This window comes from Scyliorhinus torazame, chromosome 11 (assembly GCF_047496885.1).
Source record: "Scyliorhinus torazame isolate Kashiwa2021f chromosome 11, sScyTor2.1, whole genome shotgun sequence".
NCBI classification, from domain to species: domain Eukaryota; kingdom Metazoa; phylum Chordata; class Chondrichthyes; order Carcharhiniformes; family Scyliorhinidae; genus Scyliorhinus; species Scyliorhinus torazame.
The window spans coordinates 74,613,141-74,735,036 of NC_092717.1; the positions used below are offsets into that span (position 1 = coordinate 74,613,141).

The 121,896-nt window shown below is 46.7% G+C and overlaps 1 protein-coding gene across 1 annotated transcript; it reads right to left on the reverse strand.

Annotated features, from left to right (window-relative positions):
• Window positions 1-26,797: 26,797 nt before the first annotated feature.
• On the reverse strand, window positions 26,798-121,684 carry bend5 (BEN domain containing 5). Its single transcript, XM_072467415.1, has 6 exons — window positions 121,318-121,684; window positions 96,571-96,710; window positions 49,131-49,389; window positions 32,148-32,422; window positions 31,845-32,055; window positions 26,798-28,578 (listed from the first exon to the last, which is right to left on the reverse strand). Exons 1-6 carry the CDS (start codon window positions 121,556-121,558, stop codon window positions 28,328-28,330), a joined length of 1,377 nt encoding a protein of 458 aa, XP_072323516.1. The 5' UTR covers window positions 121,559-121,684; the 3' UTR covers window positions 26,798-28,327.
• Window positions 121,685-121,896: the final 212 nt, after the last annotated feature.

The following is a 121,896-nucleotide window of genomic DNA, read 5'->3' on the forward strand; positions in this document are numbered from 1 at the left end:
GTGGTTAGGGCGGGTTGGGCACTGTTCTGGTTGGGTTGGTCAGGGGCTCTTGGAGGGGGGTAAGCAAACGGAACAGGGGTGGATGCCCGGCGGTGAGATGGGGCCCCGTGGGGGAGGGGGAGGCCCGAGTCGGGGGTGAGGGGACTGGGCCTGTAAAAGGAGCTGCGTCAGAGGTGGCGGGGCCGGGTAGGTGGAAAGCGCGGGTTGTTTTCCACGCTTAGGATGGAAGGGGGAGGGGGAGAGCCTGTGGATGGGGAACTGAAGGGGAGGGTGTGTCACACAATGGGAGGAGTCGAAGGAGAGGCGGGAGTAGCCGGGGTCAGCTGACTTGCGGAAGTGCAATGGGGGGAGTAAATCAGCTCGGATGGGTCCTAGCCGGGGGGTGGGGGTAATCGAGTTGCTGCTGCTATGGTCAGGGGGGAGCTGGAGCGAGACGGGGGTCTGCCGCCGTGGGGAACGGGCCGGGCGTGGGGTGCGGGCGCGTGGCTGGCCGAGGAGGGGTTATGGCTAGCGGCGGGGGAGGGGGTAGCCCCCTGATCCGGCTGATAACCTGGAATGTAAGGGCCGGTTAAGCGGGCCCGCGTGTTCCCGCACCTGAAGGGGCTGAAGGCGGATGTGGTTATGCTCCAGGAGACACACCTGAAGGCTGTTGGCGGACGAGGAGGTGAGCGAGCGGGTCCGAGAAAGTATAGAGAGCTACCTGGAGGCCAACGATAACGGGGAGGTCCGAATGGGAATGGTATGGGAGGCGCTGAAGGCGGTGGTTAGGGGAGAGCTGATCTCCATTAGGGCCCACAAGGAGAGGAGGGAGCGGGGTGAGAGGGAGAGGCTGGTGGGGGAGATGGTGCGGGTAGACAGGAGGTATGCGGAGGTGCCCAAGGAAGGATTGTTGAGGAAGAGGCGCAGCCTCCAGGCCGAATTCGACCTGGTAACCACCAGGAAGGCGGAGGTGCAGTGGAGGAAGGCCCAGGGGGCGATTTAAGAGTATGGGGAAAAGGCAAGCCGGATGCTGGTGCATCAGCTTCGGAAGCGGGACGCAGTTAGGGAGATCGGGGGAGTTAAGGACAGGGGAGGGAGTGTGGTGCGGAGTGGGGTTGGCATCAATGGGGTCTTCAGGGACTTTTACGAGGAATTGTACCGATCCGAGCCGCCACGGGAGCAGGGAGGGATGGGCCGCTTCCTGGACCAATTGAGGTTTCCAAAGGTGGAGGAGGGACTGGTGGCGGGACTGGGGGCCCCGATTGGGCTGGAGGAGCTAACCAAAGGGATAGGAAGCATGCAGGCGGGGAAGGCACCGGGGCCGGACGGTTTCTCAGTCGAATTCTATAAACAATATATGGACCTGTTGGGCCCGTTGCTAGTTAGGACCTTCAATGAGGCAAGGGAGGGGGGGGCTTTGCCCCTGATGATGTCCCAGGCACTGATCTCCTTGATCCTGAAGCGGGGCAAGGATCCCCTGCAGTGTGGGTCTCACAGACCGATTTTGTTGCTAAATGTAGATGCCAAGGTGCTGGCGAAGGTCTTAGCCACGAGGATTGAGGATTGTGTGCCGCAGATCATCCATGAAGACCAGACGGAGTTTGTGAAGGGGAGGCAGTTGAACGCGAATGTGCGGAGGCTTTTGAACGATATCATGATGCCGGCGAGGGAGAGGGAGGCGGAGATAGTGGTGGCGATGGACGCTGAGAAAGCCTTCGACAGGGTAGAGTGGGGGTACCTGTGGGAGGTGCTGAAGAGGTTAGGGTTTGGGGAGGGGTTTGTCAGGTGGGTTAGGCTGTTGTATGAGGTCCCGATGGCTAGTGTGGCCACAAACAGGAGAAGGTCAGAGTACCTTCGGTTGCACCGAGGGACCAGGCAGGGGTGTTCCCTGACCCCCCTGCTCTTTGCACTGGCGATTGAACCCCTGGCTATGGCACTGAGGGAGTCGAGGAACTGGAGGGAGTTGGTGCGGGGCGGGGAGGAGCATAGGGTGTCGCTCTATGCGGACGATTTGCTGCTATATGTGGCGGACCCGGTGGGGGGAATGCTGGAGGTAATGATGATCCTTAGGGAATTCGGGGATTTCTCGGGGTACAAGCTCAACATGGGAAAGAGTGAGCTGTTCGTGGTTCACCCAGGGGACCAGGAGAGGGGGATTGGCGAGCTCCCACTAAAAAGGGCGGAGAGGAGCTTCAGGTATTTGGGGGACCAGGTGGCCAGGAGCTGGGGAGCCCTGCATAGGCCTAATTTCACAAGTCTGGTGGAGCAAATGGAGGAGGAGTTCAAGAGGTGGGAAGCGTTGCCGCTGTCCTTGGCGGGTAGGGTGCAGTCAGTCAAAATGATGGTGCTCCCAAGGTTTTTGTTCCTGTTCCAGTGCCTCCCCGTGTTTATCCCGAAGGCCTTTTTTAGGCGGGTCAACAAGAGTATAATGGGGTTTGTGTGGGCGCGAGGGACTCCGAGGGTGAAAAGGGTGTTCCTGGAGCAGAGTAGAGATAGGGGGGGGGGCTGGCGCTGCCCAACCTCTGTGGGTACTACTGGGCCGCCAATGCGACGGTGGTGCGCAAGTGGGTGATGGAGGGGGAGGGGGCTGCATGGAAGAGGCTGGCGACGGGGTCTTGTGTGGGTATGAGTCTGGGGGCGCTGGCAACGGCGCCGCTGCCGTTCCCTCCAAGGAGGGTTACCACGAGCCCGGTGATGGCGGCTGCCCTCAAAATCTGGGGGCAGTGGAGGCGGCACAGGGGGGATGTTGGGGCCTCGGTGTGGACCCCAATACGGGGGAACCACCGGTTCGTCCCAGGGAGAATAGATGGAGGGTTTTTGGGGTGGTACAGGGCAGGGATACGAAGGTTGGGGGACCTGTTTCTGGACGGGATGTTCGCGAGCTTGGGTGAGCTGGAGGAGAAGTACGGGCTTCCCCCCGGGGAACACCTTCAGGTACTTACAGGTAAGGGCGTTTGCCAGACGGCAGGTGGTGGAATTCCCGCGGCTGCTGCCACACACAGTGCAGGACAGGGTGCTCTCGGGGGGGGGAAGTGAGGAAGATCTCGGAAACTTACCAGGTGATGCAGGACGAGGAGGCCTCGGTGGTGGAGGTGAAAGGTAAGTGGGAGGAGTTGGGAGAGGAGATTGAGGAAGGGACGTGGGAGGGTGAACTCTTCCTCTTCGTGTGCGAGGCTCAGCCTCATACAGTTTAAGGTACTGCACAGGGCACACATGACCGGGACAAGGATGAGTCGGTTCTTTGGGGGAGAGGGCAGGTGTGGTTAGATGCTCAGGGAGCCCAGCAAATCACACCCATATGTTCTGGGCGTGTCCAGCGCTGGAGGAATTCTGGAAGGGCATAGCGAGGAAGGTGTCGAGGGTGGTAGGATCCAGGGTCAAACCGGGCTGGGGGCTCGCAATATTTGGGGTGGCAGAGGAGCCGGGAGTGCAGGAGGCGAAAGAGGCCGGCATTCTGGCCTTTGCGTCCCTGGTAGCCCGGCGAGGGATTCTTCTTCAGTGGAAGGATGCGAGGCCCCCAAGCGTGGAATCCTGGATCAACAATATGGCGGGGTTTATTAAGTTGGAGAGGGTGAAATTCGCCCTGAGAGGGTCGGTACAAAGGTTCTTTAGGCGGTGGCAACCGTTCTTAGACTTTCTGGCAGAACCATAGACATTGGTCAATGGCAGCAGCAACTCGGGGGGGGGGGGGGGGGGGGGGGGGGGGGGGGGGGGGGGTTGTTTCTGTTATTCATACTGGAGGGTCTGAGGGGGTGTATATACCTGTTGTGTTAAGTCGGGGTGTTAATGTTAATTTATTTTTTATGTACAGGGGGGAGGGGAGCAAGGAGGGTTGCTTTTTTGGACTATGTTTTGTACTTAACACTGTTGGGTTCTTTTTTCATTTTGTTATTGATATTCTATGAAAGCCTTAATAAAAAATGTTGTTTTTTTTTTAAATATGTTGTTTACATGGACTTCAGTAAAGCTCATGGCAGACTGGTACAAAAGGTGAAGTCCCACGGGATCAAAGTTGAGGGAGCATGATGGATACAGAACTGGCTTGCTCACAGAAGGCAGAGAGTAGCAGTAGAAGGGTGTTTTTCTGAATGGAAGGTTGTGACTAGTGGTGTTCCACAGGAATCGTTGCTGGGGCCTCAGTTGTTGTCGAAGACATAAAGGATTTGGAGGAAAATGTAGCTGGTCTGATTAGTAAGTTTGCGGATGATACCAAAATTGGTGGAGTGTCAGATAGTGTTGAAGGTTGTCAGAGAACACAGCAGGACATAGATATGTTGGAGGGTTGGGCAGAGAAATGGCAAATGAGGCTGGTTTAGGGGGCTGGTTTAGCACAGTGGGCTAAACAGAGTGATATTGTCACTGGACTAGTAATCCAGAGTCCCAGTATAGTATGAGGCGTGTGTTAGCTCTGGTGAATTGAGGAACATTACTTGAAGGGATGACGGTGGATAGGCAATGGCAAACATTCACACAGCGCATGGTGAACTGCAGCAATTGTTCATTCCTGTCTGGCACAACAATAAAATGAGAAATATGGCACCCCTTTATTTTGAGACCATGCCTTCTGGTCTTAGACTCTCCCATGAGGAGAAACATCCTCTCAGTATTTACCCTGTTAGTCCAAATACAATACATCTACTGATTCCCCTCTTTTCACTCTGGTCGAGACTTCCTTGAAAAACTCCAATAAATTAGTCAGACATGATTTCCCGATCATGAAGCAATGTGGACTCTGGACTTCCGGGTGCGGCGATGACCAGCTAAGTCGCACGTTTCGGCAGCTCCCGGTGGAACGGACTTTTGGGCTCTTGATAGGAGCCCCAACGGCAATTTTAATGGCTAAAAACACTGTGCGGGAAACCAGAAGGGAATCCCCCTGGACACGGATGGAAAAAGGAGAGGAAAGTGGCCGGATTGCGGTGGATCCTCTAGAGCAGCGGCCAGGAAGGCAAGCACAAAGCAAGATGGCGTCGGACGGTGGCAGTTTAATATGGGGCCCTGACCAACAAGAGTTCCTGCTGCGCTGCGTGGAAGAACTTAAAAAGGAGATGAAGAAGGAGCTGTTGGCCCCGATATTACAGGCGATTGAAGGGCTAAAGGAGGAGCAAAAGACCCAGGAGCAGGAGCTTCGGGTCGTGAAGGCAAAGGCTGCTGAGAATGAGGACAAAATACAGGGCCTGGTGGTGAAGACAGAGATGCCATAGTGGTGAGATTTCTCCGCTATAAGGACAGAGAGATGGTCCTCAGATGGGCAAAGAAAACCCGGAGCAGTAGGTGGGAGAATGCGGTGATCCGCGTATATCAAGATTGGAGTGCGGAGGTGGCGAGAAGGAGGGCAAGCTTTAATCGGGCCAAGGCGGTGCTGCACAAAAGGAAGGTTAAATTTGGAATGCTGCAGCCGGCAAGACTGTGGGTCACACATCAAGGGAAACACCATTACTTTGAAACGGCAGAAGAGGCGTGGACATTTATTGTCGAGGAGAAACTGGAATAAGCGGGCTAGAAAAAGAACGTTTGGGACAAAGTGGTGGGGTGATTACGTGGGGTGAAGGGGGGGGGAAATGGGGGAAGAGATGATTTCCCAAGTTGTTAATCCTGCGACCATGTAACTTTTCTCTCTTCCCCATGTCGTGGGGGAGGGAGGATGAGGAGCTGGGGGCGCCAGCCATTGGGGGCGGGGCCAAATGGGAAGCGCGGGCTTTGTTCCTGCGCTATGGTAATCATGGCGGGAACAGGGAAGCAGGAAGGGGGGGCCTCGCACAGTGGGGGCCGAGGTCACGGGGGGAAGCCGAGGTCGGCCAGAGTTTGCTGACTTCTGGGAGCAACATGGGGGGTGCAATTACGCTAGAAAGGGATCTAGCAGGGGGGGGGGGGGGGGGGGGGAGAGAGAGAGAGAGAGAGAGAGAGGGGTTAACTGGGTTGCTGCTGCTGGGGAGAAGGGGGAGCTGGTATGGGGTGGGGTGGTCGGGGCGGGAGGGCGCCGTTGGGGGGAGATACGGCTACGTGGGAACCGGGTGAGGAGCTGGATTGAAAAAGGAGATGGATAGTCTACAAGGGGGGGGGGGTAAAGAGCCCCCCAACCCGGCTGATCACGTGGAATGTGAGAGGGCTGAACGGGCCGATTAAGAGGGCACGGGTACTCGCACACCTAAAAAAACTTAAGGCAGATGTGGTTATGCTGCAGGAGACGCATCTGAAACTGATAGACCCGGTCAGACTTCGCAAAGGATGGGTGGGGCAGGTGTTTCATTCGGGGCTAGACGCAAAAAACAGGGGGGTGGCTATATTAGTGGGGAAGCGGGTAATGTTTGAGGCAAAGACCATAGTGGCGGATAGTGGGGGCGGATACGTGATGGTGAGTGGCAGATTGCAAGGGGAGGCGGTGGTTTTAATGAACGTATATGCCCTGAACTGGGATGATGCCAATTTTATGAGGCGTATGTTGGGACGCATCCCGGACCTAGAGGCGGGAAAGTTGGTAATGGGTGGAGATTTTAATACGGTGCTGGACCCAGGGCTGGACAGATCGAGGTCCAGGACCGGAAGGAGGCCGGCTGCAGCTAGGGTGCTCAAGGACTTTATGGAGCAGATGGGAGGAGTAGACCCCTGGAGATTTAGTAGACCTAGGAGTAAGGAGTTTTTGTTTTTCTCCTATGTCCACAAAGTCTATTCACGGATAGGCTTTTTTGTTTTGGGAAGGGCACTGATCCCGAAGGTGACGGGGACGGAGTACACGGCTATAGCTATTTCGGACCACGCTCCACATTGGGTGGACCTGGAGATAGGGGAGGAAAAGGAACAGCACCCACCCTGGAGAATGGACATGGGATTATTGGCAGATAAGGGGGGGTGTTTAAGGGTGAGGGGGTGTATTGAAAGGTACTTGGAACTCAATGACAATGGGGAGGTTCAGGTGGGAGTGGTCTGGGAGGCGTTGAAGGCTGTGGTTAGAGGGGAGCTGATATCTATCAGGGCACATAAAGGAAAGCAGGAGGGTAGGGAAAGGGAGCGGTTGTTGAAGGAACTTTTGAGGGTGGACAGACAATATGCGGAGGCACCGGAGGAGGGACTGTACAGGGAAACGCAAAGGCTACATGTAGAATTTGACTTGTTGACTACGGGTAATGCAGAGGCACAATGGAGGAAAGCACAGGGTGTACAGTACGAATATGGGGAGAAGGCGAGCAGGTTGCTGGCCCACCAACTGAGGAAAAGGGGAGCAGCGAGGGAGATGGGGGGGTGAGAGATGAGGAGGGAGAGATGGAGCGGGGAGCGGAGAGAGTGAATGGAGTGTTCAAGGCATTTTATGAAAGATTATATGAAGCTCAGCCCCCGGAAGGGAAGGAGAGAATGATGTGCTTTCTGGATCAGCTGGAATTTCCTAAGGTGGAGGAGCAGGAGAGGGCGGGACTGGGAGCACAGATTGAGACGGAGGAAGTAGTGAAAGGGATTAGAAGCATGCAGGCGGGGAAGGCCCCGGGACCAGACGGATTCCCAGTGGAATTCTATAGGAAATATATGGACTTGCTGGCCCCGCTACTGATGAGAACCTTTAATGAGGCTAGGGAAAGGGGGCAGCTGCCCCCAACTATGTCAGAGGCAACGATATCGCTCCTCCTAAAGAAGGAAAAAGACCCGCTGCAATGCGGGTCCTACAGGCCCATTTCCCTCCTGAATGTGGATGCTAAGATTCTGGCCAAAGTGATGGCAATGAGGATAGAGGATTGTGTCCCGGGGGTGGTTCATGAGGACCAAACTGGGTTTGTGAAGAGGAGACAGCTGAACACAAATATACAGAGGCTGCTAGGGGTAATGATGATGCCCCCACCAGGGGGGGGAAGCGGAGATAGTGGTGGCGATGGATGCCGAGAAAGCATTTGATAGAGTGGAGTGGGATTATTTGTGGGAGGTGCTGAGGAGATTTGGCTTTGGAGATGGGTATATCAGATGGGTACAGTTGCTGTATAGGGCCCCGATGGCGAGCGTGGTCACGAATGGACGGGGGTCTGATTATTTTCGGCTCCATAGAGGGACGAGGCAGTAATGTCCTCTGTCCCCGTTATTGATTGCACTGGCGATTGAGCCCCTGGCCATAGCATTGATGGGTTCCCGGAAGTGGAGGGGAGTACTCAGGGGAGGAGAAGAACACCGGGTATCTCTGTATGCGGATGATTTGTTGTTGTATGTGGCGGACCCGGCGGAGTGGATGCCAGAGATAATGCGGATACTTGGGGAGTTTGGGGGATTTTTCAGGGTATAAATTGAACATGGGGAAAAGTGAGTTGTTCGTGGTGCATCCAGGGGAGCAGAGCAGGGAAATAGAGGATTTACCGTTGAGGAAGGTAACAAGGGACTTCCGGTACTTGGGGATCCAGATAGCCAAGAATTGGGGTACATTACACAGGCTTAATTTAACGCGGTTGGTGGAACAGATGGAGGAGGACTTTAAGAGATGGGACATGGTGTCCCTGTCACTGGCAGGTAGGGTGCAGGCGGTTAAAATGGTGGTCCTCCCGAGATTCCTTTTTGTGTTTCAGTGCCTCCCGGTGGTGGTCACGAAGGCTTTTTTCAAGAGAATCGAGAAGAGTATTATGAGTTTTGTGTGGGCCGGGAAGACCCCGAGAGTGAGGAGGGGATTTTTGCAGCGTAGTAGGGACAGGGGGGGTTGGCACTACCGAGCCTAAACGACTATTACTGCCAATGTTTCAATGGTGTGTAAGTGGATGGGAGAAGGGGAGGGAGCGGCGTGGAAGAGATTGGAGAGGGCGTCCTGCAGGGGGACTAGCCTACAAGCAATGGTGACGGCACCGTTGCCGTTCTCACCAAAGAAATACACCACAAGCCCGGTGGTGGTGGCTCCATTGAAAATTTGGGGGCAGTGGAGACGGCATAGGGGAAAGACGGGAGCCTCGGTGCGGTCCCCGATAAGAAATAACCATAGGTTTGTTCCGGGGAGAATGGATGGGGGATTTGGAGCATGGCAAAGAGCTGGGGTAGTACAATTGAGAGATCTGTTCGTAGATGGGACGTTTGCGAGTCTGGGTGCGCTGACGGAAAAATATGGGTTGCCCCAAGGGAATGCATTTCGGTATATGCAACTGAGGGTTTTCGCGAGGCAACAGGTGAGGGAATTCCCGTAGCTCCCGACGCAGGAGGTGCAGGATAGAGTGATCTCAGAGACATGGGTGGGGGATGGTAAGGTGTCGGACATTTATAGGGAAATGAGGGACGAGGGGGAGATCATGGTAGATGAGCTGAAAGGGAAATGGGAAGAAGAGCTGGGGCAGGAGATTGAGGAGGGGCTGTGGGCTGACGCCCTACGTAGGGTAAACTCATCGTCCTCGTGTGCCAGGCTAAGTCTGATACAATTCAAGGTTCTACACAGGGCGCATATGACTGGAGCACGGCTCAGTAGATTTTTGGGGGTAGAGGATAGGTGTGGGAGATGCTCGAGAAGCCCAGCGAATCACACCCATATGTTCTGGTCATGCCCGGCACTACAGGGGTTCTGGGTGGGGGTGGCAAAGGTGCTTTCGAAGGTGGTGGGGGTCCGGGTCGAACCAAGCTGGGGGTTGGCTATATTCGGGGTTGCAGAAGAGCCGGGAGTGCAGGAGGCGAGAGAGGCTGATGTTTTGGCCTTAGCGTCCCTAGTAGCCGGGCACAGGATATTGTTAATGTGGAAGGAAGCCAAACCCCCGGGTGTGGAGACCTGGATAAACGACATGGCAGGGTTTATAAAGTTAGAACGGATCAAGTTTGTATTAAGAGGTTCGGCTCAAGGGTTCACCAGGCGGTGGCAACCGTTCGTCTACTACCTCACAGAAAGATAGAGGGAATGGAAAAGAAGAAGACAACAGCAGCAGCCCAGGGGGGAGGGGGGAGAGGAACCGGATGGACTCTCAGGGATGTCATTGTATATGTATAGAAACTTGTTATAGGTAATGTATGTTGGATTGTATCTTTGGAGAGTAACTATTTTTGACAAGGCAGTTGCCACTTAGTTTTGTTTTTGTTTATATATTATTTATTTATTTGTTTAAAATTGGCCACGGTTATTTATATTGCTTTGTTGTTGTTCAAAAGAAAAACTATGTACTGTTATGTTTGGCCACAAAATTTTGAATAAAATATATATTTTTTTAAAAAGCAATGTGGACTCTGCTTGATTAATTCTGATTTTCCAAATGTGCTATTATTTCCTTAATGACAGATTCCAACATTTTTCCAACAATAGATGTTCGACTAATCGGCCTGTAGTACCCGCTTTTTGCTTGCTTCCCTTTTTAAATAGGGGTGCCACATTGCAGTTTTCAAATCCTCCGGTACTTCTTCAGAATCCAAGGATTGTTTGAAAATTACAACCAATACAACCTACTTCTGTAGCTGCTTCTTTCAGGACCCTAAGATCAAAGCCACCAGGTGCCAGGGGCTTACCTATCTTTCGCCTCTAATTTGTCTAATACTACTTCGCTAGTAAGACCATAGACAAAGGAGCAGAATTAGGCCACTTGTCCATCGCGTCTGCTCCATTTTTCAATCATGGCTGACTGCCTTCGTCCCATAACCCCGGATCTCCTTGTTAATCAGAAACCTATCTATCTGTCTTAAAGACACACTGATTTGGCCTCCACAGCTTTCTGTGGCTAGGAGTTCCACAGATGCACCACCCTCTGGCTGAAGAAATTCCTTCTCATCTCTGTCTTAAAGGATCGTCCCTTCAGTCTGAGGCTGTGCCCTCTGGCTCTAGTTTTACCTACTAGTTGAAACATCCTCTCCACACCCATTCGGGCAGCACGGTAGCATTGTGGATAGCACAATTGCTTCACAGCTCCAGGGTCCCAGGTTCGATTCTGGCTTGGGTCACTGTCTGTGCGGAGTCTGCACATCCTCCCCGTGTGTGCGTGGGTTTCCTCCGGGTGCTCCGGTTTCCTCCCACAGTCCAAAGATGTGCAGGTTAGGTGGATTGGCCATGATAAATTGCCCTTAGTGTCCAAAATTGCCCTTAGTGTTGGGTGGGGTTACTGGGTTATGGGGATGGGGTGGAGGTGTGGGCTTGGGTAGGGTGCTCTTTCCAAGAGCTGGTGCAGACTCGATGGGCTGAATGGCCTCCTTCTGCACTGTAAATTCTATGATTCTATGAAGGCCTTTCAGTATCCTGTAAGTTTCAAGAAGGTCCCCCCCTCATCCTTCTAAACTCCAACGAATACAGACCCAGAGTCCTCAATCACTCCTCATATGACAAGCTCTTCATTCCCGGGAACATTCTTGTGAACCTCCTCTGTATCTTTCCAAGGCCAGCAGATCCTTCCTCAGATACAGGGCCGACAACTGCTCACAATACTCCAAGTGGGTTATGACCAGAGCCTGATATCGCCTCAGAAGTATATCCCTGCTCTTGTATTCTCGACATGAATACTAACATGGCATTTGCCCTCAGACTGAAGGGACGATCCTTTAAGACAGAGGTGAGGAGGAATTTCTTTGCTTTCCTAACTGCCGACTGAACCTACTTATTAACCTTAAGAGATTCTTGAACTAGGACTCCTAAGTCCCTTTGTGATTTCCCAAGCCTTTTCCCATTCAGAAAATAGTCTATGCCTCCATTCTTCCTACCAAAGTGCACAACTTCACACTTTCCACATTGTATTTCATCTGTCACTTCTTTGCCCACTCTCTTAGCCTGTCCAAGTCCTTCTGCAGCCTCCCTGCTTCCTCAATACAACCAGCCCCATGGCATATCTTTGTATCATCTGGAAACTTAGCAACAGTGCCCTCAGTTCCTTCTTCCAGATCATTAATGTATATTGTGAAAAGTTGTGGTCCCAGCACAGACCCCTGAGGCACACCACTAGTCACCGGCTGTCATCCTGAAAAAGACCTCTGTCCCCACTCTCTGCCTTCTGCCAGTCAGCCAATCCTCTATCCATGCCAGATTCTTACCCTTAACACCATAGGCTCTTAACTTATTTAACAGCATCCTCTACGGCACCTTGTCACAGGCCTACTGGAAATCTAAATAGTTAATGTCCTCTGGTTCTCCTTTGCATAACTTCCTTGTTACCTCCTCAAAGAACTCAACAGATTTGTCAGACATGACCTCCCTTTGACAAAGCCATGCTGACTCAGTCCTATTTTACCATGCACTTCCAAGTACTCTGCAACCTCATCTTTGATAAAGCTTTCTAAAATCTTACCAATGACCGAAGTCAGGCTAACAGGCCTATAATTTACCATCTTCTGCCTCCCTCCCTCTTTAAACAGGGTTTAAAATTAGCCATTTTAAAGTCCTCTGGGACCCACCCTGCCTCCAGTGATTCCTGAAAGATCATCACCAATGCCTCCACAATCACCTCAGCTATCTCTTTTAGAATCCTGAATCCTGAGGTGTAGTCCATCCGGTCCAGGTGATCGTATTTAATTACTCTCATGTATTTTTTTTAGTATTACTGGGATGTTCGAAGTATCTTCGATTGTAAAGACTGATGCAAAATATCTGTTTGACTCCTCTGCCATTTCTATGTTCCTCATTACTAGCTCCCCAGATTCATTTTCTAAGGGGCCTATGTTCACTTTGACCTCTCTCTTCTTTATTATATATTTAAAGAAGCTCTTATTGCTCTCGTAGTATATTTCCTATTATTTTTTGCCCTCTTTTGCTGGATTCTGAATTTAATCGGGGCTATCACTGACTTCTGCCTCCATATATGCTTTTTCTTTCAACTTTAACTCTCCTTGGCTTCCTTAATAAACCCTGGTTGGTTTATCGTTCTCTTGGCATCTTTCCTCCTTACTGGGAGATTTTTTTTGAGAGTCATGAATTAACTCCTTAAATGTTTGCCACTGCTTGTTTACTGTCTTTCCAGCTAATCTGTCTGCCCTGTCCCCTTTAGCTATCTCGATCATTATTTAAATTCCCTTTAAGTTAAACTGAATATTAAATTCCATCATGTTATTTTGTTTTAAATGTTTACTTTTCCAATTGGTTAGCTAATTGATTAGTGTACTATTTATTTTCTTTTATTTCCAATTAAGGGGCAATTTAGCGTGGCCAATCCACCTACCCTCACCATCTGCAAACTCCACACGCGCAGTGACCCGGGGCCAGGATTGAACCCGGGTCCTCGGCACCGTGAGGTAGCAGTGCTAACCCTAACCCTAAATTCTACTCCCTGGGGGTTGCTTCATTACCCATTACCAGATCCAAGACAGCCTGTTCCCTGGTTGGCTCCATGACATATTGCTCTAGAAAACTATCCCTAACGCGGTTTCCTCCCACAGTCCAAAGACATGCAGGTTAGTTGGATTGGCCATGATAAATTGCCCTTCGTGACCAAAAAGGTTAGGAGGAGTTATTGGGTTACAGGGATAGGGTGGAAATGAGAGCTTAAGTGGGTCGGTGCAGACTCGATGGGCTTAATGGCCTCGTTCTGCACTGTACGTTATAACGCACGCTATAAATTCATTGCCATAGCTACCCATACCAACTTGATTAACCCAATCAACATGAAGATTAAAGTCACCCATAATTATTGCTCTATTCTTTTTACATGCTCCCAATTATTTGTTGATTTATGCCCTTTCCAACAGTGTGGCTACTGTTTAGGGGTCTAAAACTACTCCTGCCAATGTCTTCTTTCACTTGCTGTTTTTTACCTCCACCCAAATGGAGGTAAATAGGGCAGCACAGTAGACAGTTGCTTCATAGCTCCAGGGTCCCAGGTTCAATTCCCAGCTTGGGTCACTGTCTGTGCGGAGACTGCGCGAGTTTCCTCCGGGTGCTCCGGTTTCCTCCCACAGTCTAAAGGTGAATGAAATGAATGAAAATCGCTTATTGTCATGAGTAGGCTTCAAATGAAGTTACTGTGAAAAGCCCCTAGTCACCACATTCCGGCACCTGTTCGGGGAGGCAGGTACGGGAATTGAACCATGCTGCTGGCCTGCCTTGGTCTGCTTTAAAAGCCAGCTCTTTAGCCCTGTGCTAAACCAGATGTGGTTAGGTGGCTTGGCCGTGCTAAATTGCCCTTAGGTTAGATGGGGTTACTGGTTTATGGGGACAGGGTGGAGGTGTGGGCTTAAGTGGAGTTCTCTTTCCAGGAGCCGTTGCAGACTCAATGGATCGAATTTTTATCATTCTGCACAAAAAATTCTATCACTCGACATCATTCAAGTTTAGATCGTCCCTCACAACTGTCTTCATTTCATCTCTTATTAAGAGTGCTACCACCACCACCACCCCCCCTCCAAGGGCAGCACGGTGGCGCAGTGGGTTAGCCGTACAGCCTCACGGAGCCGAGGTCCCAGGTTCGATCCCGGCTCTGGGTCACTGTCCGTGTGGAGTTTGCACATTCTGCCTGTGTCTGCGTGGGTTTCGCCCCCACAACCCAAAAATGTGCAGGTTAGGTGGATTGGCCATGCTAAATTGCCCCTTAATTGGAAAAAATGAATTGGGTACTCTAAATTTATAAGAAAAAGAGTGCTACCTCACCACCATTTCCATCCCTCCTGTCTTTCCAGAAGGTCAAATATCGCTGAATATTAAATTCCGTTTTGACTTGCTTGTAACCATATTTCCATAATGGCTATGAGATCAGGACCATCTACCTCGATTTGCAGCATCAGGTCATCTACCTTATTCCAAATGCTTCATGTATTATGATAAAAAGCCATTAAGCTTGCCTTTTTACCATTTTTAATCATCCTAACTTTTGTTTTTACTGTGGCCTTATTTGGCTCTCATCCTTGATTACCCAGTCTATCTTATTTGCATTTTACAGTTTTTTCTTTTATCAGTCCTTGTTTCTCTTTCACTTGTCACCCTGCTTGGGTTACATTCCCCCTGCCATTCTAGGTTTAACCCTGCCCAACCACACTAGCAAACACTCACCCTAGGACATCAGTCCCAGTCCTGCCCAGGTGCAACCAGTCCAGTTTGTACTGGTCCCATCTCGCACAGAACCAATCCCAACGCTAGGAATCTGAAACACTCCCCATTGCACCATTTTTCCAGTCACGTATTCGTCCGATCTATCCTCCTGTTTCTACTCTGACCAGCACGTGGCACTTGCAGTAATCCTGAGATCACTACTTTGAGGTCCTACTTTTCAATTTAATTAAGAACTCTCTATATTCGGCTTTGTCATTGGTACATGTACCAAGGAGGCAACGTACCATGGTTCACGAATCGCAGAAAGTCCGCATGCAGGTACAGCACGTAGTTAAAAAAGCAAATGGAATGTTAGCGTTTATTGTAAAAGGACTGGAGTATAAAAGTAGAGATGTGGGTGGCACGGTAGCAGTGGGTAGCACTGTTGCTTCACAGTTCCAGGGCCCCAGGTTCAATTCCTGGCTGGGTCACTGTCTGTGCGGATGCTACACATTCTCCCCATGTCTGCGTGGGTTTCCTCCGGGTGCTCTGGTTTCCTCCCACAGTCCAAAGATGTGAAGGTTAGGTGGGGATTGGCCCTTAAGTGTCCAAAAATGTTGGGTGGGGTTACTGGGATAGGGTGGAGGTGTGAGCCTAAGTAGGGTGCTCTTTCCAAGGGCCGATGCAGTCTCAATGGGCTGAATGACCTCCTACTGCACTGTAAATTGTATGAAATCTATGAAGTATTGTTGCAATTGTAGAGGGTGTTGGTGAGACCACATCTGGAGTAGTGTCCAGTTTGGGTCTCCTTATTTGAGGAAGAGTTCAGAGGAGGTTCACCAGATTGATTCCAGGGATGAAAGGGTTGAGTGTGATGAGAGATTAAACATTTTGGGCATATATCCACTGGAGTTTAAAAGGATAAGAGGGGATCTAATCAAGGTCTTTAAAATACTAAATGGGATTGATGAAGTAAATATAGACCAAATGTTCCCCTTTGTGGGGTAATCTAGAATGAGAGGTCACGGATATAGATTGAGAGACTGTAGATTTAGAACTGAGATGAGGAGGAACTAAATTTCTTGGGTAGTGAATTTGTGGAACTCGCTGCCCATAGTGCAGTGGAGTTTGAATCATTAAATGGTTTCAAGGAGGAGATAAGATATATTTCTGTTTTAAAAATGGGTTAAAGGGATATGGGCAACAGGTGGGGAGATAGATTTGAGACCATGAAGAGATCAGCCATAATCTCATTGAATGGCGGCGCAGGCTCGAAGGGCTGAATTGCCCACTTCTGATCCGAATTCCTATGTTTCTATCCTGGAGTCTCATTTACGGCCACAGAAATGCCCATCTATCCCTTTTACAATTGAACACCCTACAACAATTGCATTCCCATAAGACCATAAGATATAGGAGCAGAATTAGGCCACTCAGCCTATCGAGTCTGCTCTGCCATTCAATCATGGCTGATATTTTTCTCAACCCCATGTTCCTGCCTTCTCCCCATAACCCCTGATCCCCTTATTGATCAAGAACCTATCTATCTGTTTTAAAGGCACTCAGTGATTTGGCCTTCACAGCCTTCTGCGGCAAAGAGGTCCGCAGATTCACCACCCTCTGGTTGAAGAAATTCCTCCTCATCTCGGTTTTACAGGATCGTCCCTTTAGTCTGACATTGTGTCCTCTGTTTCTAGTTTTTCCTACAAGTGGGAACATCCTCTACACGTCAACTCTATCCAGGCCTCGCAGTATCCTGTAAGTTCCAATAAGATCCCTCCTCATTCTTTTGAACTCCAAAGAGTACAGACCCAGAGTCCTCAACCGTTCCTCATATGACAAGTTCTTGATTCCAGGGATCATTCTTGTGAACCTCCTCTGGACGCTTTCCAAGGCCAGCATATCCTTCCTTAGATACAAAGAAAATTATAGCACAGGAACAGGCCCTTCGGCCCTCCAAGCCTGTGCCGACCATGTTGCCCGTCAAAACTAAAATCCTCTACACTTCCGGGGTCCGTATCCCTCTATTCCCATCCTATTCATGTATTTCTCAAGATGCCCCTTAAATGTCACTATCGTCCCTGCTTCCACTACCTCCTCCGGCAGCGTGTTCCAGGCACACACTACCTTTTGTAAAAAAACTTGCCTCGTACATCTCCTCTAAACCTTGCCCCACGTACCTTAAACCTATGCCCCCGAGTAAGTGACCCCTCTATCCTGGGAAAAAGTCTCTGATTATCCACTCTGCCTATGCCCCTCATAATTTTGTAGACCCCTATCAGGTCGCCCCTCAACCTCCGTCGTTCCAGTGAGAACAAACCGAGTTTATTCAACCGCTCCTCATATCTAATGCCCTCCATACCAGGCAACATCCTGGTAAATCTCTTCTGCACCCTCTCTAAAGCCTCCACATCCTTCTGGTAGTGTGGCAACCATAATTGAACACTATACTCCAAGTGTGGCCGAACCAAGGTTCTATACAGCTGCAACATGACTTGCCAATTTTTATACTCAATGCCCTGGCCAATGAAGGCAAGCATGTCGTATGCCTACTTGACTACCTTCTCCACCTGTGTTGTCCCTTTCAGTGACCTGTGGACCTGTACTCCTAGATCTCTCGGATTGTCAAGACTATTGAGGGTTCTACCATTCACTGTATATTCCCTACCTGTAATAGACCTTCCAAAATGCATTACCTCACTTGTCCGGATTTGTGTCGTCCCCAAACTTACTAATCAGACCAGTTACGGAGCCCAAAACTGCTCACAATACTCCAAATGGGGTCTCACCAGAGCATTATACAGTCTCAGAAATGCATCCCTGGTCTTGTATTCTAGCCCTCTCGACATAAATGCTAACATTGCATTTGTCTTCCTAACTGCTGACTGAACCTGCACCTTAACCTTACGAGAATCGTGATTTGATCCAAGATGGAGCCGGAGCATGGCGACTCCCTGCGAGCGCTCTCCCCCAGACCCTTTTCTTTTATCTCCTATCACCGTTCTAAACTACTAAAACTATTTTTCCACTTCTTGTATAATTACTAATAATGTTCTTCTAGACTTCCGGGTGCGGCGATGACCAGCTAAGTCGCACGTTTCGACAGCTCCCGGTGGAACGGACTTTTGGGCTCTTAATAAGAGCCCCAACGGCAATCTTAACGGCTAGAAGCACTGTGCGGTAAACCAGAAGGGAATCCCCCCTGGAAACGGATGGAAAAAGGGGAGGGAAGTGGCCAGATTGCAGTGGATCCTTTGGAGCAGCAGCAAGGAAGGCAAGCAAGAACCAAGATGGCGTCGGAAGGTGGCAGTTTAACATGGGGCCCTGAACAACAAGAGTTTTTGAAATGTTGCGTGGAAGAACTTAAAAAGGAAATGAAGAAGGAGCTGTTGGCCCCGATATTACAGGCGATCGAAGGGCTAAAGGATGAGCAAAAGACCCAGGAGCGGGAGCTTCGGGTCATGAAGGCAAAGGCTGCCGAGAACGAGGACGATATACAGGGCCTGGTGGTGAAGACGGAAATGCATGAGGCACACCATAAACGATGTGTGGAAAGACTGGAGCTGCTGGAGAATAACGCGAGGAGGAATAATTTAAGGATTCTTGGTCTTCCTGAAGGTGCAGAAGGAGCGGACGTCGGGGCATATGTGAGCACGATGCTGCACTCGTTAATGGGAACGGAGGCCCCGGCGGGTCCGCTGGAGGTGGAGGGAGCATACCGAGTGATGGCGCGAGGACCGAGAGCAGGAGAATTTCCTAGAGCCATAGTGGTGAGATTCCTCCGTTTTAAGGACAGAGAGATGGTCCTTCGATGGGCAAAGAAAACTCGGAGCAGTAGGTGGGAGAACGCGGTGATCCGCGTATATCAAGACTGGCGTGCGGAGGTGGCGAGAAGGAGGGCGAGCTTTAATCGGGCCAAGGCGGTGCTTCACAAAAAGATGATAAAATTTGGAATGCTGCAACCGGCAAGACTGTGGGTCACATATCAAGGGAGGCACCACTACTTTGAGACGGCGGACGAGGCGTGGACTTTTATTGTGGAAGAAAAACTGGAATAAGCGGGTTATTTTTTTTTTTTAAAAAGAACGTTTGAAACAAAGTGGTGGGGCGAGTATGGGGGGGGCGAAGAGGGGGGAAAAGATGAGTTTTATGTTATTAATCCTGCGATGCTGTAACTTTTCTCTCTTCCACAGGTGGTGGTGGAGGGAGGAAGGGAGGTGGAGGAGATGGGGCGTTGGCCATGGGGGGCGGGGCCAAAAGGGAAGCGCGGGCTTGGTTCCCGCGCTATGATAATCATGGCGGGAATAGGGAAGCAGGAAGGAGGGGGTGTCGCACGGTGCGAGCCGAGGTCACGGGGGGAAGCCGAGGTCGGCCAGAGTTTGCTGACTTCTGGGAGCAACATGGGGGGTGTAACTACGCTAGTGGGGGATCTAGCGGGAGGGGTGGGAGGGGGGAGTTACTGGGTTGCTGCTGCTGGGGAGAGGGGGGAGCCGGAATGGGGTGGGGTGGGCACCGCCTGGGGGGGACACAGCTGCGTGGGAACCGGGTGAGGAGCTGGAAAAAGGGGTGGCTAATCGACAAGGGGGGGGTTAAAAAGCCCCCCAACCCGGTTGATCACGTGGAATGTGAGAGGGCTGAACGGGCCGATAAAGAGGGCACGAGTACTCGCACACCTTAAGAAACTTAAGGCAGACGTGGTTATGTTACAGGAGACGCACTTGAAACTCATAGACCAGGTTAGACTACGCAAAGGATGGGTGGGGCAGGTGTTTCATTCGGGGCTAGATGCGGAAAACAGGGGGGTGGCTATACTAGTGGGGAAGCGGGTTATGTTTGAGGCAAAGACCATAGTGGCGGATAGCGGGGGCAGATACGTGATGGTGAGTGGCAAATTACAGGGGGAGGCGGTGGTCTTGGTAAACGTATATGCCCCGAACTGGGATGATGCCAATTTTATGAGGCGCATGCTAGGACGCATCCCGGACCTAGAGGTGGGAAAGTTGGTAATGGGGGGAGATTTTAATACGGTGCTGGAGCCAGGGCTGGACAGGTCGAGGTCCAGGACTGGAAGGAGGCCGGCTGCAGCCAAGGTGCTTAAAGATTTTATGGAGCAGATGGGAGGAGTAGACCCGTGGAGATTTAGCAGACCTAGGAGTAAGTTGTTTTCGTTTTTCTCCTATGTCCACAAAGTTTATTCGCGAATAGACTTTTTTGTTTTGGGAAGGGCATTGATCCCGAAGGTGAGGGGGACGGAGTATACGGCTATAGCCATTTCGGATCACGCTCCACATTGGGTAGACTTGGAGATATGGGAGGAAACAGAAGGGCGTCCACCCTGGAGAATGGACATGGGACTAATGGCAGATGAGGGGGTGTGTCTAAGGGTGAGGGGGTGCATTGAAAAATACTTGGAACTCAATGATAACGGGGAGGTCCAGGTGGGAGTGGTCTGGGAGGCGCTGACGGCAGTGGTTAGAGGGGAGCTGATATCAATAAGGGCACATAAAGGAAAGCAGGAGAGTAGGGAACGGGAGCGGTTGCTGCAAGAACTTCTGAGGGTGGACAGGCAATATGCGGAGGCACCGGAGGAGGGACTGTACAGGGAAAGGCAAAGGTTACACGTAGAATTTGATTTGCTGACAACGGGTACTGCAGAGGCACAGTGGAGGAAGGCACAGGGTCTACAGTATGAGTATGGGGAGAAGGCGAGCAGGTTGCTGGCCCATCAATTGAGGAAAAGGGGAGCAGCGAGGGAAATAGGGGGAGTGAGGGATGAGGAAGGAGAGATAGAGCGGGGAGCAGAGAGAGTGAATGGAGTGTTCAAGGCATTCTATAAAAGATTATACGAAGCTCAGCCCCCGGATGGGAAGGAGAGAATGATGTGCTTCCTGGACCGGCTGGAATTTCCTAAGGTGGAGGAGCAGGAGAGGGAGGGACTGGGAGCACAGATCGAGATAGTGGAAGTAGTGAAAGGAATTAGGAGTATGCAGGCAGGGAAGGCTCCGGGACCGGATGGATTTCCAGTCGAATTTTATAGGAAATATGTGGACTTCCTTGCCCCGCTACTGATGAGAACCTTTAATGAGGCGAAGGAAAGGGGACAGCTGCCCCCGACTATGTCAGAGGCAACGATATCGCTTCTCCTAAAGAAGGAAAAAGACCCGCTGCAATGCGGGTCCTATAGACCTATTTCCCTCCTAAATGTAGACGCTAAGATCCTGGCCAAGGTAATGGCAATGAGGATAGAGGATTGTGTCCCGGGGGTAGTCCATGAGGACCAAACTGGGTTTGTGAAGGGGAGACAGCTGAATACGAATATACGGAGGCTGCTAGGGGTAATGATGATGCCCCCACCAGAGGGGGAAGCGGAGATAGTGGTGGCGATGGATGCCGAGAAAGCATTTGATAGAGTGGAGTGGGATTATTTGTGGGAGGTGTTGAGGAGATTTGGCTTTGGAGATGAGTATATTAGATGGGTACAGCTGCTGTATAGGGCCCCGATGGCGAGCGTGGTCACGAATGGACGGGGGTCTGCGTATTTTCGGCTCCATAGAGGGACGAGGCAGGGATGTCCTCTGTCCCCATTATTGTTTGCACTGGCGATTGAGCCCCTGGCAATAGCATTGAGGGGTTCCAGGAAGTGGAGGGGAGTACTCAGGGGAGGAGAGGAACACCGGGTATCTCTTTACGCGGATGATTTATTGGTGTATGTGGCGGACCCGGCGGAGGGGATGCCAGAGATAATGCGGATACTTGGGGAGTTTGGAGAATTTTCAGGATATAAGCTGAACATGGGGAAAAGTGAGCTGTTTGTGGTGCATCCAGGGGAGCAGAGCAGAGAAATAGAGGACTTACTGCTGAGGAAGGTAACAAGGGACTTTCGCTACTTGGGGATCCAGATAGCCAAGAATTGGGGTACATTGCATAGGTTAAACTTAACGCGGTTGGTGGAACAGATGGAGGAGGACTTCAAGAGATGGGACATGGTATCCCTGTCACTGGCAGGGAGGGTACAAGCGGTTAAAATGGTGGTCCTCCCGAGATTCCTCTTTGTGTTTCAGTGCCTCCCGGTGGTGATCACAAAGGCTTTTTTCAAAAGGATTGAGAAGAGTATCATGAGTTTTGTGTGGGCCGGGAAGACCCCGAGAGTGAGGAAGGGATTTTTGCAGCGTAGTAGGGATATGGGGGGGGGGGGCTGGCGCTACCGAGCCTGAGTGAGTACTACTGGGCCGCCAACATCTCAATGGTATGTAAGTGGATGGGAGAAGAGGAGGGAGCGGCGTGGAAGAGATTGAAGAAGGCGTCCTGTAGGGGGACTTGCCTACAAGCCATGGTGACGGCGCCATTGCCGTTCTCACCAAAGAAATACACCACAAGCCTGGTGGTGGTGGCTACTCTGAAAATTTGGGGGCAATGGAGACGCATAGGGGAAAGACAGGAGCCTCGGTGTGGTCCCCGATAAGAAATAACCATAGGTTTGCTCCGGGGAGAATGGATGGGGGATTTGGAACATGGCAAAGAGCAGGAGTAACACAATTGAGAGATCTGTTTGTAGATGGGACGTTTGCAAGTCTGGGAGCGCTGACCGAAAAATATGGGTTGCCTCAAGGGAATGCATTCCGGTATATGCAACTGAGGGCTTTTACGAGGCAACAGGTGAGGGAATTCCCGCAGCTCCCGACGCAGGAGGTGCAGGACAGAGTGATCTCAAAGACATGGATGGGGGACGGTAAGGAGTCAGACATATATAGGGAGATGAGAGACGAGGGGGAGATTATGGTAGATGAGCTGAAAGGGAAATGGGAAGAAGAGCTGGGGGAGGACATTGAGGAGGGGCTGTGGGCTGATGCCCTAAGTAGGGTAAACTCATCGTCCTCGTGTGCCAGGCTAAGCCTGATACAATTTAAGGTGTTACACAGGGCGCATATGACTGGAACACGGCTTAGCAAATTTTTTGGAGTAGAGGATAGGTGTGCGAGATGCTCGAAAAGCCCAGCGAATCACACCCACATGTTCTGGTCATGTCCGGCACTACAGGGGTTTTGGGCGGGGGTGACAAAGGTGCTTTCGAAGGTAGTGGGGGTCCAGGTCGAACCAAGCTGGGGGTTGGCTATATTTGGGGTTGCAGAAGAGCCAGGAGTGCAGGAGGCGAGAGAGGCTGATGTTTTGGCCTTTGCGTCCCGAGTAGCCCGGCGCAGGATACTGTTGCTGTGGAAGGAAGCCAAGCCCCCGGGTGTGGAGACCTGGATAAATGACATGGCAGGGTTTATAAAGCTGGAACGGATTAAGGTCGTCCTAAGGGGATCGGCTCAAGGGTTCACCAGGCGGTGGCAACCGTTCGTCGAACACATCACAGAAAGATAGAGGGAATGGAAAAGAAGAAGACAGCAGCAGCAGCCCGGGGGGGGGGGGGGGGGGGGGGGGGGTGGTGTAGGAACCAGAGGGATTCTCAGGGATGTTAATATATAAGTATAATATGTATAGGTTGTTGTTATAGATAATTGTATATTGGATTGTTAAAACATATTTTTGGAGAATATTTATCTGGGACAAGGCAGTTGCCATTTAGTTTTGTTTTTGTTTATATATTATTTATTTCTTGTTTATAAAACTGGCCATTGTTATTTATATTGTTATGTTACTGTGTAAAGGATACACAATGTACAATGGTAGGCCAAAAATTTTCAATAAAATATATTTTAAAAAATAAATAAATAATGTTCTTCTATGTTTTCTTACAGATTTGAGCATCGTCCGAACCTCAAGGACCGGACCCGATGACCTGACACGACTCCACCCGGCATCCCACACCCGCCACCGGACCTCCGCTAGACCCGCACATCCAGACATAGGAACAGCTTCTGCCCCACAGCTACAAGGCTCCTCAATAACTCCCCCTTGGACTGACCTGTTCCCTGTAATAACACTATTCACAACACCCTATGCTGCTCTTGCTCATGTATTTGCTTTGTTTGGCCCCTTGTTCCGCACTGTAACCAATCACTGTTTGGCGATGTACCATTTGTCAATGTACTCTGTTGATGTACGTACTGTGTACGTTCCCTTGGCCGCAGAAAAAAAACTTTTCACTGTATTTCGGTACATGTGATAATAAATCAAATCAATCAAACAATGCTTCCATTCCTCCTTCCAAAGTGCAAATCTGCCACTTCTTTGCCCACTCTCCTAGCCTAAATTCCTCCTTCCAAAGTGCATAACCTCACACTTTTCCACATTGTATTTCATTTGCCACTTCATTGCCCACTCTCCTAGCCTGTCCAAATGCTTCGGAAGCCCCCTTGCTTCCTCAATACTATCTGTCCCTCTACAGATCTTTGTATCATCTGCAAACTTAGCAACAGTGCCTTCAGTTCCTTCTTCCAGATCATTAATGTATATTGTGAAAAGTTGTGGTCCCAGCACAAATCCCTGAGGCACACCACTAGTCACCAGCTGCCATCCTGAAAAAGATCCCTTTATCCCCACTCTATGCCTTCCCACACTTTTTATTCCTCCCCTGAGCAGCAGAGCCAATCGTGATGCAACAACATTGGTTGTCGCTGATTTCCTCTGACAGCCCTTCTCCTCAACAGTGTCCAAAGCTATATATCTGATTTACAAGGGAATAGCCAAAAGATTCCTGCACTGCCTGCCTAATCCTCTTGCTCTGCTAGGTGGTCACCCATTCTCTTCCTGCCTGTGGTCTCTTAGTCTGCGGTGTGACCACCTCTCTATACGTGCTAGCCACAATACTCTCCAACTTGTGGACGCTCCAGTGTCCTCAGCCACCGCTCCAGCACCGAAACTTGGGCTTCCAGGAAATGTAGCTGGCAACATGTTTTGCACACATGCTGGCCCCAGGCACTGGAAACACCCCAGACGTCCCATATGGAGCAGGAGAAGCAAACCACAGCTTTCAGCTCTCCTGCCATGACTTGGATTAGACCTTCAAAGGAACCCTGAGATCAGATAATATCAAGTACTTTAGGGCCCTTCTTCCCTTGATCTCGTTAATGCAGAATATTGCCCGTACAAACTATAAACCACAAAATACTTTACAAACTATAAGCGATAATAGTGGTATAAATACTCACCGTCTGTCCTCACCCAATCAGCAGCCTCCACTTTCGAATCCTGGCGTCAATTCAAGAATGTCGCCTCTGGATGAGTGAAGGTATGCTGTGCTGTTTCCTTTAGTTTTCCCATTGCTCTGCTCAGTTGCTGCACACCAGATTTGCCCTCTCTCTGATCTGCGGTGATCTGTACTGGAAGAGTTAGTTAAAGCCCCTCTTTCCCCATATGCTACAAATTTCTGAAGACCTTTCTATTTTAAAGAGAAGTACTCAGCAGTTAGAGAAAAGAAGGGGCTGATCATCTCCTCACTCTTTCACCTAACTCCTTCTTTCATCAAACTTCAACTGCACTCTGATGTAGCAAGACAGCACTCCGTACAGACAAGCCCTTCATCCCCGGAATCAATCTAGTGAACCTTCTCTGAACCGCCTCTAATGCATTTCCGTCCTTTCTCAAGTGAAGAGTCCAAAACTGTGTGCAGTATTCCTGATGCGGTGTCACCAATACCCTATACAGTAGCACCAGGAAGTGTTCTCCTTTGGCCTGGGAAGCCAAGAAAATTTTAAAGGATCGTTAAAAGTGCCCAAGTTGCAGAAAAGCTGGCATTGGTGTAGGACATCATTAAATATTTTGAAGGAAATCCTATACAAGGGCATTCTGAAAAATGTCTGCCCTTTGAAAGCTTTGTAGACACCATTCGAGATGAGATAATGTACACTCAACTGAGAAAAGTCGAAGGATTGATACTGCGAATATAAAATAGACGCTAGAAGCAATGAAATCATCAAGTTAAAATGGGTCACGCAAATCACCAATTGTCAGATTGCTAGCTAAAAGGAGTGCTTTCACAGAAAGTCTATTGGAGGTCCTAGAAGAGGGAAGTCTTATCTGTTACACAGAACACAAAAATCATTTTTTTAAAATTTGTTTTGCGATATGGTGTATTAAGTTTTAATTTAAAGAAGAGGGGAATCTGTTAATTATATTACCAAGATTAGGATACACAGGTGAAGAGTATTGATTCAGTATCTTGAGCACATATAAAGAAAAACGTCCCTTTCGTGGGTTGGTTCATTAGATTAATTGCTTTTCGTTTGCTCAAAAACAACTAAAGAAAGACTTCTGAGATACTAGGTGTTAGTATGTAGGAAGCAGGCAGTAGTAATGCTCCATTCTACAGATAAGCCAACTATCACGCAACTGATTTGTGTCTCATTCCATATTTCACCATTTGGCTTAGAACCCATTTAACAGTTAAGAGGGTGTAACACACTGCCCAAGATGCTGACCTATCCAAGTGTTTAGTAAAGGCTAACAAATGGCTCTCAGCCCGAGGTAAATTAAGAAATAGGCAAGGGGAAATTATCCATGCCCTCCCTGACACCTTGGTTGTTCTGTGGTCATTGGCTAGAACTATTCAAACAAGTGATTGACGCAGGGTAGACAACCAGCCCCTAGAAACAAAGTATACTCATGGGTCCTCGAAGACTGGGGGAAGTCCTTGTTAAGCAGCTGCCTGATCTTCTGATGGAGGAAGACCAGGGTAAGATTTGGGGGGGGGGGGGGTTCCTAACACTTAAGCTAGAGAGCAGTAGGTTGCCGCCACAAGATAAGGGATCAAAATACTCTACGCCATCCGTCCATTTGTCTTCTGGGATCGGTACACTGCTCTTACCCATCATGGGTTGTATGCTTTTCCTCTATTTAGCTTATGCATCATATATAGACTGTCACATTCTTAATAAACTTTCACTTAAGGAGTTCTTGACTGTGTATTTTGGATAATCCATGACTTCCAAATGTAAAACTTATACAGTGACCCGTAGTAGAGTACCTGGTATTTTTTTTTGAAAGAGTGAACGACTCAGCTATTTCCGATGGTATGAAGCAAGCTAAAATTTATCAAGAGAGGAGGATAGGAAATATGCAATAGTAAAACTTTAAAAAGAGACAAGCAGACAACTTGGATTCCAATAACCATATCTGTAAAAGTGAGAGGACAAGCTCATTCCCAAGTGACTTCGACATCAAGACAGCATTTGATTGTGTGCATACCAAGAAGCCAGAGTAAAACAAGTCAGGATCATACTCGTACATTTCCTGGTCACCAACCTGCCTTGAACTGATGTGTGTTGCTAATGTTATTTGCCACTTGAGCAAGTAGCTTACTTATCAATTCTCCAAAGCCTCCACAAAGTAATAGTCAGGAAATAGTCTCCACATGCCTGAATAGGTTCAGGTCGAAAAACACTGAAGATGCTTAACATAATCTAGGATAAAGCAGCAATTTGATCAGCATGCCAGGTATCAACTTATCTTTTCAGTGGCTGCAGTGTTTACTATCTACAGATTCACAGCAGCACCTTCCCAAGGCACCCCCACCAATTCCACAATTTCTCCCACCCAGATGGACAAGGGAAGAAAGTGCATGGGAAACAATCACCACAAAGTTTCCTTCCAAGTCACACATACCCCTGACTTGGAAATATATCGCCATTCCTATATTCTGGGTCAAAATCCTGGAACTCCCTACCTAACAGCATTGTGGCAGTACCTTCACCGGACGAGCTGCTGCAGTACAAAAATGCTCACCACCATCTTCTTCAAGGGCAACTAGGGATTGGCGATAAATGCTGGCTCTGACAGTGATGGCCACATCCAAAGAATGAATAGTTGATAAAGCTGTATAAAAGAAAGTGTACAGAAGATTCTATGTTTTATAAATCGGGACATATATACAAAAGCAAAGGGGTAATGCTAAAGCTAAACATAGCACCAGTCAAAGCCAGAGCACAGAACAGATTCACTAAGATCATACCAGAGATGAGATCATTTAGTTATGAGAACAGATCACAGATACCAACAGTACAATATATGAGGAAATCTTACGCAGTATTCAAAAGAGGTTCAATAAGGTAAATTAGCTGCTGACTCAGTAAATAAAGAGCTTAAAGTGTTTGTTACCAAAACAACAAAAGGGCATTATTTATTTTTTAAATCAGCATTGTTAGGACCTGGAAACAGAATCTATAATAGGCTTTAACAGGGAAGTGGATAAATGTTTGAATTAAAAAGAAAGAATAAGGGAAAAGGGCATGAAATGGGAAATAAGCCGACAGCTCTGAGAGGCGGCATTGTTGCAATGGGCTCAATGACTTCCTTCTGTAAAATTCCACAGAAATTGCAGAATTATCTGTACATTCCACTGATTTAACATTGAGATATAAAACTTGACAGCAATAGAGAAATTAATAGAAAAGGCTTTCTGTGGTACCACTATGTAAACAAATGATATGAAGAGAACAAGTAGATTTCACTGTAATCAAATCAAATGACGGTTACATACTATTAATAACCAGAATATCCATGAACAGAGTTTTCTGATCATGCAAGACATGAGTTCCTACTAGATTATTCATAGATAAAGGTTTCAATCTCTTCCTTGATAGGTATTTCAGATCTCTCACAATGTGCATGAGTTTCACATTTTAATCCTATCTCACACTCACAGTTCCTAAATTTTGATATTTCTGCTTTGGCCTTTCGCCACTGCTTATTAATGTCCATTATTTTTTCCCCAATGTATCGATTGACTTTATTTAGTCGCTTGTGGATCTCATTGTCATCTTTGGCATCTTGTCGTATTCTGTTCAGTAATTGTTCTGTAGGGGAAACAGAACTTTATTTAGTTTCACCAAAATATTAATCTAGAGCTGTAAATTTTAAGAACTAATTTGTTTTTGAAAACTGACATATACATCAGATGCCTCATTGAGAGCCTTCATAGTCAGTGACAAACATGCTAAGAGTTCAAGGCCTGCTCCAGGACTTAAGCACATATCTATCTAGGTCGATGGTTCAATGCAATTGTGAAAGAATCCTGCATTGTTGAAGGTGCTACTTTTCAGATCAGATGTCAAATATAGGTCCCATCTGGCTGTAAAGATAGCATGTTTCAGTTTGGGAAGCAGGAAAATGCTCTTAATATGTTGCCCAACATTTATCCGTCAATGTTTTAAACAAATTCACTGGTTTGTGGGAAACTAAATGCAATCTGGTTGCTTTGTTGACATAATAGGGACTTTGCTTCCAAAGCCGAAGCGCTTCGGACATGCTGAGATCATGAAAGGTGTGTATAAATATTATCAACACGATGCCACTGTCCCAATGTTGATGAGCACTGGAATCAAAAAGGATTTGTGCTTGTAACCAGCTTCTTATCCACTGCTGCACTAGACTCTCTCCCCGTGTCTGCGTGGGTTTCCTCCAGGTGCTCCAGTATCCTCGCAGTCCAACGATGTGCAGGTTAGATGATTTGGCCAAGTGTCCAAAAGGTTAGGTGGGGTTACTGAGTTGTGGATATAGGGCAGGGCTTGGGCCTAGGTCAGGCGCTCTTTCCAAGGGTCGGTGTAGACTCGATGTGCCAAATGGCCTCCTTCTGCAGTGTAGAGATTCTAGATGACATGACCAAGGTTTAGACCTCCCCACCCATTGCAACTGGAAGCTCATCAAGCTGAGCAAACCCGTAAAAAGGTCACACTGAGGTCCTAGTAGTCTGTGTTTGCTCACGGCTGTGTTCGAGATAAAATACTGATTGGGTGGCTGAAGAAGCAAACAAATAACATCTTATCAAAAACCTGAAAAAAGCAAAGATGCCTTGCTTTATTCTGGCTGGTTGATTGTGCAGAAAACTACCAACATTAAATGTTGAACCACATGTTGCCAACAATTACATTGACATTGAGCTGTTAAATGATGCATGGACCAGGTGACAAACCTCTATCACAAAATCCACAGTCAGCATGACGTCAAATTGTTATCATAGAAAAAGGTATATTCTGTATGATATACTCTATGGTGAGAGCCCTGGACATGTGAACAGCGTAATATTCAACAGTTTTAACTTGTTCCATCTGTAACATTGGAGGTCTATCATGCAAATCGAGAGGTACGAAAAAGTAACAAACTACAAGATTAAAGAGCATATCAATGCCATTGAAATCGAGGTTACGCTTACACAACTAAACTAGCCTGTATGGAAGACTCCACAATGCCAAAATGATGATACACTGCCAACTGGGATGGGCCAAGTAAAAGAAGGGTTGAGAGCAAGATTGACAAGGACATGTCTTCTTTTCTTAATCTTTTTATAATCTTTATTATTAATGTCACAAGTAGGCTTACATTAACACTGCAATGAAGTTACTGTGAAAATGTTCAAGCACAATAAAACTATATCAACATTGACAACTGAGCAGCTAGTCAAATGAGCTGGCGAGCAGCAATATCTGATAGTATCAGCCTTTGTGAACGCCAGCATTCTGAGCTGCTGAAAGAAATAGAAACAGAAGAAACAACAGCAGTGGTTGGCACCAAATGAGTTTCATGGGACTGTGAAATATACAACGCAGCACGACAGTCGCACTGGTTTTAACCATCACCAAGGCTGATTTTCCTTCCAACAAGGGTTGTCATCTTTGAGTATTAGGGATTACCATCAAAAGGAGTTTGTCATTCCAGGAGATGAAAGAGGAGGAACAGTAGATTTGTATGTAAAGTTGAAGGATATATTTAAGTTGTAAAAGCCCCCCCCCCCCCCAAGCATCTTGCCCAACTAGTTAATCTTCCTCTTGTGAGCCTAATGAGAGCAGGCAGGCTGTTCAAATCCAGTTGCATCATTGATAACATAACCATGATCCTGTCTTCATCTGATGTCTACAAAAACAACTTCCAGCACGAATTAGTGGACACCAATAAAGATCCGAAAATCTGATTGATTTCCCACTTTCTCGCAGAGGTGAATTCTAACACTCTTGACATTGCTCTGCTTGGGATCAGTGAACTCAATGCTTTAAAGCAATCAAACCTAACACCAGTTATTACACTGGTCCACCAACTAAGTCATCGAACATGCAGAAATAAATCATTTTTTCTCACCAGTTTTCTCTTCTTCAATGTGTAAGTTTTGTGGGCACCAGTCACTCACTCTCTAATCTCTCAACCTTCTTCCTACGTTAACCTAGATAGCAAGAGTCAGCAGGATATTCTACTATTGGTATTTCACATCCAAGCCAAATCCTATCCTTTACCACTATCTCAGCTGAGGATAGGCAGGCACAGAGAGGATCAAACCTAGGAAGTTATTGGCCTTTGTACCTTAGCCGTTTGCTTCCTTAACCATTAGGAAACTGCAGGAATGTATTTTCTCATTACATGACAGATGAAAATACAAACATGGATTTATTGGACACTGGAGAAAAGATATACCTAAGCTCTGTTTTCCACAACATGAATATATTGAGGGAAAACACAATATATGGAATCCACTGGCGATATGAAATTTATCCTCCCATCAAAAATATATTGGACATACATAACTTTATCTCCACCAACTAATTCATCAACAAGCCATTTGTAAAATGCAAGTGTTTTTTTAAAAACTGCCTTGCTTTTGTTCAAAACTGTTTGATAAGTAAAATAGGGGCAGCGGGGAGGTACAGATACAATTTCTAATTGGTCTTATGTGGAACTAAACTGACCAAAGTGAAAAATTATTTTCAATTAAGTACTCCATTAGATGATTACTAGTTGGTGACATTACTGAACTCATATTTCTAACGGAGATTATTCGGCAAGTGACATTTGTCACCAGTTGTTGGGCACTGTCTATGATGCCGTTTTGCGTTATTAAAGTAGTGGATTTGTTTTTAAAATAGGTTTTAAATTTGTAAAGAAAGAAAAATACCTTTAAAATGAGTACAAAATGTTGATGATTGGCTTTTTTCAGACACTTGTTTATAAATAAAATTACAACCTTTAAGGAGGGAGGGAAGGCAAGGCGGGAGAGGATGAGGAAAAAAAACAAGAAACTGAAGGAAAAAACATAAAAATCAAATATTTCTGCTGTGGAAACTGTTCTTCAACTCACCTTTAATAATCTGTACTTTATAAGGGGAAAGAGGTGGTTTCGGCGATGACTTTGTGGAGTTGCATGCAATTCCAGTGACACTTCTGTCCTTCAGGGTATCCACTCCCCAGACAGCCACAGCCAAGCACTTTGTAAATCTTGAATCACTCGGTTGACGTTTCACAGTTTCCCACTTGTCCTCATCAATCCATATATTAGCACCAATGTGAACCTATGAACAAATTGTTGGAATCTGTAGCTTGTAAATTCAACTCACATATGCAAAATATGGAAAGTATCTCTCATACTTATAGCTAACCTTACCTTTCCATCCTGAACAGAGTAAACATTAGGCTGAGCCATAGCCCATGGACATGGCATCATGTTGTTCCCATTTTCAATCTGACTCTCAAGATGATCAGAGGTACCTGGAGTTGGAAGAAGAGCAAGTGGGCTTTTTTTGCCAGGATAAACTCTTTGTTGCATGTTCAGATGGTCTTGCAGAATAGAAGTTACTGGCGTACTTGAAATTAGTTGATGTGTTGATGTGTTGTCTATTAGCTCTTCCTCAGGATTCGAGCCATGGTACTGTTCTGGTACTGAAAATGTGAAAATATTGATTTACCACTCAAATTGCTTTCAAAACACAAATTCAAAAACTACTGTTCTTAAAGATTACAAAATGATTTTTAAAATGTGAATTATCCATTCTATACAATCTATTAAGGTTAATTTATACTACTGGTACCATCGGCAATAAACATATATAAAACTAACAGCCAGTTTCCTAATAGTAGTTGAGCAGAAGACAATGAAACAGAGCAAAAAAGGAAAACCTGGAAAATAATAAGTAACAAGTCCTTGCCAGAAAGTCAGATATCCTCAGCTAAATATACAGTCATTAGCTAATTCTGTATGCTATCAATTGACAAAAAGTGACTCAAATTATGGTAGCATTTGAGATGGAGAAATCACTCTGGCTAGTTTAAGTATTCTTGCTCAGTAACATGCTGTAAAGTCTCTTCCGCCTTGCGTTCAACTGCTTGGATTCCTCTCAATGTAACAAGGCCTCCATAAGACCATAAAAGCAGAGGAGCAGAATTAGGTCACTCGGCCCATCAAGTCTCTCCGCCATTCAAACATGGCTGATATTTTCTCATCCCCATTTTCCTGCCTTCTCCCCATAACCCCTGATCCCCTTATTAATCAAGAACCTATCTATTCTGTCTTTTTTTAAAAAAAACAATTGTTATTAAACGTTTTCATAAAACATCAATGACAAAATGAGAAAGAAAAAAGAACCCAACAGGGTTAAGTACAAAACACAATCTAAATAAAAGCAACCCCCCAAACCCCTCCCCCCCGTACATTAATAATAAATTAACATTAACACGCCGACTTAACACAACAGGTGTATACACCCCCTCAGACCCTCCAGTGTAAATAACATAAACAAAAATAAAGTAACCCCCCCCCCGAGCTGCTGCCATTGACCAATGTCTATCGTTCTGCCAGAAAGTCTAAGAACGGTTGTCACCGCCTAAAGAGCCCTTGTACCGACCCTCTCAAGGCGAACTTCACCCTCTCCAATTTAATGAACCCTGCCATATCGCTGATCCAGGATTCCATGCTTGGGGGCCTCGCATCTTTCCATTGAAGAAGAATCCTTTGCCGGGCTACCAGGGACGCAAAGGCCAGAATTCCGGCCTCTTTCGCCTCCTGCACTCCCGGCTCCTCTGCCACCCCAAATATTGCGAGCACCCAGCCCGGTTTGACCCTGGATCCTACCACCCACGACACCGTCCTCGCTACGCCCTTCCAAAATTCCTCCAGCGCTGGGCATGCCCAGAACATATAGGTGTGATTTGCTGGGCTCCCGGAGCACCTAACACACCTGTCCTCACCCCCAAAGAACCAGCTCATCCTTCTCCTGGTCATGTGTGCCCTATGCAGCACCTTAAACTGTATGAGGCTGAGCCTCGTGCATGAAGAGGAAGAGTTCACCCTCCCTAGGGCATCTGCCCACGTCCCCTCCTCGATCTCCTCTCCCAACTCCTCCTCCCACTTACCTTTCAACTCCACCACCGAGGCCTCCTCCTCTTCCTGCATTTCCGAGATCTTCCCCACTCCCCCCCCCCCCCACCCCCGAGAGCACCCTGTCCTGTACTGTGTGTGGCAGTAGCCGTGGGAATTCCACCACCTGCCGTCTGGCAAACGCCCTTACCTGTAAGTACCTGAAGGTGTTCCCCGGGGGGAGCCCGTACGTCTCCTCCAGCTCACCCAAGCTCGCGAACTTCCCGTCCACAAACAGGTCCCCCAACTTTCGCATCCCTGTCCTGTTCCATGCCGAAAACCCTCCACCTGTTCTTCCTGGGGCGAACCGGTGGTTCCCCCGTAATGGGGTCCACGCCAAGGCCCCAACTTCTCCCCTATGCCGCCTCCACTGCCCCCAAATTTTGAGGGGCGCCACCACCACCGGGCTCGTGGTATACCTCCTTGGCAGTGCCGTTGCCAGCGCCCCCAGACTCGTACCCACACAGGACGCTGTCTCCAGCCTCTTCCATGCAGCTCCCTCCCCCTCCATCACCCGCTTGCGCACCATCGTCGCATTGGCGGCCCAGTAGTACCCACAGAGGTTGGGCAGCGCCAGCCCCCCCCTCTATCTCTACTCCGCTCCAGGAACACCCTCCTCACCCTCGGAGTCCCTCGCGCCCACACAAACCCCATTATACTCCTGTTAACCCACCTGAAAAAAGCCTTCGGGATAAACACGGGGAGGCACTGGAACAGGAACAAAAACGTTGGGAGCACCGTCATTTTGATTGACTGCACCCTACCCGCCAAGGACAGCGGCAACGCGTCCCAACTCTTAAACTCCTCCTCCATTTGCTCCACCAGCCTTGTAAAGTTAAGGCTATGCAGGGCCCCCCAGCTCCTGGCCACCTGGACCCCCAAATATCTGAAGCTCCTCTCCGCCCTTTTTAGTGGGAGCTCGACAATCCCCCTCTCCTGGTCCCCTAGCTGAACTATGAACAGCTCGCTCTTCCCCATATTGAGCTTGTAACCCGAAAAGTCCCGAATTCCCTAAGGATCCTCATTACCTCTGGCATTCCTTCCACCGGGTCCACCACATACAGCAGCAGGTCGTCCGCATAAAGCGACACCCTATGCTCCTCCCCACCCTGCACCAACCCCCTCCAGTTCCTCGATTCTCTCAGTGCCATAGCCAGGGGTTCAATCGCTAGTACGAAGAGCAGGGGGGACGGGGACACCCCTGTCTCGTCCCTCGGTGCAACCGAAAGTACTTGGACCTCCTCCTATTTGTGGCCACACTCGCCATCGGGACCTCATACAACAGCCGAACCCACCTGACAAACCCCTCCCCAAACTCTAACCTCTTCACCACCTTCCACAGATACCCCCACTCTACCCTATCGAAGGCTTTCTCAGCGTCCATCGCCACCACTATCTCCGCCTCCCCCTCCCTCACCGGCATCACGATGACGTTCAAAAGCCTCCGCACATTCGCGTTCAACTGCCTCCCCTTCACAAACTCCGTCTGGTCTTCATGGATGATCTGCGTCACACAATCCTCAAGGCGAAGACCTTCGCCAGCACCTTGGCATCTACATTTAGCAAGGAAATCCGTCTGTAAGACCCACATTGCAGGGGATCCTTGTCCCGCGTCAGGATCAAGGAGATCAGTGCCAGGGACATTGTCGGGGGTAAAGCCCCCCCCCCATCTCCCTTGCCTCTTTAAAGGTCCGAACTAACAGCGGGCCCAACAGGTCCATATATTTTTTATAGAACTCGACCGGGCAACCATCCGGCACCTGTGCCTTCCCTTCCTATCCCTTTGATCAGCTCCTCCAGCCCAATCGGGGACCACAGTCCCACCACCAGTCCCTCTTCCACCTTTGGAAACCTCAATTGGTCCAGGAAACGGCCCATCCCTCCCTCCTCCCATGGGGGCTCGGATCGGTACAATTCCTCGTAGAAGTCCCTGAAGACCCCATTGATGGCAACCGCACTCCGCACCACGCTCCCTCCCCTGTCCTTAACTCGCCCGATCTCCCTAGCTGCGTTCCGCGTCCGAAGCTGATGCGCCAGCATCCGGCTTGCCTTTTCCCCATACCCGTAGACCGCCCCCTGGGCCTTCCTCCACTGCACCACCGTCTTCCTGGTGGTCACCAGGTCGAATTCGGCCTGGAGGCTGTGCCTCTTCCTCAACAATCCTTCCTCAGGCTCTTCCGCGAACCTCCTGTCTACCCTCACCATCTCCCCCACCAACCTCTCCCTCTCCCCCCGCTCCCTGTGGGCCCTAATGGAGATCAGCTCTCCCCTCACCATCGCCTTCAGTGCCTCCCATGCCATCCCCACTCGGACCTCCCTGTTGTCGTTGGTCGCCAAGTACCTCTCTATACTTCCTCGGACCCGCTCACTCACCTCCTCGTCCGCCAACAGCCCCACCTCCAAGCGCCACAGCGGGCGCTGGTCCCTCTCCTCCGCCATCTCCCAGTCCAACCAATGCCGGGTGTGGTCCGAAATGGCTATTGCCGAATACTCGGTATCCTCTACTCTCGCTATCAGCGCCCTACTCAAAATGAAAAAGTAGATTTGAGAATAAGCCTTATGGACATGTGAGAAGAATGAAAATTCCCTGGCCCCCGGCCTTGCAAATCTCCAAGGAGCCACCCCTCCCATTTAGTCCATAAATCCCCTCAACACTCTAGCCGCCGCCGGCTTCCGACCCATCCTAGACCTGTAGCGATCCAGTGCCGGATCCAACACCGTGTTCAACTCTCCCCCCATTATCAGGCCCCCCACTTCCAAGTCTGGGATCCGACCCAACATACGCCGCATAAAATCCGCATTATCCCAGTTCTGAGCATACACATTGACCAGTACCACCCTCTCTCCCTGCAACTTACCACTTACCATTATGTGCCTACCGCCATTATCTGCCACAATGCTCGACGCCTCGAATGACACCTTCTTTCCCACCAAGATCGCCACTCCTCGATTTTTGGCATCCAGCCCCGAGTGAAACACCTGACCTACCCACCCTTTCCTCAGTCTTACCTCGTCTGCCACCTTCAGGTGCGTCTCCTGTAGCACAACCACATCCGCCTTGAGCCCCTTCAGGTGCGCGAACACGCGGGCCCACTTAACCGGCCCATTCAGTCCTCTTACATTCCAGGTTATCAGCCGGATCAGGGGGCTACCCGCTCCCCTCCCCCGCCGACTAGCCATGACCCCCTCCTCGGCCAGCCATGCGCCCGCACCCGGCCCGTTCCCCACAGCGGCATACACCCATCTTGAGTTCCCCCCACTCGCCCAGGTTCCTCCTAGACCTTAGCAGCAGCAACTCGATCCCCCCCCCCCCCCCCGCCCTCCCAGGGCCCATCCTAGCTGGTTTACTCCCCCCATTGCACTTCCGCAAGTCAGCTGACTCCTGCTGACCCCGGCCACTCCCGCCTCCCCTTCGACTCCTCCCAATGTGTGGCACACCCTCCTCTCCCGCTCCCCATCCACAGGCTCTCCCCCTTGCCCCTCCGTTCTAAGCGCGGGAAACAATCCTCGCTCCCCCACCCCCAAAGTCTTCGGCGCGGGAAAAAAGCCCGCGCTCTCCACCTACCAGGCCCCGCCAACAACCAAGACAGTGCCCAACCCGCCCCATCCACCCTCCCCAACCCGAAAGAGAAAAACACAGAGAAAAAGAAACCCAAAACAATGCAAAGGCCCCCCCCCCCCCGAACCAAAAATAGGCATAACATATCCACCGCAGTCCCCAATCGCCCATCCCGACCCTCAGTCTGTGTCCAGCTTCTCGGCCTGAACAAAGGCCTACACCTCCTCCGGAGACTCAAAATAATGGTGCCGGTCCTTGTAGGTAACCCACAGTCGCGCCGGCTGCAACATGCCAAACTTCACCCCCTTCTTGTGCAGCACCGCCTTCACTCGATTGTACCCGGCCCTCCTCTTCGCCACCTCCGCACTCCAGTCCTGGTATATTGGAACCTCTGCGTTCTCCCACCTGCTGCTCCTCTCCTTCTTGGCCCACTTGAGCACACTCCCTATTGACGAACCGATGGAACCGCACCAGCACCGCCCGCGGAGGCTCGTTAGCCTTGGGCCTCCGCGCCAACACTCTATGGGCCCCTTCCAGCTCCAGGGGCCCCTGGAAGGACCCCGCTCCCATCAGCGAGTTCAACGTGGTGACCACATAGGCCCCAATGTCCGGCCCCACCAGCCCCTCCGGGAAGCCCAGAATCCGCAGATTCTTCCGCCTCGACCGATTCTCCATCTCCTCGAACCGCTCCTGCCATTTCTTGTGGAATGCCTCGTGCGCCTCCACCTTTACCGCCAGACCTAAGATCTCGTCCTCATTGTCAGAGATCTTTTGTCGAGACGCTCGGATCGCCACCCCCTGGGCCGTCAGTGTCTCCAGCAGCTTAGCAATAGAAGCCTTCATCGGCTCTAGCAGGTCCGTTTTAATCTCTCTGAGGCAGCGCTGGATACCCTCCTGTTGCTCCTCCGCCAACTGCCTCCACCCTGCCTGCCGCCATTTTGTCCTTCTTCCCTCCCTTCTTCGGGTCCACCAGCACCTTTTTTGTCGCCCCGCTCCTTGTTAAAGTCATATACTGTCGGGGAGCTGTTATTAACTCCTTCCCACACCGGGAAAGTTCGAAAATGCCGTTGGGGGCCCTGAAAAGAGCCCATTTTTGCGGGATCCGCCGAATGTGTGACTTAGCTCCGCATACCCGCAACCGGAGGTCTCGAGGGGGAATCCTTTTGGCAATGTCCACTTCACCAATCTGCCCCAAAAAGTCTGCGGAAACTCCAGAAAAAGGTCTGAGAGTCCGTTCCAGACGGAAGCTGCCGAATGCGCGAATGGCCGCCACCCGAAGCCTCGTCCCTGCTTCTTCAATGGCCTTGGTGAGATCTTTTCACAGTTGTTCCCTCTGCTGCTAGAATTCACCTTTAATAAAGGCGCTCAAGTCAGCTTGAAGCCTTTAAGCTTGCCCTTCCACCGCCTGCATGCTGGAAGAGGCTTTTGTCTATTCCTGCAGCTCCAGCCAAATCTTTTACTGTGTCTGCCGGATCTGGTAACCAAGAGACATACCTTTCCTGGGGACACTGTTGGGGGAATGTTGCAGCCTTCTTCCCACACTGGGAAATGTCGAAAAAATTCCGTTGAGGGCCCTGTAAAGAGCCCAAAAGTCCATTCCAAGCGGGAGCTGCCGAACATGAGACTTAGCTCTGCATAGCCGCACCCGGAAGTCATCTATCTCTGTCTTAAAGATACTCAGTGATTTTGCCTCCACAGCCTTCTGCGGCAAGGAGTTCCACAGATTCACCACCCTCTGGTTGAAAAAAATTCCTCTTCATCTTGGTTTTAAAGGATCATCCTTTTAGTCTGAGATGGTGTCCTCTGGTTCAAGTTTCTCCTACAAGTGGAAACATCCTCTCCACGTCCACTCTATCCAGGCCTCGCAATATCTTGCACGTTTCAATAAGATCCCCCCTCATCCTTCTAAACTCCAACGTGTACAGACCCAGAGTCCTCAATCATTCCTCTTATGACAAGTTCTTGATTCCAGGGATCATCCTTGTGAACCTCCTTTGCACCCTTTCCAAGGCCAGCACACCCAAAACTGCTCACAATATTCAAAATGGGGTCAGACCAGAGCCCTTTACAGCCTCAGAAGTACCTCTCCGGTCTTGTATTCTAGCCCTCTTGACATGAATGCTAACATTGCATTTGCCTTCTTCACTGCTGACTGAACCTGCACGTTAACCTTAAGAGAATTGTGAACAAGGACTCCCAAGTCCCTTTGTGCTTCTGATTTCCTAAGCATTTCCCCATTTAGAAAATAGTCTATGCCTAAATTCCTCCTTCCAAAGTGCATAACCTCACACTTTTCCACATTGTATTTCATTTGCCACTTCATTGTCCACTCTCCTAGCTTGTCCAAATCCTTCTGCAGCCCCCTTCCTTCCTCAATACAACCTGTCCCTCTACAGATCTTTGTATCATCTGCAAACTTAGCAACAGTGTCTTCAGTTCCTTCTTCCAGATCATTAATGTATATTGTGAAAAGTTGTGGTCCCAGCACAGACCACTGAGGCACACCACTAGTCACCGGCTGCCATCCTAAAAAAGACCCCTTTATCCCCACTCTCTGCCTGCTGCCAGTCAGCCAATCCTCTATCCATGCCAGGATCTTACCCTTAACACCATTGGCTTTTAACTTATTTAACAGTCTCCCATGCAGCACCTTGTCAAAGTCCTCAAAATGTATGGGACATTTCCCATATTTTATCTTGCAACTGGACATCAATTAATGACTGGTTAAACAAGGTCCCCTTTTCTTTTTTGCTGAGGAAGCTCCATCATAACTGTTTGATCTTGAAGCAACCAAGATTTTCCTGAACTTTTCCACGGCAGCAGTCATCAGTAGTGACAGTGATAAAGCAAAAGTTCTGGTCTGTGGATTACTTCATATGTCCATGTGCTTCTTATTAACAGTGCCTCAATGGAAGGTAACTGAATACTGTACCTAAAAGAAAATAGGTCCCAAATTAAAGGAATGCTGTGGCCATTAAGTCTTTGCTTGAGGGTAAGCCTGGAAACCAAACCACTTCATTCTTCCTCGGAGGTCTGGCATAATTGTCAACTCATTGCAATGTTCAAGAATCTTCAAGTTAGTGAGAAATCTAGTTTGTTTACCTGTTACGGACTGCAGTCCAGCTACTGGTCGGGATACATCCTATGCACTCAAGTCCAGAAAACCTAGGATACAATTTGGCAAGAGCCATAACTTGGGGAATTCCCTGCATGTGCACAGATACTTGTGGTATTTAAATAGCAAAAACTGGTTAAAACAATAAAATGTAATTTGTCCAGAAAAATACCACTTGAGCCATTTGGGCAGTGGTTTCCAAGATCTGAAGTAGAAGAAGTATTCTACCACCGAGCGCATCATCAACTCTACAGCACCAAGCCTTGTTAATGAGACTGAAAGTTAAATGCCAGTGTACTAGTTAACTGCAGACTTAAGTTATTGAGTCTGCTAATGATTGATGGTTCCAAACTTCTATAGACAGGCATGTCATTTTGCAGTCACCTCAACACAAAGATATTCTGCAAATCTTCCTCCTTGGAGGAGCTTCGCGAGTAGATCTGAGTCACGGCTACCTTTCTAGCAGGTACCAGGAACTTGCACTGATAATGAGAAGGACATCAGAACGCTATGTAAAAATCCAAATGTACTGCCATCATTCTGCTGAGCACAGGAAGCAAAAACAGAAAACCTTCAAATTTTGTAAGCCATAGTTGGCATGGGATCTTGAAAATATGAGTGCATGGTCCATTGACTGAATGTAACTTTCATACAGAGAAGATGTATGCCCAACTATACTTTGAAGGTATTGTCGACCGAAAGCTTTAGAAACCACCACACTCCCGAACTGGAGGTTCAATTTAATTTTGTGGTTAGTCACAATAAACATGTAAAATTCTAATTTGTATATCGACCAGAAGTGGTGCTCTAATATAAAATAAAAACATAAATATCTGGAAAAACTCAGCAGGTCTGGCAGCATCTGCGGCGAGAGAAACAAAGTTAACTTTTTAAGTCCGTATGACTCTTCTCAATAGTTAGAGGTACAGACAGGCGGTTCTGTGGGCACAGGTGAGACTCTCGGATGGTTTCTTGCCTCCCGGGTGCCAGGGTCCATGATGTCTCGGATCGTGTCTTCAGGATCCTTAAGGGGGGGGGGGGAAGGAGCCAGAAATCGTGGTGCACATTGGTACCAACAACATAGGTAGAAAAAGGGGTGTGAATGTAATAAAGGCGTTTAGGAAGTTAGGCTGGAAGTTAAAAGCCAGGACAGACAGAGTTATAATCTCTGGTTTGTTGCCGGTGCCACGTGATAGCGAAGCTAGGAATAGGGAGAGAGTGCAGTTGAACACGTGGCTGCAGGAAAGGTGTAGGAGGGAGGGCTTCAGGTATTTGGATAATTGGAGCGCATTCTGGGGAAGGTGGGACCTGTACAAGCAGGACAGGTTGCATCTGAACCAGAGGGGCACCAATATCCTGGGAGGGAGGTTTTCTAGTACTAATTTGGCAGGGGAATGGGAACCAGATTTGTAGTCCAGCAATGAAGGTAGCCGATGTTCAGGATGTCAAAGCATGTAGTGAGGCAGTGGAGAAGGTAATACTGACAAAGGAGAGTACTTGCAGGCGCGGAGTTGGGTTGAAGTGTGTATACTTCAACGCAAGAAGCATCAGGAATAAGGTGGGTGAACTTAAGGCATGGATCGGTACTTGGGACTACAATGTTGTGGCCATCACGGAAACTTGGATAGAAGAGGGACAGAAATGGTTGTTGGAGGTTCCTGGTTATAGATGGTTCAATAAGATTAGGGAGGGTGGTAAAAGAGGTGGTGGGGGGTGGCATTGTTAATTAGAGATAGTATAACAACTGCAGAAAGGCAGTTCGAGGAGGATCTGCCTACTGAGGTAGTATGGGTGAAAGTCAGAAATAGGAAAGAGCAGTCACCTTGTTGGGAGTTTTCTATAGGCCCCCCAATAGCAGCAGAAATGTGGAGGAACAGATTGGGAAACAGATTTTGGAAAGGTGCAGAAGTCACAGGGTAGTAGTCATGGGTGACTTCAACTTCCCAAATATTGAGTGGAAACTCTTTAGATCAAATAGTTTGGATGGGGTGGTGTTTCTGCAGTGTGTCCAGGAAGCTTTTCTAACAGTATGTAGATTGTCCGACCACAGGGGAGGCCATATTGGATTTGGTACTTGGTAATGAACCAGGACAAGTGGTAGATTTGTTAGTGGGGAGCATTTTGGAGATAGTGACCACAATTCTGTGACTTTCACTTAAATAATGGAGAGGGATAGGTGCATGCAACAGGGCAAGGTTTACAATTGGGGGAAGGGTAAATACGATGCTGTCAGACAAGAACTGAAGTGCATAATTTGGGAACATAGGCAGTCAGGGAAGGACACAATTGAATAGTGGAACTTGTTCAAGGAACAGATACTACGTGTCCATGATATGTATGTCCCTGTCAGACAGGGAAGAGATGGTCGAGTGAGGGAACCATGGTTGACAAGAGAGGTTGAATGTCTTGTTAAGAGGAAGAAGGAGACTTATGTACGGCTGAGGAAACAAGGTTCAAACAGGGTGCTGGAGGGATACAAGATAGTCAGGAGGGAACTGAGGAAAGGGATTAGCAGAGCTAAGAGAGGGCATGAAAAATCTTTGGCGGGTAGGATCAAGGAAAACCCCAAGGCCTTTTATACATATGTGAGAAATATAAGAATGACTAGAGCGAGGGTAGGTCCGATCAAGGACAGTAGCGGGAGATAGACATAGGAGAGGTCTTGAACGAGTACTTTTCTTCAGTATTTACGAATGAGAGGGGCCATATTGTTGGATAGGACAGTGTGAAACAGTTTGGCAGCACGGTAGCATTGTGGATAGCACAATTGCTTCACAGCTCCAGGGTCCCAGGTTCGATTCCGGCTTGGGTCACTGTCTGTGTGGAGTCTGCACATCCTCCCCGTGTGTGCGTGGGTTTCCTCCGGGTGCTCCGGTTTCCACCCACAGTCCAAAGATGTACAGGTTAGGTGGATTGGCCATGATAAATTGCCCTTAGTGTCCAAAATTGCCCTCAGTGTGGGGTGGGGTTACTGGGTTATGGGGATAGGGTGGAGGTGTTGACCTTAGGTAGGGTGCTGTTTCCAAGAGCCGGTGCAGACTCGATGGGCCGAATGGCCTCCTTCTGCACTGTAAATTCTACGATGAAATTCTATGAAACACACTAGTAAGCTCGAGGAGATACTTGTTAGGAAGATGTGTTGGGCATTTTGAAAAACTTGAGGATGGACAAATTCCCCGGGCCTGACGGGATATATCCAAGGATTCTATGGGAAGCAAGAGATGAAATTGCAGAGCCGTTGGCAATGATCTTTTCGTCCTCACTGTCAACAGGGGTGGTACCAGGGGATTGGAGAGTGGCGAATGTCATGCCCCTGTTCAAAAAAGGGAATAGGGATGACCCTGGAATTACAAGCCAGTTAGTCTTACTTCGGTGGTAGGCAAAGTAATGGAAAGGGTACTGAGGGATAGGATTTCTGAGCATCTGGAAAGACACTGGCTGATTAGGGATAGTCAGCATGGATTTGTGAGGGTAGGTCTTGCCTCACAAGTCTTATTGAATTCTTTGAGGAGGTGACCAAGCACATGGATGAAGGTAAAGCAGTGGATGTGGTGTACATGGATTTTAGTAAGGCATTTGATAAGGTTCCCCATGGTAGGCTTATGCAGAAAGTAAGGAGGCATGGGATAGTGGGAAATTTGGCCAGTTGAATAACGAACTGGCTAACCGATCGAAGTCAGAGAGTGGTGGTGGATGGCAAATATTCAGTCTGGAGCCCAGTTACCAGTGGCGTACCGCAGGGATCAGTTCTGGGTCCTCTGCTGTTTGTGATTTTCATTAATGACTTGGCTGAGGGAGTTGAAGGGTGGGTCAGTAAATTTGCAGACGCTACGAAGATTGGTGGAGTTGTGGATAGTGAGGAGGGCTGTTGTCGGCTGCAAAGAGACAAAGATAGGATGCAGAGCTGGGCTGAGAAGTGGCAGATGGAGTTTAACCCTGAAAAGTGTGAGGTTGTCCATTTTGGAAGGACAAATATGAATGCGGAATACAGGGTTAACGCTAGGGTTCTTGGCAATGTGGGGGAGCAGAGAGATCTTGGGGTCTCTGCTCATCAATCTTTGAAAGTTGCCACTCAAGAGGATAGACCTGTGAAGAAGGCCTATGGTGTGCTAGTGTTCATTAGCAGAGGGATTGAATTTAAGAGCTGTGAGGTGAAGATGCAGCTGTACAAAACCTTGGTACGGCCACATTTGGAGTAGTGTGTGCAGTTTTGGTCGCCTCATTTTAGGAAGGATGTGGAAGCTTTGGAAAAGGTGCAAAGGAGGTTTACCAGGATGTTGCCTGGAATGGAGAGTAGGTCTTATGAGGAAAGGTTGAGGGTGCTCGGCCTTTTCTCATTAGAATGGAGAAGGATGAGGGGAGTCTTGATAAGAGGTTTATAGGGTGATCACGGGAATAGCTAGAGTAGACAGTCAGAGACTTTTTCCCTGGGTAGAACAAACCATTACAAGGGGACATGAATTTAAGGTGAATGGTGGAAGATATAGGGGGGATGTCAGAGGTAGATTTTTTACCCAGAGAGTAGTGGGGGCATGGAATGCACTGCCTGTGGAAGTAGTTGAGTCGGAAACATTAGGGACCTTCAAGCGGCTATTGGATAGGTATATGGATTACGGTAGACTGATGGAGTGTAGATTAATTTGTTCCTAATCCAGGACAAAAGTTCGGCACAACATCGTGGGCTGAAGGGCCTGTTCTGTGCTGCATTTTCTATGTTCTCGTTATGGAGTAATGGGATACAGTTTGCTTTATCCCACTCTACTGGTTAGCAGTTGCTTCACAGCTCCAGGTTCCCAGGTTCAATTCCCGGCTTGGGTCACTGCCTGTGCGGAGTCTGCACGTTCTCCTCGAGTCTGCGTTGGTTTCCTCCGGCTGCTCCGGTTTCCTCCCACTATCCAAAGATGTGCAGGTTAGGTGGATTGGCCATGTTAAATTGCCCTCAGTGTCCAAAATGGTTGGGTGGGGTTATAAGAACATAAGAACTAGGAGCAGGAGTAGGCCATCTGGCCCCTCAAGCCTGCTCCACCATTCAATGAGATCATGGCTGATCTTTTGTGGACTCAGCTCCACTTTCCGGCCCGAACACCAGAACCCTTAATCCCTTTATTCTTCAAAAAAACTATCTATCTTTATCTTAAAAACATTTAATGAAGGAGCCTCTACTGCTTCACTGGGCAAGGAATTCCATAGATTCACAACCCTTTGGGTGAAGAAGTTTCTCCTAAACTCAGTCCTAAATCTACTTCCCCTTATTTTGAGGCTATGCCCCCTAGTTCTGCTTTCACCCGCCAGTGGAAACAACCTGCCCGCATCTATCCTATCTATTCCCTTCATAATCTTATATGTTTCTATAAGATCCCCCCTCATCCTTCTAAATTCCAACGAGTACAGTCCCAGTCTACTCAACCTCTCCTTGTAATCCAACCCCTTCAGTTCTGGGATTAACCTAGTGAATCTTCTCTGCACACCCTCCAGTGCCAGTACGTCCTTTCTCAAGTAAGGAGACCAAAACTGAACACAATACTCCAGGTGTGGCCTCACTAACACCTTATACAATTGCAGCAGAACCTCCCTAGTCTTAAACTCCATCCCTCTAGCAATGAAGGACAAAATTCCATTTGCCTTCTTAATCACCTGTTGCACCTGAAAACCAACTTTTTGCGACTCATGCACTAGCACACCCAGGTCTCTCTGCACAGCAGCATGTTTTAATATTTTATCATTTAAATAATAATCCCTTTTGCTGTTATTCCTACCAAAATGGATAACCTCACATTTGTCAACATTGTATTCCATCTGCCAGACCCTAGCCCATTCACTGGGATAGGGTGGGGGGTGTGGGCTTGGGAAGAGTGCTCTTTCCAAGGGCTGGTGCAGACTCGATGTGCTGAATGGCCTCCTTCTGCACTGTAAATTCTATGAAGACTTTCTTTGATAGCCTCTGCCAAATGATTATGCAAAGATGCCAATTGGAGGTCAAGAGGTTTCTAGCAGAAGGAAAACATTAAGAGGGTGATCATCCTTAGACTAATTCTCCTGGGATTGTCACATAGTAGCAAAGTTACAGGTGCAGGTTCCCCTTTCTCTAGACCAAAAGTAGTACACAGGAAGATAAATAAATTAAAGGATAATCATCCTCAAAAGATTTTCTTTTCACACTTGTACCCTACTCATTTTATAACACCTGACGCACACTTAGCCATGTGGCCAAGAATAATCAATTACCATCAGCGTAGCAGATGGTAATAGCCTATTCCTGCATAACTGGCATGGTAAATGAACAAAGAAAAGTACAGCACAGGAACATCAGCCCTCCAAGCTTGTGTCAATCATGAGCTGAGCCAGTCAAATATACACTAAAATGATGTTAACACATCAATGCAGAGCCAGCGATAGTTTTACCAAATATCAGTTTCCTTAGGATTGCGTGTCCACTGTCTAGCAGCATAAGAACAGAAATGTACCATTTAACTCAGCATGCTTGATTAGCCATGGCATCATACTATTTTCAGCCCAAACTCCTATCTTTGTTCCATATCAATAAAATGGTGGAATGGATAAATCAGTAAATGTGACAAGGCCATGATAAAAAATCCACCTGTCACACTTCTGTCCATGCCACCAGTTTATTGACATGGAGCAAAGTTAGGTTGTTGCACAAAGTATGTGATACAAAAGGCTGGGATGTAATGGCAAGTTTAAGTCTTGGCAATAATCACAGCTTAGCATACTGTGTGGTTCTAAGCTTGACTCGCAGAAAAGGATTTTGATTTTTGATTTCATTTTGTGATTTGATTTATTGTCACATGTACCGAAGTAGTGAAACGTATTTTTCTGCGGCCGAGGGAAGGTACACAGTACGTACATAATAGACAAAAAAATAGTCAACAGAGAACATTGACAGTGGTACATCGACAACCAGTGATCGGTTACAGTACGGAAAAAGGGGCCAAAGCAAATACATGAGCAAGATCAGTCCGAGGGGGAGTTGTTCAGGAATCTTGTAGCTGTGGTGAAGAAGCTGTTCCTATGTCTGGATGTGTGGGCCTTCAGACTTCTGAACCTTCTGCCTGATGGAAGGGTCTGGAAGAAGGTAATGCCTGGGTGGGAGGGGTCTCTGATAACGCTGTCTGCCTTCCTGAGGCAGCAGGTGGTGTATACAGAATCAATGTGGGGATGGCAACCTTGTGTGATGCGTTGGGCTGAGTTCATCACACTCTGCAGTTTCTTGCGATCTTGGAACGAGCAGTTGCCATACCAGGCTGCAATGCAGCCGGATAGGAAGCTCTCTGCATATCGGTAGAAGTTTGTGAGAATCGATGCAGACATGCCAAATTTCTTTAGCTTCCGCAGCTAATTGGATATAAAGGATATGAAACAACAGAAATGGAACAAGAGGGCAGCACGGCGGTGAAGTGGTTAGCACTGCTACCTCACGGCACCGAGGTCCCAGGTTCGACCCTGGGTCATTGTCCATGTGGAGTTTGCACATTCTCCCCGTGTTTGCGTGGGTTTCACCCCCACAACCCAAAGATGTGCAGGGTAGGTGAATTGGCCACGTTAAATTGCCCATTAATTGGGAAAAAAAGAATTGGGTACTCTAAATTTTAAAAAAAGAAAAAAAAAAGAAATGGAACATCACTGGATGCTATCTGGTATGAGGGAAGTACAAATATAACAAAAGACTTTAAAAATTAGGAGATTAGGGATTAATTTGATCAAGATGTTTCAAATTATAAAGAGGTAGGACAGAGTAAATAGACACATGCTGCTTCCTGTGACTGAAGGAGTTAGAATGAGGGCATAGTTTTAAGACAGAGTACAACTTGGCTCTAATTCTAAGATTATTCACATTGTTTTGGATTCCCCATTAGGAAACTGGCCCCATTTATCCAGCCAGTTTCCAATATTATTTTTTTAAATTTTGGAGTACCCAATTACTTTTTTTCCCACAGCCAGGATTCGAACCCAGGTCCTCGCCACCTTAGTCTGCATTGTTAACCACTGCGCCATGTGCCACCCTTCCGATATTATTTTAAACAGTTCCATCAGATCACACCTTGATTTCATTTGTTTGGAATGTCTCGAGCACGAAATTAAATTAATGCAGCCAAACCAGGTAAAGGTGTAAACTAAATGGCTACAGCAGGTTGGGAAGTGAACTGGAAAATCAGAAGCCAAAAGTGTTAATTCAAAAAGAGGTATGGTATATTTTGTACAGGAAGCACATCCATTACCACACTGGTACAAAGCCGAGTAAAAAGGATTGAAGAATGGACTACAAATCTTTAAATAATTAAGCACATCACTTGTGTGTCAACTATATAATTTACCAGGTTCCAATTTGAAAAAGTGCTTAAATTGGCAAAGATAATTATACAGCCAATTTAAACAATTCAGTTTGATAATTAATTGTAATGAGGATATTACAAGGGTTTAAAGTAGGTGTGAAAAGGGAGATATTCAGCACTAAAATCCATTTAGCAGTCTACCATTCCTAGTGTTGCTGCACTTTATTCCAGCATGAGCTGGAACCCAACTATGGAAAGATAAAACTTACGTCTAAATAACTTCAAAAGCAGCGCATTCTGAAGGTCCATATTTAGATCCCTCAATCTCTGTAGTTCAGATGCCAAATGTTCATATTCTTTTTGCTTTTCTTCAGCAAATCGGAGTTTTGTTGAAACACTTTTAAGTTCCTGAATCAACCTTTTATTGTTGGCTTTGGCCTGAGAATATTTATGTTTTAGTTCATCAAACATCTTTAGCGTTTGGCCGTCATCATCACTGCTGTCTTCAAAGCAGGAGACATCTTGTTCCTATGAGAAATAAAATAAATAATTTTCAGGTTCATCCAATTTGAGAAACAGAGAAATGAATATTAACCAGATTCTGTATTTCAAGGGAGGGAAAACAATTTGTGCTCCAAGTATAAATCATTTGAGGAATTTCAGAAGAAGCCTACTACTGATAAATTTGTAAATCTTTTAACACAAACAGTATTGCATTTACACACAGACTCTGCAGACAGTGACCCAAGCGGGAATCGAACCTGGGATCCTGGCGCTGTGAAGCAACAATGCTAACCACGGTGCTACTGTGCCACTCATCCATGTGGCGTGAAAGCACAGCTGTCTGGTATTAAAATGTTACAGACAATTTAGGAGTATAAATTTTTTTCCCTCAATGTTAACAGAATTGTGGCAGCCTGGTTTCAAAATCGGGGAAAAAACAACCATGCTACAAGGCAAGTGGAATCCATTTTGTTATGGAGTCTGATTCATCCATACTTTGCAATTAAGCAAGAGTGATAATTATAGTGCCTTCCCAGATTTAAAAAAAATATGGTGCAGGTATAGACCAACAACAGGTCAAAGTTGGAGGAGAAAGAACAGCAAGAAACCTTAAACATATTAATGCTAGCACCCGAAAATAAAAACAAAGTACTGTGGATACTGAAGATCTGTGGATGCTGGAAATCTGAAATAAAGCCTGAAAAGTGCTGGTCAGACTCAGGAGGTCTGCCAACATCTGTGGTGAGAGAAACAGAGTTAATGGGCACGATCTACCAGCTGTTCACATTGGCGGGATAATCCACCCCAAGCTGGCACACGGGTTTCTTGGAGCGGTGCAGTCACGGGAAATCCCGTTGACAACGGTGGGGTCGGTAAATCCCACTGGCATGCCGCCTCCGCAGCTGAAAAACATGCAGCCGGTTGGTCTGTAAATTCCGCCCAATATTTCTAGTTCAATTAACTGTTAACTCTGTTTTTCTCTCCACAGATGTTGCCTGACCTGCTGAGTTTTTCCAGCAAGAGCACTTTCAGTTTTTATCATTAATGTTGGGACCGAATGGCTCAGCTGATCAAGGTAACTGTGACTGAGGGATAGGTTAGAAATCCCTAAACTGCTTGCTGAGCTGTGCTATTAGCTTTCTGTCATGGTAATAGGAGAGGCATTACATTCAGTTTAAACTCTGATAAACTAGAGACAGGAACCAGCAGTGAGAATCCCTACTACTGATTACTTTTCAGTGATGTCTTCTGTCATTGAAGACTACACCGAGCAGTGCTCAAAAAACTCATTATGGTTGAATAGCTTCTGGATCCTCATAATTCAGCACAATTACAATGAATGATCACTTGGGCAAGTACCTGAGGGCCCCAGCTACAAACACTTTAAAGGAATCAATAGGCTGAATGTAAAAATTATAAAATAAATATGAACATTGGACTAACTTTAAGTATAAGGTTTTCAAATAGCAAGCGATATGCGAGAGATATCAACAAGATCAGGAGATTGAACAAAAAAAGTAGTAAGATGCTCCTGTCATGTGATTGCAGGATAGTTAAGTGGAATTAACATTTACTTCTCAAAATTACTATCTTTTTCTCATTGAAAACATATTTTCTCGCTTCTCAAGCTGTTTACAAATCGTACAAGAGGATTACTGTGAAGTACTAGAAACGCATGAATTTAAGAAAAAACAGAAGTCTGCTTCACCACTCAATAAGATATGATTGCCCTTCTGCCTCAACTTCCCTTTCCTGCCCACTGCCTATATCCCAAAATTTTCAAGAACTCAAAATTTCTCTAACTCACCCCTTTGGGGTAGAGAATTGCAAAAATTCCTTACAGTGATGAAACTTTTTACCTTCATCCTGAATGATCAGTTCCTAATCCTGGGACTGTCCCCATATTCCAAATTCCTCAGCTAGGGGAAGCACCTCCTCAATATCTACCCTCTCTAGCCCCTTCATAATCTCGTCTATTTCAATTGGGCTGCCTCACATTCTTCTAATTTCCAGAGAAAATGGAATTCACTCAGCCTCTGATCACAGCACAACCCTCTCATCACAGGGACCAATCTAACTAATTTTTGCTGTACCAATACTGATGCAAGCATATATGGGCGGCACGGTAGCACAGTGGTTAGCACTGGTGCTTCACAGCACCAGGGTCCCAGGTTCAATTCCCGGCTTGGGTCACTGTCTGCACGTTCTCCATGTCTCCTTGGGTTTCCTCCGGGTGCTCCCGTTTCCTCCCACAAGTCCCAAAAGACATGCTGCTGGGTGAATTGGACAACCTGAATTCGCCCTCTGTATACCCGAACAGGCGCCGGAATGTGGCGACTCGGGGCTTTTCATAGTAACTTCATTGCAGTGTTAATGTAAGCCTACTTGTGACAATGAAGATTATTATTCTCTAAAGGAGGGGACAAAACTGCACACATTACAGCAGGTGTGGTCTCATTAAAGTCCAATACAGCATGTTAGTAGCAAGACATACTCCACTCCCCTTGCAATAAGGGCCCATATGTAACTTGTCTTCCTAACTGCTTGCTGTACCCTGCATGTTAACTTTGTGTTCCTTGTACAAGTGCACTCAAGGCTCTCGGAAAATCAACATTTAAAAGTTTTGCACCATTTAAAATAATTCTGTTTTTTAATTCTTACGATCAAAGTGTACATTTTCCTGCTTCATGCTCGATCTCCCACATTATTGCCTACTCACTTAATCCGCCGATATCTCTTTGCAGCGCCTCTGTGTCCTCCCCACAGCTTGCATGCCTACCTGGCTTTGTAACATAAGCACATTTAGAGACATGACTCTCAGTGTCTTCATCCAAGTTATTAATATAAACTGTAAACAGTTATGGTCCCAAAACGGATTCTTGTGGCACTCCACTAGTTAGAATAGAAGAACAAAGAGCAGGATTAGGCAATTCAGCCCCTCGAGCATCATCCACCATTCAATACGTTCACGCCTGATCTCATCTCGGCCTCAACTCCACTTTTCTGCCCGTTCTCCATAACCCTTCAATCAATTACTAATTAAAATTCAATCCATTACTAATTAAAATTCTGTCTATCTCCTCCTTAAATTTACTCAATGTCCTGGCATCCACTGCACTTCGGGATAGCGAATGCCACAGATTCACAACCCTTTGAGAGAAGTAATTTCTCATTATCTCCCCTGGTTCTTTTGCCAATCATCTTAAATCTATATCCTCTGGTTACTAATGCTACCATTTCTGGAAACAGTTTCACCTAACTTACTCATCATTTTCAACAGGCCTATGAAATCTTTAACTTCTCAGTTGTAAAGGACACCAAGCAGTAACACAACTCCTTCCTCTTCAAAGCCTGCCTACCATCTGCTAGGTACATGTCAGTAGTGTGATGGAACGCTCCCAACTTGCCTGGATGAATTTTGCCTCATCGTTGCCTTAATGAGGAAACATCATTTCCATGTTCACCTTGTAAAGACCTTTCAGGATCTTTTATACTTTGATCAAGTCAACCCTCGCTCTTCTAAATTCCAGTGGAAACAAACCCAGCCTGTCCAACCTATCCTCAAAAGGCATGCACATTCCAGGTACCAATCTAGTAAAACTCCTCTGAGCTGCCTCCATTGCATTTATATGCACTGCTGGTTAAAGGGGAAATTAACACAGTAATGAGAAAGGATATTAGCTCTGACAATGTGGAGTCTGTATGGGTAGAGTTGAGAAATACCAAGGGGCAAAAAACATTAGTGGGTGTCATATATAGACCCCAAACTGCAGTGGTGATGTTGGGAATGGCATTAAACATGAAATTAGAGATGCATGTAATAAGGGAATATCGGTGATCATGGGTGATTTTAATCTTCACATAGATTGGGCAAATCAAGTTAGCCACAATGCCGTAGAGAAGGAATTCCTGGAGTGTATATGGGATGGTTTTCTTGACCAATATGTGGAGGAACCAACTAGTGAGCAGACCATCTTAGACTGGGTACTGTGTAATGAGAAGGGAATCATTGCTAATCTGGCTGTACGAGACCCCTTGGGAATGGGCGACCATAACATGATAGAATTTTTTTATCAAGGTGGAGAGTGAAGTAGTTGATTCGGAGACTAGTGTGCCGAACCTTAATAAAGGGAACTATGAAGATATGAGACGCGAGTTGGCCTTGATACATTGGGGAGAGTTAAAGGGATGACAGTAGATAGGCAATCGCAAACATTCAAGGAACGCATGTCCATTCCTGTCTGGGACAAAAGCAAAATGGGTAAGAGGATCAATCCATGGCTTACAAAGGAAATTAGAAATAGTATCCGATTTAAGGAAGAAGCATACAGATTGGCCAAGAAGAAGAATAGTTCTGAGGATTGGGAGCAGTTTAGAATTCAGCAAAGAAGGACAAAGGGATTGATTAAAAAGGGGAAAGTACAGTAGGAGAGGAAGCTTGCAGGGAACATAAGGACTGATACTAACTAAGAGTTTCTATAGATACGTGAAGAGAAAGAGATTGGTAAAGTGAAATGTAGGCCCCCTGCAGACAGAAACAGGGGAATGCATAATAAGCGACAAAGAAATGGCTAAGCAACTGAATACATACTTTGGTTCTGTCTTCACAAAAGAGGACACAAATCAGATACCAGAAATGTTGGAGAATGAAAGAGAGGGAAATGAGAGAGAGAGAAAAACTGAGGGAGATGAACATTAGGAGAGAAATGGTGCTGGGAAAATTGATGCGATTGAAGACGGATAAATCCCCAGGGCCTGAGAATCTGCATCCCAGAGTGCTTAAGGAGGTGGCTCTGGAAATAGTGGATGCATTGGTGGTCATCTTCCGGGATTCTATTGACTCTGGAACAGTCCCTGCAGATTGGAGGGTAGCTCACATCACTCCAATATTCAAAAAGGGAGGTAGAGAGGAAGCAGGGAATTATAGACCAGTAAGCCTAACATCAATAGTGGGGAAAATTCTTGATTCCATTATCAAGGACTTTATCGAGGAACATTTGGAAAGCAGTGGCAGGATCAGTCAGAGTCAGTATGGATTTATGAAGGGAAAATCATGCTTGACAAATCTGTTGGAATTCTTTGAAGATGTAACCAGTACAGTTGACAAGGGAGAGCCAGTCGATGTGGTATATTTGGATTTACAGAAGGCGTTTGACGAATTCCGCATAAGAGATTACTGTGCAAAATTAAAGCGCATGAGATTGGGGGAAATGTATTGAGGTGGATAGAAAATTGGTTGGCAGAGAGGAAACAGAGTAGGGATTAATGCAGTGTTTTTCAAACTTTTTTTCCAGGGGCCCATTTTTACCAACCGGCCAACCTTCGCGACCCACAGCGGCTGACCTGCGTGTCCCACCATTTTCTCGTACCTTGTTTGTTGCAGACATAAATGGAGGAAATGGTTTTGGGTCAGTTTGGCCCCAATGGTTCCTTTGGCCCCCCGAACGTCTAAAAAAAAAAGGCTGCGAAAGTATAAAACAAATGCGGCTGCGCTGTGCAGGCGTGCCCGATCATCGGTGCCCCTGCGCATAGTTTTGCGCATGCGCTCCGATGATCGGGCACGCATGCGCAGTGCGGCCAAATTTTTTTTCTATGTTCGTGGCCATTTTGAAGACCGCTTGCAGCCAGCATAGATAAAAGCTGGCTGCTGCGGCTGTTGGGCGCGGATTTGCGCTATCTGGAGCGCCGCGACGGACGGCTCCCCGACCCTACCGACACCCGCTCACGACCCACCCACAGGCCATGTCCCTGAGTTTGACAATGCCTGGATTAATGGGTTCCTTTCAAATTGACAGGCAGTAACTAGTGGGGTGCCACAGGGATTGGTGCTGGGACCCCAGCTATTCACAATATATATTAATTATTTTGATGAGGGATCAAAATGTAACATCTCAAAGTTTGCAGATGATACCAAGTTAGGTGGGAGGGTGAACTGTGACGAGGATGCAGCAATCCTACAGCATTATACATAGAAGGTAGGAGCAGGAGGAGGCCTTTTGGCCCTTCGAGCCTGCTCTGCCATTTATCATAATCATGGCTGATCATCCAACTCAATACCCTAATCCTGCTTTCTCCCCATAACCTTTGATCCCATTGCACACTACAAACAAAGGTTCCAGCACTGATCCCTGAGGAACACCACTGGACCCAGGCTTCCAGTCAGAAAAACAACCTTCAATCATCACCCTCTGCTTCCTCCCACTAAGCCAGTTTTGGATTCAGTTTGCCAAATGTATTTAAATTTTTTAAAATATAAATTTAGAGTACCCAATTCATTTTTTCCAATTAAGGGGCAATTTAGCATGGCCAATCCACCTAGCCTGCACATCTTTGGGTTGTGGGGGCGAAACCCACGCAAACACGGGGAGAATATGCAAACTCCACACGGACAGTGACCCAGAGCCGGGATCGAACCTGGGACCTCGGTGCAGTGAGGCTGCAGGGCTAACCCACTGCGCCACCGTGTTGCCCTCAGTTTGCCAAATTGCCCAGGTCCCCATTGGCTCTTACCTTCATTAGCCTCCCATGTGGGACCTTGTCAAAAACCTAAAGTCCATGCGGGCTACATCAACTGGACTACCCTCATCTACAAGCCGAGACACCTCTTCAAAAATTCTATCAAATTTGCGTGACATGATCTCTCTTTGACAACAGTACGAAGTCTTACAACACCAGGTTAAAGTCCAACAGGTTTGTTTCGATGTCACTAGCTTTCGGAGCGCTGCTCCTTCCTCAGGTAAATGAAGAGGTATATTCCAGGAACATATATATAGACAAATTCAAAGATGCCAAACAATGCTTGGAATGCGACCATTAGCAGGTGATTAAATCTTTACAGATCCAGAGATGGGGTAACCCCAGGTTAAAGAGGTGTGAATTGTGTCAAGCCAGGACAGTTGGTAGGATTTCGCAGGCCAGATGGTGGGGGATGAATGTAATGCGACATGAATCCCAGGTCCCGGTTGAGGCCGCACTTATGTGTGCAGAACTTGGCTATAAGTTTCTGCTCGGCGATTCTGCGTTGTCGCGCGTCCTGAAGGCCGCCTTGGAGAACGCTTACCCGGAGATCAGAGGCTGAATGCCCTTGACTGCTGAAGTGTACCCCGACTGGAAGGGAACATTCCTGCCTGGTGATTGTCGCGCGATGTTCGTTCATTCGTTGTCGCAGCGTCTGCATGGTCTCGCCAATGTACCACGCTTCGGGACATCCTTTCTGCAGCGTATGAGGTAGACAACGTTGGCCGAGTCGCACGAGTATGTACCGCATACCTGGTGGGTGGTGTTCTCACGTGTAATAGTGGTATCCATGTCGATGATCTGGCACGTCTTGCAGAGATTGCCATGGCAGGGTTGTGTGGTGTCGTGGTCACTGTTCTGAAGACTGGGTAGTTTGCTGCAAACAATGGTTTGTTTGAGGTTGCGCGGTTGTTTGAAGGGAAGTAGTGGGGGTTTGGGGATGACCTTGGCAAGATGTTCATCGTCATCAATGACGTGTTGAAGGCTGTGAAGAAGATGACGTAGTTTCTCCGCTCCGGGGAAGTACTGGATGACGAAGGGTATTCTGTCGGTTGTATCCCAGGTTTGTCTTCTGAGGAGGTCGGTGCGGTTTTTCGCTGTGGCGCGTTGGAACTGTCGATCGATGAGTCGAGTGCCATATCCCGTTCGTACGAGGGCATCTTTCAACATCTGTAGATGTTGCATGGGAACCTGGATTGTAGTTTTAGGGTAAGGGAGAATGAGAGTATAGAGGTCAGGAGCACAGATTTGACGTCGCAGGAGGGGGCCAGTGTTCAGGTAGGTGGTTTGAAGTGTGTCTACTTCAATGCCAGGAGTATACGAAACAAGGTAGGGGAACTGGCAGCATGGGTTGGTACCTGGGACTTCGATGTTGTGGCCATTTCGGAGACATGGATAGAGCAGGGACAGGAATGGATGTTGCAGGTTCCGGGGTTTAGGTGTTTTAGTAAGCTCAGAGAAGGAGGCAAAAGAGGGGGAGGTGTGGCACTGCTAGTCAAGAGCAGTATTACGGTGGCGGAGAGGATGCTAGATGGGGACTCTTCTTCCGAGGTAGTATGGGCTGAAGTTAGAAACAGGAAAGGAGAGGTCACCCTGTTGGGAGTTTTTTATAGGCCTCCTAATAGTTCTAGGGATGTAGAGGAAAGGATGGCGAAGATGATTCTGGATATGAGCGAAAGTAACAGGGTAGTTATTATGGGAGACTTTAACTTTCCAAATATTGACTGGAAAAGATATAGTTCGAGTACAATAGATGGGTCGTTTTTTGTACAGTGTGTGCAGGAGGGTTTCCTGAAACAATATGTTGACAGGCCAACAAGAGGCGAGGCCACGTTGGATTTGGTTTTGGGTAATGAACCAGGCCAGGTGTTGGATTTGGAGGTAGGAGAGCACTTTGGGGACAGTGACCACAATTCGGTGACGTTTACGTTAATGATGGAAAGGGATAAGTATACACCGCAGGGCAAGAGTTATAGCTGGGGGAAGGGCAATTATGATGCCATTAGACGTGACTTGGGGGTGATAAGGTGGAGAAGTAGGCTGCAAGTGTTGGGCACACTGGATAAGTGGGGCTTGTTCAAGGATCAGCTACTGCGTATTTTTGATAAGTATGTACCGGTCAGACAGGGAGGAAGGCGTCGAGCGAGGGAACCGTGGTTTACCAAGGAAGTGGAATCTCTTGTTAAGAGGAAGAAGGAGGCCTATGTGAAGATGAAGTGTGAAGTTTCGGTTGGGGCGATGGATAGTTACAAGGTAGCGAGGAAGGATCTAAAGAGAGAGCTAAGACGAGCAAGGAGGGGACATGAGAAGTATTTGGCAGGAAGGATCAAGGAAAACCCAAAAGCTTTCTATAGGTATGTCAGGAATAAGCGAATGACTAGGGAAAGAGTAGGACCAGTCAAGGACAGGGATGGGAAATTGTGTGTGGAGTCTGAAGAGATAGGCGAGATACTAAATGAATATTTTTCGTCAGTATTCACTCAGGAAAAAGATAATGTTGTGGAGGAGAATGCTGAGCCCCAGGCTAATAGAATAGATGGCATTGAGGTACGTAGGGAAGAGGTGTTGGCAATTCTGGACAGGCTGAAAATAGATAAGTCCCCGGTACCTGATGGGATTTATCCTAGGATTCTCTGGGAGGCCAGGGAAGAGATTGCTGGACCTTTGGCTTTGATTTTTATGTCATCATTGGCTACAGGAATAGTGCCAGAGGACTGGAGGACAGCAAATGTGGTCCCTTTGTTCAAAAAGGGGAGCAGAGACAACCCCGGCAACTATAGACCGGTGAGCCTCACGTCTGTAGTGGGTAAAGTCTTGGAGGGGATTATAAGAGACAAGATTTATAATCATCTAGATAGGAATAATATGATCAGGGATAGTCAGCATGGCTTTGTGAAGGGTAGGTCATGCCTCACAAACCTTATTGAGTTCTTTGAGAAGGTGACTGAACAGGTAGACGAGGGTAGAGCAGTTGATGTTGTGTATATGGATCTCAGCAAAGCGTTTGATAAGGTTCCCCACGGTAGGCTATTGCAAAAAATACGGAGGCTGGGGATTGAGGGTGATTTAGAGATGTGGATCAGAAATTGGCTCGCTGAAAGAAGACAGAGGGTGGTGGTTGATGGGATATGTTCAGAATGGAGTACAGTCACAAGTGGAGTACCACAAGGATCTGTTCTGGGGCCGTTGCTGTTTGTCATTTTTATCAATGACCTAGAGGAAGGCGCAGAAGGGTGGGTGAGTAAATTTGCAGACGATACTAAAGTCGGTGGTGTTGTCGATAGTGTGGAAGGATGTAGCAGGTTACAGAGGGATATAGATAAGCTGCAGAGCTGGGCTGAGAGGTGGCAAATGGAGTTTAATATAGAGAAGTGTGAGGTGATTCACTTTGGAAGGAATAACAGGAATGTGGAATATTTGGCTAATGGTAAAGTTCTTGAAAGTGTGGATGAGCAGAGGGATCTAGGTGTCCATGTACATAGATCCCTGAAAGTTGCCACCCAGGTTGATAGGGTTGTGAAGAAGGCCTATGGAGTGTTGGCCTTTATTGGTAGAGGGATTGAGTTCCGGAGTCGGGAGGTCATGTTGCAGCTGTACAGAACTCTGGTACGGCCGCATTTGGAGTATTGCGTACAGTTCTGGTCACCACATTATAGGAAGGACGTGGAGGCTTTGGAGCGGGTGCAGAGGAGATTTACCAGGATGTTGCCTGGTATGGAGGGAAAATCCTATGAGGAAAGGCTGATGGACTTGAGGTTGTTTTCGTTGGAGAGAAGAAGGTTAAGAGGAGACTTAATAGAGGCATATAAAAAGGGGGTTGGATAGGGTGGACAGTGAGAGCCTTCTCCCGCGGATGGATATGGCTGGCACGAGGGGACATAACTTTAAACTGAGGGGTAATAGATATAGGACAGAGGTCAGAGGTAGGTTCTTTACGCAAAGAGTAGTGAGGCCGTGGAATGCCCTACCTGCTACAGTAGTGAACTCACCAACATTGAGGGCATTTAAAAGCTTATTGGATAAACATATGGATGATAATGGCATAGTGTAGGTTAGATGGCTTTTGTTTCGGTGCAACATCGTGGGCCGAAGGGCCTGTACTGCGCTGTATTGTTCTATGTTCTATGTTCTATGTCTGTTACGCTCCTCCTCGTCTGAGCAGATCCTGTGTTTCCGGAGAGCTTGTCTTTAGGGGATGGCTTCTTTAATGTGTTTAGGGTGGAAGCTGTAGAAGTGGAGCATGGTGAGGTTATCCGTGGGTTTGCGGTAAAGCGAAGTGCTGAGGTGACCGTCCTTGATGGAGACAAGTGTGTCCAAGAATGCAACTGATTTGAGAGAGTAGTCCATGATGAGTCTGATGGTCGGATGGAACTTATTAACGTCATCGTGTAGTCGTTTCAGTGATTCTTCGCCGTGGGTCCAAAGGAAAAAAATGTCATCGATGTATCTGGTGTATAACGTCGGTTGAAGGTCCTGTGCGGTGAGTAGGTCCTGTTCAAACTTGTGCATGAAGATATTGGCGTATTGGGGTGCAAAATTGGTCCCCATGGCTGTTCCGTGCGTCTGGATGAAGAACTTGTTGTCGAAGGTGAAGACGTTGTGATCCAGAATGAAGCGGATGAGTTGCAGAATTGCGTCTGGAGATTGGCAGTTGTCGGTGTTGAGTACTGAGGCTGTTGCAGCAATTGCCGTCGTCATGGGGGATGCTGGTGTAGAGTGCCGAGACGTCCATTGTGACGAGGAATGTTCCTGGTTCAACTGGTCCATGGTTGCTGAGTTTCTGTAGGAAGTCCGTCGTATCGCGACAGAAGCTGGGCATACCTTGTATGATGGGTTTCAAGATGCCCTCGATGTAGCCAGAGAGGTTCTCACACAAGGTCCCATTGCCTGAAACGATAGGGCGGCCTGGTGGGTTGGCCTTAGGTATTTTTGGGAGGCAGTAGAGATCTCCAATGCGGGGAGTACGTGGGATGAGAGCACGTAGGGTGCTCTGAAGATCTGGATCCAAGGTCTTGATCAGTCTGTTAAGTTGGCAGATGTGTTCCTTGATCGGATCTGCGGGTAACTGTCTGTAGTGTTCTTGGTTGTTCAGTTGACGGTATACTTCTTTGCAGTAGTCCGTTCTGTTCAGTATGACAGTGGCCCCTCCTTTGTCTGCTGGTTTGATGACGATGCTGCGGTTGGTCTTGAGAGCGCGGATGGCATTGCGTTGTGCTTGGGTGACGTTCGGGGCGGTCTTGTGAATGAGACTGATGAATCTGGCATTGACGCGACAACCGACAGAATACCCTTCGTCATCCAGTACTTCCCCGGAGCGGAGAAACTACGTCATCTTCTTCACAGCCTTCAACACGTCATTGATGACGATGAACATCTTGCCAAGGTCATCCCCACACCCCCACTACTTGCCTTCAAACAACCGCGCAACCTCAAACAAACCATTGTTTGCAGCAAACTACCCAGTCTTCAGAACAGTGACCACGCCACCACACAACCCTGCCATGGCAATCTCTGCAAGACGTGCCAGATCATCGACATGGATACCACTATTACACGTGAGAACACCACCCACCAGGTACGCGGTACATACTCGTGCGACTCGGCCAACATTGTCTACCTCATACGCTGCAGGAAAGGATGTCCCGAAGCATGGTACATTGGCGAGACCATGCAGACGCTGCGACAACGAATGAACGGACATCGCACGACAATCACCAGGCAGGAATGTTCCCTTCCAGTCGGGGAACACTTCAGCAGTCAAGGGCATTCAGCCTCTGATCTCCGGGTAAGCGTTCTCCAAGGCGGCCTTCAGGACGCGCGACAACGCAGAATCGCCGAGCAGAAACTTATAGCCAAGTTCTGCACACATGAGTGCGGCCTCAACCGGGACCTGGGATTCATGTCGCATTACATTCATCCCCCACCATCTGGCCTGCGAAATCCTACCAACTGTCCTGGCTTGACACAATTCACACCTCTTTAACCTGGGGTTACCCCATCTCTGGATCTGTAAGGATTTAACCACCTGCTAATGCTCGCATTCCAAGCATTGTCTGACATCTTTGCATTTGTCTATATATATGTTTCTGGAACATACCTCTTCATTCACCTGAGGAAGGAGCACTGCTCCGAAAGCTAGTGACATCGAAACAAGCCTGTTGGACTTTAACCTGGTGTTGTAAGACTTCGTACTGTGCTCACCCCAGTCCAACGCCGGCATCTCCACATCATCTCTTTGACAAAACCATGCTGATTATCCTTGATTAATCCTTGCCTCTCCAAGTGGAGATTAATTCTGTCCCTCAGAACTTTTCCCAGTAGTCTCCCTACCACTGAAGTTAGACTTCAGTCTGTAATTTCCTGGTTCATCCCTCCTTGCCATGTTGAATAATAACACCGCATTAGCTGTCCACCTCTGTGGCCAGAGGAAATTTGAAAATTTGTGTCAAGCGGCTGCAAGCTCCTCCCTTGCCTCCCACAGCAACCTGGGATACATCTCATCTGGCCCCTGGAATTAATCCATTTTTAAGCCCGATCTATTTTTAAGCCCGATAAAACTGTTAATAAAGTCATTCAAGTAAATCACTATCAAGGATTTCTAACACCTACATCATCCTTCTCCGTAGTGAACACAGATGCAAAGTACTCTTTTAAAACCTCACTTGTATCTTCCGGTTCCACACACAAATTGCCACTTTGGTCCCGAATAAGTCCTACTCTTACTCTGGTCAACTTCCTGTCCTTAATATACTTAGAAAACATCTTTGGATTTTCCTTTATTTTTCCTGCCAATGCTTTTTCATGTCTCCTATCGCTCTCCTGATTTCTTTCTTAAGTAACCCCCTGCACTTTCTACATTCTTCTAGGGCTTCCGCTGTTTGAGCCCTGGGTATCTGCCAAAAGCCTCCTTTTTCCCTTATTCAAGTCTGGATATCCCTTGACATCAGGGTTCTCTGGACTTATTGCCCCCACTCTTCACTATCATGGGAACGTGCTGGCCCTGTACACTCTCTATTTCCTTTTTGAATTAATTCCTAATGCTCTGATGTTGATTTTCCTACAAGTAGCTTCTCCCAGTTAACTTTGGACAGATCATGTCTTATTTTATTAAAATTGGCCCTCCCCCAATTAATAACCTCAATTTCCTATCTTTGTCCCTTTCCATAACTATCTTAAATTCTACGCAGTTATTGTCACTGTTTCCAAAATGCTTCCCCACTTAAACTTTATCCACTTGCCTGCCTTAATTTCCTAAAACTAGATCCTGCACCTCCCTTGTAGGATTTCATAGATTATCATAGAATTTTTTAAAAAATTTATTTACAGTGCAGAAGGAGGCCATTCGGCCCATCGAGTCTTGGAAAGAGCACCCTACCCAAGGTCAACACCTCCACCCTATCCCCATAATCTAGTAACCCCACCCAACACTAAGGGCAATTTTTGGACACTAAGGGCAATTTATCATGGCCAATCCACCTAACCTGCACATCTTTGGATTTCCTACGTATTGACCTAAAACATTCTCCTGGATGCATTTAAAAAATTCTGCCCCCTCCAAACCTTTCAGTTTGATTGCCCTGGTTAACATTGGGGAAGTTGAAATCCCCTATTATTGCCCAATTTTTCTTGCAATTCTCAGATTTGCATACATATCTGCCCTTCTATCTCTCCTTGACTGTTTAGGGACCTATAGTACACTCCCAACAATGTTATCGCCCCCTTTTTGTTACTAAGCAAGTTCCTCAAATGAAAACATATGGGTAGAACTAAGTTATCATCCCGAGTACTGCCTTGCTATTCTCCCTAATCAATAATGCAACTCATCCTTCTCTATTACTTCATCCCCCTCTCTACTCTTGTCATTTGTCTCCATGCGCTGATCACCTGAGTTCATCAGTCTTTTTTTAAAATTATAAATTGAGAGTACCCAATTCATATTTTTTTTCCAGTTAAGGGGCAATTTAGCCAGTCCAATCCACCTAGCCTGCACATCTTTGGGTTGGGCGAGTGGGCAAATCAATGGCAGGTGTAGTACAATTTTGATAAGTGTGAGGTTATTCACTTTGGAAGCAAAAACAGGAAGGCAGATTACTACCTGAATAGTAGTAAATTGGGAGAGGGAGTGTGCAGCGGGAACTGGGTGTCCTTGTGCACCAGTCGCTGAAGGTAAGCATGCAGGTGCAGCAGGCGGTAAAGAAGGCTAATGGTATGTTGGCTTTCATTGCAAGAGGTTTTGAGAATAGCAGCAGGGATGTGTTGCTGCAATTATACAGGGCCTTGGTGAGGCCACACCTAGAGTATTGTGCGCAGTTTTGGTCTCCTTCGCAGAGGAAGGATGTTCTAACTCTCTCTCTCTCTCGTGCAGCGAAGGTTTACCAGACTGATTCCAGGGATGGCGGGACTGTCATACGAGGAGAGATTGACTAGGTTGGGATTGTTCTCGCTGGAGTTCAGAAGAATGAGGGGGGATCTCACAGAGACTTATAAAATTCTAACAGGACTAGACAGGGTAGATGCAGGAAAGATGTTACCAATAATAGGTGTGTCCAGAACCAGGGGTCACAGTCTGAGGATTCAGGGTAAACCATTTCAGACAGAGATGAGGAGATATTTCTTCACCCAAAGTGTGGTGAGCCTGTGAAATTCATCACCACAGGAAGTAGTTGATGCTAAAACTTTGAATATATTCAAGAGGCAGCTGGATATAGCACTTGGGGAAAATGGGATCAAAGGCAATGGGGAGAAAGCAGGATTAGTCTATTGAGTTGGATGATCAGCTATGATCGTGATGAATGGTGGAGCAGGCTCGAAGGGCCAAAAGGCCTCCTCCTGCTCCTGTCTTCTATGTATCTATATCATTTGTTAAATAAGGAGCACAAAACTGCATACAGCATTTGACAATAACTCCAAAACCTGTGAACTCAACAGCTGGAAGAGCCATGGCAGCAGGCTCCCGAGAACCTGTAAGTTCCCAAGTCACATGCGATCCTGACTTGGAAATATAAATAGCCTTTTACTTGGCCTATTAACACCCCAGTGATGCATCTACACCACAGGTTAAGTTCACCACCACCTTTGAAGGCAATTGGGGATGGATGATAAATGTTGGGCTGCTGGTGACACCCAAAGCCCATGAGCGAAACAAAAAATCCCAGTTTCTCCTCAAAAGTGAAGTCTTTCATTACTGGTACCATTGCAGTTCATCTCCTTTGCATCCTCTTAAAAGTCCTGCCCTCCTTAAACTGCAGTGCTCAAAACTGTACACAATACAGCCCAATTCATGATTTGTAATAGTTATGCAAAACTTCTTCGCTACTGTACTTTTAAGCTTCCATTCACATGGTAAAAGTTCTTTTTTACCTGTATTCATGGAAGTACAGTTAGATACTGCATTTCTACGCTCAGCTTAAATCGTTGATAGCTCTGGCATTTAAAGGTTAGCCACTTAGTAATACAAGTAGGCCATTTAGCCCTTCAAGTCTGTTCCAATGTCGTTCAATGAGATTGTGGCTGGTCTGTCCCCAAACTCCATATATTCAGCTTAGCCAAAGGTATTAAGGATATGGGACAAACAAAAACCTATCAATCTCAGATTTAAAATGAATGATTGGCCCAAGATCAAGTCGCATTTCTTTAGAAGAGTGTACCAAACGTCAACCGTCCTTTGAGTGACAACATGCTTCTTAGTTTCACTCCTGAAAGGTCTGGTTCTAATTTTTAGATTATACTCATAGTCCTGGACTCCCCAACAAGCAGAAATAGGATCTATCCTATCTGCTCCCTTTAAAATCTTGAATAGAACATAGAACAGTACAGCACAGTACAGGCCCTTCAGCCCACAATGTTGTGCCGACCATTTATCCCAATCCAAGATCAACTTAACCTATACCCCTTCAATTTACTGCTGTCTATGTGCTTGTCTAAGAGTCACTTAAATGTCCCTAATGACTCTGACTCCACCACCTTTGCCGGCAGTGCATTCCACACACCCACCACTCTCTGTGTAAAGAACCTACCTCTGACATCTCCCCTATACCTTCCTCCAATCACCTTAAAATTATGTCCCCGCATGACAGCCATTTCCACCCTGGGGAAAAGTCTTTGGCTGTCCACTCTATCCATGCCTCTTATCACCTTGTACCCCTCAATCAAGTCACCTCTCTGCCTTCTTCACTTTAGTGAGAAAAGCCCCAACTTCCCTCAACTTTTCTTCATAAGACATGCCCTCCAGTAGAGGCAGCATCCTGGTAAATCTCCTCTGTACGCTCTCCAAAGCATCCACATCCTTCCTATAATGAGGCGACCACAATTGGACACAATATTCCAAGTGTGGTCTAACTAGAGTTTAATAAAGCAGCAGCAAAACCTCACGGTTCTTGAACTTAATCCCCCTGTTAATGAAAGTCAACACACCATATGCCTTCTTAACAACCCTATCAACCTGGGTGACAACTTTGAGGGATCTATGTACGTGGACCAAGAGCCCTCTGTTCCTCCACACTTCCAAGAATCCTGCCTTTAACCGTGTATCCAGCATTCAAATTCGACCTTCCAAAATACTTCAATCAAATCACCCCAGTTAGTTTAACATTTCCGCATAACTAAAACCATGGGTGTCCCAGGTGTATTTCTAGTAAATATATACTGCACTTTCTCCAAGGCCAATACACACTTCCAAAGGTGCGGTGCCCAGAATTGCGGGCAGTAGTCCAGGAACTAACCAGGGCTTTGTACAGCTGAAGCAATGACTTCTACCCTCTTGTATTTTAGTCCTCTAGATATAAAGGCCAGCATTTCATTTGTGTTTTTTGTACATGACATTTCAAGGATGTATGGACCAGACCTCACCTCTACAAAGTCTCTCTGGTTTCTACCTTTTCACCATTTAAAAAAATACTGTGTTCTATCTTTTATTACAGAACAAAGTGGATGACCTCACATTTGCCTACACTTATATCTATTTACTAAAGTTTTGCACATTCTCATTGATGGAGAGCCAGCAGCATAACAGGATTATCACTGGACGAATAATCCAGCGGCCCAGCCTAATACTTTGGTGATAATTGTTCAAATCCCACATGCTGGTGATGGAATTAAAAATGCTAATTAATATATCTGGAATTAAAAGCTAGTATCAGTAACGGTGCCACAAATCTACAGTCATAAAAATTCACTAATGCCCTTTCGGGAAAGGAACCTGCCATCCTGAGCTGATTTCATAGAATTTACAGTGCAGAAGGAGGCCATTCGGCCCATCGAGTCTGCACCGGCTCTTGGAAAGAGCACCCAAGGTCAACACCTCCACCCTATCCCCATAACCCAGTAACCCCACCCAACCCTAAGGGCAATTTTGGACACTAAGGGCAATTTATCATGGCCAATCCACCTAACCTGCACATCTTTGGACTGTGGGAGGAAACCGGAGCACCCGGAGGAAACCCACGCACACACGGGGAGGATGTGCAGACTCCACACAGACAGTGACCCAAGCCGGAATCGAACCTGGGACCCTGGAGCTGTGAAGCAATTGTGCTATCCACAATGCTACCGTGCTGCCCTAACTGATCACTACATGTGACTCTGGAGCGACAGTAATGCGGTTGACTCTTAATTGCCCTCTGAATAACTTCATTGCAGTGTTAATGTAAGCTTACTTGTGACAATAATAAAGATGATAATTGGCCTAGCAAGGCACTCAGTTGTACCATACCTCTCAGGTACCAGATGGACTGAAGTTGTTCAAGAAGGCAGCTCACCCTCATTTTCTCAAAGGCAATTAGAGGTGGGCAGCAAATGTTGCCTTGTGAGAGATGCCCACATCCCATGAAAGAATTGTGAAAAATTCACTTGAACTATCAACGTTTCTTTCCATTTACACTTTTTAGAATGACGACTATCTTTTTGTTCGCAGTGAACATTAATTAGTTTGGAGTAATTATTGGCACAATTTTGCAAAAAGATTATTAAATTTTAAAATCGAACAGCAACTTCCAGCCTCTGCATTGTTGAAGATGGAAATCAGAAAGGCTACTGTATAATTTGCCCTGCTCCCCCAACTCGCCAAGAAATTTAGCATGAGAACTCACATGGTCATGAAGTTGTGGTATTTACCATTGATCACACCACTAAATGTTAGGGCTTGTCCTTTCAGGTACAAGTGAATGCAAAATATTGTGATAACTCTTAACTGGAATAAAACACAATCTGGCACTGAAAATTTACTTTTATAAATGTGGAGTCGCATTGCTTCCGATTTCAATTATTGCTGGCATTTAGAATTTTCTTTCAATAAATTGGGTATGCAATTCTTTTCTTCCCAATTAAGGGACAATTTAGCGTGGCCAATTCACCTACCCTGCACATCTTTTTGGGTTGCGGGGGGGAGACCCACGCAGACACAGGGAGAATGTGCAAGTTCCACACAGACAGTGACCCAGGGCTAGGATCGAACCCGGGTCCTCAGCACCGTGAGGCAGCAGTGCTAACCACTACACCACCGTGCCATCCAAGAATCTTTTGTTTTTAAACTTCCTTAATTGTTTTCCTCTCAATCATATCTTCCTTTCCCACTTTTCATATGTTTCTACATTTAAGAAAAATTCTAACTTACACTTCCTGCTTTAGGCTCTGTGTAGCAAACAGTTTTTGGGTGGTGGGAATTATTTTAACTAAAGGAGTCAGTTTTTAATCAAAATAAATCAATTAACCCCAAAGCATTGATTGAGTAATGCACATATTAAGTTACAGTATTCATTAATCAGTTTTAATAATGTAGAAGTTTGAAACATTCTGTTTATTATGTAATGCAATGAAATTGCAGGGCTGTCTGTGAGTTAAAGGCAGCAAGAATTCCATTGACCCCTTGGAAAGTCTGGATACAGCCAGCTTATCAAAATGTATCAGTGGGAATGAATATCACATCAAAGAGGTGAATAAGGTCTTGTGCTGCATGTATAGGACTCTGTTACATAGGCTCTCATCCATTGGAAGTCATAACTAAAAACAATTAAATTAGGTTTGTCAGAGCCAATTACCAGGCCAGTTTGATTCTGATTGCACGGTGGTGTGAGTCAGGAGGAGGTTAAACCTTCGTAAAACCTTAAAACAAAGGCAAAATACTGCAGATGCTGAAATATGAAATAAAAACAGGAAACGCTGAAAAACTCAGTTTTGACTCTACTGGACTCTTCTTCGGAGCCTTGTTGTGCACAAACACAATTACAGACCCAGAGGCAGCAAATCATGATGATGATGTGATTTCAAGAGTAGAGATTCAACCGAATAGGAAGCTCTCCACAAATATTTTCAACATCGAGTCCAGAGGGTTCTAAGAGGGCTTATTTCACTTTCTAATAAATTGCAGAATTACTATCCAAGAATCCTGCTTGCCAGTTGATAAAGTATCGTACAAACATTGAATAGAAAGGGACTTCTCCAGATAAAAGTTAAGCATGACTTATGACCTATAACTGATTTATATAGTTTGCCTCAGTCAGATACTCCACTCCTCTTGGGCTGAAGAGAAAATGCTTGCCTTTTTTATATTGTTCCATGTCACTCAGAGAGAACGGCACTAAAATAAATCTCTATTGTAAGTTGTCATGTAAAAGACCAAAGTATGTGGGTAGCTGCAAGCTCAACAAAAAGTGGGTGCTGTTAATTTGCCACAGACCACAAAAGCTGGCCTAATATATTTGAGTAGGTTGTGTAAAATAGTTCAGAGGCAAATTATAAAGGCATTTTGTAAATATTCATCAGAACATTAAATTCAAACTTACTAAACAAATCCAAGATTTGAGAAAAAAATCTGATAGCCTTTCACTAACAATGTTTAATGTCGTTTAGTACAGAACTGGAGTATTGCTGAAAAAAAAGACATGTCAAAGCTTTTCATCTTGCACTCATCAGGCCACTACGCAAGGATACCACTAAAGGGTAAAACAATAAAACTGTATAAGAGAATGCTGAAAGGTTAGCAAGTGGACTCTAAGTGGTAGAGGCATGGGCATGGAGGATGCACCAATTAATGATGACTGACCGATAAACTGCCGAGCCTAGTTTGAAATTTAAACCAGGTAGCTTGACCCTGATTGGTTAAGGGAATGAATCAGCAAATGGCTGTTACTTATTTTGTTTAGGTGAAACAGGTGCAATGTGTGTACATGTTCTTTCTGTCTGCAAAGAACAGGGCCTTGTGTATTAATATATGCAGCTTCCTGTGCAAACAAATATGCCACATTACGGGTCCAGCTGACAATCTTAAAATGGTTGTCAGCATAATTCTTAGCACACTGAGCATTATTTGGCAAATACTGTGCAATTGCAGAATCACATCTGATGTTGAAAGCCAAGTACAAATTTTTCAAACACCTATTCCATGCAAGTTTGAACTTAATGCAGAATACGAAGTGGAAAAATTAGCATTACAGATTAGTTATCTGGCATGTAAACCATTCATTTACAAGTGTGATTATTTTTCCAATTCTTATAGTTGACTGCAATTTTGTTAAATAAAATCTATCAAAAATCTTATACTTGAATATACTACCCAACTACAGAGCCTTACTTCCTCCTATCACACTTTTCAACTTTTCCCATTATAAAGTTCCTATATTCAGTTCTAATGACAATTGCATTTATATTGCAAACTTGACATGCTGTAATTACAGCTTTCTCCAAGTGCATCATCATAGTTTGAGCGTTAAAGCCGGTACTATAAAGACAGCTGCTGCTCCAAAAATTTGTATTTTGTTACCTCCGAAATTTTCCTATTTCACAATCAATATCAATTAAAAAGGAACTTTTATTCATTACACCTTTCATGATCTTCAGACACCCCAAATTCAAATGAATACAGCGCCGGAGGAGAGAGCCGGGAGATTTAAAAAGCGCGGGAGGAGAGAGCCGGGACAGCGAAAACAGCGCGGGAGCAGAGAGAGCCGGGACAGCAAAAACAGCGCCGGAGGGGGGAGATTTCAAAAGCGCGGGAGGAGAGAGCCGGGACAGCGAAAACAGCGCCGGAGGAGAGAGCCGGGAGATTTTTAAAGCGCGGGAGGAGAGAGCCGGGAAAGCGAAAACAGCGCCGGAGGAGAGAGCCGGGAGATTTAAAAAGCGCGGGAGGAGAGAGCCGGGACAGCGAAAACAGCGCCGGAGGAGAGAGCCGGGAGATTAAAAAAGCACGCGAGGAGAGAGCCGGGACAGCGAAAACAGCGCGGGAGCAGAGAGAGCTGGGACAGCGAAAACAGCGCCGGAGGAGAGAGCCGGGAGATTTAAAAAGTGCGGGAGGAGAGAGCCGGGACAGCGAAAACAGCGCCGGAGGAGAGAGCCGGGAGATTTAAAAAGCGCGGTTGGAGAGAGGCGGGACAGCGAAGAGAGCGCGGGAGCAGAGAGAGCCGGGACAGCGAAAACAGCGCCGGAGGAGAGAGCTGGGAGATTTAAAAAGCACGGGAGGAGAGAGCCGGGACAGCGAAAACAGCACCGGAGGAGAGAGCCGGGAGATTTAAAAAGCGCGGAGGGCAGAGCCGGGACAGCGAAAACAGCGCGGGAGCAGAGAGAGCCGGGACAGTGAAAACAACGCCGGAGGAGAGAGCCGGGAGATTTAAAAAGCGCGGTTGGAGAGAGGCGGGACAGCGAAGACAGCGCGGGAGCAGAGAGAGCCGGGACAGCGAAAACAGCGCCGGAGGAGAGAGCTGGGAGATTTAAAAAGCACGGGAGGAGAGAGCCGGGACAGCGAAAACAGCACCGGAGGAGAGAGCCGGGAGATTTAAAAAGCGCGGAGGGCAGAGCCGGGACAGCGAAAACAGCGCGGGAGCAGAGAGAGCCGGGACAGTGAAAACAACGCCGGAGGAGAGAGCCGGGAGATTTAAAAAGCGCGGGAGGAGAGAGCCGGGACAGCGAAAACAGCGCCGGAGGAGAGAGCCGGGAGATTTCAAAAGCGCGGGAGGAGAGAGCCGGGACAGCGAAAACAGCGCCGGAGGAGAGAGCCGGGAGATTTAAAAAGCGCGGGAGGAGAGAGCCGGGACAACGAAAACAGTGCCGGAGGAGAGAGCCGGGAGATTTAAAAAGCGTGGGAGGAGAGAGCCTGGACAGCGAAAACAGCGCCGGAGGAGAGAGCCGGGAGATTTCAAAAGCGCGGGAGGAGAGAGCCGGGACAGCGAAAACAGCGCCGGAGGAGAGAGCCGGGAGATTTCAAAAGCGCGGGAGGAGAGAGCCGGGACAACGAAAACAGCGCCGGAGGAGAGAGCCGGGAGATTTAAAAAGCGCGGGAGGAGAGAGCCGGGACAGCGAAAACAGCGCGGGAGCAGAGAGAGCCGGGACAGCGAAAACAGCGCCGGAGGAGAGAGCCGGGAGATTTTAAAAGCACGGGAGGAGAGAGCCGGGACAGCGAAAACAGCACCGGAGGAGAGAGCCGGGGAGATTTAAAAAGCGCGGAGGGCAGAGCCGGGACAGCGAAAACAGCGCGGGAGCAGAGAGAGCCGGGACAGCGAAAACAGCGCTGGAGGAGAGAGCCGGGAGATTTTAAAAGCGTGGGAGGAGGGAGCCGGGACAGTGCTGGGAGAGGTGAGTGCACAAAAGGTGTGGCAGGAGTGCCTTTAGTCACGGAGTGCTGATTGGAACAGAGTGCATCTGAGTTTAGGTGAGTGACTGAGTTTGGGTGCGTGGCCAGAGAGGGCTGTGTTTTTATTGGTGTTCGGGTTTACCTTGAGGTTATATATTTTTTTTAATGTTTTTTTAAATATTTAAATTAATTAACTAGTTGAATATAGCTGGACAGGTGATGTGCTGTTGCTGTATGATGATGGAACTGGTGGATCCCATTGAGACCGTCAGTGACCACATCTGCAGCAAGTGTTGGCTGCTCGAGGAATTTCGGCTCAGAATTGATGAGCTGGAGACCGAGCTGCACACACTGCGGCACATCAGGGAGGGGGAACATTACCTGGACACTATGTTTCAGGAGGCAGTCACACGCGGTAGAACAAGTTCTGTTAATTCGGACAGTGGTCAGGGACAGAGTGGTGTGACTGCAAGGGAGGCAGGTAGGGGGATCCTGAGTTTAGGAGCCTCAGCCCTTGACCTTGTCCAACAGGTATGAGGTACTTGCTCCCTGTGTGGATGAGGAAGAGGGCTGTAGGGAGGATGCGTTGACTGACCACTGCACCGTGGTACAGGAAGCCATTCAAGAGGGGGGAGCACAAAGACAAGTGGTAGTTGTAGGGGATTCTATAATTAGGGGGATTGATGGCATCCTTTGTAAGCCAGATCGAGAGTCCCGCATGGTATGTTGCCTGCCCGGTGCCAGGGTGAGGGACATCTCTGATCGGCTTGAAAGGATTTTGGAGAGGGAGGGGGAGGATCCAGTTGTTGTGGTCCACGTTGGGACTAACAACATAGGTAAGACTAGGAAAGAGGACCTGTTTGGGGATTATCAAACACGAGGGACTAAATTAAAGAGCAGGTCCTCTAGGGTTATAATCTCTGGATTACTACCCGAGCCACGTGCCAATTGGCATAGGGTTGAGAGAATTAGAGAAGTTAACATGTGGCTAAAGGAGTGGTGCGGGAAAGAGGGATTCCATTTCATGGGGCATTGGCATCAGTACTGGGGCAGGAGGGACCTGTACCGTCGGGACGGTCTTCACCTGAACCATTCTGGGACCAGTGTTCTAGCGAATAGGATAAATAGGTTGGTCACAGGGACTTTAAACTAGCAAGTTGGGGGGAAGGGAAGTGTAAAGCTATGGACAGTATAATGGTTAATGGAGATCAAGGCAGCAGGTTACGTGACAGGTTATTATGTAGAGATATGGGTTCAAAGACAAGGAAAATTAGGAGAAAGGGTAAGAGGAAAAATAAATTGCGAAAAGTTACTGATCAAGGTGTTAGGATTCATAACAAAGACATAAAAAACAGCATAAGTGTACTTTACCTGAATGCTCGTAGTATACGAAATAAGGTAAATGAGTTGATGGCGCAAATCATCGTGAATGACTATGATTTAGTGGCCATTACTGAAACATGGTTAAAAGATGGTCACGACTGGGAGTTAAATATCCAAGGGTATCAGACTATACGAAAGGATAGAATGGACGGTAAGGGCGGTGGTGTAGCTTTGTTGTTTAAGGATGGCATCCGGGCAATAGTAAGGGATGATATTGGTGCTATGGAGGACAAGGTTGAATCAATTTGGGTGGAAATCAGGAATAGTAAGGCGAAAAGGTCACTGATAGGAGTAGTCTATAGGCCACCAAATAGTAACAGGATGGTAGGGCAGGCAATAAGCAAAGAAATAACGGATGCATGTAGAAATGGTACAGCGGTTATCATGGGAGATTTTAATCTGCATATCGATTGGTTTAACCAGGTTGGTAAAGGCAGCCTTGAGGAGGAGTTTATAGAATGTGCCCGGGATAATTTCCTGGAACAGTATGTAATGGAACCTACAAGGGAACAAGCAGTCCTAGATCTGGTCCTGTGTAATGAGGCAGGATTGATTAATGATCTCATAGTTCGGGATCCTCTTGGAAGGAGCGACCACAATATGGTGGAATTTAAAATACAGTTGGAGGATGACAAGGTAAAATCAAACACTAGTGTTTTGTGCTTAAACAAAGGCGATTACAATGGGATGAGAGAAGAACTAGCTAAGGTAGACTGGGAGCAAAGACTTCATGGTGAAGCAGTTGAGGAACAGTGGAGAACCTTCCGAGCGATCTTTCACAGTGTTCAGAAAAGGTTCATACCGACAAAAAAGAAAGACGGTAGAAAGGGGAAAAATCGACCGTGGATATCTAAGGAGGTGAGGGAGAGTATCAAATTGAAGGGAAAAACATACAAAGTGGCAAAAATTAGCGGGAGACTAGAGGACTGGGAATTCTTTAGGGGACAACAGAAAGCTACTAAAAAAGCCATAAAGAAGAGTACGGTAGACTATGAAAGTAAACTGGCTCAGAACATAAAAGCAGATAGTAAAAGCTTCTACAAATATATAAGACAAAAAAGAGTGGCTAAGGTAAATATTGGTCCTTTGGAAGATGAGAAGGGAGATTTAATAATAGGAGACGGGGAAATGGCTGAGGAGCTGAACAGGTTTTTTGGGTCAGTCTTCACAGTGGAGGGCACAAATAACATGCCAGTGACTGATGGAAATAAGGATATGATAGGTGAGGACCTTGAGATGATTGTAATCACTAAGGAGGCAGTATTGAGCAAGCTAATGGGGCTAAAGGTAGACAAGTCTCCTGGCCCTGATGGAATGCATCCCAGAGTGTTAAAAAAGATGGCTAGGGAAATTGTAAACGCACTAGTGATAATTTATCAAAATTCACTAGACTCTGGGGTGGTCCCAGAGGATTGGAAAGTAGCAAACGTGACACCTCTGTTTAAAAAATGTCGGCAGAAAGTGGGTAATTATAGGCCGGTAAGCTTAACTTCGGTTGTAGGGAAAGTGCTGGAATCTATCATTAAGGAGGAAATAGCGGGGCACCTGGAGGGGAACTGCCCCATTGGGCAGACGCAGCATGGGTTCACAAAGGGTAGGTCGTGTCTGACTAATTTGGTAGAATTTCTTGAGGACGTTACCAGTGCAGTAGATAACGGGGAGCCAATGGATGTGGTATATCTGGATTTCCAGAAAGCTTTTGACAAGGTGCCACACAAAAGGTTGCTGCATAAACTAAAGATGCATGGCATTGAGGGTAAAGTGGTAGCATGGGTAGAGGATTGGTTAACTAACAGAAAGCAGAGAGTGGGGATAAATGGGTGTTTTTCTGGTTGGCAACCTGTAACTAGTGGGGTCCCTCAAGGATCAGTGTTGGGCCCGCAGTTGTTCACAATTTACATAGACGATTTGGAGTGGGGGACCAAGTGCAATGTGTCAAAGTTTGCAGACGACACTAAGATGAGTGGTAAAGCAAAAAGTGCAGAGGATACCGGAAGTCTGCAGAAGGATTTGGATAGGTTAGGTGAATGGGCTAGGGTCTGGCAGATGGAATTCAATGTTGCCAAGTGTGAGGCTATCCATTTTGGGAGGAATAACAGCAGAATGGATTATTATTTAAACGGTAAGATGTTAAAACATGCTGCTGTGCAGAGGGACCTGGGTGTGCTGGTGCACGAGTCGCAAAAAGTTGGTGTGCAGGTGCAACAGGTGATTAAGAAGGCTAATCGAGTTTTGTCTTTCATTGCTAGAGGGATGGAGTTCAAGACTAGTGAGGTTATGCTGCAATTGTATAGGGTGTTGGTGAGGCCGCATCTGGAGTATTGTGTTCAGTTTTGGTCTCCTTTCCTGAGAAAGGACATATTGGCACTGGAGGGAGTGCAGAGGAGATTCACTAGGTTGATCCCAGAGTTGAGGGGATTAGATTATGATGAGAGGTTGAGTAGACTGGGACTGGACTCATTGGAGTTTAGAAGGATGCGGGGGGATCTTATTGAGACATATAAAATTATGAAGGGAATAGATAGGATAGATGCGGGCAGGTTGTTTCCACTGGTCGGGGAAAGCAGAACTAGGGGGCATAGCCTCAAAATAAGGGGAGGTAGATTTAGGACAGAGTGTAGGAGGAACTTCTTCACCCAAAGGGTTGTGAATCTCTGGAATTCCTTGCCCAGTGAAGCAGTTGAGGCTCCTTCTTTAAACGTTTTTAAGAAAAAGATAGATGCCTTTCTAAAGAATAAAGGGATTCGGGGATATGGTGTACGGGCCGGAGAGTGGAGCCGAGTCCACAAAGATCAGCCATGATCTCATTAAATGGCGGAGCAGGCTCGAGGGGCCAGATGGCCTACTCCTGTTCCTAGTTCTTATGTTCTTATGAATACTTTTGACATGCACTTAGGATTGTTTTGTGCCAATTAGCTGCCACACTAAAAGAAAATCACACAAGCAATAGTAAGATAAACAAAAAAAAAATTCTTGGTGCAGTGACTTCACTGCTCTTCTTTGAAGAGTGCCACAGGATCTTTTGCACCCACCTGAGAAGCTACAACTTTTCGACTCAGAAGAGCACCAACACTTAGCAACTTGGATGGCACTTAAAAGCGTCCATAAAAAGTATTTTTATTTCTGCATTTGGAGGGATGAAGAAGAGGATGAAACTTCCATTTAGAGAAAGTAAAAAACTATGGGACATAAATAGAAGAGAGTCAATAACAATTTCAAGAAAGAAATTCAGGATAAACTTCTTTGATCAGATTGGCAAATGGATTGCACCTAATATGTAAATTTGTTGTAACTACAGTTGCTTCTGGAACACCAAGCTGGACAGACAGGGTTCAGTTTGTACTTAATGGGCTCTCACTTTAAAAGGCTTTGTACCAATATAAGCAAGTGGAAATCCTTGTTGATTTTATCCAGGAGTGTTATTCCAAGAGATGTTGGTTTGCTGAATTAGAAAATATATATATAGCTTTCCAAAGTTTCTTTTCAACCAATAACATGTTGGTAGACTTCTGGTGACGACATGTAGGTGGAAGCCGCACATTGGATACCTCCTGCTCGAGATTCAATTTTGCCCCAGGGGCAATTGTTAAACAGGTGCAGAATAACATAAGGATGTCAAAAAATCAGAATTAAACCATCGGGAAGAAGGGGGCAAGTGAAGGTTCGCCGTCGAGCAAAAGGGTCAGCCTGGCAGCAGGAATGATGGCGGAGGCTGGATCGCTGGGTGGGGCCGTGCCCTTCACAATAGAGAAGATGGCCAAGGTATGGCCTGAAATTTGAAAAACAGTTCAGCAAACATGAGGAAGGAAATGATAGTGGCAATGAAGATATTGGTGGAGGAGGCGATTGCCCCAGTAAAGGCGGCGGTGTTGAAGGCATCAGCCGAGGTGCGGGAGCAGGGAGAGAAGCTGAAGGTGAAGCTGAAGAGTGGAGGAGGCTTTGTCACAACATAGCGACCAGTTCACTTCGATGAAGGTGGTGGAGGCCAACAAAGGACTGAGAGCGAAGGTGGAGGACCTGGAAAATAGGTCTATGCGGCAAAATTATGGGTCTGTCCGAAAGGGTGAAAGTGCTTTGCGACGATGTTGGCGGATCTGTTGGGGGGTGGAGAAGATCCTTCCCGGTTTGAACTGGATTGGGCTCGTCGGTCGTTGAGGCCTAAACAGAAGGCGAATGAACCACCAAGAGTGTTTTAAATTTAGAGTCCCCAATTATTATTTTTTCAAATTAAGGGGCAATTTAGCATGGCCAATCCACCTACCTTGCACATCTTTGGGTTGTGGGGGCGAAACCCACGCAGACAGGGGGAGAATGTGCAAACTCCACACAGACAATGACTCAGGGCTGGGATGCAAACCGAGTCCTCAGTGCCGTAGGCAGCAATGCTAACCACTGTGTTACCATGCTGCCGTAGGCAAGGGTGGTAAAAATAATTTGCTTTCACAGGTATCATGTGAAGAAGAAGGTGCTGAGTTGGGCGACACAGAAGTGTGAGGTGAAGTGGGCAGGAGCCTCCGGCCGAGTGAAGGCGGCACTGCACAACAGTGGTGTGAGGTTTGGCGTGGTGTATCCACTGAAGTGGAGGGTGACCTACAACTCAATGGGCTTTTACTTCGAGACAGTGGAGGCTTTTGTGAAGGCAGAAATACTGGGACACAAATGAGAAATGGGACCGGGGTGTGGTCTTGAACCAAGGATAGGGTGGTGGATGGTTGTATATAGTTCTATTTGATGTTTGATGTTGTTAATTGCGATTTAAGGGTGTGAAATTGCCTGTTTGGGAAGGGTAGGAGTTGGGATTTTTCGCAATGGTGGTTTTCTGGGGTTTGTGCATTTGCACTGGATTTGTTTATCTGATGGGAATTTCTTTGCTTTTTTGGAACTGGGCATGGGGGGGCGGATTGTGAGAAGGGGACCGAGCAGGGGTCTCCACACTAGCAAGCTGAAGTCAGCTAGTGAACGGGGTGTAGTCGTGGTGGGGCCACGGTCATTTGAGCCTGGACGAACTAGGCCACCGTGCTGCCCTGCTTTGTTAACTTTTAACTGGAATGTACAAATGTATGTGTCCGACTGTATATTGAGGGGGCTGTTGTTTTTTGGGATTGTTATTTTGTTTCTTTTTCTTTTGTTGTTTGTTTGATGAAAATGTGGAGAATAAAAATATTTGAAAAAAAATATTTGTAACTGTATATTCAAGTGTCGATGACAACAACAGAAATTATACTAATTTATCATCAATTCAATGGCCAAATAAGCAACTCACGCCTTTTTTCAAATGGCTCAATTTTCTTGTTATTTTTAGGCTACATTTCAAAACAGTTTCACAAGAAGTCTTCCTAGGTCTGCTTGGTGTCAGAATTAAAGCTTACTCTATCAGTTGTTTCCTACCACGCTGTGTGTCCATTTATTTGTATAATGAGTGCTTGATTGAAAGATTCCAGCCTGTAAATCGAAAAGGCCCTGAATTAGGGTAACCAGATGACTGGTTAGTGAACTACTTCACTGGAACATTATCATTCTTCTCTTAGTGCTCCTTTGTGCTTTCTTAATTGTTTTTCCCAAAGCTCCAAATATACACTACAACTCGGATTTTCCTGCTCCCCCAGTGCGTTTTCCAGCAGTGAAGGTGGCATTGCGCTGGTCAAGGAGACACAGCCTGAGCGAGTGAGACACAGAGTGAGAATTTGGTAATTTGGTGCAGTGAGGTAACCAGGAAAGGTAAGTGGTTAATCTAATTGTGCTGTTTTTCAGTTAAAAGTGCAGTGTAGATTAGTGTCTGATTGGCTGAAGCTGCCCCCACCCTAATTGCTGAGGGGCAGTTATCTGGCAATCACCTGAGGCCTGTTAAGGGGCACAAAGGTACACATTGTATTCTTCTCTTTGAAGTTTTAGTGTGAGTCATCCTAAAGTCTGTATAAAAGACAGACAGAAAGCGCACTTAGTAAGCATTGCGCTGGTCAAGGAGACACAGCCTGAGTGAGTGAGACACAGACAGAGTGAGAATTTGGTAATTTGGTGCAGTGAGGTAATTCGGTGAAGAGTGGGAGAAGGTGCTTTTTCCCGACTGTTTTGTTCTCTCTCTTTCTCCGAGCCTAATTTCGGGAGCCGTTCGGAGGAGGAGGAGCAGTCTCTGTGAGTATAAAAACCTAACGGTAACTTCGTTTTCCAGTTTTTTCCCCCAAAAGTGACGTCAGAGGGAAGCTGTGATCTGATTGGTTGATAGCAAATCGGCCCCAAATTTTAAAAAAACACAGCTAAACTCATAAACTTAAATTAAACTAATTAATTAATTAGTGATGGCTGGTCAGGTGATGTGCTTGAGCTGCTTGATGTGGGAGCTGGCAGATCCCATTGCGAGCTGCAGTGACCACATCTGCAGTAAGTGTTGGCTGCTCGAAGAGCTCCGGCTCAGAGTTGATGAGCTGGAGTCTGAGCTTCAAACACTGAGGCACATCCGGGAGGGGGAGACTTACCTGGACACTGTGTTCCAGGAGGCAGTCACACCTGTCAGAGTAAGTAGTTTCAATCCTGCCAGGGACAGCAGGGTGTGACTGCAAGTCAGGCAGGTAAAGGGAACCAGCAGTCAGGAACTCAGGAGCCTCAGCCCTTGACTCTGTCCAACAGGTATGAGGCACTTGCTCCCTGTGTGGATGGCGAACAGGGTTGCAGGAAGGATGAGTCAGCTGACCAAGGCACCATGGTTCAGCAGGCCATTCAAGGGGAGGGAGTAAATAGGCAAGTTGTAGTTGTAGGGGATTCTATTATCAGGGGGATAGTTAGTATCCTTTGTGAGCAGGATAAAGAGTCCCGCATGGTATGTTGCCTGCCCGGTGCTAGGGTGCGGGACATCTCTGACCGGCTTGAAAGGATACTGGAGAGGGAGGGGGAGGATCCAGTTGTTGTGGTCCATGTTGGTACCAACAACATAGGCAAGTCTAGGAAAGAGGACCTGTTTAGAGATTATAAAGAGCTAGGATTCAAATTTAAAAAAACAGGTCCTCAAGGGTCATAATCTCCGGATTACTGCCCGAGCCACGTGCAAATTGGCATAGGGAGGCAAGAATAAAGGAAGTTAACATGTGGCTGAAAGAGTGGTGTGGGAATGAGGGGTCCCTTTTCATGGGACACTGGCATCAGTTTTGGGACATACCGTTGGGATGGTCTCCACCTGAACCGAGCTGGGACCAGTGTTCTGGCGAAAAGAGTAAATAGGGTGGTCAATAGGACTATAAACTAAAGATTGGAGGGGAAGGGAAAGTCAGGGAACCAAGAGGTGAAGTAATCAGTGGGAAGCGTAGCTGCTTAGGAATACAAAAAAGCACGAAAACACAGAACTCAGGAGAGGTTACAATAGTCCCCATCCCACAAAATATGACACAGTGTATGGAAAGGCTCAGTAAACCAAGGTTCACCACACTAAGAAAACAAAAAGGGACGGTCAATAGAGAATTAAAGGTGCTATATTTAAATGCGCGCAGTGTACGGAACAAGGTAGATGAGCTTGTGGCCCAGATTGTGACTGGCAGGTATGATGTGGTAGGCATCACAGAGACATGGTTGCAGGGGGTTCATGACTGGCATTTAAACATCCAGGGATTCACAACCTATCGAAAAGACAGAGAGGTGGGCAGAGTGGGCGGGGTTGCCTTGTTAATTAGGAATTAAATTAAATCAATAGCACTAAACGACATGGGGTCGGATGATGTGGAGTCTGTGTGGGTAGAGTTGAGGAACCACAAAGGCAAAAAAACCATAATGGGAGTTATGTACAGGCCTCCTAACAGTGGTCAGGACCAGGGGCACAAGATGCACCACGAAATAGAAAGTGCATGTCAGAAAGGCAAGGTCACAGTGATCATGGGGGACTTTAATATGCAGGTGGACTGGGTAAATAATACTGCCAGTGGACCCAAGGAAAGGGAATTCATTGAATGTTTACAGGAGGGCTTTTTGGAACAGCTTGTGATGGAGCCCACGAGGGAACAGGCCATTCTGGACTTAGTGTTATGTAATGAGCCAGACTTGATTAAAGATCTTAAAGTAAGGGAACACTTAGGAGGCAGTGATCATAATATGGTAGAATTCAATCTCCAATTTGAAAGAAAGAAGGTAGAATCAGATGTAAAGGTGTTAGTTAAATAAAGGTAACTACAGGGGCATGAGGGAGGAACTGACGAAAATCGACTGGGAGCAGACCCTAGTGGGAAAGACAGTAGAACAGCAATGGCAGGAGTTTCTGGGAGTAATTGAGGACACAGTACAGAGGTTCATCCCAAAGAAAAGAAAGGTTATCAGAGGGGGGATTAGGCAGCCATGGCTGACAAAGGAAGTTAGGGAATGCATCAAAGCAAAAGAGAAAGCCTATAATGTGGCAAAGAGTAATGGGAAGTCAGAAGATTGGAAAGGCTACAAAAACAAACAGGATAACAAAGAGAGAGATAAGGAAAGAGGATCAAATTTGAAGGTAGGCAAGCCAGTAACATTAGGAATGTTAGTAAAAGTTTCTTTAAATACATTAAAAACAAACGGGAGGCAAAAGTAGACATTGGGCCGCTCCAAAATGACGCTGGTAATCTAGTGATGGGAGACAAGGAAATAGCTGAGGAACTAAATAAGTACTTTGCGTCAGTCTTCACAGTAGAAGACATGAGTAATATCCCAACAATTCAGGAGAGTCAGGGGGCAGAGTTGAATATGGTAGCCATCACAAAGGAGAAAGTGCTAGAGAAACTAAGAGGTCTAAAAATTGATAAATCGCCAGGCCCAGATGGACTACAGCCTGGAGTTCTAAAGGAGATAGCTGAAGAAATAGTGGAGGCGTTAGTTATGATCTTTTAAAAGTCACTGGAGTCAGGGAAAGTCCCAGAGGATTGGAAAATCGCTGTTGTAACCCCCCTGTTCAAGAAGGGAACAAGGAAAAAGATGGAAAATTATAGGCCAATTAGCCTAACCTCGGTTGTTGGCAAGATTCTAGAATCCATTGTTAAGGATGAGATTTCTAGAGACTTCCGGGTGCGGCTATGCAGAGCTAGGTCGCACATTCGGCAGCTCCTGCTTGGAACGGACTTTTGGGCTCTTTTACAGGGCCCCCACGGCATTTGTTTGACATTTCCCGGTGTGGGAAGAAGGCGGCAATATTCCCCCGACAGTGTCCCCCAGGAAGGGTATGTCTCTTGGTTGCCAGACACACGCAGAAACAGTGAAAGATTTGGCTGCAACTACAGGATAAACAGGGCCTCTTCCAGCATGCAGGCGGGGGAAGGGCAAGCTTAAAACTGCAAGCTGACCTGAGGGCCTGTATCAAAGGTGAATTCTAGCAGCAGAGGGAACAACTGTGAAAAGACCTCATCAAGGCCACTGAAGGGACTTCCGGTTGCGGTGAGGATGAGCTAGCCGCACGCTTCGGCGGCTCCAGCTCCGACGGACCTTCGGGCTCTTTTAAGAGCCCCAACGGGGAATTTTTCGACGACGCAACCCGGTGTGGGGCGTGTGAGAAGGGAGTCCCCCCCAAACGAAGGAGGAAAAAACCGGCGGCGGCGGCTGCAGCGCGAGGAATCGTCGACCAAAGGGTCAGAAAGAGAGAAGTACAAGATGGCAGCGGAGAAAGCGCAGGTGACATGGGGGCCTGAGCAGGATGAAATTGTGAGACGGTGCGTGGAGCTGCTGAAGAGGGAGGTGCTGACCCCGTTGCTACAGGCAATTGAGGGGCTCAAGGAGACATTAAAGACCCAGGAGACAGAGCTCCGCGTGGTGGAGCAGAAGGTGACAGATATTGAGGACGAGATCCTGGGCCTGGCGGTTAAGACACAGACGCACGAGGCACTTCATAAAAAGTGTACTGAAAGGATCGAAGCCCTAGAAAATGGAGCGCGAAGGAAGAACCTTCGGATACTGGGTCTCCCTGAGGGTGTGGAAGGAGTGGACTGTGGAGCGTACGCAAGTACGATGCTGAGCTCACTGATGGGTGCTGAGGCCCCTACGGGCCCCTTGGAGGTGGAGTGGGCAAATCGGATTCCGGCGAGAAGACCAAAAGCGGGAGAACCACCGAGGGCGATAATCGTGCGATTTTACCGCCTTAAGGATAGAGAAGAGGTCCTGAGATGGGCTAAAAAGGTGCGGAGTAGCAGATGGGAGAATGCAGTGGTACGGGTATACCAGGATTGGAGTGCGGAGGTGGCGAGAAGGAGGGCGAGCTTCAACCGAGCCAAAGAGGTGTTGCATAAAAGGAAGGTGAAGTTCGGGATGCTGCAGCCGGCAAGACTATGGGTCACGTATCAGGAGAGACACCATTATTTCGAGACGGCGGAGGAAGCATGGACCTTCATCAAAGAAGAGAAATTGGATCGGAACTGAGGGACTGATGCTGCAGGAAATGTTATTGTTAATGTTACGGTGGAAGTTAATTGAGAAGTAAAAAGGGAAGGGGGGAGACATTGGGGAAATGTGGGCGCCGGTGAGGGGGGAAAGACGGGACATAGTTGGAGAATGGGGAAGGGGAGGGGGAGGGGAAAGGGAGCTGCGCCATAAGAGGCGGGTCAGGTAAAGGGATGTTCCCGCACCAGAAAGAATAAGGCGGGAAGACAGGCGCAAGGCGGATGGGAGTTCCCCACATGGGGGGGTCGAGGAGTGAGCAGGAGTAGCCGGGGTCAGTTGAAGTTAGCTGACTTACGGAAGTAATATGGGGGGAGCAATCAAGCTAGAAAGAGATCTAGCGGGGAGGGGAGGAGGGAGGGAGAAGGGGGGGGGGGGGACAACTGGGTTGCTGCTGCGGAAATCCAAAAGGAAATGGCTAAAGAGTGGGTGGGCGGGGATGGTGTGCGACGCTGGGGGAGCGAGCGGGAGCGCGGAGGCGGGATATGGGACTGGCCTAGAGAAGGTAATGGCTAGTCGACACGGGAGGGGGGCAGGTAGCCCCCTAGTGAGGCTGATCACGTGGAACGTGAGAGGCCTGAACGGACCGATAAAAAGGGCCCGAGTGCTCGCGCATTTGAAAGGACTAAGGGCAGACGTGGTTATGCTCCAAGAGACGCACCTAAAGGTGGCGGACCAAGTTAGGCTAAGGAAAGGATGGGTGGGACAGGTGTTCCACTCAGGACTGGACGCAAAGAATAGAGGGGTGGCCATTTTGGTGGGGAAACAGGTCGCATTTGAAGCAAAGAACATCGTAGCAGATAGCGGAGGTAGATATGTAATGGTGAGTGGCAGGCTGGAGGGAATGGAGGTCGTGTTGGTTAACGTGTATGCCCCAAACTGGGACGATGCGGGATTTATGAGACGGATGCTGGGGCGTATACCGGACCTGGAGGTAGGAAACTTGATTTTAGGAGGGGACTTTAATACGGTGCTGGACCCGGGGCTAGATAGATCCAGCTCAAGGACCGGAAGAAGGCCGGCAGCGGCCAAGGTACTTAAGGGGTTTATGGACCAAATGGGGGGAGTGGATCCATGGCGATTTCTTAGACCCAGGGCTAGGGAGTATTCCTTCTTCTCCCATGTCCATAAAGTGTACTCCCGGATAGATTTTTTTGTTTTGGGAAGGTCGTTGATCTCTAGGGTGGAAGAAGCTGAGTACTCAGCCATAGCGGTTTCGGATCATGCCCCACATTGGGTGGACCTGGAATTAGGAGAGGAAAGGGAGCAGAGAACACTCTGGCGATTAGATGTGGGACTGATGGCGGATGAGGGAGTGTGTGCAAGAGTGCGGGGGTGTATTGAGAGATACCTGGAGGTCAATGACGACGGCGAGGTCCCGGTGGGAGTGGTATGGGAAGCACTAAAAGCGGTGGTCAGAGGAGAGCTGATCTCCATTGGGGCCCACAAAAGGAAAACAGAGGCCAAGGAAAGGGAAAGATTACTGGGGGAGATTTTAAGGGTGGATAGGGAATTTGCAGAGACCCCGGAGGAGGAATTGTACAGGGAGAGGAGACGACTCCAGACGGAATTTGACCTTCTGACCACCAGAAAGGCGGAGGTACTGTGGAGGAAGGCACAGGGGAGGAGGTATGAATATGGGGAAAAGGCGAGTCGCCTGTTGGCTCATCAATTGCGAAAGAGGGCAGCAGCGAGGGAAATAGGAGGAATTAGAGACGAAAGGGGAGACACGGTGCGAAGGGCAGGAAAGATAAATGAGGTGTTCAAGACCTTCTATGAGGAACTGTATAGGTCTCAACCCCCAGAGGGAGAGGAGGGGATGCGGCAGTTCCTGGACCAATTGAGGTTCCCGAAAGTGGAGGAGCGGGGGGTGGTAGGCCTGGGGGCACCGATTGGGGTGGACGAGGTTATTAAGGGACTGGGAAGCATGCAAGCAGGGAAGGCCCCAGGACCAGACGGGTTCCCGGTGGAGTATTACAGAAAATATGTGGACTTGTTGGCCCCGTTGATGGTGAGGACGTTCAATGAGGCCAGGAAAGGGGGGACTCTACCCCCGACGATGTCGGAGGCGACGATATCGTTAATTTTGAAGAGGGATAAAGATCCGTTGCAGTGCGGGTCCTATAGACCCATTTCATTGTTGAACGTGGACGCCAAATTGTTGGCAAAGGTACTGGCATCGAGGATAGAGGACTGTGTCCCGGGGGTGGTGCACGAAGACCAGACAGGGTTCGTAAAAGGGAGACAACTGAATGTTAACGTGCGACGACTATTAGGGGTGATAATGATGCCCCCAGTGGAGGGGGAGGCAGAGATAGTGGCGGCAATGGACGCAGAGAAGGCATTTGATAGGGTGGAGTGGGAGTATTTATGGGAAGTGTTAAGGAGGTTTGGGTTTGGGAACGGGTTTATTAGCTGGGTTAGACTTCTTTATGGGGCTCCAACGGCAAGCGTAGTTACAGGTCGACATAGATCGGAGTATTTCCGACTATATAGGGGAACAAGACAGGGATGCCCGCTGTCTCCATTGTTGTTCGCGTTGGCAATTGAACCTCTGGCCATGGCGTTGAGAGACTCCAGGAAATGGAGAGGGGTGATTAGAGGGGGAGAAGAACACCGAGTCTCGTTATATGCGGATGACCTATTGTTATACGTGTCGGACCCAGCGGGGGGAATGATAGAGGTTATGCGAATTTTGAGGGGGTTCGGGGATTTCTCGGGGTATAGGCTAAACATGGGGAAGAGTGAATTATTTGTGATACATCCAGGGGACCAGAGTAGAGAGATAGAAGGCTTGCCTCTAAGGAAAGTGGAAAGAAACTTCCGATACCTGGGGATTCAGATCGCTAGGAGCTGGGGAACCTTGCACAGACTTAATCTGACACGGTTGGTAGAACAAATGGAGGAGGACTTCAAGAGGTGGGACATGCAGCCTCTATCGCTGGCGGGCAGGGTGCAAGCAATTAAGATGATGGTCCTCCCGAGGTTCTTATTTGTATTTCAATGTCTCCCTATCCTAATCACTAAGACCTTTTTTAATAAAATAGACAGGAGCATCACGAGCTTCGTGTGGGCAGGGAAAGTTCCGAGAGTAAGGAGGGGGTTCCTTCAGCGTAGTAGGGACAGAGGAGGATTGGCACTACCGAACTTGGGCGATTACTATTGGGCCGCCAATGTGGCAATGATACGTAAATGGATGATGGAGGGTGAGGGAGCGGCGTGGGAAAGACTGGAGAGAAAGTCCTGTAAAGGGACGAGTTTAGAGGCGCTGGTGACGGCGCCGCTACCGATCTCACCTAAAAAGTTTACCACGAACCCGGTGGTGGCGGCAACATTAAATATCTGGGGACAGTGGAGGCGACAGAGAGGGGTGCGGGGAGCCCTGGTGGGGTCCCCAATCAGGAACAACCATAGGTTCGCCCCAGGAAGAATGGATGGAGGATTTCAGAGCTGGTTCCAGTTGGGAATTAGGAGGGTGGGAAATTTATTTATAGATGGGACTTTTGCGAGCTTGGGAGCATTGGAGGAAAAGTATAAGTTGCCCCGGGGAAATTTCTTGAGATATATGCAGGTGAGGGCATTTACTAGACAACAGGTGAGGGAATTTCCATTGCTCCCGACACAGGGGATACAGGACAGGGTGCTTTCAGGGGTGTGGGTCGGAGAGGGCAAGGTGTCAGAGATTTACCGAGAGATGAGGGAAGAGGGGGAGGAGTCGGTGGGCGAACTAAAAGGAAAGTGGGAAGAAGAACTAGGGGAGGAGATAGAGGAGGGTATGTGGGCTGATGCCCTAAGCAGGGTAAATTCCTCTTCCTCATGCGCCAGGCTTAGCCTGATTCAATTTAAGGTGCTACATAGAGCACACATAACGGGAGCAAGATTGAGCAGGTTCTTTGGAGTGGAGGACAAATGTGGGAGGTGTGGCGGGAGCCCGGCAAACCACGCACATATGTTTTGGGCATGCCCGGCACTGGAAGGGTATTGGAAGGGAGTGACGGGAGTGATTTCGCGGGTGGTGAAGGCCCGGGTCAAACCAGGCTGGGGGTTAGCTCTATTTGGAGTTGCGGAAGAGCCGGGAGTGCAGGAGGCGAAAGAGGCCGACGTTGTGGCCTTTGCGTCCCTAGTAGCCCGGCGCAGGATCCTACTCATGTGGAAGGAGGCGAAACCCCCCGGACTGGAGGCCTGGGTAAATGATATGGCGGGGTTCATTAAACTGGAGCAGATAAAGTTTGCCCTGAGAGGATCGGCTCAAGGGTTCACCAGGCGGTGGCAGCCATTTCTCGACTACCTAGGGGAACGTTAGAGGGAAGACAGATGACCAGCAGCAGCAACCCAGGGGGAGGGGGGGGGGGGGGGGAGGGGGGGTTTAGTTTTGGTCAAAGATAAAGGGGTTTTGTTACTTGTGTATTGTTTAAAATTTCTGTATTGTTATTGTTGCGTTTGCTCTGTAAGAGGGGAAAAATTGTTGTTTGGGAAAAAATTTTCAATAAAACATTTATAAAAAAAAAGGATGAGATTTCTAAATTCTTGGAAGTGCAGGGTCGGATTAGGACAAGTCAGCATGGATTTAGTAAGGGGAGGTCGTGCCTGACAAACCTGTTAGAGTTCTTTGAAGAGATAACAAATAGGTTAGACCAAGGAGAGCCAATGGGTGTTATCTATCTTGACTTCCAAAAGGCCTTTCATAAGGTGCCTCACAGGAGACTGCTGAGTAAAATAAGGGCCCATGGTATTCGAGGCAAGGTACTAACATGGATTGACGATTGGCTGTCAGGCAGAGTTGGGATAAAAGGTTCTTTTTCGGAATGGCAACCGGTGACGAGTGGTGTCCCGCAGGGTTTAGTGTTGGAGCCACAGCTGTTCTCTTTATATATTAACGATCTAGATGGGGGCATTCTGGCTAAGTTTGCCGATGATACAAAGATAGGTGGAGGGGCAGGTAGTATGGAGGAGGTGGGGAGGCTGCAGAAAGATTTAGACAGTTTAGGAGAGTGGTCCAAGAAATGGCTGATGAAATTCAACGTGGGCAAGTGCGAGGTCTTGCACTTTGGAAAAAAGAATAGAGGCGTGGACTATTTTCTAAACGGTGACAAAATTCATAATGCTGAAGTGCAAAGGGATTTGGGAGTCCTAGTCCAGGATTCTCTAAAGGTAAACTTGCAGGTTGAGTCCGTAATTAAGAAAGCAAATGCAATGTTGTCATTCATCTCAAGAGGCTTGGAATATAAAAGCAGGGATGTACTTCTGAAGCTTTATAAAGCATTAGTTAGGCCCCATTTAGAATACTGTGAGCAATTTTGGGCCCAGCGGAGATTCACACGGATGATCCCAGGAATGGTAGGCCTAACATACGATGAACGTCTGAGGATCCTGGGATTATATTCATTGGAGTTTAGGAGGTTGAGGGGAGATCTAATAGAAACTTACAAGATAATGAATGGCTTAGATAGGGTGGATGTAGGGAAGTTGTTTCCATTAGCAGGGGAGACTAGGATCCGGGGGTACAGCCTTAGAATAAAAGGGAGTCACTTTACAAAGAACAAAGAACAAAGAAATGTACAGCACAGGAACAGGCCCTTCGGCCCTCCAAGCCCGTGCCGACCATACTGCCCGACTAAACTACAATCTTCTACACTTCCTGGGTCCGTATCCTTCTATTCCCATCCTATTCATATATTCATCCTATTTAGAACAGAGATGAGGAGAAATTTCTTCAGCCAGAGAGTGGTGGGTATGTGGAATTCATTGCCACAGAGGGCGGTGGAGGCCGGGACGTTGAGTGTCTTTCAGACAGAAGTTGATAAATTCTTGATTTCTCGAGGAATTAAGGGCTATGGAGAGAGAGCGGGTAAATGGAGTTGAAATCAGCCATGATTGAATGGTGGAGTGGACTCGATGGGCCGAATGGCCTTACTTCCGCTCCTATGTCTTATGGTCTTAACATTGGCCGCCAGTGGGTACTCCCGGGCCCACCAAAGTTAATGTCCATTTACGTTGCTCACTTTTCCCGTAACCGGGGAACCCATCGCGGAGGGGGGTTCGCTTTCAGCAGACAGGAAGATCCCGCACGTGGGAAAAGCAGAAAAATACCAGCCTACATTTACTTTCTTCCATTTAGTGCATTTGAAACCGACATAAGAATTAGGAGGAGTAGGCCAATCGACGCCTCAAGTCTGCTCCACCTTTAAATATCATGGTTGATCTGATTGTAACCTCAACTTCTCATTTCCACCTCCCCTCATAACCTTTCACCTCCTTGCTTATCAAGAATCTATTTAGCTCTGCCTTAAAAATATTCAAAGACTCTTTTTCCATCACCTTTGGAGCAAGAGAGTTCCAAAGACTCACAACCCTCAGAAAAAAATTCCCCTCATCTCTGTACTAAAAGTATAGGACAAATATAAAATGTTGAAAATACTCAGCAGATCAATCATGAATTATGAAGAGATAGGGCAGCACGGTGGCGCAGTGGGTTAGCCCTACAACCTCACGGCGCCGAGGTCCCAGGTTCAATCCCGGCTCTGGGTCACTGTCTGTGTGGAGTTTGCACATTCTCCCCGTGTTTGCGTGGGTTTCGCCCCCACAACCCAAAGGTGTGCAGACTAGGTGAATTGGCCACGCTAAATTGTCCCTTAATTGAAAAAAATGAATTGGGTACACTAAATTTAAAAAAAAAGAATTATGAAGAGACATAAAGTTCATATTTTAGGTTGATGATCTTTCATCCCAACTATCGCTTCAGGTAAAACATCATCATCAACAAGAAACATTAACTGTTTTTTTCTCTCTCTCCACAGATATTGCCTGACCTGCTGAGTATTTCCAGTATTCTGTTCTCAATTCAAATTTCCAGCATTGGCAGTATTTGTTTTTGTAATCATATCTTATAAAATGTGTGCCAAAAATATTCTGGTTGACATTCATCGCCTAAAAATTGGAAATAGCAAATACACATGTTAAGAAAAGATACTAGGACTTCCAGTGGCGGCTACGAAGGAGTAGGTCGCACATTTGGTGGCTCCCGCTCGGGTCGGACCTTTGCCCCCGATTTTTTGTCAGACTTGATTCGGTAAATTGATGGTGGAGGTAATTGTGGAGTGGATTCCTACATCAGTGCATGGAGAGGCGGACTAGAAGTGCTCACAAAGGAAGAAATAGGCGAACCGAGAAGGTTTGGGCTGAAGCTGCAGCGGGAGAAAGCATGGCGGATGACCGGGGTCCTGGCTTGTCGACCCAGCGGTCGACAGAGCAGCTGATGCAGTTTATTCAGGAGGGCTTCACCAAGCAGAAGCAGGAATGCTTGGACCCGATTAAGGAATTGATTGCGCGGCTAGAACTTAGACTGGATGCCCAAGACCGGTCGATCCAGAAAGTAGAGAAGGCACTGACTGAGCAGGAGGAACATCAAACAGCGGTGGAGTCGGAGGTGGGGATGCTGAGAAAAGGCTCCTGGCGAAGGTGGAGGACCTAGCGAATAGGTCCCGCCAGCAGGTCTCCCGGAGGGGTCCGAAGGAGTGGACGCTGGGGCAGACAGAGCGGTTACTGGGGGATGGGACTTTCGAGAAGTTACTGGGGGATGGGACTTTCTCCCGACCCTTGGGAGGTGGACAGGGCTCACAGAGCGCTCGCGAGGAAGCCGTGAGTGGGGGACCCCTCCCGAGGGCAATGGTGGTGAGATTCCACATGTACTTGGACAAGGAGTGTATTTTACGGTGGGCCAGGCAGACACGGAGTTGTAAATGGGAGAATAGTGTCCTGCGGATCTAACAGGATCGGAGTGCGGGTGTAGCCAGGAGAAGAGCGGGGTTCAATCAGATAAAGTCGACCCTTTTCAAGACAAAGGTTAAGTTTGGACTGCTGTATCCGGCACGTCTTTGGGTCACGTATGAGGAGCAACATTTTTATTTTGAATCGCCCGAGGAAGCAATGGACTTCACTAGAAGGAAAGGACAGATGGCAGACTGAAGTCTTTGAACTTTGCTGCAGCATTCATGTTGAAAAAGTCTCTTGTTTTTTGGACGTTATCTGTAATGCCTTCTGTATTGATTTGGGGTTTGTTGCAGAGCTGAGCGAGTTAAAGTTTACATTTGCACTGATGGGGGATGGGGGTGTGTTTGTTAGATGTTGGATCTTCCTTTTGATCTTTTCTTTGTTTTTCGTGTTTTATTTTCGGGCAATTATGTTGGAATTGTTTTTCTTTTGCATATGTGTTCGAGCCGGGGGGGGGGGACACAAAATAGGTGGGAGAATGTCTGGCGCCATGGGTGGGGGTCATTAAGCTAGCTGGGTGGGCTAGCTCACGGAAGCGCAATGGGGGGTGAGCAGATGTTCTGCTTGTTGAAGGGGTTGGTTTACATAGTGCTGTTACTGGGGGTGAGGGGGGGGGAAATGTTCTGCTGACGGGGAGGGATTTTTGCCGTGGGACAGAAAGGAAGTCGGGGGCGGAGGCTGCCTGAGGGCGGGCCGGCGGATGCGTGGGGCGTGGGCTGGAGACTGGCCCAAGAAAGGGGGTGGCTGAACGGCGAAGGAGGGGAGGTGGCGATAAGCCCCCCCAACCAGGCTGATCACATGGAATGTGAGAGGGCTAAATGGGCCAGTTAAGAGGGCACGAGTGTTCGCGTATCTGAGGGGACTGAAGGCGGACGTGGTAATATTACAGGAGACGCACCTTACAGTAACGGATCAGATAAGATTAAGGAAGGGATGGGTCAGACAGGTTTTTCACTCGGGGCTGGAGTCTAAGACGAGGGGTCGCGATCCAGATTAATAAACGAGTGTTATTTGAGGCGGGAAGAATAGTTGCGGATGTGGGAGGCCGGTACATTGTGGTCAGTGGGAAGCTGGAGGGGCTGCCGGTGGTACTAGTGAATGTGTACTTGCCAAATTGGGATGATGTGGGGTTTATAAAGAGGATGTTGGGGAAGATCCTGGACCAGGATTCGCATAATTTGGTCATGGGAGGGGACTTTAACACAGTTATCGACCCTGGGCTAGACCGGTCGAGCTCAAGGACAGGCAGGGTGCCAGCAATGGCGAAGGAGCTAAAGGGGTTCATGGAGCAAATGGTCCGATATTGACCTCCTTTTACTCACATGTGCATAAATTGTACTCCCGGATTTACTTTTTGTATTTTGAACAGGGCTCTACTGACGAGGGTAGTGGACACGGGTATTCGCCGATCACAATCTCGGATGCCCCCAGAAGGTGGGGACGTGGAGGTAGTGGGCACAATGGACGCAGAGAAGGCATTTGATCGGGTGGAATGGGAATATCTGTGGGAGGTACTGGGGCAGTTTGAATTTGGGCGGGGCTTCATTGACTGGGTCACGCTGTTGTACCAGGCTCCTGGTGCAAGCGTACGGACGAACAAGTCAATATCGGACTATTTCAGGCTGCATCGGGAGACGAGACAGGGAGGCCCCCTCTCCCCACTGCTGTTCGCGTTGGCCATAGAGCCGCTGGCAATTGCGCTGAGAGCCTCAAGGTGCTGGAAGGACCTGGTCCGGTGGGGGGGTGGGGTGGGGTGGAACACAGTCTCGCTATATGCAGACAACCTGCTCCGATATGTTTCGGACCCACTAGAGGGGTGGAAGAAATTATGAGGATTCTGGGGGAAGTTTGGCCGGTTTTCGGGTTATAAACTGAATATGGGGAAAAGTGAGATGTTTGCGATCCAGGCAAGGGGACAGGAGAGGCGATTGGGGGAGCTGCCGTTTAGGGTGGTAGGGGGAAGCTTTCGATACCTAGGCATTCAGGTGGCGCGGGCTGCACAAGTTAAATTTGACCCGATTAGTGGATCAAATGAAGGACAATTTCCGAAGGTGGGACGCGATTCCATTGACAGGTGCTGGGAGGGTGCAGACAGTGAACATGACGGTCCTCCCGAGATTGCGGTCTGTGTTTCAGTGTCTCCCCATCTTTATTCCACGGTCCTTCTTTAATAAGGTGATCACTGGCTTTGTATGGGCGGGTAAGACCATGGGTGGTGGTGGTGGGGGGAGGGTCGGTATGGGAGCGTATGGAGGCGGCATCATGCAGGGGCACCAGTTTGGGGGCGTTGGTAACGGCGCCGCTGCCGTTCCTGCCGGCACAATACTCCACCAGCCCTGTGGTGGTGGCAGCCCTGAAGGTCTGGGGGCAATGGAGGAGGCATGTGGGAGCGGAGGGAGCATCGGTCTGGTCTCCAATCTATAATAATCATCGGTTTGCCCCAGGAAGGCTGGATGGAGGGTTCCAGAGATGGCAGAGAGCAGGGATTGAGAGGATGGGAGAGATGTTTATGGAAGGGAGCTTTTCTAGCCTGAGGGAGCTGGAGGAGAAATTTGGATTGGCATGGGGAAATGAATTTCGGTACCTGCAGGTGCAGGACGTCTTACGCAGGCAGGTCTCGACCTTCCCGCTCCTGCCGCTAAGGGGGATTCAGGACAGGGTAGTTTCCAGAATGTGGGAGAAGGGAGGGTTTCGGACATTTATAAGGAGCTTATGGGGTCAGAGGAGACGCAGACCGAGGAGATGAAATACAAATGGGAAGAGGAGTTAGGAGGAGAGGTAGAGGATGGTCTCTGGGCGGACGCGTTGAGTAGAGTTAACGTGTCCACAACATGTGCCAGGCTCAGCCTGATACAATTTAAGGTCATTCACCGGGCCCACATGACAGTGGCCCAGATGAGCAGGTTCTTTGGGGCAGAAGATAGGTGCGCATGGTGTGCGGGAGAGTCAGCGAACCATGTCCATATTCGGGCATGCCCGAAGCTTAGGGGATTCTGGCAGGGGTCTGCGGATATCATGTCCAAGATGTTAAAAACAAGAGTGGCACCGAGTCCAGAGGTGGCGATTTTCGGAAGACACGGGAATCCAGGAGAAAGAGGTAGACGTTCTAGCCTTTGCTTCCCCGGTAGCCCGCTTGGAGGGATCCAAAGCCGCCGAAGACAGAGAGCTGGCTAACTGACATGGCTTGTTTTCTGTTTGGAGAAAATCAAGTTCGCCTTGAGAGGGTCAATGTTATGGTTCGCCCAGAGATGGCAGCCATTTGTCGACTCCTTTGGGGAAAATTAACCGTCAGCAGAAGGGGGAGGGGGGGTTGGGTGTTAGCTTAATTTAGAGTAGGGGGTTAGTAAAGGTGGGACCTGTAAGGGTGGAAGACGGCTTTTGCACTATGTTTATATTTACATGTACATTGTTTATTTTGTTGTCGTTGCAAAACCATAAATACCTCAATAAAATATTTATTAAAAAAAAGAAAAGATAGTAGCACAAAGCGTGATACATTTACACTTAAACTAAGTCATGGGAGGAAGGAAACAAGAATGCTTGCAGAAATAGAATGCCTTTTTTGTCTTCAGGAAGCCTAACACTTATTTCAGTAGTGTTAGTGTGAAGAAATCTTAAGTATGCAGCAGTCTAGTCATTATCAACTCTACTCAGTTCCACCATCACCTTAAGTACTGGCAATACACTCAAGTTTCAGGGAACTTTGTTACCAAATGGCCTAATGACACGTGGCCACGTTAACGAGGTGCAAACAATTGCCTGAACTACACAAAACAGTTGCCATGCTTACTGCAGCTTACATGCTGCCCTTGTAATTGTCGCCAATGATAAAGATAAATGTTAGCTCTGGTGTGCATGATTTAGGCTGCAGACCAGGGTCGGTAGGGTGGGACTTAATGTTTTAAGTGAAGTCACTGCTGTTTTGTTCTATCCCAGTTTTTGCTGAGCTAGCTGATGTCAATCAGAGTGACAATAGTGGTGATGCAACTGGTCTCAGACTGGATGCTATTTCTGAATGTTTTTAGTGACCATGATCAGAATGTGTACGTTTATGGTGCTCAGTTCAGAACATTTTCAGCCACGGTACTCTATGATGAAACAACTTGTTGGCACATTGGTCAATTGGCTGAAGCTCTGTCGGATTACACCCCAAATTCATAGAATTTCATAGAATTTACAGTGCAGGAGGCCATTCAGCCCATCGAGTCTGCACCGGCTCTTGGAAAGAGCACCCTACCCAAGGTCAACACCTCCACCCTATCCTCATAACCCAGTAACCCCACCCAACCCTAAGGGCAATTTTGGACACTAAGGGCAATTTATCATGGCCAATCCACCTAACCTGCACATCTTTGGACTGTGGGAGGAAACCGGAGCACCCGGAGGAAACCCACGCACACACGGGGAGGATGTGCAGACTCCGCACAGACAGTGACCCAAGCCGGAATCGAACCTGGGACCCTGGAGCTGTGAAGCAATTGTGCTATCCACAATGCCACCGTGTTGGTCAACGTCTTCTGAAGGAGGGGGAAAAGGGAAGAAAATAGGAACAGAAAAGAGAAAAATAATTTTATAATGATATCAGATTCTCAAACATTATTCAATACCTGGATATTGTTGAACTGGTGTGGTTCCTCTTCAGTGCTGTCACCATCTTCTGATTCAGACACTTCAATGAAACTTTCAATTGTTTTTGGCACTTTGCATTTTTTCAGTTTTAAAAACTTCTCCAGTTCTTGTCTGCTATCTAAAGAAATTAAAAATTTAGTGAAGGAAGTTAAATAAAAATCAACAATTTTTACTGATGCCGTGTTTATCCTGTTTTAGTTGCTGTGAAATGAAGAGTCTAAAGTTCTTGTTCCTTTTCACCAAACACCATTTATTTCACTTCCACAGCCTCTGCACAAAACTCTTAACACACCAGCTGACAGAGGCCACCTGAAGCCCTTTTACATATCAGTGTCAATTAATGGATACTTAACATAAATGAGACAACTAATTGCAATGTCTCTTAACCCATTACTTAACATCCCGCCAGATGTTATTTGAAAATGTATAACTCTTCACTATATTTTAAAATTAATTATAAAAGCACTGCTGTTCATTGAAAATATCACTTGTATATTTTTAAAATTAAAAATCACTTACCAACTTTCAATTGTCAAAATTAAAATTCTATAATCTCCATAAAAATGGAGCAACATTAAGGTACTTAAGTGCAAACTTACACATTACTCTGAACATGGTGGAAAAACCGTTGTGAAGGGGATGGTACAGTGGTGCCTCACAGCGCAAGAGACCTGGGTACAATTCCAGCCTTGGGTCACTCTGTGTGGAGTTTGCACTTTCTCTCCGTGTCTGCGCGAGTTCCCGAGTGCTCCGGTTTTCTTCCACAGTCCAAAGACGTGCAGGTTAGGTGGATTGGCCATGCTAAATTGCCCTTCGTGTCCAAAGATGTGTAGGTTAGGTGGGGTTACGGGTGTGGGCCTAGGTAGGGTGCTCTGTCAGATGATCAGTGCATACTCAATGGGCTGATTGGCCTCTCCTGCACTGTAGGAATTCTATGGTTCTATGGCTTCAGAAAAATGCAGACTCTCGGAATGATTTGTGGATTTCAATTCTTTATAATTGTATTATTTTTATGTTCCTAATGCTCAAAACATTCTTATAGTGATTTGATTTCCTTTCAAATAATTTTGACAGAAAGAAGCTTTGCTGAAATATACGAAAAATTCTAAACACTTTTTTATTTTGTCAAATCTCTCACTCAAAAATGAAAAATAGATTACAACAATTATTTCTAGAATGATTTAAAAAATACTTTAAAAAAGGCATATTTTCTGCTGCGGTTATCACCCTCGGGAAGGTCGAGAGATTGAAAAAGTGTTCAAAATTATGAGGAATCTGGACAGAATAGAAAGAGAGAAACTGTTTCCAATGGCAAAAGAAAAGACACTGATTTAAAATCAGTGGTAGAAGAACCAAAGGCAGCTTAAAAAAACTCCTTTTGAGTGATAGGTGGGGTTGCCGTCCCACATATTCATCTAGATTGAGAGGTCTATAAATGCAAATTGTTGTATTTATGTAAAGCAGGATTACAAAGTGGCAACTCAAATGAAGAGCAATATGCTTAATGTACTTGATAGATGGAAAATTATCACAGAACTGTACATTTAGGATGCACAGTTATGTGACAAAAATAATCCTTATTTGATATGCAATTACATGGAAAAATATGCAATTACATGAGAAAATAAAGTTTACCAACCAAAAGCCAAGAAGTCTAAGATCAGCCTGTATGGGCCGTCAAAAAATGCTTCTGAGTAAAACTGGTGCTGCCTGCAAGCTTACACATTGAAGAGATAAAATGGGATTCCATGGATTGAAGTTAGTTTTACCAGAGTTGCATTTAAAAGATTCTAAAAGATCTCTCAAGAGTCTGTACATAATAAATATCCTCAGTAGCTGATATATTGTTTGGATTTAGCTGTAGTGGTAATGACGGCCAATCAGTCTTTGCCATCAGCACTCCAATGGTGATACCCCACATGTGCAGAAATTTTGAAGTTGCTGTCACTGAGTCTACATCCCTCCATAGGTTGAGCTGTAAAGGCTCCCATATACTGCTAGCTCCATCATAACCATAACTTAGTGGAAACATCCACTTCAATGCTCTTAGTTTCGCTGTAAAAATCCTTGCAAAAGTAACACCTTGTTGAATGAAGTTTAATTGGATTTTTAAATTGTGTACACCACTAAAGCTAGATACACTGAATGCCTCAAGGCCCTCGTAAAGCTCAGTTGTTTGTGGTTTGCCCAATTTCGGCATAATGTAAATTCTACAGAATTATAAAATATTTAATGATACGCATTTTAAAGTTAGAAGTGGTTTTAATTATTTTAACTTCCTGGGTAACTTTCACTGGAAGGAATCATAGAACATAGAACATAGAACAATACAGCGCAGTACAGGCCCTTCGGCCCACGATGTTGCACCGAAACAAAAGCCATCTAACCTACACTATGCCATTATCATCCATATGTTTATCCAATAAACTTTTAAATGCCCTCAATGTTGGCGAGTTCACTACTGTAGCAGGTAGGGCATTCCACGGCCTCACTACTCTTTGCGTAAAGAACCTACCTCTGACCTCTGTCCTATATCTATTATCCCTCAGTTTAAAGTTATGTCCCCTCGTGCCAGCCATATCCATCCGCGGGAGAAGGCTCTCACTGTCCACCCTATCCAACCCCCTGATCATTTTGTATGCCTCTATTAAGTCTCCTCTTAACCTTCTTCTCTCCAACGAAAACAACCTCAAGTCCGTCAGCCTTTCCTCATAAGATTTTCCCTCCATACCAGGCAACATCCTGGTAAATCTCCTCTGCACCCGCTCCAAAGCCTCCACGTCCTTCCTATAATGCGGTGACCAGAACTGTACGCAATACTCCAAATGCGGCCGGACCAGAGTTCTGTACAGCTGCAACATGACCTCCCGACTCCGGAACTCAATCCCTCTACCAATAAAGGCCAACACTCCATAGGCCTTCTTCACAACCCTATCAACCTGGGTGGCAACTTTCAGGGATCTATGTACATGGACACCTAGATCCCTCTGCTCAGCCACACTTTCAAGAACTTTACCATTAGCCAAATATTCCGCATTCCTGTTATTCCTTCCAAAGTGAATCACCTCACACTTCTCTACATTAAACTCCATTTGCCACCTCTCAGCCCAGCTCTGCAGCTTATCTATATCCCTCTGTAACCTGCTACATCCTTCCACACTATCGACAACACCACCGACTTTAGTATCGTCTGCAAATTTACTCACCCACCCTTCTGCGCCTTCCTCTAGGTCATTGATAAAAATGACAAACAGCAACGGCCCCAGAACAGATCCTTGTGGTACTCCACTTGTGACTGTACTCCATTCTGAACATTTCCCATCAACCACCACCCTCTGTCTTCTTTCAGCTAGCCAATTCTGATCCACATCTCTAAATCACCCTCAATCCCCAGCCTCCGTATTTTTTGCAATAGCCTACCGTGGGGAACCTTATCAAACGCTTTGCTGAAATCCATATACACATCAACTGCTCTACCCTCGTCTACCTGTTCAGTCACCTTCTCAAAGAACTCAATAAGGTTTGTGAGGCATGACCTACCCTTCACAAAGCCATGCTGACTATCCCTGATCATATTATTCCTATCTAGATGATTATAAATCTTGTCCCTTATAATCCCCTCCAAGACTTTACCCACTACAGACGTGAGGCTCACCGGTCTATAGTTGCCGGGGTTGTCTCTGCTCCCCTTTTTGAACAAAGGGACCACATTTGCTGTCCTCCAGTCCTCTGGCACTATTCCTGTAGCCAATGATGACATAAAAATCAAAGCCAAAGGTCCAGCAATCTCTTCCCTGGCCTCCCATAGAATCCTAGGATAAATCCTATCAGGTCCCGGGGACTTATCTATTTTCAGCCTGTCCAGAATTGCCAACACCTCTTCCCTACGTACCTCAATGCCATCTATTCTATTAGCCTGGGGCTCAGCATTCTCCTCCACAACATTATCTTTTTCCTGAGTGAATACTGACGAAAAATATTCATTTAGTATCTCGCCTATCTCTTCAGACTCCACACACAATTTCCCATCCCTGTCCTTGACTGGTCCTACTCTTTCCCTAGTCATTCGCTTATTCCTGACATACCTATAGAAAGCTTTTGGGTTTTCCTTGATCCTTCCTGCCAAATACTTCTCATGTCCCCTCCTTGCTCGTCTTAGCTCTCTCTTTAGATCCTTCCTCGCTACCTTGTAACTATCCATCGCCCCAACCGAAACTTCACACTTCATCTTCACATAGGCCTTCTTCTTCCTCTTAACAAGAGATTCCACTTCCTTGGTAAACCACGGTTCCCTCGCTCGACGCCTTCCTCCCTGTCTGACCGGTACATACTTATCAAGAACACGCAGTAGCTGATCCTTGAACAAGCCCCACTTATCCAGTGTGCCCAACACTTGCAGCCTACTTCTCCACCTTATCCCCCCCAAGTCACGTCTAATGGCATCATAATTGCCCTTCCCCCAGCTATAACTCTTGCCCTGCGGTGTATACTTATCCCTTTCCATCATTAACGTAAACGTCACCGAATTGTGGTCACTGTCCCCAAAGTGCTCTCCTACCTCCAAATCCAACACCTGGCCTGGTTCATTACCCAAAACCAAATCCAACGTGGCCTCGCCTCTTGTTGGCCTGTCAACATATTGTTTCAGGAAACCCTCCTGCACACACTGTACAAAAAACGACCCATCTATTGTACTCGAACTATATATTTTCCAGTCAATATTTGAAAAGTTAAAGTCTCCCATAATAACTACCCTGTTACTTTCGCTCATATCCAGAATCATCTTCGCCATCCTTTCCTCTACATCCCTAGAACTATTAGGAGGCCTATAAAAAACTCCCAACAGGGTGACCTCTCCTTTCCTGTTTCTAACTTCAGCCAATACTACCTCGGAAGAAGAGTCCCCATCTAGCATCCTCTCCGCCACCGTAATACTGCTCTTGACTAGCAGCGCCACACCTCCCCCTCTTTTGCCTCCTTCTCTGAGCTTACTAAAACACCTAAACCCCGGAACCTGCAACATCCATTCCATCCAATCATGCGAAGTTTGGCATTTAAATCGCAGTTTCTGATGGTTTCGATTACAGGGCTATTGCATAAGACCTTAGTGACAGCTCTGCCCCATTTTTGGGCTAACCTCCTGGTAAATTTCTCCTCTTTATCCGAGCTAGCTGAAAGCATTACTGTTAACCCTGGACCAACTTAAACTACATGCAGAGGCATTAAACAATGAGCTTGCAAAATTAGGCGTCTCTGTGGAATCTGTAACAATGCCTATATTATGTATTCAAGGTGGTGTCACAACAGTTGTTCTGGGGCATCGGATGAAACAGAGTCACATCATATTACCTATACAGATGCGACATGGCGATGCTATTTTTGTGACAGTTTGAATACATGGACTGTTGGATTCAATGAATTTGATTGCTTTTCACCCACCTACAAGCCAAATATCCCACCAACCAAGATACATGCAAGGAAAGTTACATCAGTAAAGTTAAAATTAAAAGATAAGGGGGCAGCATGGTGGCAGTGGTTAGCACTACTGCCTCACAGCACCAGGTTTGACCCCAGCCCCTCCTGGGTCACTGTCCATGTGGAGTTTGCACACTCTCCGGTGTCTGCAAGGGTCTCACCCCACACAACCCAAAGATGTGTGGGATAGATGGATTGGAGATCTAAATTGCCCCTTAATTGGAAAAAAAATTGGGTACTCGAAAAAAATTTTAAAGTATAAAAAAAAGAGAAATGATGAGTGGGTGAACGCAAGTCAATCCAAAATGAAGCAACGAAGGTAGCATAAGCTAAAAGACAAGTTATCCCACAAAGACTCAAGCGGATGATCACTTCTACCCAGAATGGCCGACGGTCACTTACCCCAGAATGGGGCCTGACAGATCTCATCAAAGCAGCTTGTGTAACAAGTGGCGATCACGCACTCCTCCCCTCCACCACCAACATATACACCTGTAGCCACTTAAAATGGCCAACTCCCAATTCAAAATGGCGAACGGCAAAGACTGATGGGAAAGTCAGCCAACAGGACAAAAACCAGCAGCTGCAGGTTGGCTGTGTATTTACCTCTGGAAAGGCCAGACAAGATCGATACCAGCAACCATCAGCATAACAAAACACCAGCCATCTGCATACTAATGAGCAATCCCCGGGAACAATAAGCAACATTTAGACACACAAAGCAAAACCAGACTCTTGGGCGCCAGCAGAAACCTACACAAAAGGAGGCCACCTCAAGACCGCCCATCGATCAGGGAACCGCTCCAGCATTGGAGAAAATCGAACCAAGTGATTGAGACAAAGTCCAATCACTTGGGACCAGGTACAGGGTCCGCCCCGAAAGGCTGAAAGTCCCTGGGAACTATAAGAATTGAGCCCCAAGTTCAAATCGCTCTCTCTTCACTCTTCAGCAGCCGATCGAACCTGTAAGTCTTACTTCAACACTCGCTACGAGATAGGCGCTCCTAGCTACCAACCTGTACCAACTTCGAATCCCGCAGGCTCAGAACCTGAACGAAAGGCCATTTGTTCCCCTGACCTGGTGGGCCAGTTCCAAGTTAAGTATAGGCCTGTTAGTTGTAGAAGTAGCTTAGATGTAGAATTTGTGCAGGAGTAGCGATTACTTGTATAATAAATGTGCTTTGATTTAAATCTTACTAATCGGTGTATTGGATTATTGATCATTACTCGGACTTGAACCACGTGGCAGTATCATAAAGATACCTGGCGACTCAAGAGCAAAGGTGATAAAACAGAGCAATTAAACTAAGGCAAAGTTAGCAACCCCCCCCCCCCAAACTGTCATGGTCTTACATGTTTCAATATTGACACAGTTTCACTGTGGCACTTCCCTTGGCATTTTCCGGTGCAGTGGTGCCTTTACACAATACTCAATCAACATTGCTGAGCATCCCAAAACCAAGACAAAAACCAAAACATAGGAAAAACCAGAAGCACTCAACTGAAGTTACTTATCAGCCAAGGAAACTTGCTGTTATCATAAGAGCTGAATCCAAACATGAGGAAAATATTCACACTGCAGAAATGTTTCCATAAAGTTTCACAGTATATCGTAAGGATAGCACTAAAGGTGGATGTGTCTTTAATTCCCAGTTTTGCAAGACATGATTTGTCCTCAATCATAGAATGCACAGTGCAGGAGGCCATTCGGCCCATCATATCTGCACCGGCCCTTGGAAAGAGCACCCCACTTAAGCCCACACCCCATCCCCGTAACCCAGCAACCCCTTTGGACACTAAGGGCAATTTAGCATGGCCAATCCACCTAACCTGCAAATCTTTGGACTGTGGGAGGAAACTGGAGCACAAGAGAAAACCCACGCTCACGAGAACCTGCAGACTCCGCACAGCCAGAGGCCCAAGTCGGAATCGAACCTGGGGCTCTGGAGCTGTGAAGCCAACAGTGCTAACCACTGTGCTACCGTGCCGCCCCTAACACAGAGTTAGTATGGTGTCAATTGACCCTCCAGAGCGGTGACTTCTTTGCTGGAACTTGAAATCTAGCAGCCCCAAGGTTTCACTAATGACCTAGATGAAAGCCTAATAGCACTTTATAATGCAACATTGTTACCCTCGATCATTTTAAGTGGGCATTTTAATGCTCCAATCTTACCATAGAACCCCTGCAGTGCAGAAAGAGGCCATTCGGCCCATCAAGTCTGCACTGACCACCTTCCTTCCTTCCACTGATCTTCCTTGGAATCAAGACATCTTCCAATGTACAACAAATCCACTTCAGGAAAAGCCATAATTATAGTATTAGTATAATACAACCCACGGTGGCGCAGTGGGTTAGCCCTGATGCCTCACGGCGCCGAGGTCCCAGGTTCGATCCCGGCTTGGGTCACTGTCAGTGCGGAGTCTGCACGTTCTCCCCGTGTCTGCGTGAGTTTCCTCCGGGTGCTCACGTTTCCTCCCACAGTCCAAAGACGTGCAGGTTAGGTGGATTGGCCATGCTAAATTGTCCTTCGTGTCCAAAAAAAAAAATTAGGAGGGGTTATTGGGTTACGGGGATAGGGTGGAAGTGAGGGCTTAAGTGGGTCAGTGCAGACTCGATTGGCCGAATGGCCTCCTTCTGCACTGTATGTTCTATGTTCCAAGATATGTTCCAAGATGATCGTCTTGTCACACAAGCTGCTTTGATGAGATCTGTCAGGCTATTTTCTGGGAAAAGTTACCACTCAGCAGTATTGAATGAGTTTTGCACCGAAAATCAGCAAAGATAGTGCTGCAGTGTAAGTGCATCAATATTGATGCCTTTAAGAGCCAAGCTGCACAGATGTCAAAATAGTTTCTCAACAACATTCCTGAGACCAACTCTGTGGACAAGAAATGGAAGATTTCATAGATTTCATAGAATTTACAGTGCAGAAGGAGGCCATTCGGCCCATCGAGTCTGCACCAGCTCTTCGAAAGAGCACCCTACCCAACCCCACAGTTCCACCCTATCTCCATAATCCAACACTAGGGGCAATTTTAGACACTAAGGGGCAATTCATCATGGCCAATCCACCTAACCTGCACATCTTTGGACTGTGGGAGGAAACCGGAGCACCCGGAGGAAACCCACGCACACACGGGGAGAACGTGCAGACTCCGCACAGACAGTGACCCAAGCCAGGAATCGAACCTGGGACCCTGGAGCTGTGAAGCAATTGTGCTAACCACTATGCTACCGTGCTGCCCTGCTGTTTGCTAAAATGTTTGCCAAATATGTAAATCACCTTATAATTTCACATATTCCTCACAAAATCTACTCTAGAAAGAGGAGTCCAAGGTTTCAAACCATTATCAAAAAGAAAATCTGCAAGAAGGTGAAATGACAATCTTTCAAAGAAAGGTTAAGTTTGAACAATGCCACACTGTGGAAAATATGAATAAAGCAAATTACTGCGGGTGCTGGAATCTGAAACGAAAGAGAAAATGCTGGACAATCTCAGCAGGTCTGGCAGCATCTGTAGGGAGAGAAAAGAGTTAACGTTTCGAGTCCGATGAAATTTGACAGTCATTGCACTCGAAACTTTAGCTCTTTTCTCTCCCGACAGGTGCTGCCAGACCTGCTGAGATTGTCCAGCATTTTCTCTTTCGTTTGTGGAAAATCTGACAAAGCCAGCAGAAATACGAAATGGAATTGGTCAGGACAGAAAACGCCAGCAAACCTTGGGAGGTACATTAAATCAAAAAGGATAACACTGGAATTCCAATCTTATAAGTAGGGAATAAGTTACTATTGAATGACAAAGAAAAAGCTGAAGCTCTAAGCTCAAAGTTTCAGTGACTTTGAGGAAGGAATTAGCCCCTGAATACAAATCTGTAGTACAAAAGCAGCCTTACAAGAACATACCTGATGTTATAATTAATTACAAACAAAAAAAGGTGTTGAGAAACTTCTACATAACATTGGTCCATCCAAAGCTTGTGATCCTGATGACATTCCAAACCACACACTTAAAATTGCAGCAAGTGAGTTTGCACCAATGTTACAGTACATTGTTTAACAATCCATAAACAAAGGAGCACTACCAGTTGACTGGTTAAGGGCTAGCATTTCTCCAATTTACAAGAGCCTGCCAATGATCCAAAGTACTAACCTATAGTGTTTACTAATATTTGATATAAATTACTTGGAATACATCATTGATAGTCAGCTAATGAGAAATCCTGAAGGGTGATCTTATAGATGGTTACCAGGCCTTTCACAAAGCCAGATCAACATAAAACACAACACTTTGTTAGCATCCACAATTTGGCCTTGACAATCACACCACCACATATCTAACTATTTTAGGTGTTTCCAAGACTTTTGACCATGTACCACGCACAAAGCTAGTGGATAAACTAGATCATTACGGAGTCCAAAGAAATACTAAGCAATGGATAAGAACATTTCTTACTAAATGGCAATAACGAGTCACTTGCTGTGGAAGCCTCAAACTGGAACACACGAATTAGAAGTAAGCCACTTGGCCACTGCTATGAAAATATGGAAAGATGTGTCATTTGAAACATGGAAGTCTGGCAATATCTGGTCTGAGAGAAACATGAGAGGATACAGGGAAAGATCCCACAAAGGGTTAACAGCAGCTGCCAGGGAAGGATTGTAAAATGCAGATAGCCTTGGTCAAGCAGGCTTAGCAAACAAGACAAACAGGATTTTGAATGAAGCCAAAAACAATGGCTCACACCTTCATTGAAAGTAACTATCTTAGTAAGGATCTGGAAAAGAATGGATGAGGTTCAGTTGAATTTTGTGATAATTCTAGGTGTGAAAAGTTGCTAATACCAGGTTTATCAGTCTACGAGAAACATAATTCAAAGCCAAAATCAAAGTCAAAATTGAGCGGAGGACACAATTGGAAAATAAAACTATAGAAATGACAGGAATTAAAAGTAACACTTCCTGAAGTCAAAGCATTTTGAACATCACAAAGGAAACAAGGAAACAATGTAATCAGATCTATGAGATGAAGTCATGTCAAAATCAATATTTAGTTGGATTAAAAGGTTTAGATCAGATACTTTTTACAATCAGTGAAAAAATGTTACTTTACAATAACGTCATAAAAACATAATTGTTAGAAAGAGAATATAAACCGAGAGACCAGGGCAGGAACTACCAGAACGAGAACCAGAAGCAGAACTCGGAGAGAGAGAGGTGAGAAGCAGAGCCAGATTACACTCAGCTCGGTCCTGGGAAAGGGACAGGGCAAAGCAGCCGAGCTAAAATAGCTAATACATCTAAGGAAGACTTGAATTTAAAGAGTAGTCAGAGTCAGCTCAGAGACAGCTCTCATAGCTCGGTACATGGGAAAGATAGGACACAGCAACCGAGCTCATCAGCGAATACATCTAAAGAAGACCAGACTTTAAAGAAGACTGATTGTCAAGTTGGGCCTGAAGGTCCCTTCAACCAATCAGAAGGATCCAGAAGCAAGATCTTTTTACTTTTCTGTAAAGACAGTGATTGCATCTTTTAAAAAGAGAAAAAAATAGATATATAATAATAAAATAACTTAAAAGTTTTAACCTGAAACAGTGGTTATTAGTCTACTTTACTTACTTAGCAATGCGGGACCCAGAATCGATGCTATTAAGTGGTAAGTAGATGAAATCTTCGGTGAAGGTATGGGTTATACCGGGGGATAACTTGAAAATATAGTTTGACCTGAATAGCACCCACTGAAGCTTGCATCGGAGTCGGGGAGTGAGAATCCCTGATCACCATTTAGAATGTCGGCCCTTTTTGGTATAGGGGGACTTCTAAGGATAGTGGTGAGTTTTCAAAAACACCACTCAAACATACTCTGCCACCCAATGAAGCCATGGCTAATCTGATTGTAACCTCCATTCCCACCAACCCAGAGAACCTTTCACCCCTTGTTTATCAAGAATCAATCTACCTCTGCCTTAAAAATATTAAAGACTGTTTCAACTGCACTTTGAGGAGAGTTCCAAAGACACTCACCCTTCAGAGAAAAAAATATCTTCATCTTGCTCTTAACTGGGAAATCACACATGATGAAAACAGTGATCCTGAGTCTGTCTTATAGAATCCCTACAGGGCAGAAGAAAGCCATTTGGCCCATCAAGTCTGCACTGACCTTCCAAAATAGCACACATACCTCCTAACCTGCACATCTTTGGGCATTAAGGGACATTTGTTTTTAGCATGGCCAATCCGCCTAACCTACACATAGAACAGTACAGCACAGAACAGGCCCTTCGGCCCTCGATTTTGTGCCGAGCTTTGTCCGAAACCAAGATCAAGCTATCCCACTACATCTTCGGACATTAAGGGGAATTTATTTTAGCATGGTATGCCCTGGGTCCACACTTGCTTCTTCCCCATTAAAATTATATCCAGGATGGAAGATCAAGCCAGATCAGATTCTTCAAATTACTTCCCAATCTACAGAGGATTTACTGAGGCTGCTGTGGTTAGTCTCCAGGAAGATCTAAAATAATCTCGTCAAATGGGTCAATAGAAGAGGAATAACATTCAATGTAGAGAAATGCAACATCATGCAAAGCAGAAATACCCAATGACCATCAGTAACCAACTTTACGATGCATGATTTCCCCCTTGAAGTTAAAGAATGGCAAAATAACAGGCCACCATATCGCTGATACACAAAAAAAACAACGGCCCAACGGAATGTGGATCATTCAGGCCCATTTCGCTGTTCAATGTGGACGTGAAAATACTCGCAAAAGTCCTGGCCAAGAGACTGGAAACTGTGTACCAGAGGTGGTCGCAGAGGACCAGGCAGGCTTTGTTAAGGGTAGACAGCTAACCGCGAAAATCAGACGGCTGCTGAATGTTTCATAGAATTTACAGTGCAGAATGTGATATATTGACCCCATCTGGGGAGAGAATATCAGAGGTGATTGTCTCTCTGGACGCAGAGAAGGCCTTCAACAGAGTCGAGTGGAAGTACCTCAGTGAGGTACTAGAGCGGTCTGGGCTAGGAACAAAGTTCACCACATGGATGAAAGCACTGTACAACGCCACCAAGGCAGCGTTCGCACCAACACCAGTGGCGAGCATGTCATACTTCCAGCTGCACAGAGGCACACGGTAGGGATGCTCGCTGTGCGTGCTCTTGTTCGCCCTGGCAATTGAGCTGCTGGCGATTGCCCTGCGAGAGGCTGAAGGCTGGAAGGGAATTCGACAAGGAGGCAGAGAGCACAGAGTCTCACTCTGTGCAGATGACTTGTTCATCTTGGACCTGCAAAACGGCATGAAAGAAATCACGAAGTTCCTGGAGAATTTGGAGCCTTCTCGGGCGACAAACTCAACCTGAACCCGAGAGAAGGAGGGGCAGAGCTGGGTGATCCACCATTTAAAATAGCCCAAAGCAAATTCCGCTCCTGGGGATCCAGATATCCCATGACTGGACACAGATCCACAAGTGGAACCTGACCTGTCTGGCAGAGGAAGTAAAAAAGGACCTCAGATAGGATGCACTCCCAGTTTCCCTGGCGGGGAGGGTGCAGATGATCAAGATGAAGGTACTGCCCAGGTTTCTCTTCCTGTTCGGATCTATACCGATCTTGTTATAACTTTATTATTGTCACAAGTAGGCTTGCATTGACACTGCAATGAAGTTACTGTGAAAAGCCCCTAGTCGCCGCACTATGGCGCCTGTTCGGGTGCACTGAGGGAGAATTCAGAGTGTCCAATTCACCTAACAAGCACGTCATTCGGGACTTGTGGGAGGAATCCCGAGCACCCGGAGGAAACGCATGCAGACACGTGGAGAACGTGCAGACTCCGCACAGACAGTGACCTAAGCCGGGAATCGAACCCGGGTCCCTGGCACTGTGAGGCGACAGTGCTAACCACTGTGCTATCGTGCTGCCCATTTTCATCCCCAAGGCCTTTTTCCAAGCAATAGACAAAATGATTATGGCATCTGTGTGGGGAGGGAAAAATCCTAGCATCTCCAAAACAGTACTACAAAGGAGAAGAGGGACGATGTTAGAGGGGTTACTGGATGAGGACGAATTTTGGGAAAGGGGAACTGTGAGGGTGACTTCTAACAAGAACCTGAATGAGTAGGTTCTTCTCTGAAGTGGAGAAGAAATGTGAATGGTGCCAGGGAGGCCAACCACGACCACGTGTTCTGGGCCTGCCCCAGACTTGTTGGGTTTTGGACAGCCTTCTTCAAGGCAATGTGCAAGGTTGTGGGGGTTAGCGTAGAGCCGTGCCCAAGAGTGGCAGTTTTTGGGGTACATATGTGGAAGTATATATGGGGAAGAGGGCCGACACCCTTGCCTTTGCTTCCCTAATCGCCCGTTGGGAGAATCCTGCTCGGCTGGCGATCACCAGCACCATCCACAGCTGCACACTGGCTGGCAGACCTATCTGAATTTCTCCTGGAGAAGATTAAGTTCACCATCGGAGGGTCAGAGGATGGCTTCCACAAAGCATGGGCACCATTCACCAACTTGTTCCAAGACCTGGTAGAAGCAAACAGTTGATAGAGCGGGGGTGGGGGTGCATGGGAGCCACCGGGACCACAGGGAGCAGACAAAAATGGGAAGGAGGAAAACAGTGGCGGGAGAGACCAGAGGGGACAAGGGGGAGGCCAGAAAGTGCCCGACCCAGGAACCAGAAGACCCAACACAAGGCCGCACGAAAGACAACTTGCAAAAAGCAGGCTGACAACAGGATGGGAAGGAGGGAGAGGCGACCAAGCAATAGGGAGGGGGAAAGGAAAAGGAGGGCACTGCCCACAGATAAACACCAAACAACCACCCACGGTGAAGTAAAGCCCAAGGAAAAGACCCTGAAACAGCAAAACGAGGTAGGGTTGGGGTGGGGACAATACCGAAAAATAACATCTTGTAAATTTTAACTGTTTCATCTATCTTTAACGAACGTATAGTGTAAGAATGTAAAACTTTAATAAAAATATATTTTTTTTAAATGCCAAAATAATTTGAAGGGGAATGTACAAAGTCAACAAGTAGCTTCCAAGGCACCCAAAGGGCTCGAGTTTGTAAAACAGAACTTTCATCACTAACTACAATGAAGGAAATAAGGTACCAAAAGCTAGCCAGGCAACATCTTTTGAATATCGCGTAGCTCCTTGACATTCACATCCTGCTAAAAACATTATCCTCCTTGAGAAAGTTTGATGCCGAGCAGCTCGCTTTGTTACAATGACTTGCAAGATACCAGTTGGTCATGTCTCCAGGCTGACAGTCTCCAGAACTGAAGCTAGGCCCACAGATTGCCATGCCTCTATAAAATAAAGGCATGACAACCAACAGCGCTAATTGTTCACATCCAAATATGCTCCCCTTGCTAATTCCTTCTCTACCCCAACTTCCACCATCAACTTCCAAGAACTATTTGGGACTGGAAGAAGCTCTCACAAACCTTAATTCCATGCCCTCCAAGGACTCATTTAAGGAAAATTATTTGAACATTTTAAATTAATGTGATCAACAGGGAGCAGACAATCCCTGGTGGAGGACTACAGAGGGAAGCCTTACCGAGTACAGACATGCCTGCTGCTGCATGTCAAGGCATGCCCTTGATTAGGAATTTGATTTAAATCATCATCATCTGAAGGGAAAACCACACCACAGAGATGACAGATTTTCGAGACAGCTTTCTTTGAGTCAGGTTAAGCTTTGGTACTGAGCGCAAAATCCTTGTTATAATGCATGTCTAGCATTGTATCACAGTTTTGTTATTTTGAATCGACAATTCTGTTTCCTTTCCCTATTTGCACTAGTATTTCTCTTGGTATCTATAGGCAACTTAATATCTCCAATTATTGCAGCACTTTTCCTCTTAAAGTGTCATGAACATAAAATACCTCTCTGGACCTTGCCCAGAGACTAAACATCGTAAATGGAACCAGACTCTAGTAAGGAGCCAACATCTTCTAAATGAGATGGAATTAATTTGGAACACCATAAAAATTAAAACACCTAAATTGAATTTTAAAATAGTCACAGGACTATTAGCTTATTTTCATTATTTTTAATAATGCAGAGCCAATCATCAGCAGGGGTGCTAAAATTGACTTCAACTAGTTAAAAGGAAATAAAGTGTCTTCACTCCAATAACCTGTTCTGACAGAAAATGTCATCAGATCCATCCAGCAGTCATCGTCAAGATTTACACATGAAGAATGGCTATGCAGCAGGGTACATGAAGGCTATAATATGTTTTAGAGAGGCAAGGAGAGAAAATTGGTGCAAAAATAAATTGCTATATTGGGAATCAAAGACATTTAAATTTGAGAAATTCAGGGGAAAGTACAAGTCTCATGTTGAAGATCATCATTGAGATTGAAAGCATTTGCTCAACCTATGTTCTTAGTTTCTTCAAAGTGTCAAATTCTTTGGTAGCTTTGTTAATTTGGCAGTGGACTTTCTCCAATCAGGAAGATTCTAAACAGCCCAGCAAGGTGCAAAATCACATTAAATCTCGCATGTTATAGAGCCCTTTCGGGGGATGCATCACAGGTGTTCTGTGGAACAGAGCCTATCTTCCAGCAGAGTATAGTCATAGAGGTGTGGAAATAAATGGAATTTTCCGTGTCTGAGTAGTTCCGTTGGGATCCATCTTTTCTGGATGCCCCTAGGTGGTCTATGGACTTCTTAAGCTCAAGTAATGAAGTCTCCTCATCTAACCCATCCAAGGCAGGAAGCTGCAGGAGTGTCAAGCAAGGATTTCTGTTTGGCATCACCTTGTTGCTGATCATCACCTTCCCTGAAAATATGGAAGGAGTCTACTTGCACTGTCAGGCAACAAGCTCTACAATCTATCAAGATAAAATGCAAAGGCACACATTGCACTGATCAGGGAACACCAGTAATGTTGCACGAATCACCCACACAGCAATTCAGCTACAAAAACTCATGGATAGTTTCTCCTATGATTTAACTTATTCTCCAAATGCAAGCGTCAAGAGGGACAACTCTGCCACTGATCACATTAAAGAACTGGAATAAGAGGGATGCAGCAGACAAGTACTCTCACTGTTGAAGGCAATCCCATAGTGCAAATGATGAGGCACTTGCTTGTTGATGAGACACAAAGAGTACCAACCAAGATTAGAGAAATGTCATTAAATTGATTGATCACAGGGGGATTAAATAGGGGAGACACATTCTCATCCTCCACACTTAATTGTACAAGTTTCTATGCCTGTTCAATCATTTAAATTTTAACCTAACCATAGCTGAATGTAAATATTGATATGAAAACAAGGTTCTGGAGAAAATAAAGTATTTCTAAATATTTCAATCCAAAAGTTCCACAAAGTGTTTTCATTAGGAGGTCCTCCAATTACACAACAGTAAGGCAGCATTCAATGAAACAGCCATCAAGTCCAGAAGGTTCAAAACGACATTCTAAATCTGTCCTAAATTTATTCATTTCAATTATGGCTGCATTTTGGCTCCCCAAGGCTAGGATTAGGATAAAATTAGCCAATGTTCCTTCTCCTGAACAGTACCCAGTGATCTTTTTGGGGAGGTGCACAATACAGATGTCAGGTGGAAAAAAGCTTAGTCTTGACAATGATTTCCTTCATAGCCAAAGACTGGATTCTTTAAATTGCAATTGTATTAGCAACAAAGTGTTCTGGTTTAATAGCCTAGTGAAGAATATCATCCAACAATGACTGCCGTTTGGTGGAGGGTCACATTCTAGGAGGTTGCAGGAGAATGTGTAATAGAGCTCTAGTCATTCAGTTTCTGGAACGTAGAGGTCAACTGGGCAAACAACACCAGAGTCACCCTTGTCTGTAAGTTTAAAGAGAATGTTAGGGTTAGTTTTGAGAATGGAGAGTTGCAAGTTTTCTGACAGTGGCTTTGCAGAACAACTTTGTTCACGCTGCAAGAATAACCTGCAGCTTTCTGGTCACCTGTCATGTTAATTCTTTGCCTCACTCCAACCAGACCTCGGTCTCCTGCAAGGTTCCAGTGAAGTTCAACATAAGCTTGAAGACCAGCTTTACAGCCTATTGGACTCACTAAGTTTAACAATTTCAAATCATAACAGTCCATTTTTTTTCGAACAGTTGCTGTTGATAATGATTCTGCTATTCCTGTTCATACCTGCTCTACATTTTTACACTTGCTCTGGAATTGCCCTATCCACTGCCTCTTTTTGTCTTGCAACATCATCTCTGTTGCCATTTAATCTCTCCTGTTTTTTTTTAACCATTTAATCATAGACTTTCCATTTTGTTCTTTCCTTCCCCATCCCAGGAAACTGCAGGGGATGGGCACAATTGATATGTGGAGCTTGTTCAAGGAACAGCTACTGCATGTCCTTGATAAGTATGTACCTGTCAGGCAGGGAGGAAGTGGTCGAGCAAGGGAACCGTGGTTTACTAAAGCAGTCGAAACACTTGTCAAGAGGAAGAAGGAGGCTTATATAAAGATGACACGTGAAGGCTCAGTTAGTGCGCTCGAGAGTTACAAGTTAGCCAGGGAGGACCTAAAGAGAGAGCTTAGAAGAGTCAGGAGGGGACATGAGAAGTCCTTGGCAGGTAGGATCAAGGAAAACCCCAAAGCTTTCTATAGGTATGTCAGGAATAAAAGAATGACTAAGGTAAGAGTAGGACCAGTCAAGGACAGTAGTGGGAAGTTGTGCGTGGAGTCAGAGGAGATAGGAGAGGCGCTAAATGAATATTTTTCGTCAGTATTCACACAGGAAAAAGACAATGTTGTCGAGGAGAATACTGAGATACAGGCTACTAGACTAGATGGGATTGAGGTTCATAAGGAGGAGGTGTTAGCAATTCTGTAAAGTGTGAAAATTGATAAGTCCCCTGAGCCGGATGGGATTTATCCCAGGATACCCTGGGAAGCTAGGGAGGAGATTGCTGAGCCTTTGGCTTTTAACTTTATGTCATCATTGTCTACAGGAATAGTGCCAGAAGACTGGAGGATAGCAAATGTTGTCCCCTTGTTCAAGAGTGGGAGAAGAGACAACCCAGGTAACTATAGCCAATGAGCCTTACTTCTGTTGTGGGCAAAGTCTTGGAAAGAATTATAAGAGATAGGATTTATAATCATCTAGAAAGGAATAATTTGATTAGGGATAGTCAACACGGTTTTGTGAAGGGTAGGTCGTGCCTCACAAATCTTACTGAGTTCTTTGAGAAGGTGACCAAACAGCTGGACGAGGGTAAAGCAGTTGATGTGGTGTATATGGATTTCAATAAAGCGTTTGATAAGGTTCCCCACGGTAGGCTATTGCAGAAAACACGGAGGCATGGGATTGAGGGTGATTTAGCGGTTTGGATCAGAAATTGGCTAGCTGTAAGAAGACAGCGGGTGGTGGTTGATGGGAAATGTTCAGCCTGGAGTTCAGTTACTAGTGGTGTACCACAAGGATCTGTTTTGGGGCCACTGCTGTTTGTTATTTTTAATAAATGACCTGGAGGAGGGCGTAGAAGGATGGGTGAGTAAATTTGCGGTTGACACTAAAGTCGGTGGAGTTGTGGACAGTGTGGAAGGATGTTGCAGGTTACAGAAGGACATAGATAAGCTGCAGCGCTGGGCTGAGAGGTGGCAAATGGAGTTTAATGCAGAAAAGTGTGAGGTGATTCATTTTGGAAGGAGTAACAGGAATACAGAGTACTGGGATAATGGTAAGATTCGTGGTAGTGTGGATGAGCAGAGAGATCTTGGTGTCCATGTAGTCAGAGGTGACTTAATTGAGGCATACAAGATGATCAGTGAATTAGATAGGGTGGACAGTGAGAGCCTTTTTCCTCGGATGGTGATGGCTAGCACAAGGGGACATAGCTTTAAATTGAGGGGAGATAGATATAGGACAGGTGTCAGAGGTAGGTTCTTTACTCAGAGAGTAGTAGGGGCGTGGAATGCCCTGCCTGCAACAGTAGTGGACTCGCCAACATTAAGGGCATTTAAATGATCATTGGATAAACATATGGATGATAATGGAATAGTGTAGATGGGCTTTAAATTGGTTTCACAGGTCGCGCATCATCGAGGGCCGAAGGGCCTGTACTGCGCTGTGATGTTCTATATCCCACTTCCCCTGCCTTTATGCTTACTTAAAATCTGAGGCATCTATAAACTTTTAGTCCTGATGAAATCTCATTGGCCTAAAACATTAAACATCAAAAGCGAGACATAGAAAATGTACAGCACAGAAGGAGGCCATTCGGCCTATTGTGTATGTGGAGGCCATAAAAGAGCGATCCAGCCTAATCTCATTTTTCAATTCTTGGACCATAGCTCTGTAGGTTCAAGCACCTAAAATGCACAACAAAGTATTGTTAATTGTAATGATGGTCTCTGCCCCTACGACAGTTACAGGCAGCGAGTTGCAGATCCACCCCCCCCCCCCCCCCCACCCCCACCCCCACCCCCCAACCCCCCACCGGATGAAACATTTCTCCTCAGCTCCCCTCTAATCCTTCTGTCAATTACTTTAAAGTCAGGCCAGCTGATTATTGACCTGTTCAGTACTAAGGGAAATAGGTTCTTCTCATCCACTCAGTCTGAACTCATGCAACAACAACATTTCGCCTCCATTCCAAAGTAAAGTAAACAACCCCAGACTTACCTCATAGTACAAATTCACCATTCCCAGACATTTCCTCTCTACCCATTCAAGTCTGATACCATCCTTCTTGTCATGTGTCCAGAACTGTATGCATCACTCGGTGTTTTGATCAGCATTTTAGAGTTCTGACATAAGCTCTCTACTTTTAAATTCTAGGCCTCAGCTAACAAAAATATCCCTTTTGCCTTCAACCTGTCCTGCTAGCTTCATGGAACTGTGAACATGCACTCCAAGCCCTCTCTCTGTTCCTTTACACTTCTCGGTATTGTACCATTGGTGTACTTTCCTTCATTGCCCTCCCCAATTACATACTTCATACATTGCCAGATTAAATTCCGTTTGCCACTTTTCTGCCCAAATGACCAGCCCATTGATTCCTTCCCACAGTCTGCAGCTTTCTTCCTCACTATCATTTTCTGTATTATCCACAAACATCTTAATCATGCTCCCTGGACAGAGGGAAGCAGAAACCTTCATGTTAAAGTAAATTTTCCAAGCTGAAAACCAGCAAAATAATTCTGTCAAACGCCGCCTGAACCCTGGCCACCAGGCTCTCAATCCAAACAGAGAAACACATAGAAAATGGATTCTCTCTGGGATAACAAAAGCCGAGAAATAAATAGAACATAGAACAATACAGCGCAGTACAGGCCCTTCGGCCCACGATGTTGCACCGAAACAGAAGCCATCTAACCTACACTATATCATTATCATCCAAATCTGCAATGACCAACATGCTAGTTCAAGTTGAAGGCCTATCCTGGACAAAATATGAACTATTCATTAAAGAAGTCTCTGACAAGAGTAGACATTATTACCCTGCAAGAAACCTACCTCGTGGGCCACTCCAGCCATCGAGTTCACATTCCCGGGTACCAACTCACTGCAAGCAGAGATAACAAGATATACAGCCGAGCCAGATAGGTCAAGAAAATCTTCATCCAAAACACAGGAGACCCAAAATCAGATGACCACTACTCCATCTCCGTCAATGTAGGTAAGCTGCCCATTACAAATGTCTACAAGTCAGCAAATGATCTGTGGCCCAAAATCATAATACAACCTGCAGCACACCCATTTCAAAAGCCAACATCACAAGTAGGGGTATCTAAACAACACTGGGATGGCAGAACAGTTAGACTGGGCCTCTGTATATGACCAAAGACTTGTGTACGATGCAAAGCAGCCTGGCAGACTGTACCGCCAAGTGGATCAGCTGATCTTTGTTTCACAACTCACAACTGCAACCTGCTGCTGAGGTGCTCTCCAACTTGCCCCACTCCTAACATCACCCAACCCTTACTCTCATCAACCTTGAACTACCATCCATAGACTGAAAACCAAAACCACCAGGCTGGAATCTGCAGAAGGGCAACTGGGGTGCTTTCAGCAGATACTTTAAACCCATCATTAACGAGATCCAATCCTTCCCCAAAAGCTACAACCACTTCACTCAACTTCTCAAACTGGCCACCAAATTTGTTTACAGGGGCCACAGAAAAACTTTCATCCCCTGTAAGAAAGTGAAGACCCCTATGTGGCCACAGCACTTTGAGTCCCTTGATGACAAGATACCTCAAAATAGCAGGAAACAGCACAGGCACCAGTCCAAACATCTGCAAATTCAATATAATGGCCATTGCCAAGCCAAGAAAGACACTCGGTGTCACACACAACTACTGCTCTATCGCCTTTCTCCACTAACATACAAGGCCTGCAACATCACCTGTTAAACAGACTGTTACCCCAGAAGCAGCAACTCCCCACGACTGCCCACCACACCCGAACAGGTAGGTTTTCACACAGGCTGCAATTGCTCTGAGCAGATCCTGACAATGACCACGTATATTGTTGGTCTAGTGCCCAGAAAGACAGGAACTCTGCCTTTAATGACTTATCATAGAATCCATACAATGCAGAAGGAGACCATTTGGTACATTGAGTCTGCACCGACCCTTTGAACAACCACACTACCTAAGCAAATCCCCTGTCTTATTCCTGCAACCCAACCCTAAGGGGCAATTTAGCAGCGCCAATCTACCTAACCTTCACGTCTTTGGACTGTGGGAGGATACCACACGTCAGGCGAGGGGCAAAGTTTAGAAGGCGGGGTCTTCATTAAAAAACCTCAGCCGGCACAGGAATTGAACCCGTTCTGCTGGCCTTGTTCTGCATCACAAACCAGTTGTCTAGCCCACTGAGCTAAACCAGCCCCCAGCTGGAGCCATTGAATGGATTGTTAACCTCAACAATTATAATTGCTTCCCCAGGAAAATAGATAAAGAAGTAAAAATCATTGATATGTACCACAAAAAGCAAGGGAACCAGTTCGGAGTCCTATAGGACCCCACAGGAAACAGCCATTCAATCACAAAGGTACCCGTCATCCAGCCTTTAGGACTCAATTTCCCTTTTACTCTTTGATCCCATGAGCTTGTATTTTACTGAACACTTTTACTTCAGTGGGGCGGCACGGTGGTTAGCACAGCTGCCTCACAGCGTCAGGATTCAATTCCGACCTTGGTGACTGTGTGGAGTTTGTATGTTCTGTGTGTCTGCGTGGGTTCCCTCGGAGTACTCCCACAATCCAAAGATGTGATTAGGTGGATTGGCCATGCTAAATTGCCCCTTCGTGACCAAAGGTTTAGGTGAGGTTATGGGTGGGATGTGGACTTGGGTGGGATGTGGACTTGGGTGGGGTGTTCCTTCGGAGGGTCGGTGCAGACTCGATGGGCCGAGTGGCTTCCTTCCGACTGTAGAGATTCTACACATGGGATCTTGTCAAAAGCCTTGCTAAAATCCATTATTATATTAAAAATGCCATCTTTATCGAACTCCCTTGCTACCTCATCCCAAAATTAAGATTTCCAAGATGGTACCAGAGTGAGTCGACTTCTTGCAAACTGTGCCCAGCATACCCTCTAATTCTATCTTTTACTCTCATTCTATGCTTCTAAAACTTCATTCTAACTCTTTTACATTATATTCTGCAGTCTCTCCTTCCTTCCCTATGTACGGTATGCATTGTTTGTACAGCATGCAAGAAACAATACTTTTCACTGTATACTAATACATGTGACAATAATAAATCAAATAAAATCAAATAAAATAAATCAAGTTAGTCAGATAAGAATCATACTGAAGTCACGTGGACTCAAAATATTAACTCTTGTTACTCTGTCCATTGTGCTGCCAGACCTGCGGAGTTTTTACAGCATTTCATGTTCTTCTTTTAGTCAGACATAACAAATCCATGGTGATTGCCCTTGGCTAATCCATACTTTTCTACATGTCAATTCATACTGTTCCTCAGAACCTTTGGCAATAATATATCCACCACTGAGGTTAGGCTGGCTGGCCTATAATTACTCAGTCTTATCACTTTCTCCCTTTTTCAACAACAGCACATCAACATTCTTAAAGCGCCAATTCTGTAGTCAGAGGATTGGAAAATAATGCTCAAAACCTCAATTTCTTTCCTTGCTTCCCTAATAGTCTGGAATACAATGAATTATGCCTCATGATTTATTGACTTTCAAAGATGCTAAACCTCATTTTGTTCACGCTATCCACACTATTTCACAGTCCTCCTCCAATGTCTGCATTATCCCCCTCATTTGTGAAGAAAGATGTGAAATATTAAGAACATACCCAAGTCTTTGGCTTCCATACAACACGCTCCACAGAAGCTACCTGACCTCCTGAAGGATAACCTGTTTTTCAGATTTCTGACACCCAGTGTTTTTATTGCTCGTTATCAAAATGAGTGATGTTGGACAAGAGTGAAAACTTTACTGTTTAGAATCACATTTAGATTTGCCACTTGTTCAAATTGCTGGAAGGTGCAAATGAGGAACCCTCACACTTCAGAAATTCAGAAAGATTTTTGGAACGTTTTTCCACACCAGTTCCTTAGCCAGTTTTATTAGGCTACAATATTTTCAGTCATTTTGTTCACGTTGTTATACGTGATGTAATCTTCAATTATGTATATATAAAACAAAATCTTCAAGCTGGCTTGTAATGCAGAACAAGGCAGCAGCGCGGGTTCAATTCCCGTACCGGCCTCCCCGAACAGGCGCCGGAATGTGGCGACTGGGGGCTTTTCACAGTAACTTCATTGAAGCCTACTTGTGACAATAAGCGATTATTAGTATTAAAATGCAACAGCAATCGTTTAACTACATGTATACATGTAGTAGTGTCTCCCGACGTCAGAAAGTAGTTATTGTGTTGAAAAGGGAAAATAATAGAAACTCAAATTTAGCTCTTTCTTTGCAGAGGTGAAAAAAATAAAAGGGGCGGGAGATAAGAGTTCGAAGACACCATAGAGTGGTGGTGGCCGGAACAAAAACAATGAATAGCTCCGAGCCACCACAAGTTGGTAGGAAAGAGAGATTCCCCCTGCCCCGCCGCATCCCAACAACAGTATAGGGCTGAGGAGGGGGGCAGAACAGTGCCACGTGCTTTGACCAATTGGCCTCTTTCAGAGGGGAAACTCTCCAAACAAACACCGGCCTTTGCTGCAGCTGAGGAGAGTCGGAGCCCAGCGGTGGGCTAACACTAAACACATTCCCTCCTCTCCTCCTGGTTTCCGGCCTGGGTTCGTACCTACCTCCCAGAGCAAGAATCTGGGCCTTCCGGCAGTGGCCCCCCCTGGTAACGGCGCCTATTTCCGGCTCTCCCGGGCCGGGCCCTGATCCCGGAGCCGGTCCCAGTCCCATTGCCGGCAGCATCAATCGGTAAACTTGTTTCTTGTTGAAGTCGCACTTGGAGGTGGGGTGGAAATTTTTAATGTGGGACACGGGCACGATGTGATGCACTTGGTCTTGCAGAAAGCGCACGCAGGCGAACATTTCTGTTGGTGAAGGCCGCCAGCAGCTTCCCAGTCCGGCTCCGAGTGGAGAGAAAGGCCGGGGTGCAGCCAGCAGCCGGATCTCAGGCTCCACCGTGAGCCCCCAGCAGCAGCTGGCTGCGCCTGACGTCACCAGCAGAGGCGCACTGGCGCCGGCAAGAGGCAGAGTCAGACTACCCCAGGGCAGAAAGGGCAACACAACTAGAAGTCGCCCGACATTATGCTACACAAAAGCGACAGGATTAAGGCTGCGAATCACACTCCACGCAATTAATTTGTCGCAGGGGACCCAATCACTTGCCTTAATTATTAATACATTATTGGGGAATGGGATAATTC

Excerpts from the sequence above, each read along its gene's own strand:
- bend5 (XM_072467415.1), bottom strand. The coding sequence starts at position 121,558 with ATGTTCGCCTGCGTGCGCTTTCTGCAAGACCAAGTGCATCACATCGTG. Across the intron at positions 49,390-96,570 it reads ACCAGTTCAACAATATCCAG|GAACAAGATGTCTCCTGCTT; the intron begins GTATTGAATAAT and ends TATTTCTCATAG. Across the intron at positions 32,423-49,130 it reads GCTTTTGAAGTTATTTAGAC|TACCAGAACAGTACCATGGC; the intron begins GTAAGTTTTATC and ends TCACATTTTCAG.